The 108,411-nt window shown below is 56.5% G+C and overlaps 4 protein-coding genes across 6 annotated transcripts; all 4 read left to right on the top strand.

Annotated features, from left to right (window-relative positions):
* Positions 1–12,607: 12,607 nt before the first annotated feature.
* Positions 12,608–35,145, top strand: ZNF541 (zinc finger protein 541). The gene is made up of 15 exons (XM_037059566.1): positions 12,608–12,914; positions 15,406–15,649; positions 17,198–19,037; positions 20,228–20,286; positions 20,576–20,735; positions 20,935–21,102; positions 22,050–22,374; positions 24,444–24,507; positions 24,799–24,941; positions 25,305–25,408; positions 26,600–26,675; positions 27,223–27,311; positions 33,882–34,022; positions 34,211–34,392; positions 34,504–35,145. The coding sequence occupies exons 1-15, from the start codon at positions 12,608–12,610 to the stop codon at positions 34,664–34,666; spliced, it is 4,065 nt and encodes a 1,354-aa protein (XP_036915461.1). The 3' UTR covers positions 34,667–35,145.
* Positions 35,146–38,814: 3,669 nt separating this feature from the next.
* On the top strand, positions 38,815–63,474 carry NAPA (NSF attachment protein alpha). The gene is made up of 11 exons (XM_037059554.1): positions 38,815–39,131; positions 50,928–51,007; positions 53,156–53,272; positions 57,786–57,832; positions 59,133–59,210; positions 59,426–59,481; positions 59,574–59,658; positions 60,373–60,477; positions 61,198–61,266; positions 61,718–61,768; positions 62,754–63,474. Exons 1-11 carry the CDS (start codon positions 39,034–39,036, stop codon positions 62,853–62,855), a joined length of 888 nt encoding a protein of 295 aa, XP_036915449.1. The 5' UTR covers positions 38,815–39,033; the 3' UTR covers positions 62,856–63,474.
* Positions 63,475–65,933: 2,459 nt separating this feature from the next.
* Positions 65,934–72,647, top strand: KPTN (kaptin, actin binding protein). Of its 2 annotated transcripts, none has more exons than XM_037059542.1 (12): positions 65,934–66,285; positions 66,637–66,719; positions 66,824–66,908; positions 66,997–67,051; positions 68,181–68,256; positions 68,359–68,432; positions 68,671–68,780; positions 68,865–68,942; positions 69,449–69,524; positions 70,272–70,407; positions 70,503–70,679; positions 71,808–72,647. In XM_037059542.1, exons 1-12 carry the CDS (start codon positions 66,063–66,065, stop codon positions 72,309–72,311), a joined length of 1,677 nt encoding a protein of 558 aa, XP_036915437.1. In that variant the 5' UTR covers positions 65,934–66,062; the 3' UTR covers positions 72,312–72,647. The 2 variants fall into 2 exon arrangements, with proteins under 2 accessions (XP_036915437.1, XP_036915440.1); XM_037059545.1 differs by having other exon boundaries at positions 65,938–66,285; positions 71,803–72,027.
* Positions 72,648–74,880: 2,233 nt separating this feature from the next.
* On the top strand, positions 74,881–102,563 carry SLC8A2 (solute carrier family 8 member A2). 2 transcript variants are annotated; one of them, XM_037059525.1, is made up of 10 exons: positions 74,881–74,992; positions 79,407–80,097; positions 85,008–85,672; positions 91,098–91,520; positions 95,772–95,875; positions 96,021–96,038; positions 97,505–97,629; positions 97,907–98,006; positions 100,866–101,052; positions 101,486–102,563. In XM_037059525.1, exons 2-10 carry the CDS (start codon positions 79,423–79,425, stop codon positions 102,087–102,089), a joined length of 2,901 nt encoding a protein of 966 aa, XP_036915420.1. In that variant the 5' UTR covers positions 74,881–74,992; positions 79,407–79,422; the 3' UTR covers positions 102,090–102,563. The 2 variants fall into 2 exon arrangements, with proteins under 2 accessions (XP_036915420.1, XP_036915430.1); XM_037059535.1 differs by having other exon boundaries at positions 100,774–101,052; positions 101,486–101,939.
* Positions 102,564–108,411: the final 5,848 nt, after the last annotated feature.

Genomic DNA, 108,411 nt, shown 5'->3' with positions numbered 1-108,411 from the left:
ATGGTATCTGTGGCTTTAATTTGCATTTCCTTGTTATTGTGGTCAGGCCTCTTTTCACCTGTTTCCCCTTGTAGGAAGTGCCTCTTCATCTCTTTTATTCTTTTTTGTATCTGGTTGTCACATTCTTTTGCAGGCTTTTAGAATAATTTCTGAACACGCCAATTCTTTGTGTTACGCATTGCAAGTTTCTTCTCTGTCCCTGATGCATTGGTTAGTCACAGGGCTGAGAGATGTCAAGTTTTTTTCAGGAGCATAAGTCCTGTTCTTTGAACCCTCATCTACCCAGTGGCCAGGGGCCTCATTACCTCCATCAAGGGCATAGATTATACTGCTGAAACTCAACAGTTCAGAATGTTTGCTAAACAAATGAAGAACATCTCCTAAAATAGAGAACTATTCCTAAATTCCTGCTTTGACATAACCTATATGATCTGCCCCCAGTTTCCTTTTTCCTTTACTCACATGGTTATTATAGTCACACTGGTTTTTGCTCCTCTTCAAATGGGCCCACACCCTTTCCTGCCTCAGGGCCTTTGCACTTGCTCTTCCCCCAGGTAGTTTCCTAGGTCCCCTCCTCATTTCCTTCAGGTCTCTGCTCAGTGTAACTTCCTCACCTAGAGAGACCTTTACTGATCTGTATTAAAAAAAAAAATAGCATCCTCTAACACTATCCTCTTCCCTTTATTTTTCATTAAAGTATAACCACATTGCATTATAAACGAACTTGCTTACCTCCCAGTGGAGGTTTGCTGTCCAGTCCCTGAGCCACTAGCGACTTGTGGCTATGGAGCCCTTGAAATGTGGCATATAAAATATATACCATATATGGGGAATAAACGATGGTGAAAAAAGGCCAAAAAACCCATAAAAATAAGATATATACCAGATTTTTAAGAGCCCCTAAAAGAATAAATTATATCATTAAAAATTTTTATTGACTGGTGCAGCCACCATGAAAAACAGTATGGAATTTCCTCAGAAAACTAAAAATAAGTGCCTTTTGACCCAGCAATTCCGATGCTGGGATAATACCCTAAGAGCCCTGAAACACCAATCCAAAAGAACCTATGCACCCCAATGTTCACAGAAGCACAATCTATATGAACCAAGTGCTGGAAGCAGCCTAAGTGCCCATCAATAAATGAATGGATCAAAAAACTATGGTACATTTACACAATGGAGTACTACACAGCAGAGAGAAAGAAGGAGCTCCTACCCTTTGAGACACCATGGATGGAACTGAAGAGCATTACGCTAAATGAAATAAGCCAGGAGGTGAAAGACAAATACCACATGATCTCACCTTTAACTGGAACATAATCAACAAAAGAAAAAAGCAAACAAAATAGAACCAGAGTCACTGAAATTAAGAACAATCTAACAATAGCCAGAGGGGAGTGGGGAGGGGACAGTGGGAAGAAGGGTTTTTAGGAACTACTATAAAGGACACATAGACAAAACCAACCAAGGGCGTTGGTAGAAGCAAGGGAGGTAGGTGGGTTTAGAGGGGGTGGGGGAGGGGTGGGGAGAATATGCAGATAACTGTAACTGAACAACAATAAAATAATTTAAATTAGAAAGTTTTATTGATTATATGCTGAAATAACATTTTGAGTTAAATACAGTACCATTAGAGTTCATTTCACTTGTGTGTTTTTTAAAGATTTTATTCATTTACCTTTAGAGGGGAAGGGAAGGAGAGAGGGAGAGAAATATCAATGTATGGTTGCCTCCCGTGCATCCCCTCCTGGGAACTGGCTGCAACTCAGGCATGTGCCCTGACTGGGAATCGAACCGCCATAGTGTGGTTCATAGGCCCATGCTGAATCTACTGAGCTACACCAACCAGGGCTTCACTTGGATTTTTACCTTTCTTTAACAATGGCTATCAGGGCCCTGGCTGGTGTGGCGCAGTGCATTGAGTGCCCTCCTGCAAACCTAAGGGTTGGCAGTTTAATTCCCAGTCAGGGCACATGCCTGGGTTGCAGGCCAGGTCCCTAGTAGGGGGCGTGCAAGAGGCAACTACACATTGATTTTTCTGTCCTTCCCTCCCTTCCCCTCTGCCTAAAAATAAATAAAAATAAAATATTAAAAAACAAAACAATTTTATCAAGCTACAATTTACACAAGTCACCCATTTTAATGTACAATCCAACGACTATTAGCTTGTCCAACCGGTCACTGTAAACTACTTTTAGAGTATTTACATCACCCCAATCAGATCCTCCTCCCGCCAATTTACAATCAATCCCCGTTTCTTTCCCAAGGTAACCCGCTAAGGAGCTTTCTGTCGCTATTGATTTTTCAGTGTTCAATTTCTAAGGCATGAATTCCCGTGTAAGTTTTTCCAGGGTGCAAACTTCTTGGCCAGGTCGCATCCCCACGTGATTGCTCTCCCCTGTTTCTGTCTCTCCTTCAGCCCAGAGCCAGCCCCACGTGTGGCTCAGTGTCTGCCGACACAAAGGCGGAGCAGGTCGCGCCCCGTTTGTGGGTCTCCAGCCCCACGTCTCCCCAACCACTAACGGCAGGCGTCGGTGTCCCCTGCTTAGGAGCACGCAAGGCTGCCTTGCGCGCCCCGGATCCTGCGATCCAGCGAGAGCTGCCGCGACTCTCCCACACCGGATCGAGGAGCCCGCAGCCCGGGGCAGCCCACACACAGGAGCTGGAGCTCCCCGACGCTGCGTTCTAATGCCGCCCTCAAGGAACAATGGCCAGGGACCCCCGGCCTCCTACGAGGATGGCGATGGGCCGCCCTCTCCCGCAAGCCACCCTTCCCCAGCTCCGCCTTCAGCGCCTCTCACCCCCAACCGCCCTCCTTCCAAAACAGGGACCAACCGCCTTCTCTCCCGCCCGCTCGCCGCCGGTCACCTGACCCCGCCCCCTGGGCCCCTCGCGTGGCTCCGCCCCTCGGTGACGGCCAACAACCCGAAACTGCGCAGCAAGCCGGGCCGCTGGGAGCCCGGGCGTCGGGAGGCGTGCGCGTGGTCGCTCTGGGCTGCGCGAGGCAGCCCGAGGCCGGGCGCGCGCGCTCGCGCCGCGTGGGAGCGGGGCGCTCCGGGGGTGAGCTGGGCTGCGCGTGCGCGCCGGGCCAGGGAGGAGCGCGTGGGAGGCCGGAGGCCGCTGGGAGGCCCTCGAGGCGCGAGGCCCGGCGCGCGAGCCCCCGGGGCGGGTAAAACCCGGTTGCTGCTGCCCTTGCCCCTTCCCCATCCTCCCTACCTTCTCTTTTCCGCCCTTCCTCACTTTTAACCTCTATCCCCTTTAAAAATCTAATTCGTAATAACATACTTCTTTTTTGGGGGGGCCATTTCCCTTTCGAGAGGCGCAGCAGGCGCGGCGGGCACCCCTTACTCCGCGTCACGCACGCACCTTCTGCACCCCAACAGCTCTGGGCCCCACTGCACCCCTGCGCCCCCCTTCACTTTGGAGAAGACGTTCCTCAGGGGTCCTTCAACCGCTGCACCCCCTTTTTCCTACCCCGCCCCCCCAGGCCCCAACTGCTCCCTCCCAGCTCCCCAGCTCGCGCCAGGAGCCCTACCCGACCTCCCGCACTTTCTGCATCTCGGCCTTGCATTCGCTCTCTGCTTCCAGGCCCCTTCTAAAAATCCTTTCCTCCTAGCCCCATCTTAGGGGACCCAGATTTGTTTCTTTTTAGGATCTTCCAGCAGAAACAAACATCTCTCCTATGGTCCTTGGTCACCCCCTCCCCCGCTCCTTTTAGGAATTTCCTCTAGCAAAAAAAAAATTTTTTTTTTCTTTCTCAGATTTTTCCCTCCATTGAGGATCACTTTCCAACAAAAATCCTTCTCTCCCATTAAGAGTCCCCATTTTTGGAATATCTTTTCACAAAGAACAAACCAGCTCAGTCCTTCCATTTTCTCTCCCATCTAATATTTATCTTTCTAACCTCTTCCCCAACTCTCCAACAAAAATCCCTTCCATCACCAGTTCCTCCTCTCTCTCTCAGGCTTCTCCCAGCAAAACCCTTCAATTCCCTTCCAGGTTGGGCCGGGGGAGGGGGGCGGGCGGTGAAAATAAGGAAAGAAAGAAAATAACAACTTTCCCTTAACAACAAAACTCCTTTGTCGATCTAGATCACCTCAGTTTCATATTTTCCTCCTTCTTCCCCAAATTGCCCATTTTTCCCAGTTTTCACACCTGTGCCTTTGCTTCTTTGGGGACACGGGATCTGACTGCTCCTTCCTTTCCACCCCACCACATGCTTTCAGGGTGAAAGAAGTTGGCTGAATGTCCTATATTTTTACCACCCAGCGTTCCAGGAGGAAATAGCCAATGGTCTGTCACCTGAACTCCCCACCCTGTGGGGCCTAGCCTGGGCCCTCCTGTTCCCTGGAGATTCCCTTCTCTCTTGGTGAGTTTCCTCCCTTTGCCCTTGACCAGAAACACCCACTTTGTCAAATGGATTCCTTCCTGTCTCAGAAGGATTTCTGATCCACCCAAGAGTATCTGTAGCAATGGGAGACTAGTACAAGCTGCTGTTTTGGGAAGGCACGTAAGGAAAAGGTTTATTTATCGTGCATGTTGACTCTCTGGAAGAATGGAGGCATTTGTTAGGTTGGTACATGTTTTATCAGCTATTGCAAAACAACTTAGATACCTACAGGGGATGGGCAGCTAGAGCCTGGGAGTGTGGCGAACCAAAGATCACGTGATCCATCCAAGTGATGCCAGCCAGTGGAAACAGCCATGGGGAAATGCCGCAATAGTTGCTAGAACTTGATTTTTTTTTTTTTGAGAAAAGACCAGAACATTGTCTTTATGTGAAACCTTTTGATCTTTAAATGCTGACAAAGAATTTATTAAGTGTTTAGAGATAGGGTAGGGTCCTTATAAAGTCTGTTGGCCACCAGTTTGGGATTTGGGGTTTAGGGTTTCTTTCTCTGTCTCACACACACACACCCTGTTTGTGTACGTACAGGGTTTTTTCCTTTTTACAGCAGCAGTTCTCAAACTTTGTTGTTGTTTTTTAATTTTATTTATTTATTTATCTTTAGAGGGGAAGGGAAGGAGAGAAGGAGAGAAGGATCAATGTATGGTTGCCTCTTGTGAGTCCCCTGCTGGGAACTGGCCTGCAACCCAGGCATGTGCCCTGACTGGGAATTGAACCGCGATTGTGTGGTTTGTAGGCCCGTGCTCAATCCATTGAGCTACACCAGCCAGGGCGTGCAGTTCTCAAACTTTGATCTTAGGACCCTTTAACACTTAAAAATCACAGAAGACCCAGAGAGCGTTTCTGCACATGAACTGTACCAGCTGCTATTTGTTGTGTTAGAACCGTAATAAACATTTTCAATATGTATTCATTTATTTGCAATAAGTCCACTATAGAGTAGCATAATTGACATTATTACTAAAATCATGTATTTCAGAACACAAAGATTTAGTGAGGGTAAAAGAAAAGATGACTAAAAAAGAAAGAAAAAAATCTGCGAGAATAGTGGCATTATTTTACATGTTTAGAGTCACCTGGATTCTCAGATCTTCTGCATTCGGCCTTTTGAGATTATGTCCTGGAGGCTCTGGAACGTTTCACGGAGAATAAATAGGCAGATAACACCTGCATGTTACTATGCAATAGTCTTGACCTTGCAGACTTCCTGAAAGACTGTTGAGAACCGCAGGGTCCCCCACATGCACCTTACCATGACAGCTGCTAATCTAGATTCAAATGCTCATTTGCATTGTCTGCCAGGATTAGCTTTTGGGGTGAGACACTCGGATGTCTCTTTTCTCGTTTAGTTAATTCTATGTGAGACTATTCCCTAGAACATTTCCATCAGCACAGAATTCTTTTTTTAAAAAATTATTGATTGATTTAGTGAGAGAGGAAGGGGGAGAGAGAGAGAAACATCAGTCTGTTGTTCTGCTTGATGCAATCATTGGTTGCTTCTTGTATGTGTCCTGACTGGGGATCGAACCTGCAACCTTGGCATATCGGAATGACACCCCAACCAATGGAGCTACCCACCTAGCACCTGAAAATTCTTTTGGGCGTTGATGCTCTGGCCGAAGGAAATTCGACAGATGTAATTTGATAACTAATTGAAAAATGTTTGCATTTACTGCAGGCTAAAGGAAACAGCTTTGTAGAACAGGCAGGTGTATTCAGAGTGCTCCCTCCTGCGCGAACAGTGCCCTGGTAAATACAGTTCGCCTCATTGTGGACGTAGTGCTGCGGTGTAGAAGTGAATGGCAGGTGATTTTCCAAGGAGGGTGTAGCATTTCCCAGAGGATCCCTTACTTCTACCCGCACCAGCCCTGGAAGGATGGGCCTTTTTTTTTATTCTCACCTGAGGAGAGAGGATGTCTATAGATTTGAGAAAGAGCGAGAAAGAAACATTGATCAGTTGCCTCCCGTAATCAGTCGAACCCACAGGCCTATGTAGGTGCCCTGACTGGGAATCAAACTGGCAACCCTGTGGTTTGCAGGCCTGCACACAATACACTGAGCTACACCAGCCCCAGCTCTGTGGGCTTTTAGTTGAGCCCAAAGGTGTTATGAGATATAAATCCACCACTATCCTCTTCTCATTAGCCTGTGGCAAATAAAATAGTCCTTTTGGGCATGCGTGCAATTATTGGGTTGGCCAAAAAGTTTTAGCTTCTTCCATACAATGGCAGTAGGAGCACTTAGTTGTCTTTAACTTCACTCCAAATAATTTTATTACATTACATTGTGACAGCTGTCATATCCGCTATGCATTTTTTAAAAACATCAAAATTGGTGAATTTTTGTGAAGCCTTTTAAATATTGAAGGTGGAAGAAAATAGGCAACGTTTATTATTTCAAGAAAGGTGGAAACACAACTGAAATGCACAAAAAGATGTGTGCAGTGTATGCAGAAGGTGCTGTGACTGACGGAATGTGTCAGAAGTGGTTTGTGAAGTTCCTTGGCACTATTGACATTTTGGCCAAATAACTCTTTGCTGTGGGGCTGTCTCATGCATTGGAAGATGTTCAGCAGCAGCCCTGGCCTCTACGCATTAGAAGCCAATAGCGGGAGACAGCCGACATACTCAGCATACTCAAATCAATGAACTTACTGGTGAAAATGGAAAATACTTTTTTTTTTATTTTATGGGAATAACCATCCAGACCCTTTGGCCAACCCAATACAAACACTCAATGGGCATTGAAACCAACTGGTGGTGCTGGGTTACAAGGTAGTAATCCACCAATCCAGATACACTGATTTTCTTCTTTTAGCTTCTTTTCAAAATGAAAACACAAAATGAAAAAAATCCTTAAGAGTATTTGGACCCTTGAGCATGCCTACAAGGTGCCCAGGGAGCAAAGACCCTGCCCCACAGGGACTAGCAGGGAGCCCTGTACACAGAAGGTGCCAAAACTTGTTGACGGAAGGAGAGCAAGTTCCATATTGGCTGATGGGCGTTGCTTTACTCTCTGTCTGGTAAGGGATGTAAATATCACAGCATGGCCTTTGGACCGCTGGCTGGCTTGGCCCACGTTGTGAGCAGACCGGTGGGTCCTCGGACTACAGGGAGTGTGTTGGAGAACAGGTGATTAGCCTTCAGGGAATTCAGACGCACTCTGTCTCGCTCCCTGCCCTGACCCAGCACCTTTTGCATTTTCCAGTTTAATTGGAGCAGTGCTGTGTGGAGATGAATGTATAGGCCGTCAGTATTGTGTGATGGGTAAGAACACCAGCTCAGAGGTCCCAGTGTCTGAGTTTACAGTCTGGTCCACGACTTGGTGGGTATGTGACTTTGCACAAATGACCCCGAGTCCTTTTCTTTGCAAAATGCAAGTGATACTAGAACTGGCCTCAGGTTTGTTGTGAGGAGCGATTCAACGCACGTAAAACACTTGGTGTGACACCTGACAAGGAGATGAGCCTTAGTGTTTTATTATAAATAATGCTTTATATTTTATTAGCTTGTTTTTATTGAGAGAGGAAGAAAGAGATGGGCCCTTTCCCCTTCAGAGTGCTTAAAAATGTTCATAGGAGTCCTGGCTAGTATAGCTCAGTGGATTGAGCACGGGCCTGCAAACCAAACAACCGCGGTTCAATTCCCAGTCACGGCACAAGCCTGGGTTGCAGGCCAGTTCCCAGCAGGGGACACACCAGAGGCAACCATACATTGATATTTCTCTCCCTCTCTCCTTCCCTTCCCCTCTAAAGATAAATAAATAAAATCTTTTAAAAAATGTTCATAGGAGGACTTGAGAATTGGCGGAGAAATTCATTTTGCCTCAGAATATAAACTTCTGTAGTTCACACTCCCTTGTCTGCAATTTAGAAACCCCCAAATCTCTGAGAACGCTGACGTGTCTCCAACCCCATTTGGTAGCCAAATCTTAGCTCTGGCTGGTGTGGCTCAGTGGATTGAGTGTAGGCCTGTGAACCAAAGGGTCGCCGATTCCATTCCCGGTCAGGGCACATGCCTGGGTTGCAGGCCAGGTCCCCAGTGGAGTGAGTGTGAGAAGCAACCAGTCGATGTTTCCCTCTTTCTCCCTTCCTTCCCCTCCTCTTAAAAAAAAATAAATAAAATCTTAAAGAAAACAAAAAAAAAACCCTCATTTGGTCACCAAATCTGAACTTCCACGTTGCCCTTTATCGTCTTTATTTTTCCCATTACTGTAGTCATAGGTCATTTCAGAAATAATAGTTTGGTTACCAGCTGCTGCCCCAGACCCCAGCTGTCACTTACACTGGGGCAGATGCATTGATTTACCTTCCTAAATCCCCTGAGTTTTGAGCTCTGGAGCTCTCTTAGGTTCCAGAGTCGTGGTGTAGGGCTCTGGGCCTGTTCTCAGGCTCTTGTCTCTGCGACCTCGGTAGCTACACGCACAGACACGCAGGCGGGGCTCGCGCGAAATGCAGGCCTGTGGGGCTCAGCCGTGCCACTGCGTCTCGGCGTGAAAAGCTTATGGCCAATGGAAACAGACAGCCTAGGAATCGACGCCCAAACTCCAGTTGTTCTGGGACCCACTAGGTTTGCTGTCAGAGAGTCACCAAGCATTTATTAAATGTCTCGGTGTGGACAGAATTCTTCCCAACGGCAAAAAAGAGAAAAGAAAAGAAGTGGAAACGACCCAGATGCCCATCAGCAGCAAACACGATGTAAGCAGACCACGGTCAGTACTGAGCAGTAAACAGGAACAAAGTAATGGTCTGAACCACGTGTGGATGACCTTGACAGTGCGGTGCTTGCCCTGGCTGGTGTGCCTCAGTGGATCGAGTGCCCGCCTGCAAACCAAAGGGTCGCTGGTTCGATTCCCAGTCAGGGCACATGCCTGGGTTGCGGGCCAGGTCCCTAGTAGGGGGCACGCCAGAGGCAACCACACAGTGATGTTTCTCTCCCTCTCTTCCTCCATCTGTTCTCCTCTCTACAAATAAATAAATAGCTTCTGCCTTTCACTTCTACCAAGAAAAGCTGTTAGGGTTCTGGCCAAGGTCGGGGTGTAGATAGAAACCCTTTGCCTCTCTTTGCACAACCAGAAGGAGGGTAACAACCACCTGCCGCGGTCCGGCCGCAGCTCATCTTAGGGTCCCTCAGGTGAGAGTAGGCGTCGGCGCTGGGCAACAGGCAACCACACAGCTCAAAGGCAGGTGAAGCACTGTTCCGTTTATTGCAAGTACAAGCAGGTTTTTTATATTTTCATTTTTGGCATGGATTAACATTTACAGGTGTATAGCATGATCAGTTAAGCAGAAAAAAATCAATACAAAGGTAACCAGGAAAAGTACGAAAGTTCCCATAGTTTCAATTATGTTAAACAAAAGTTATTTTGACCAGGAAAACCATTAATCAGACAATTTGAAATAGTTCTATGTATACAGTTTGAATGTCTTACTGTTTATTAAAGTTCTCAGAAATTGTCATGGGCAACAGGTACGCTTAGACTGAGCAGAGGTTAGGAAATTCATTATAAGCCTTTGTAATATCTAACATAGCTATCTATCTTGCTGTCTAAAATGTTTTTTGTATACTGAGGACTCTAACTCCTTGGTAGTTGTTTCTAAGTGCTTAGTTTGTAATAGCTAACCAACTTCTTCTGTTTTTATGCCTGTCTAATTCTAATTGATATATATTCCTATTCAAGGTAAAGGAGGGGCTGTTACTCTAACAACTCTTTAACAATCAGGGACTATTTTCTAAAGGGGTTTTTGCTATTCTATGAGGCAGTTCTGTGGGAATACATATTTTTCCCTGAACTGTTCTTTCTTGGGTGGCTTTCACAGGAATAAATAAGTAAAGTACGATGCCTTAATTCAGCCAGGGTGATATTGCTTAGGACTTGAGCCAACTGTTGTTTTTTCTCTGAGAGTGGTCGTTAATTCTAGGAGATTCCAAATTATCAGAAGTGTAAAGGTTAGAATACTAAGAAACAGTAAGAATAAAAGCAACACCATATGTCCACTAATGCCACATCCGTCCTGCTGGAAAACGCTTCTGTGAAGTCGTCATCTCCAAGTCATGACTGTGTCAACCGACATGGTTAGAAAACGCTTCTGTGAAGCCTTTGTCCCCAAGCCGTGACTGTGTCAGCCGACCTGGTTAGCATTGGACGCGGCAACCACCCTAAAAACAATAAGCCACCAGAAGTGCCAGAATCAAACTGCATGGAATTCTGACAGCCAGGGAATTAAAGAAACAGTCAGCCAGACCAACCAGACCAGTAGGAAAGAGGGCAGATGGGCGAACTGAGAGAACCCGTGGCAAGGCAGTGGACTGCGCAGGTGGGGCCAGCTGAATGGGAAACAGACTCAGAACTGGCTGTGGATTTCGGCAGGGGTTCCGCAGCGGGAGAGACTCCCAGTCTCACACGACAGTTTGTTGGAAATTGAGGCTAGAGACGAGTAGGCAACCTGCACTGTTCCCTCTCTGGCCCCTCCCCCACAGGCAGCACCGCAGCCCAGCAAAGAGGGTTGCACTGCCCAGATGAATACCTAAGGCCCCGCCCCCTTACAACTTAACATGTATGCCAAGACAAAGAAATATGGCCCAGATGAAAGAACAGAGCAAAACTCCCAAGAAAAAGCTAAGCGATAAGGAGACAGCCAACCTATCGGATGCAGAGTTCAAAACACTGATGATCAGGATGCTCACAGAACTGATTGAGCTTGGTCGCAAAATGAAGGAAGAAATGAAGGCTATACAAAGTGAAATAAGGCAAAATGTTCAGGGTACCAACAGTGACAGGAAGGAAACCAGGATTCAGATCAACGATTTGGAACAAAAGGAAGAAATAAATATCCATCTGGAACAGAATAAAGAACGAAGAATCCAAAACAATGAGGAGAGGCTTGGGAACCTCCAGGACAACTTTAAACATTCCAATATCCAAATCATAGGGGTGCCAGAAGGGGAAGAACAAGCAAGAATTTGAAAACTTATTTAAACAAATAATGAAGGAAAACTTCCCCAGTCTGGTGAAGGAAATAGACTTTCAAGAAGTCCAGGAAGCTCAGAGAGTCCCAAAGAGTTTGGACCCAAGGAAGCACACACCAAGGCACATCATAACTACATTAGCCAAGATTAAAATGAAGGAGAGAATCCTAGAAGCAGCAAGAGATAAGGGGACAGTCACCTACAAAGGAGTGCCTATCAGACTGTCAACCTATTTCTCAAAAGAGACCTTACAGGCAAGAAGAGGCTCGAAAGAAGTATTCCAAGTCATGAGATCCAAAGACCTACAGCCAAGATTGCTCTATCCAGCAAAGCTTTCATTTAGAATGGAAGGACAGATAAAAGTGCTTCTCAGATAAGGTCAAATTCAAGGAGTTCATCATCACCAAGCCCTAACTATATGAAATGTTGAAAGGACTTATTTAAGACATTGAAGATGATCAAAAACTATGAACAGTAAAATGACAACCAACCCACAAGTATCAACAACTAAACCTAAAAAAGAAAAAGAACAATGAAAACGAGTACTAAGCAAACGACCAGAACAAGAACAGAATCAGAGAAATGGACATCACATGGAGGGTTATCAGTGGGGAGGGGAAGGGAGGATGGGGGGAAAGGTACAGGGAAGAAGAAGCATAATTGGTAGGCATGAAACAGACGGGAAGAGGTTAAGAATGGTATCGGAAACAGAGAAGTCAGAGAACTTGCATATACGACCCATGGACATGAACTAAGGATCGGGGAATGCAGGTGGGAGGGTGTGTGCAGGGCAGAGGGGAAGAAAGGGGGGGGATTAGCACAATCAATAAAATATACTTAAAATTTCTTTTTAAATAAAATATTTAAAAATATTTTCCTCATATTTCTATGTATTTATTTATAGCCAGAGAAGAGGTCAGTGCAGCCCCCCATGGGCTGGACCCCCTTTCATTTATTCCTCACAACCACTTCATGATGGAACTACCCTGATGCCCAATTTACAGCTGAGGACACTGGGTCTTGTGGAGCGTAAGTGACTTTCCCAGGGTCACGTGGCTCTTAAGCGTCAGAGAACAGACCCCAGTGCAGGTCCGTTGGAACGCGGAGTCCGCCCTCCGTCCAGCACGTGGCATTGCCATCTTATGATTCTGACTCCTCCTCGTTCGTTTGCAGGAATCACTCACCACCAAGAGCGCTCTCCTCCCCGAGCCCTTGTGCGGCACCTGTGGCCATGGACCGGTACAGCCTGGGGGACGAGGGGGCCCTGCCGTCGAAGGTGCACCTGCCTTTGTTTTCTGAGAGCCAGGGACCCGACTGCAGTGACGCCCTCGGCCAGGACCTGGGGCCCAGCACACGAGACCTGTTCTATGCCAGCCTGAGCGGTGTGGACCTGGACTCTGGCCTCCTGACACCCGACGTGCCCAGCGAGGCCCTGGAGGACAGTGCAGACATGGTGTCACTGCACTCGGGGAAGGACCCGGCGCCTGGGAAGCCGCTGAAGGAGTGTGCACACCCGGAGTCGCAGATGTCCTCACAAGGTAGCGCTGCCCACCTGGGGCCGTGGGCCTGGGGGGTGGGCCGGAAGTTCTGGCGGCCACTGGGGCTGGTGCCGCACAGATTGGTTACAACATTGTGTCTCTTCCACAGGTGAGTAGGGAGAGGTCACTTTTTTCCACTTGGGGATTGTGCCCAACTTCCTGCTCAAGAAAAGTGAACGCTGACATTGGGGAGTACCGTGGCACAGTTTGGGTGTCTGGGGATGTGCCGATGGGTGTGGGGTGGGCCGACCTGTGAGTTCACTGGAGACTTTTCTGTCCACGACTGCGTTTCCGAGGGTCCTCTCACATTTCCAGAAGGAGTGGGGGTCCCGTCCATCTGCTTCTTCTAAACCGCCCCGGCCTCAGCCTCTTCATCCGTCCAGTGGGGGAACACTGACACCCGCTCTTCCTCCCCACATGGTGACAGCAGAAGGAAGCAAAAGGAGAAATGAATGTGAAAGCACTTTGTGGGCTGTAAAGCCCTGGGCAGATGACAATGGGTTTTACCCATATTGTTACCCAAATTGATGTCAGGTCGGTCCATTGATTCATTCCTCAGTCTCTCCTCTGCAGTGGAGGCGCCAAGGGAGAACCAACGGACTCCAAAGGCCTCTGTTAAGTTCCCTGTGGTTGGCCCTCAGGGGCCCCCACAAGATGAATTCAGGTTTTGTTTTCAGCCCTCTCCCTCGGCTCCTAGGTCACGGTGTCTCTGAGATCGGCAGACCTGGTCCGAACGCACAGGTGTGCAGGTGCGTGTGCAGGCACAAGGTCACGTCCGGAGCAGAAGCCCTGCAAACCAGTATGGCTGTTAATTGGAATAAGCCGCTGAAAAAGTGCCCCAAACGCTTGCTTAAAAGACCCAGATTTTATTTATTTAGAGAGTGGGGAAAGAGAAGAAGAGAAGAGAAACATTAATGTGTGGTTGCCTCTCCTGTGTCCCCTACTGTGGGCCTGATCTGCAACCCAGCCCTGGGCCCTGACTGGGAACTGAACCGGCAACCCTTTGGTTCCCAGGCCTGCGCTCAATCCACTGAGCTGCACCAGCCAGGACTAGTAAGCATTTTAAAAAGTAACTTAGCAAGACCAGACTTTCCCCAGAGGGAAGCCTGTTTTCTCTCATTTAAACCGTTGGGCCATCTGAGCACTCATCACAGTAATTCTCACATGAAGAAGACATAGACCAGGCCAGTGAGTGACAGGTGGCCCGCGTGCAGGGGCAAGTTGGGACGTGAGTCTCACCCCTTTCTGCTGTGTCTCTTGTGCTGCATCCCAGCTACGGAGACTTGGCGTCGGGGGTCCTTCATCGCCGCCCCCTCCCATCTCCATCCCTCCCGCCCTTTGGATTCATGGATCCTGCCTCTGCAGCGCCTTCGCTAAGTGGTGATTCCTCAGCTTGCCAGCTCACGAGGCAGCCCGATGCCCCTCGGTGACCAGTGTGAGGGGTAGACAGTCTTCCAGGACCCACCAGTGCCTCCCGGTGCCCACGTGGGGAGTCCGGGAGCCGGAACACAGCAGCGAGCCTGCAGAGTCCCCACGCCCACAACCCTGCCGGCTCCAGTGGTTCTAAATTAGCTTCCTGTGACTCTTCAGTGACCACCCCAACCCTGTTCCTTGGAGCAAGGCAGAAGCATGCCCTCCCTCCTCCGCATGCCGGCCCGCTGGATACTTGAAAACCTCTCCCCTCTGCCACCTGAACATTCCCGGCCCTGGCCCAGTGTCTCTGACGGTGCAACCCCTAAAACACCGTTTTACCCCAGGGCTATGGGAAGCATGGACGATTCAGGTGCACGTGAAGAGGAAAGTAAAAGTGACCCACAGCCCCACCAGTCAGTCCACCCTCTCAGTTTGTTTTCTGAATAAATGTCCGTTTCTCAGACTGGGACCGTTTCATTTAGCTACAGGCTGCTTTCTTCTGAGTGTGGCGTGAACGTCCTCTCAGGTCGTCGGGTATTCTAGAGTTTTACCTCAGACGCTCACGCCCCACTCCATTTAGACCCCAACACAGCGACCCAAAGGCCCTCATGTCAGATAAGAGGTCGTTTCTAACATTTCTCCAGAAAAACAGCGCTGCCATTCACGCCCTGGCAGCTGACTCTGTACGAATCCGCCTTTATGTCCTTAGTTAAAAACCCACGGGGAGCATGGGTCGGGAGAAAGGATTTAGACTTTTCTAAGTTTTGGAGTATGCGTTTCCCGGTGGCCTTTCCGTGAGTGCCGCTGGTGGTGTGGCCGCGAGACCCTGCCTGACCTGGTCACTTCATCCCAGCAGAGCTTCCGGCTGCTGCTGTGGCCACACCGCACGGGGACTGTGCGGCCCCACCGGGTACTTGCTCCCCCTCGCCTGGGCCCAAAGCCTGTTTTCTCTGCAAATAGAGCTGCCACGTGGGGAAGTCCTTGGTCATCTCGCCCAGCCCACTGCGGGTCCGCGTTGTAGCGTGCTGCCGTCTGATTTCCCCGGACATCTGTAACCTACGCTCTCCCCTCTGTCTAGACCTGGGGCTCGGCTCGCTGAAGGTGCCTAAAGAGCCGGAGGAAGGAGGCAGGGCGCCCGCCGGGAGCGCACGGAAAGGGAAGCGGCAGCACAGCTCCCCCCAGAACCCGCTCCTGGACTGCAGCCTCTGCGGGAAGGTGTTCAGCAGCGCCAGCTCGCTCAGCAAGCACTACCTGACGCACAGCCAGGAGAGGAAGCACATTTGCAAGATCTGCAGCAAGGCCTTCAAGCGGCAGGACCACCTGTACGTTGGAGTCTGGTCCCCCACCCCCAGGGCTCTCCAGGGGCCGGGGCACAGTGGCGGGGAGCAGTAAGAGGGGCGCTCCTGGGTGTTGTCCCTGCCTCCCAGACCACCTTGTCCCACCTGCCCTTGGGCTGCCCCACCTCCGTGTTCCCCAGGTGGGTGTCACCTGTGCTTAGCACAGACTCGGCCGCCTCACGCTGCCAGTGCCCTGGGACAGGTCTGGTGCTGCCCTGCAGGGGTCGCCCTCCGGAGCCCCCAGATTCTCACCAGTGAGGAAATTGCTGCTGTGGTTCAAGGGCACGCAGTGGCTCGCCCTGGAGGCAGTTCTGACCCGCAAGGAGTCGGTCTCCCAGAGCTCCCGGCCCCAGTGGGTGTCCGAGGAACACGTCTGGGGTGGACATGGGCGTCTGAAACGCCTGTTTCTAGAACGTGGCCAGGGAACGTTAACTCTGGGTTTTCTTTTTTAACTCTTGATTTTTAAGAAGAGAGCTCATTCTAAGAGTTAGGAGCCGAATGCCCTGTGTTCTCGATGTTTTAGGCATGACGAGCTTTTGTGGCTAGTGAGGGAGGAAAGACGGGCTTTTTCAAACCGAGAGACGTGCATGTGGGCGGTACAGCCCCTTGAGTTTTTACAGCGCTCCCGGCCTCTGCAGAGGGTTCTGACTGATTCATCTTTCGCTTTAGCATCTTGCCCACCCAGCCCTGAAGGAAGGGAAGCCACTGGCTCACATCAGAAATGGGTAACAGTAGGGGCTGGAAGTGGGGTCTCCTGACCCCTTCTCTGCTGCTTCTCAGAGGGAGGCCGCAGATCAGCCTTTGGGAAGGATTTGTGTTTTATAGGACGTACCCCACGTGCCACCTGTATGACTGTGCGCAGTAGGGCTGCTGGGAACCCAGTGGGTGATTTACTCACCTAGTTACATTTATGATACATTAATGTGGACATAAGGATGACGTAAACATAACGCCCTTGTACACATGTATGTTTGCAGAAACTATGGGGACACTCCACTGTTTTCTGGAAAGGTTTTCAGATTGGGCATCTGTAAATGTTTTTCTCTTTGCTCTGGGGGCTCCAGGTTGCTAGCTGGCCCCTTAGAGGAGCCCGAGGATAAGGCAGACCTGCCTTCCTTGAGGACCACCACAAGGAGCACCACCTCAAGAAGCACCGCCACAGGTGCTTCTGTGCCTGTTGTGTGGCTTTTTAAGTTTGCTCCTGTGCCGGTGAACCTCCCAGGAGCACCTAATGTTTTTTGACACGTATTTGCCAGCTGCGCCCAAGCCCTCGGGGTGGGGGGGTGGATGTGACTCTGGAGGCCTGGTGTTCCTGGGGATCCCACTTTGGGAACTGTGGCCTGGCTTCCACTGATCTGTTTTTTCCTCACACGCGGGGCTTCCTTAAGGGTGAGGGACCGGGGCACCCCTTCCAGACTGCTGCCACCCTAGTGGGGGCTGAGTGTGGCTTCGGGCTGGGGGGCCCCCTCGGGGTCCCTTCGGGGAAGGCCCTGGTGGCGTGCCGCTGACCCCCCTTCCCGTGTGTGACCCCAGGACCGGGCACATGCTCACCCACCAGAAGACCAAGCCCTTTGTCTGCATGGAGCAGGGCTGCAGCAAGAGCTACTGCGACTACCGCTCCCTGCGCCGGCACTACGAGGTCCAGCACGGCCTGTGCATCCTGAAGGAAGCCCCCCCGGAGGAGGAGGCCGGCGGGGACCCCCCCCACGCCCAGGAGGCGGCTGGCCTGCTGGGGCCCAGCGGCCTGCGGTCCCTGACGCCCCCGGAAGCCAGGCCCCCCGGCGCCCTCTTGCCCAGCCGGGACCTCCTTCGCTGTATTGTCAGCAGCCTCGTCCACCAGAAGGTCCCCCCCCACTGCACAGCCCCCGCAGGGCCTGCAGACGGCAGTGACACCAGGAACCCTGCCTGTCCCTGCCCGCCTTCCTCGGGGTCCTCCTCCTGCACCCCAACCAGCGCTCCAGCAGCCCCAGGAACCCTGGGCCCTGAGGTTCCTGAGGAGCTTCACCCCCCACAGAAGGAGCCTGTCACCGACGTGTTCACAGCCGCCCTCGCAAGGGGGGCAGAGGACGGTGGCCCTGACCCATCTGAGTCCGAGCCCTGGCTGCTCCAGCTGCCGCCTACCCTGGAGGGCTGGCCTGAGGGAGGCCCCCTGCCCACCTGCCTGCCGCTGTTCCGAGGCCAGGCGGTCTCCTCTGGTTCCCAGCCACCCAACCACAACCTCCCCTGGCTCCGCAACCGGGGCCTGCCGGGCTGCCCCAGGAGCAGAGGGAGCAGTGTGTTCGTGGTCCGAAGGGCCCCTGCAGTGCAGACCCCCGAGGGCCCCGAGTGTGGCCTGGGGCCCAGCAGTGCCTCCCCCGCCAGGGAGCCCTCTCCCGGTGCCGGCTGCAGCCTGGAGGATGTGCTGCCCCTCTCCCCCTCGGGTGACCCCAGACATGCGGGTGGGGAAGACGACTCCTCCTGGGCTTCCAAGGAGAGCAAGTTTGACTGTGACACTGTGCTGTGGCCGAAGCCTGGGGAGCCCAGCCTGCAGGAGGTCCAGCAGCCCGGTGGGCTCCCGGCGTCAGACACCACCCCACTCTTCCGGCAGCTGTTCCTGAAGTCGCAGGAGCCTCTGGTGAGCCACGAGCAGATGCAGGTGCTGCAGATGGTCGCCAAGTCCCAGCGGGTCTTCTCCCACACCCAGGTGGCCGCTGCGTCCTCCCAGCTCCCCACACCGGAGGGCACGCAGGCTGCCCTGACGCCAGGGCCCTGGCCCCAGCAGCCCCTGATGCTGACACCCAGTGCCGACTCTGTCCACGCTGGCCCGGGAAGCCTGGAGCAGGAGGGGTCCCCGGCTCAACAGAGGAAAACCACACCCGCGTGCCCCAGAGCGGCCTCTCCGGGCAGCGTGAAACGGGACTCGAAGGGAGGACCGAAAGGGGCCGCCACTCCACCGTCCCTCACTGTGTCATCTCTGGACCCTCCTGGGAATCCAGACATCTCTCTGGCCAAGCAGTTGAGGCCCACAAAAGGGACTTTGGACCTGGGGGACATCTTCTCCCCCGGCGGCCCACAGCAGACCCAGTCCGGTGGGGACGAGGCCCCAGGAGCTCAAGTCCCCAAGAGGCAGGCCCCCGCTGAGAGCGGTGCTGCACCTGGAGCCTCGAAGGGTGACAAGAGCACGGCCTGCTCCCGGGGCGGAGGCCACAGGCCCTTCTCCAGCAACCCCAGGGCCCAGCGCTTCTCGGGCTTCCGGAAGGAGAAGGCGAAACTGGACACCTGCTGCACAGCCTCTCCCAGCCAGGTGGCCATGGCCTCCTTCTCCTCAGCCGGGCCCCTGGCAGGTCCCCCCCGTGACTCCAAGTCCAAGCTGACGACATTCAACAGAATCCAGGTATCCGTGGCTTTCAGTATAATCCCAGTGCCGCATTTCTGCCACCACTTCCTGCCAGAACCTTTTACCCCCCAAAACCCCCCACGGTCCCGCAGTGCTCCCCTCCCTCCCGGCCCCTGGCGACCCTGAACCAGTCACCTTCAGTCCCTGTGGGTTTGCCAGCTTCCCAAGTCCACCCACGTGGAGGCGGGTCTGTGCTCCGCTCGTGAGGCTGCGTGGTAGTCCTTTGTGCAGGCACGTGCTTTGTTCGCCCCTCCTCAGGTGACTTTGGGGTGGTTTGCACTTCCTGGCCATCCCGAGTAGTGAGCATTGGTGTACATGTCTTTGTGTGGACGTATGTTTTCATTGCTCTCGGGAAATACTTAGGCACGGAATTGCTGGGTCCGAGGGTAACTGTTCGACCACGTGAGGAGCTGCCCCGCTGTTTTCCAAAGCATCCGCTTCACTTTCCTTTCCTGCCCACCGCGTGGGAGGGCTCCGGCTTCCCCACACCCTCCCCAACCCGTGGGGTCTGGTTCGCGTCCTCGCCGTCCTTGTGGGGTGCGGCGGTCTCTCGGCTGGTCTGACCTGCGTTGCTCTGGCGGGGAATGATGTTGAGCATGTGCTTATGGGCCACTGGTGTCTCCTTTTTGGTGTGTTTGTTCAGATAGTTTGCCCATTTTTAGGTTATTTGACTTTTTATTGTTGAGCTGTAAGAGTTCTCTATGTATCCTGACTGTAAGTCCTTACCAGGTATCTGTGACTTTCAACGATCATAGATATCTTTTCACTTTCTTCTTTTTTAAATTTTTTTAAAGATTTTATTTATTTTTTAGAGAGGGGAAAAGAAGGAGAAAGAGGGAGAGAAACATTCATGTATAGTTGCCTCTCATGCGCCCCCTACTGAGGACCTGGCCCTCAACCCAGAATGGGCCCTGACTGGGAATCGAACCAGCAACCCTTTGGTTCCCAGGCTGGCGCTCAGCCACTGAGCCACAGCAGTCAAGGCTCTTTTCACTTTCTTGATGATGTTTTTTAAAGAGCACATGTTTTGATGAACCACCTTGTTATTTTGTTTTTGTGTCATGCAAGGAACCCTTGCCTAATCTCCGGTCACAAAGAATTACATGTGTTTTCTTCCACGAGTCTTAGAGTTTTAGCTCTTGCCAACCTCATCTGGTGTGTGGGCTCAGGCGTATTTCTGTCTGCAGGGCGGAAATATCTACCGGCTCCCCCATCTGATGAAGGAGGAGAACCTGGCAGGTGGATGGTGAGTTCAGAAGGCCCTCTTCTCCCCGCACCGCCCCCTCCTGCCCACCAGGGGGAGTGCAACCCTCGGGAGTCCTCTGGTGGCCGCCAAGGGCCGGGCCTGGGAAAGGGGTTCTGGATGCGTCAGTCCTGAAGAGGCTCGCACCACGCCCTGAAGAATTGGGGTGTCAGCTCCGTGACTTAGGGTTCACCTCTAGCTGTCAGTGGGTCAGACTTGAAAAAAGCAAAGGAGCCAGTGACCGGGCCGAGTCCCACTCTGGCGCTCTTCCCTCCTGCCGTGTCCCCCGCAGCAGCCAGCACCTCGGGGCCCCTGCGGACGGCGCGGAGCTGCGGGGCACCTACGTCTGCAGGAACTGCAGCCAGATGTTTTACACCGAGAAGGGGCTGAGCAGCCACATGTGCTTCCACAGCGACCAGTGGCCGTCGCCTCGAGGGAAGCAGGAGCAGCAGGTGAAGGACGCACGCAGCAGGCCCTGTGCTCCCTGGGTCTCTGCCAGGCTTTGGGGCGTCAGTGCCTGGGTGCCATTTCTCTCGAGGTGGAGGTGTCTTCCATCGTGGGGGCGCAGGGAGGCCTGGGGTGGGGCAGGCTCAGCTGTTGTGCTCCCTGCCGGCTGTGTCCCCTCAAGAGCGGCCTTTTCTCTGCCTGCAGGTGTTTGGTGCAGAGTTTTGCAAGCCAACAAGACAGGTGCTGAGGCCAGAGGGGGATGGGCAGAGTCCCCCAGGAGTCCAGCAGTCCTTGGACAGCGCGGCCCCTTTGGAGATGCCCACGTCGGTGCCTGTGGCTGCAGCACACCGAGCCCTGGGCGGCACGGCCAAGGTGGGTGCTGGGCGGTGCCCTTCCTGCAGGTGGAGGCGGTGGGAGAAGCCCAAACAAACGCCCCCAAACATCCTGCCTCCAGAAGAGCTGGGTTTGCATGTTCACCCATCCATTCATTCACTCAGCATCCGCTGAGCTTCCTCTGTGCCCAGCCCTGTGCTGACGGTTCTGGGGACCCCAGGGGACCATGACACCCTCTTCCTGCCCTCCTGGGGCTCCGAGGCCAGCATAGTAGATAGACCTGTCCCCAGACAGTGGTGACCCAGAATGGGCAGGGCTGGGGGCAGGGAGACATTAGAGGGAGCTGGGGAAGCCCTGAGGGGGCGACAGAGACCCAGCCTGAGGAGGTCAGGGAGGACTTCCAGGAGGAGGGGGTGCTGGAGCTGAGACCTGGAGGACGAGAAGGAATAAGAGTGGCAGAGAGGAGGGGAGACTGTGTGCAGGTGAGAGAGAACACGGTGAGTTCAGGCAGTCAGTCTTCAGCCTGTACTAAAGGATCCTGCCCGGGACAGTGCAAGCTGGACTTGGGGACAGGGAGCGTGGACCCCGTTGCTGGTCTCACAGGAGCTGCTGTCATTTGGAGGGGAACCAGTTTTCATTTGGTCACCCTGGTACACTGTGTCTCTGGCCCCTGCCGTGTAAATGTCGGTACTAACAACGGAAAGTGGCCTCGCAAGTTTCCCAGGGCCTCTGCTTGGAGTGTGGGTGCACAGGGAGGCTCGGGCCTCGAACGCCACAGGCACTAGGGCTGGGGTCCGGCCCAAGGTGGGGCCCTGCCCGGCCTCCCTTCCCGAGGGTCCTGAGCACAGATGCTTGGGTGTGTGTGCGTGTCATGCTTCCCTCTGTCCCCATGGTCCGTTCCCCTCTCCTTCCCTCGTGCCATCTTGAAGACTGAGCTGAGTGGCAGGTGGCTCCAGGCAACCCCTCTGCACTCTCTTCTTCCCCAGGGACAGGACAAGGACGTGGAAGAGAGAGACGGCAGGGAGAGCAGCCAGCACAGGAAGCGCAAGAAGCGCCCGCAGTCCCAGGCCTTGTTTTTCCCGCCACCCCACTGCACGTTCGGGGAGCCGGGCCTGGGGAGGTGCCGCCAGAGCTACCTGCGGGCCCCCGTGTTCCTGGTGGACCGCCTGCTGCAGGGGCTGTTCCAGTGCCCCCCCTACACGCCGCCCCCAATGCTCAGCCCCATCCGGGAGGGCTCCGGGCTGTACTTCAGCACCCTCTGCGTCGCGTCCGGGCGGGCCGGTCCTGACAAGCTGCTCAGCACCGCGCTGGGTGAGTGGGCCTCGTGCGGCGGCCTCCCTCACAGCGTCCGGTCCGGAGTCTCTCCCTCCTGTGGCCCTGGCCCCGTGGCTCTTATAAGTGTCCCCGGGGCCAACTGTGACCAGCAGCCTTCCCGGGTGTCAGAGTTTTTCAGCCAGAAAGAAGCCACAGAGGCCGTTGAGCCTGACCACCCTCTGCCTGCCCTCCCACGTAGCTGCCCAAATGGCTTCAGTGAGACCCACTTTACACGCCGCGTGATGAGTCATCGCCTCCAGTGCGCGATGTTTCTCGGTGTGCTTACAGGGCTGCGCGCTCCTCGCTCAGTCCGCTGGACGGCGTTTTTGCCACCCCCAGATGCAGCACCGTCACACCCCCGTCGCCCCAGTCTCCCCAGCAGCCTCGGAAACTGCCGGTCTGCTTCCTCTGCTCGGTGCTGGTTCTGGACATTTTGCATGAGTCAGGTCACCCGTGGCCTTTGGTGTCTGGTTTCGTCACCTAGTGCGGTATCATCCCGCCCTGCTGTCATGTGGATCGGAGCCCCCTCCTCCGTTCGGCTGGGCGGCATCCCGTAGTCCGGGCAGACGTTGTTCTCTGTGTCCGCCCCTCAGGAGATGAGCCTTTAGGTGCCTTCCCGTTCCAGGCTACGGAAACCAGGCTGCTGCGGACACTCCTGTCCAGGTTTTCACGTGGATATTTGTTGGTATTTCTCCTGGGCAGGTACCCAGGGGTGGGGTTGCTGGGCCTTCTGGCAACTCCGGTATCCAAAAGACGAGGGCTGGGTTTGACCCCCACAGTGCTTCACGGGGGTTCTGGTTTCTCCGCAGCCCCATCTCAGCGGCTCGTGGGCCGTATCTCCTGCCCATTCACGTCTGTAGTTGGACCTCGCTTCAGTCATTATACTTCTCTAACCCCAGAGCTTTTGTTTGGTTCGGTTTTTAAAAAATAATTTGTTTCTTAATGGTATTCTGTCTTTGATGAGACATTAGCATCCTACCTTCCTTTAATCCTTGGAGCGTGAGAGCTGGGGGGAGAGGGAGCCCCGCCCCCTTGGCCCGCTCTGGGTAGAGGCTGTCACTGGCCAGGGGCCAGGAGGGCGGGAGTCCTGCTCAGGTGTCACTGACTCTATTTTATGAAGATTTCATTAGTTTTCTCAGGTGTGTGTTTCCTAAGATGCTTAAAATGTTTCTCGCGTGCCTAGGACAACTTCCAGAGACTTGAACTGACTGTCTTTTAAGTATAATTTTTATCAGTTAATTTGTTGTTTGAGTTCCTTACTGTACTTTTCCAGAAGTCCTGTCCACCTTCCATGCAGTCTTTTTTTTTAATTTATTTTATTACAGTAAGAACAGTGGACATGAGATCTGCCCTTTTACACGTTTTATACAAACGTGGAAGTGTGTGAGACAGCGTGGGGACCCTGGGTGCGGCGTGGGGACCCTGGGTGCGGCGTGGGGACCCTACATGCGGCGTGGGGACCCTGGGTGCCGTTGCCCAGTGCGCCTCGAGAGCTCATCAGTCTTGCTCACTTGAAGCGTCAACGCCCGTTGGTTAGTGGCTCCCCGTTGCCCAGTCCCTCAGGCCCTGCAAACCACCATCCACCCTTCTGTCGTGGGGATGTGACCATTTCAGGGCCTCCACGTAAGTGGGATCACCCAGTGTATGTCTTCCTGGGACCGGCTTAGTCGCTTAGCACGGTGTCCTCGGGGCTGGTCTGCCTCCTTGGTGTGGCAGGGTTTCCCTTTCCCAGGCGGAGTGGCATCCGCTGTGGGAACACGCCACGCCCTCTCTGCCGGCTCTCCGGCACGGTCACTGCCTCATCCCCCATCCTGGCTGTCGTGCACGGTGCTGCAGGGAGCACAGCGGGGAGTGCGGCCTTGAGACCCCGGCTTCAGTTCTGCCGGGTGAATACCCTGACGTGAGGCTGCCAGGTCACGTGGTAGCCCCCTCTGTAAGTTTCTGAGGACGTTTGTGCCGTGCGGCCTTCGAGAGCCTGCCCTCAGCTGCTCCAGGAGGGCAGGAAGAAGGGGCCCTGGGTCACTTCTCATCAGTCTTCTTGAGGCTCTTCGTGGTGTGTGTTCCAGATCGAAAGGATGACGCATTCGGCATCTGTGTGGTGAAGGACGACACCAAGATCAGCATTGAACCGTGAGTCCGCACAGACGAGGGCCCGGAGAGTCCTCCCAAAGCAGGTGGCTTTCACGCTCCTGGCGCCCAGGGTCGGCTGTGCCCAAGGTCCCCTGGGTCACTGGAGGTCTGGGGGTGGCTGCGGGCCTCCCCAGGAGACAGGTGGCGGATTTCTCCAGGTCCACGTGAAAGGTTCCCCCAACGTTCCTCTGCCCGGACATGCCCTAGTGGGGCCCATGGGGGAGAATGCCTGTGGCCCAGGGGTTCCAGGTCGAATTGTCGAGGGCGCGTCTGTGTATGGCCTCGTTTCAGACACATCAACTTAGGGAGCCGCTTTCAGGCCGAGATCCCAGAGCTGCAGGACAGGTCGCTGGCGGGCATCGATGGACACGTGGCCTCTCTGGTCTGGAAGCCGTGGGGAGACATGACGACCAACCTGGAAACGCAGGACAGAGGTGGCTGGGACCTCCGGCCAAATTCCCTGTCCCCCCCCCCCCCCGCCCCAGGAGTCTCTCTTCCCACTTCTCCGCTTGTCCATGAACCAGTGTCCCCTGGGGGTGGGGACAAGCTCAGTCCAGAGTTGCTTCTCCCAGGCCGCTGTCCCCTGTCCCCACCTCTCTGCTGACGTGGTGGCTGGCCAGGCCGTCCTTCCTCCCTGTCCGTCCCTTTCCTCGACCTGCTTTTAGCAGAAGCGTGAGGGAGATGGTGACAAGGAGTGCCTTCCCTGGCTGTCTCCACGGGTGGGGGGGCCTCCTCCCCGGCCCTGGCTGACCCGTCCTCCTCCCCCTTGCACCCTGCGGGGCCGCTCTCCTGCACAGTGACGGAGCTCTGCAACGTGGCCTGCTCCAGCGTCGTGCCGGGAGGGGGCACCAACCTGGAGCTGGCCCTGCACTGCCTGCACGAGGCGCAGGGCAACGTCCAGGTGAGGGAGCCGGGCGGCGCGCAGGGGCGCTCCCCGCTGTCCTGCGCTGGGGCTGCAGGTACCTGCGGCGCCCCTTCTGCGTGGGGAGCGGAGGGGGGTGCAGCTGTGAAAACGAAGGGAGGCCACCCATCCTTCCCCCGTGGCTCTGGGACTGGTGTGGCCCTCGAACACCAGAGGGGAATGGGCGGCCCCGGGCTCAGTGAAGTGGCTGTTTATCGAGGCAACCGGGGGCCCAGGCCCCTGTGAGATCCCAGGGGCTGTGGGGGCAGCTGAGGGGAGCCCGTGGACCCGGCTCAGGTCCCGTGTTGACCTAGTTTATTTACCGAGCTTTCGCTTTTTGACCCAAAACCCACAGTGGCAGCGCCTGGGGCAGGAGAAACGCCTCCGCCTTGTCCAAAGGACCCTCCTCACGATCCTAAGCTTTAGGGAATAAATGAAAGTCCCACTCAGAGGAGCAGGAGAGGAGGTTAAGTTAGCAACTTAGGGACCCAGGAGGCGGCAGTTCTGCTTTTTCTCAAGCTGGGAGGGGTGGCTGGCACGCGGGAGGTGCTCAGCAGGGCATCGCCTCGTTATTGGGTCTCGCTGAGCTGCTGGTGCCGTGGCCCCGGGGCAGGGCGGGCTCGGTCCAGCGCCTGGCGTACGACTCTGATGGCGCTGTCTGGAAATACCTAACGTCTGAGGGAAAGGGCCCCACGTTTCTCTTTGCCCTGGGCCCTGCCGGCGACACACCGGTCCTGACTGGGTTGCGCTGGTGAGCAGGACAAAATCCCTCTCTTCGTGGGGCTCACATTGTAGGAGAGTCAAACGGGAAATACATTTTTAACATCATTAGACAGTGATTAGCGCTTCGAGGAAAACACAGAGTGGCCACAGGCAAGGGCAGCGGCCCTGAAAATGCTGGTCCCTGGAGGAATAAGGGGCTTGTGCCAGAACGAGTCCCTGCACCGGCCCCTCACGAGGAAAGTCTGGCTACGGAACAGTGGTGTCTGCTGCCCCCAAGAGTGTGCCTGGTGATGTAGTCAGCGCGCCCACAGCCGGAGACCAGCTGGTGGCCGCGGACCAGCCCTGCTTGGAGCAGCCCTGGGACGGGGAGGACTTGAGTGGCCTTTGAGTGAATGAGCCCGCAGAGGCGGGCCTCTCACCCTCACCTCTGCTCCCCCAGCGAGTAGCCGGCCTCTCCTCTTGTTCCAGGTCGCCCTGGAGACGCTCTTACTCCGGGGACCCCAGAAGCCGCAGACTCACCCGCTCACCGACTACCGCTACACAGGTAACTGGAGCCAGGTGCCGAGTGGTTGCCCCGCCCCCGCGAGATCCCCGTTCGCCAGTCAGCCTGGATGGCACACTCTGCTTGTACCTCTTGGGGGCTTCGCCTGCCTTTCCAGACGGGCCTGTCATGGGAAACTCGGGGGACTGGGGGGTGGCGCTAAATTCTTCTGGTTGGGTCCTACCTTCCCCTTTCCCAGTACTTCCCCCATGGGCTCTGCCCAGCAGGGAGGGCGATGCTACCAGGGGGTGGAGGTGGCTGGGTCAGCAGTGGAGGGCGGCGGCCCTGGAGTCAGGAGGCTGCCCCCGACTTTGGCTAGTCGGCCAGGGGAAGCCCAGATGCTGCGGCAGTAAATTGGGCACGGTCCCCTCCTGCTGAGGTTTTTGTGAGGGTTGTAGGGTTGAGGGGTACACAGGGCTCAGCAGGATGCTCGGCACATTCCCGGTGCTCAGAGCCGGCAGTCGAAACAGGAGGGCGGTCTGCGGTTCAGTCTCGGAGGCTGGGCTGCCGGAGGAGAAGCACCGTCCCCCTCCTGGCCGTGTCCCCACAGGCTCGGACATCTGGACGCCCGTGGAGAAGCGGCTCTTTAAGAAGGCATTCTGTGCCCACAAGAAGGACTTCTACCTGATACACAAGACGGTAAGGCGTGCCCGGGCCTTGCTCGGCTGAGCCAGCCCGCTAGGCAGAAGGGCCGGCCGGGGCCACACGCTGCTCGCGTGTGATGGTTCACAGTTTTAAAGAGACGTGGTTGTGGGCGACTCCAGGGAGTCCTGCTTCTGGTCCATAGCTCTGCCTGGCAGTGCCCGGAGGCACTCCTCTGCCTGCGCAGATCTCTCACCGACGCGCGTGCAGTAGGATGTCACGCTGCACATGATGTCCTGCTGATTTTTTTCCTTTTTAACGTGGGGGACACAAACTGCATATAATCAAAGTGTAAGATTTGATGTTTTGACACATGCGTGTCCCTGTAAAACCATCTCCACAGAATGCATCCGTCACCCCCCAAACTTCCCCCTGCCCCTGGGGTCCCTCTCCAGCTCCTTGTCTTCACCTGATCATGGACTTCTGGGCGGTTCCCGGTTACCAGCGATGGTACGCACAGCCGCCGCCAACAGTGACCTGCCCGCCTCCTCGCTGGCACATTACTGGTTTGTTTTCCGTGGGGGTGTAAACACCTGGGAGCAGAACAAGTGGATGTCCCGGTGGGCGTGCGGTCAGCGTTTAAAGAAACCACCAAACTGTTCTCTGAAGCAGCTGTGCCACGCACATTCCCACCATCGGGACACGAGAGTCCAGCTGTTTCGCAGACTCACCGACACTGGAAACGGCCGGGCCTTTCAGGGTCACCCACTCTAGTGGGTCTGCCATGGGGTCACATTGCAACGAGCCGATTTTCCTTTCGTGGACCGGCTTTTGGTGTCACGGCTAAGAAGTCTCTGCCTAAACCACAGTCCCAAAGACTCCCTGTGTTTTCTTCTCAGAGTTGTGTGACTTCAGGGTTACCATCTATATTCATGGCCTCCCTGGTCGTGGCAGGCTGGGTTCTATCTGTTAAAATTTCGTTTAGCGTGTTTCATCTGTGTTCACGAAAGATCCGGGTCCGCGGCTTCCTTCCTCACGGTGTCTTTGTCTGGCTGTGGAGCCCGCTGTTGTCGGCCTCACGGGCAGTTCTGGGAAGCATTTCCCCCTCGTCCATGTTTTGGAACATGGTGCTTAGAATTGCTTTTATTTCTTCTTAACCGTTTGTCAGTGAAGCCACCTAAGCCTGGAGTTTTCTCTGTGGAAAGGTTTTTAACAACTAATTCAGTTCATTTCATTGATACGGGGCTGCTCAGGGTCATTATCTTCTGGAGTGAACGTTGGCAGTACGTGTCTCCAGGAATCGGTGGGTTTCTTCCGAGTTGTCCAGTGTTGCACTGTGGGGTCCCTAATATTCTCACGTTGCCCTTTCTGTATCTGCAGATGATAGCGATTCTGCCTGTCTCACTTCTCATATTGGTGAAGTAACTTTTTAAAAAATATTTTATTTATTTAAATTTTAGAGGGGAAGGGAAGGAGAGAGGGAGAGAATATCAATGTGTGGTTGCCTCTGTGGGTCCCCTGCTGGGAACTGGCCTGCAACCCAGGCATGTGCCCTGACTGGGAATCGAACCGTGATCCTCTGGTTCGAAGGCCCACGCTCCATCCACTGAGCTACACCAGTCAGGGTGTGATTTAACTTTTTACTTTAATCCTTCTGGCTAAAGGTTTATCTGTTTTTTCCTCCAAGAACTCGCTTTTGGTTTTGCTGATCGTTTCCTAGTTAAGTGGTTTCTGCTACGTTATCGTGTGCTTTCTTCTGGTTGCTTTGGGTTTAATTTGCTCTTTTTTCTTTTTCTAAAAGTGGAAGCTGCGGTCACTGATTTGAGACCCTCCTTCTTCCTAATATAGGTGTTTGTGCTATAACTTTCCTTCAAAGTACCGCTTTGACCAGTTTTCCTACGTTGGGTTTTCATTTTTATACAGGCTAGAATACTTTTTTATTTTCTTTGACCTGTGAATTATGTAGAAGCATGTGATTTAGTATCTAAGTATTCGAAGCTTTTCCAGAGTTCTTTTTAAATTTAATTTATGTATTTTTGGAGAGAGGGGAAGGGATGTAGAAAGAGAGGAAGAAAAACGTTGATGTACAAGAAATACATTAATCAGTTCCCTCCCACACGCCTCCAAATGGGGACCTGGCCCACAATTCAGGCATGTGCCCTGACCAGGAATCAAACCGGTGACCCTTCGGTTCATGGGCCGGTACTCAATCCACTGAGCCACACCAGCCAGGACTACAGTTCTTATGTTATTCATACTCTATTTAGTGTCACTGAGTTCAAAGAAACACTTTGCATGAGTTGAATCCCTTTAAATGTATGGAACCCTTGTTTCGGCCCAGAACGTGGTCTGCATCTTGGGAAGTTTCTGAGCACACTCATGGTGGACTTCACTGCTGTTGGGTGGAGCTCTGTAAATGTCAGGTCAAGTTGAAGGTGGCCAACGCCATGGCTCAGGTCTTCCACACACTCCTGCCGCATGTCCCAGCACTTACTCAGAATGGGATAGTCAAGTACTTGACTGTGTTTATGGATGTCTGTTTTTCCTTGCAGTTGTCATTTTTTGCTTCATATATTCTGAAGCTCTGACTTCAACGCATAAACATTTAGAGTTATTTTTTTAAGATTTTATTTATTAATCTTTAGAGGGGAAGGAGAAAAGGAGAGAAATATCAATGTATGGTTGCCTCTCGTGCATCCCCTGCTGGGAACTGGCCTGCAACCCAGGCATGTACCCTGACTGGGAATCAAACCACGATCCTCTGGTTCGCAGGCCTGCACTCAATCCACTGAGCCACACCAGCCAGGGCACATTTAGAGTTCTTACTTCCTCTTGATTAGTTGACCCTTCAGTCACGATGAAGCAATTTTCTTCATCCCTGGGATCGCTCTCTGCTGGGTCTCCTTTTTCGGACATTAATAGAGTAGCCACTCCAGCCTTCTTCTGATTGGTGTTAGCGTGACTCATGTCTTTCCTCCTCTGACTTTTAACCTGTTTGCGTCTTTATATTTAAAGTGCATTTTTGTGGGGAGGGTGTGGGGTGTTGCTTTTTATAGGGAATGTTCAGCCTTTTCATTGGGGCTTGTGTATCATTTACATTTAATGTGATCATTGAGATGTTTCGGCTTAAGTCTGTCATTTGTTGTTTGTTCCGATTGTCCAATTTGTTCTTTATTTCCCCTTTCCACTTTTTCTGCCTTCTTTTGGGTTAATATAGTAAATATTAGAATTCTGTCTTATATCCTTTGTTGGTTTATTGGCTGTAACTCTTCATTTTACTGCTCTTGTGGTTGCTTTAGGGTTTATTCAGTGCCTCATTAACTTATCACAGTCTAGCCCCAGCTGGGTAATGTTGGCCCAGTGAGCCAAGGTTGCAGGTTCAATCCCCAGTCAGGGCACATATAAGAATCAACCAGTGAATGCATAAAAATACAGAACAATAAATTGATGTTTTTCTCTGTCTCGCTTTCTAAAATAAAATCAATCAACCAATAAGTAAACAAACAAACAAAAAACTTTCCTTCAGTCTGCCTTCAAGGGATTTGACAGCACTTCATATGCCGCATGAAAGCCTTGTAGTAGCTACTTCTGTCTCTCTTCCCGGCCTTCATACTGTGTGGTTATGCATTTTATTTTACATGTCATAAACCTCACGATACAGTGCTATTATTTTTGCATAAACAGTCATTTGTGGTTTTTTTAAACATTTTTTAAAGATTTTATTTATTTATTTTTAGAGGGGAAAGGAAAGAGAGACAGAGAAATATCAATGTATGGTTGCCTCTGGTGTGTCCCCTGCTGGAAACTGGCCTGCAACCCAGGCATGTGCCCTGACTGGGAATCGAACTGCAATCGTGTGGTTCGCAGGCCCACACTCAATCCACTGAGCTACACCAGCCAGGGCAACAGTCATTTGTTTTTTATCGAGATCTAAATAATAAGTCTTTTAATTGATTCTGTGAGAGAGAAACATCGCTTTGTTGTTCCACTCAGTTATGCATCCATTCATTGGTTGATTCTTGTATCTGCCCTGACCGGGGATTGAACCTGCAGCCTTGGCTTATTGGGCCAATGCTCTAACCCACTGAGCCACCCTAGGCCAGGACAGTAATAAATCTTACACATTTACCCATGTGGTTATCATTTTCATTGTTCTGCATTCCTTTGCATAGATCTGTATTTCCCTCTGGCAACATTTTCCCGAAGCAAATCAGTGTAAATCATTTAACATTTCTTGTAGTGCAGGCTTGCTAACAATGAATTATTTCAGCTTTAAGAGTATATCTTAGAGAGTATTTTACCCCCTGGATGGTATAGCTCAGTGGATTGAGCGTGGGCCTGTGAAGCAAAGGGTCGCCGGTTCGATTCCCAGTCAGGGCACATGCCTGGGTTGCAGGCCAGGTCCCCAGTAGGGGACACATGAGAGGCAACCACATACTGATGTTTCTCTCCCACTCTTTCCCCTTCCCTTCCCCTCTCTCTATAAATAAATAAAATATTTTTTTAAAAAGTATTTTGCTTTCATTTCTGAAAGATATCTTTAAGTATAGAATTCTACTTTGACAATTGTTTTTCTCTAAGTAGCTTAAAGATGTTGCTTTATTTTCTTTTTGCTTTTATTTCCAACAATAAATGCCTTTATTTTCTCATTTTTGTTCTCTGTCTGTGTAACATGGCTTTTTTCTGGGGCTGACTGTTGTTAGGAATTTCTCATTAGCACTGGCTTTGAGCAATTTTATTGTAACAAAAATTTGGAGTAGTTTTCTTCATTTTTTTCTTGTGCTTGGGATTCATGGGGCTTCTTGGACCTGTCGGTTTATAGCTTCGTTAAATTTGGGGAAACTCCACCCATTGCTTCCTCAGCTCTTCTTTGGGTCCCTCCCTTCTCCTCCGAAGACTCCACTTAGGCGTGTGTTCGGCCTCCAGCAGTTGTCCCACAGCCCGCAGCTTCCCGATACTCAGTTTTGCTAATTCTCTTTCCTCTGCATGTTCATTTTGAATGGTTTCCATTTTTGTGTCTTCAAGTTTGCTAATCTTACCTTCTGCAGCGACTAATCTGGCATTGATCTCATGTAGTGTGGCTTTCATCTCCAGAAGTTCTGTATGGGTCTTTGTTAAATCCTCCATGTCTCTACTTGACTTTTTAAACATGTATTGTACAGTTACGTTAACTTTTAAGGTCCTTCCCTGCCAGTTCTAACAATTGTCTTTATTCTGGGTTGACTCCAATGGACTGATTTTCTCCCCATTTTCAAGTCACATTTTCCATTTTGCATGCCTAGTAATTTTACATTGGATTCCAGACGTGGCGCATTTTACCTTGTTGGTGCTGGATATTTTTGCATTTCAATAAATATTCTGGAACAATTCTGTCACATACCTACTTGAAAACGACTTTTTTTTCCTTTTGCGTATTGCTTCTGGAATTTTTCAGGTGGGACCAGAGCAGCTTCTTGTCCAGAATTAATTGTTCTTCGTTACCGGGGCAGGGTCCTCCTCAGGACACTGTCAGCGCGCCCGTGATTCAGGAGGTTTTCCACCCTGGCTGGTGGGAAGAGGCTCTGTTCCTAGCCCTGTGTGGGCGATGGGCACCTTTTCCCCTGGTCCTCTGGGCGGCTCTTCACCCCACTCCAGTCATCTCCTCCTGTGCATGTGCTGCTCGGCGCTTGGCTGACGCTTCAGGGGAAATCTCTCAAGATTTCTGGAGTTTTTCTCCGTGCAGCTCTCTCTACTGCTTTACCCCATCCTGTCTGTGGACTCGTGCCACCTTGGTCCCCTCAGACGCCCGGCGCCACCTCTCCTCTGGAAGCCTGCCGGCCTCTCCCTGGATGCCCTCCCTGGGCCGCGGCCTGGACGTGCTCTCAAGGTAGTCGGTTGGACGGTGGTGCTTTAGTTTCTTTCTCACTAAACAGTTTTGTGGACCAGTGCCTAGTGTCTTACCAGCCACTGTTTCATGTCTTCTGACTGTTCCTTATCACTGGTTTTAGATGGTTCCTGTCGTCCCACCGTGTTTGGCAACAGGGTCCAAGTTTTTTCTAACCTAGGGTATTTCTGAGGCAAGGATGTCCTGTTTTGAATGCAAACAAAGCTGAAAAAAATGCACAAGGAGAAAGTATCTTCTGAAGTGCTGAAGTGGCCAGTTTCATTTTCCTGAGAAGTTTTCCTTCTAGAACAATGAAACCTTTCCATTCTGTCTGGTCTTTCCAGAAGTGATTGATAATGAGACCACTTCTTAGTGGGGGGAGGAGCACGTGTTGGGGTCCGAATACCCCAGGATCAAAGCGTGCCACCCAAACCTCCCCCTCCCCGCACCGTGGGCCACTTCCCCCATGGGGCTCTGCCCAGCTCCTACTGAGGCTGTGCGGTGTCCACTGCATGAGAGCGTTTGCTTTCATTAGTCCTGGTTGGCAAGCAGTGGCCTCAGGCATGATGTCACAGCGAGCATCCTGTATTGTCCTTCGTGTGCGCCTCCCCACAGGGAAGGGTTCTCAGATGGCCTTGCTGCCCAGGTCTTGGCTCCAGTGGCCTCACTCTGAAGCCCGCGTGCCCCGAGAGGACTCCGTGGTGCTCTGCCCCTGAGCGAGCGGGCGGGGCTGCCCACAGTCAGTGTCCGTGTTCCTTCACTAGATCCAGACGAAGACGGTAGCCCAGTGTGTTGAGTATTATTACATCTGGAAAAAAATGATCAAGTTTGACTGCGGCCGAGCCCCGGGGCTGGAGAAAAGGCTCAAGAGAGAGCCGGATGAAGCTGACAGGACGGAGGCAAAGGTAGAGGGGCGTGGGGGTCAGCAGTTTCGTGCTGAGCTGGGTGCCCACTGCCCAGCCCAGCGGGGGGCTGGGAGGCATGCCCACGTGAAGGGTTGCCCTGCAGTGGACATCTGGGCCCTGGATCCCGGGGCCTCCTTTGTCAGGGGGTGGCGGTCAGCAGCCTCTTGGGGTTTCTGCCTCCTCTGCAGGTCACTGGCAGCCCCCGAGAGAGATCCAGCCACCGCCCAACCCCTGAGTTAAAGATGAAGACCAAGGGTTACAGGAGGGAGTCGGTCCTGATCTCCAGCCCCAACACAGGCCCCAAGCGGACCCCTGAGCTGCCCGGGAGCGCTGAGGGCCAGAGTGTTTTCCCCTGCAGAGAGTGCGAGAGGTACTACCTGCCCCCTGCCCCGCACCCCCCCTCCCCCCGCGCACTCACACCACCTCCCTGGGACGGGAGCCCACCCTGCTCTGAGCCCTGCACCCTCTGGTGCCTCCGCAGGGTGTTTGACAAGATTAAGAGCCGAAATGCCCACATGAAGCGGCACCGGCTTCAGGACCACGTGGAGCCCATCGTCAGGGTGAAGTGGCCAGCAAAGCCCTTCCAGCTGAAGGAGGAGGAGGAGGAGGAGGAAGGGGCTGACATCGGCCCCCTGCAGTGGTGATTCTCGAGCAGAGGGCTAGTGAGGGCGAGGCCGCACTCAGGGTGGGGACTTTCAGCCCTGTGGTGTCTCCCTTCGCCCCTTCCAAGACATTGGGGCACCCCTCTGCCTTCCCCGTCCTCACCGTCCCCTCGGGGAAGCATGCCGTCATCAGACAGCTGCGGAGCCCCTGTCGGCTGCGCCAGAGGCCCGGCCTCTTCAGGGCAACAGTCTCTCCCCTTCTCTCAGTCCCACTCCTGGAGCAGGGAGGCCGGGGAGGGGACAAGTGTGACCTGCCTGGCTCTCCAACCTGCCCCTCGGTTTGGGGCTTGGGCTCCACTGTTAGGTAAGGCCAAGATGTAGAGAATCAGTGGGGGTACCTTCAGACGGCCGCACGCTGGCGCCTCAGTCCCTAGTCTTGCAATGACTTGTACATTGTTGGGTTGTTTTTTTGTACGTGTCGACTTATAAATCTTATTAAATTGGGTTCTTGAGCAGCTGTCCTCTGGCTTCCCTGACCGTTTTATCCAACAGAGGCTTTTGAGTCCCTGCCGCTGGGCGGAGCCCCAGAGCCGAGCCAGCTGAGCCCCTGCGCTGGAGGAGCTGGGGCCCCACACGTTCCCTCTGCGCACATTCCCACTGTGCACACAGGCGCTTGTACGTGCCGGACAGGGCCCGATCCACAGGACTGGGACACAGGAACACAACGGGGACAAGTCCCTCTCCCCGTTCAGCTTGCATTTTAGGAGCGGGAAGGCAGCAGAAATAAATAAGCAGAAAGATTTCAGATACTGCTTGTAGGTGTGCTTTGTGCCACAGGCAGGCGGCATAGGCTTGAGCAGTGAGGCCATTGGCAGTTCCAGCGGCTCTGCCGTGGAATCCGGCACTGTCAGGAGTGGCCAGCCTCCACACATTGGCTGCAGCTGTGGCAAGAATCAACTCTTCCCACACAGAGAGGAGAGCCTGTCCCTGCTCGACGAGTGTCCTTTTCAAGAGTGAGGAGAGCTTGTAGCTGTCCCCAGCAGCGCACCTCTCGTGTCTCAGCAGCCAGAACTGTAGCCCGTGCTTATTTCTAAACTGCTCCCCAGGTGTTGGTGGGAAGGGCCCACGGTTACCCTGGGCACTCAGCACTGGTCTCTGGGATGGGGAGCCCCGCGTGCTGCCTCAAGGCTGCTGCTGGAACTCCATTTGCCAGGAAAAGAGGAGGAGGCAGAAATGGCTATGGGGTAGGCAGAGCGCCACAAAGAGTCACAAGGAAAATACAGTAGGTGGCCAAGTCCTAGGGAGTGACCAGGGTGTGGCAGTCAGTGTTAGGTGGGCAGCCAGGGAGGCTGAGGTTCGGGCTCTAGGCCGCAGCAAGGCACAGTAGAGCGCAGAGGGCGCAGGGAACTGGCGGAGGGTGTTTAAAACCACCTCACGGGCTGCAGCGTGGAGGCGGTAAGATTGGAAGCCTGGAGAGCAGGTAGCAGGCCCTGAGGTAGGATGACAGTGGCCTCAGCTGGGGCCAGGGATGCGCCTTAGAAGCAGACTCAGACATGCTGACGGGTCACTGGTCTGGGGAAAGAACAGATTGAGGCCGGTGGGGGAGGTTTGGGCTTGAGCCGCTGAGTCGGTGCCGTCAACTCGGATGGGGGAGAAGGACACTTCCGAGGCCTGACCGCATCGAGCGTGACTGTGACTGTGTCTTTAATAGTCCGGGCTGTGTTCTGAAGGACTGGTAGGGAGAGCAAGTTAGAGGACAGTGTCCGGAGGTTTCACAAGGGGTCACACGGAGCTCAGTAAATGCGAGAGGTAGGGCAGTGGGGCAGGGACAGAGGAGGGACAGAGGCGGAAGTGGAGTTTAAAGAAGTTGGGGCGTTGTGGTTGAGAGAAAGGCCTCAGCTATCTGGTGCCCTGAACTCACCTCCTGGCTCCTTCCCCTTTGTGACCTTGGGTAAGGCACCTTCCCTCACTTTCCCTGCTTGGGGCCTCAGTGTTCTCACTATGTAAAATGGGGCGGAAAGTGCCTACCCGCCACATATCTGTTAATAAGCAAATGTAAATTAAGTAGTCAGCACGATGCATTATGGGAACTAGTGGCCACTGTTTTCCTGAGCACTCAGGCTATGCTTTGAGCGTTTGGGTTCCACCCAAAATCACAAGTCAAAGCTCCACGTCTCTCCAAACTGAAAGGCGGGCTCCAAAGGGTTGGGTGGCATTAGTTGTCTGTTGCCACTTAACAGATGACCCCAAAATGTAACCGCAGCAGACAAATGGGTGCTTTTATAATAGTGCTGCCTAGACAGACACGGAACTGAAACCCTCTGTGATGACCCCAACGTACCCCCACCTGGCCTGCCGTCAGGGGACGGTGGCAGCCACAGGTAGGTGGTCCAGGAGAGGCTCTGCGTGTCCAAACAGTTGTGCAAAGGTTTCTTCTACCCTGCCCCCTCAGCCAAGCCCCATCTGCACCCCCACCCCCCAGATAGCAGTTTTCTCAACCAGTGATCTCTGGATTATCTGCATTCTAATTATCAGGGTGGGAGGGAAGAGGGGGAGGGTTCTGTTAAAAAATACATATGCCACCCTGACTGGTGGGGCTCAGGGGATTGAGCCTATGAACTGAGATGTCCCCAGTTCCATTCCCGGTCAGGGCACATGTGTGCATTGCGAGCCAGGTCCCCACTTGGGGACGTGGGAGAGAGAACCAGTTGATGTATGTCTCGCACATGGATATTTCTCTCCCTCTCTTTAAAAATAAATAAAATCCTTTTTTAAAAAAGAGTATATACACCCTGGCTGGTGTAGCTCAGTGGATTGAGTGCTGGCCTGCAAACCAAAGCGTCCCAGGTATGATTCCCAGTCAGTAGGGGGCGCATGAGAAGCAACCACACATTGATGTTTCTCTTTCTTTTTCCCTCCCTGCCCTCTCTCTAAAAATAAATAAGTGAAATCTTTTAGAAAAGAGTATATATTATCAGTGTGACTTACCACTGTGGTTGTGACCCTCAGTCACTTGTCAGTCGCCTGGCTGACAATGTTTGTCAGGCTTCTCCACTGTAAACTTGGTCCCCTTCCCTTCCCATACTGTACTCTGTGGAAGGAGGTCACTGCTCAGTCCACACTTAACGAAGTGAAACCTTAACCGGCTGGCTCGGTTGGTTAGAGCATCGTCACTATGAGCCAGGATTGCAGGTTCAATCCCCGGTCACGGCACATACAAGGAAGTGGAACAACAGAGCTCTGTCTGTGTCCGTCTCTCTCCTCTGGAAATCAATGATTTTTTTTAAAAATTGAAGCGTTATGATCCGCCTTCCTGAAAGCAGAATACCTGCATAAATTACTTGGAATTCTTCTGTGTGGAATAATTGTCTATTTCCCCCCATTATCCATTTGTATCAGCATGGGTTTATGGATATTTTATACATTGGGCTATAATCAAATGCCACTTTATTTTATTGTTAATATTGTTCCAACATTGGGAGCTCTTTCAGTCGGCTCCTGTGTCTCTTTGAAAGACTCCATTGTGTGTGTGTGTGTGTGTGTGTGTGTGTGAGTGAGAGAGACACACATACACACTTCCTTTCTGGCACTACAAGATGGTCCATTCCTACATTCAGTCATTTATCCAAGGAGCCATGGTTCTTTTTACTGAAGAATGGAATTTTTAACACTCTTCAGGTTTGTTTTGTTTTGAATGAAACCAGAGTCGGAAAATACCTACTTTCTGTTTCCCCTCTCAAGTACTTCACTGGCCTTTCCAAATCAGTTTCAGCATCCCTCGGCAGAGGGCGCAAGAGAGGTTTCCTTCTTTCAAAGTGAAAGAGAACGAAGGCGGAGTTCTACTCTAGAGAACTGTCAAACCCAGCCTTGGGCGGGACTTGTCTTCCGCCAGGGGCTAGGAGCTATCACGTGAGGCTCAGCGGTCAGCTGACTAGGGCTGGTGGGGCGGGAAAAACGGAAGTAGAGGGGCTGCTGATTGGTGGAGGAGGATCCAGAAAGGTTGCAGTTGGGAACGGGTGCTTGACCGTAGGGACTACGATTGGTTTATACAGAATCACCTGGTTTATACCGAATTACCTGGGATGTTGTACGGCACAACCGGAAAAAACTGGGTGGCCGTACGCAGAGGTGTGCGCATGCGTCGGAGTATTGGTTCGCCGATTGGGAGCCGTGGGTCACGGGGCGGCCAGGGACGGCCTTCGGGGGCGTGGCCTGCGGGGCGCGCCCCGCGCTAGGAGGCCGCTGGTTGGCCAGCGCTAATCACGTGGTTCCGAGTAGCAGAAGGTCTGTGCCGGTGCGACGTCAACGCAGCCGGCTAAGCTCCCCTGACCTGTATACCGCGGCCCGGCCCCGGCTGAGTCCTCCGAGGGCCCGGGTCCGGCGTTTTGGTGGGTACCTGTGCAGCCGACATGGACAACTCCGGGAAGGAAGCGGAGGCGATGGCGCTGCTGGCCGAGGCCGAGCGCAAAGTGAAGAACTCGCAGTCCTTCTTCTCGGGCCTTTTTGGGTAAGAACCGCACCGAGGGTCGGCCTGGACGTAAGCTGAGAGGACGAAGGAGTCATGGACTAAAGAGGCGGGGTAGGGACGAAGGGCTGGAGCCTAGATAACGGAGGGGATTTCGGAATAAGATGCCATGGTCTAAAGCAGCAGAGGGGACACAGTCGAAGGGCCACAACGCCCGGGTTGTGTCAACACGGTTGGAGGAGAGAGTCTGAGATGGTGGAAGGGCCCTGGGCTGAGGACACCTAAGCCGTGACAACATCATCATGAGGCGGGAAGGGAACCCAGGCTAAAGGCGGGTCAAGGGCTGGAGGAGAAAACCTGGGCTGGAAGCATGTGGTCTGAGACCTTGAAAGGGACCAGCCTGAGGGGATCAAAGGGACCTGAGAGAGCAGCCAGGTCGTGAAGTCTTTGGGAGCTGTAAGAGAACTTACCTGAAGGATCCCAGGTAGGCGAGATGGGACCCAGGACACCTCCCCTAGCAATTGACCTTTCCAAGGCCATGGCGAACCGCATGAGCCCTGAGTGATCGGGGCAAGGGGGTCTGGACTCAAGTGATGCTGGGAGTGATGAGGTCTGGACTCAAGTGATGCTGGGAGTGATGAGGTCAAGTGTGAGGTGCCTGGGGTGAGCATGGCCCTGGCTAATGGTGACCAGTGCAGGGGGGACCTTGTACTTGAGTGACCTCAGAGCAGGGGAATCCTGGGTAATGGAGTTAGAATGGAGCCCTGGGCTGAGAGGCTGGAGAATGACGAGGGGTGGGGGTGTGAGTGATGCGACTTTGTTCAGCAGATGGAGGGATGAGGGGAGGGGAGGAAGATGAGAGAAGCAAAGGCAGCGGAGGCCCTGCAGTGTAGTCACTGGGCAGTGGTCTCCCGTGTGAGCAGGGCAACTGTGGTGTGTTGAGAAGGGGGCCAGGTCTGCAACCTGGTGGACATTTCACACAAAATGTGTGCAGTCATAAAAGTAATGACCATCCTTTGAGGAATCTTCCTGAGCAGGGCTCTTTCCAAGAGAGGAGATGGACGGCCCATTAATGTTTGGTGTGGAAAGTGCCCTGGTTGGTGTAGCTCAGTGGATTGATGGCCGACCTGTGGACTGAGAGGTTGCCAGTTCGATTCCCAGTCAGGGTACATGCTTGGACCCCAAGTGGAGGGCGCATAAGAGGCAACCAGTCAGTGTTTCTCTCCCTCTTTCTCCCCCTCTCCCTTCTAAAAATAAACAAATGAAGTCTTTTTTAAAAAGAGTGTCAAGAGCCCAAGTTTGCAGTGTGTCTCTGCCACTTGTTTTATGAGCTTCAGTAATTTTCCAGTTAAAAGGGATCGCTAGTAAAACTTATCTCAGAAGTTTGCCATAGTGCTGAATAAGAGGGCCTGTAAAGTGCTTGGAATCGAGCCTGACACAGGATTAGTTTGAATGATGTCAGCTCTCCTCAGCGTCACTTCCAGGAAGGAAACAGGTTTGGAACCTGTACTGGGCGGGGCGGTGGGGACCCAGGTGGGAGCTTGGGGGAGACCTCTGGGAGAGTCAGAGGAGAGGGAAGCTGAGTGTGATGAGAGAGGAGCTGGAAGAGTCGAGAAGGGACTCTGGGCCCTGGGGAAGGGGCTTGAGGTCCTGGGAGGGCAGTGGAGGGTTGCCTGGCTCTTAGGACTGAGAGGAGGGACTGGAGAGGGATGGTGGGTTTGCAGAGTTAGGAGGAACTGTGATGGAGGTGGGGCTTGGCATCTGGGAACAGAGACGCAAAGGGTGCGGAATGCCACAGGGACTGGGACAGTCTGCCAGGAGGCCAGGGACAGGGTTTGAGAGGAGGGCCTCAGGGACTGGGACAGACGGTGTTCAAAGGTTGGTAAGAAATGATGGACAGGGCTCCTTCCAGGAGAGGAGAGGGACCGCCCATTAATGTTTAGCAAAAGGGCTTTAATACAGTGGCCAGTGAGGAGGAGCATCCAGGCTGATGTGTGGGCTAGTGAGGAGCGTGTAGTTTTAGAGGCTGGGAGCGGAGAGAGGACGTGCGTGCCTGTGTTCTTCCTTCACAAGGGGAGACCGGCTGGTGCAGTGTTTTGGGGCGGGGCCAAGAGCTCAGATTTCGGCTAATAGTTTTGCTGGTTGGCTTTTGGTGTCCGGTCCCTCTGGACTGAGGATCAGCGTGCTCTTGGGCTGTGCGTGGAGGGGACAGCTAAGGCAACCTCTGAGACGCTTGTCACCTGCTTGGGAAGGGGAACAGGGTTTGCCGTCCTCAAATATGCCTTTTTGGGGTGTTGGTTATTTTAGGCTGGTTAATTTTAGGGGGAACTCTGAAAGCCCCGTGGAAGTTAGTTCAGTGGCCCTTTTGAAAGGACTTGTACGTGTGTCTCTCCCTTACCGAACCAGGCCTGCCCTCACTAGCTAGTGGAGAAGGTTTGGACCTAAATCCACATCAGGCTCTTGCCCTTGTTCACTGCGCTTTTCCTGGTAACCCTCCCGTAACTGACTCTCCATCCTCAGTGTCTGTTGTCTTCAGCCGTCAGCTTGGTTTAACCTGGTGGCTTAGGCCATTTGGCAAGTTCCTTAGTGTTCCTGAGTCTCTCCCCTGCACACAAGACACATACATGTTATTAAGCTTGAATTTTTCTTTCCTCCTGCTCATCTGCCTCATGCCAATCTGACTTTTTGACCAGCCAGAAGAACCTCAAAAGGTAGAGGAACAGCGTTCCTCCCTGACAGCTGGGGAAACAGCACCAAAAGTCCAAATTCAGGACCAATTCCAAAGAACTGACGCAGGGCCCTGTCCAGGTTTATGAGATCTTTGACAGGAGAAACTTAGCCATGTGGGCAAAGCAGCTGCTTGCTCCCTGGGTGGCCAGTCCTGAAAATCCACCTCCTCCCAGGACAAGGTCTCTGGTTTATGGGGGGTTAGTGGTAAAAGTTGTGCGGTGGGGAGACAGAGACCGCCNAAAGTCCAAATTCAGGACCAATTCCAAAGAACTGACGCAGGGCCCTGTCCAGGTTTATGAGATCTTTGACAGGAGAAACTTAGCCATGTGGGCAAAGCAGCTGCTTGCTCCCTGGGTGGCCAGTCCTGAAAATCCACCTCCTCCCAGGACAAGGTCTCTGGTTTATGGGGGGTTAGTGGTAAAAGTTGTGCGGTGGGGAGACAGGGAGACCGCCAGAAAGGACAATGCGCTTTTAAGTTAACATGACAATACACAGTTATCACTGTCTGCACATCCATTAACCTCCTCCCTGGTGGGGAGTACATTTATCTCTGGGTGGCATTCCGGGTATCTGGGGAGTCAGCCAAGCCCGAGGCTCCCTCGAGCCAAACAGTCACAGAAGATTAAACAGAGTCCAACAGTTCCCAGATGCCTTTACTACTGGGGCCATATTGCACCTCTGACCCCCTCCTACACCGACACAGGATTAGAGCTTGGCAGACTGTGGTGACCACAATCAGCAGATGTGACAAGAGGGCGAGATTGTGCCACTTGTGGGAAGTCCCCGGGCTGGGCGGAAGCTGCCCCACCTGGAGGAAGGCTCTTGGTGAGGAGACAGCTGGGCCCCACGGGACCCTAGGACTTGCCGAGAGAGTGGGGGCCCAGACAGGTGTGGCGTGAGGGGAGGTTCCGCCTGGAATGACAGGGAACCGAGAGCCAGAGGGACCAGGGATGGTTCCTGAGAGGAGAGGCCTCCATCTGGGAGTCTGAACAGTAGTTCTGGGAGTGCCCTCTGGGGGGCGCACCGCTGCAGGCAGAGGAGGCAGCTTGAGGAGGGCCCAGCTGGCTAGCTCGGAGAACAGGGAGTTCCCTGTTAGCGGGTGAAGTTCCAAGGGCAGGAGTCGGGGGCAAAGTTCAACGAGGACGAGGCGGGGAGAGGGATGGGGGTGTGTTACAGATTTTAAGGAGGCGTCTCTGTCTTAGTCGGTTCACAAAGCTACATCAAAGCACCGTGGTTGGGCAGCTTATAGTCAGGCATTTACTTCTCAGAGCCCTGGAGGCTGGGGAGTCCAAGATCACGTGCCAGATTTGGTGTCTGCTGAGGGCCCGCCTCCTCACAGGCAGCAGCTTTTCCCTGTGTCCTCACAGGGTGGGAGGGGTGGCCTGGCTCTCTGGGCCTCTTTTACGAAGGCACAGAATCACCCTCACAGGCCCCTTTTCCTAATACTATCACCTTGGAGATTAGGGGTTCAACGCATGAATTTCGGGGGGACACATACGTTCAGTCCCCAGCTGGGCCATCCTGGAGGCTTCCCACTTGCCTTTTAGAAAGGACCATGGCACCTGGCTGGTGTAGCTCAGTGGATTGAGCACAGGCCTGCAAACCAAAGGGTTGCCAGTTCAATTCCCAGTCAGGCACATGCCTGGGTTGTGGGCCAGGTCCCCAGTTGGGGGCACGTGAGGGGCAACCACACATTGATGTTCCCCTCCCTCTCTTTCTCCTTTCCTTCTCCTCTCTCTAAAAGATAAATAAAATCTTAAAAAAGAAAGACAGGACCATGGCAGCTGCTGTGGGAGAGAGCTGGGGTGGGGGAGAGCGAAGGCAGTGATGTAAATAAGGGGAGGTAATGTTTGTTACGTGCCCACTCTGGTTCCGAGTCAGGCCTGGGCCAGCCGCTTCACCTGCGTCCTCACCTTTGGTCCTCAGAGCCTCCCGTAGAGGTGGATGAGTGTGGTCGAGGAGAAGTCCAGGTACCACTCAGTCCCCTGGTGAGTTCGACCCCACGGTCAGACCAGGCCTGTCCAGTCCCAGAGCCCTCCCTCCACCACACTTAGCTTCCCTTGAGGCTCACCTGCTTTGGGCACTAAGGCTGTTGGCAAACTAGGTTTCTTGGGGAGCCCCTCCCTCCCTCCCTGCCCAGGTGCAGGAGCAGTTGAGATGGGCATGAGCGAGGCGCTACCAGAGAGCAGGCATACTGACTGAGCCCGCGTGTCTGAGGGCTGGACGCGCAGCGAGAGCTCAGCCCTGGCCCCCCGGAGCTGGCGCTGCCACGCTCACCGTTTCACAACCTGCCTTTCTTGAGGCCCAGGAAGGTTGGAGCCTCTTGCGCTGCTGCTGCTTCCCCTTTCTGGAGCCTCAGCGAGGACAGCGTTACAAATGGAGAGGGGCTTGGGGTAGCCCTGCCTGGGGCGGGCAGCCCCACATCCACGCCCTTCGGGCTTTCTTTGCTCTGCACTGTCTGGGCTGCCAGAGGCTTGGGGGCTTTGGTGCCCCAGCCTCCAGCCAGACGGTCAGCAAGTAGATCACAGCCTCTGTGCCTTTCCTCCTGCTCCCCTCCCCTCCCCTCCCCCAAACTTCCCAAGGAGAGAAGCAGCCCAGACTTCTCAGGGGAGATTCCCTGCTTAAAGCACCGTGAAACCCCAGAAAGGGACAGGGGGCGGGGCACAATTTCCTCCCTCCTGCTGGGTGTATTGCTGGATGGAGGTGGGGGTAGACTTCCCTGCTGCGCCCCGTTGGGGTTGGACAGATTCTGACTCTGGGCCTGTTCCCTGGGGCTTCCCTCCTCCCTCACACCGTTCCCTCCTCCCCAGCGCAAAATAAAACCTTCCTTCCACCAGGAGAGCCAAGCACCTGGGAGGTTTCCTCGTCTGCGAAATGAAAGTCATTCTAGTGGCTCCTTCCGGGGGTTGTTCAAAGGCATAAGCGCAGTTATGCACAGAGTGGTGGGGACACAGCACCTGGCTCTGGTCACGTGCTTACTCGGTGCTTGCTCTTCTCATTGTCATTGTCATTGTCATTGTCATGTGTAGGTATGGTTATGGGGAGTGAGGCTGGAGGCCCTGGAGGAGGAGGTGACGGGGCGTTCTGTGTACACAGGGTGCAGTCCCTGAAGATCAAGTGTTGCCAGATCCGTCCCTACTTGAACCGCCCGTAGCACCAGCGACCCCAAGAGCCCTGGGGGCCCGCTTTCCTAAGGGAGGAGTTGCTGGCAGGGCTGGGGACAGGACCCACCCGGCCATTTGTGAGGCGGTGGGGAGTGGCGGCAGCTCCCGGCCTGGCTCCCAGACTGCCTGCCTGCTGCCCAGAGAGCAGGCAGAGACCCCTGTGCCGTTTCCGGCGGAGTCACCTGCCCTGCCAGCTGCTGAGACCTGCTGCGGAAAACTCAGCATTCCTTGCCCCGTCTCCGAGCGTTGCCTTTCCCAAGGGAGCATGGGGTTTCCGGGTAACCTGGCCTCTTTGTACTACCGAGAGGCAGGGCTCTTGCAGAAACGTCTTTCAGGCGCAGGAAGCGTTCGGGCCTTGGTGGGATGCAGTGACCGTGTTGGGATGCCAGGGCACCCCTGTGGAGCCACGGGAGTCCCCCCTGCCAGGCCTTGTGGCTGGCACAGCCCTGCGGTTGGGTTTACAGTGAGGAGGGGTGGCTCTAGTGCGGGGCGCGGTGGAGGCCTCGCTGAGATGTCCGAGGGGGGAGGCAGTGCAAGACTGCACCCTCTCTGCAGGGCTGCGGGGTGGTGCTCTCGTGGGCTCCCATGGCAGGTGCTCAACGGGCCCTGCCTCGTGCTCCCAGAAGCCCCGCCAGTGTAGGGTCTTGTCCGCGGGTACAGATGAGGAAACCGAGGCTGGTGAACCACCAGCCGGCGCTGGTTCCTGGCCCGTCTGACTGCAGTCTGAGATTTTTCCACTGCCTGGCGTAGCTCTAGAACCCCCACTGCCCGGCAGCTGACAGCCTTTGGAGTGGGTGTGGCCTCCTGTGTCTGCCGGCAGCCCTGTGGGCGCTGGCTCCTGCCGCCCTCTGCGCCAGGTCACCTCTGATCCTCACAGAGACGACGCCTCCCAGGTCGGATTCATTGTCCCCGTTTTACAGATAGAGAAACCCAGGCTCAGGGACTGCTAGTCCGAGGTCGCTCTGCTGGCCAAGTGCTGAGACCCATTTCAGCCCGGTCTCCCCGACCTCAGGTCCCCTCTGTCCCTGCCCCTCGCACGCGTACCGCCGTGTCAGCGGCAAGTCCCGATGATTTCAGCGCTGGGCAGTTGTGCGTAAAGCTTTGTTCTTCGTGGTCACTGGGGGCCCGTGGCCACACCATCAGAGCCAGCCCCGCCTGTCAGTGCAGAGCCAGGCAGGCAGTGAGGGGTCGGAGTGTGCCTGTGCGGTCGGCTGTGCCTGGGGAGGTGGTACGGGAGGGGTCTCGAGGCTCTGGCTCTGCCAGCTCAGCTGGGGAGCCCGGCCGGTCAGTGACTGCCTGCTCCCTGCGCCGCCCCCGACCTTCACGTTCTGCCTGCATCGCAAAGACCCCTCCCTCCCTGCTTAGAGGCCACCCTGCCAGCCTTCGGCAGAGAGCAGCCCACTGGTCTGTCAGATGAGGGAAACCTGAGCGGCGTAGGCTGTTTAATCTGGAGAGGTGGGCAGGCGGGGACCTGATCTGCTGCCTCATTTTCCGGAAGCCTCTTTGGGGTGGGGAAAGAAGCCTCCCCCGTCACCGAGGGAGAGACAAGGGCAAGGCTGGGCCCCAGGGCCAAGGCCTCTCTGGGGGACTTCCTGGCAGTGTGGGCTTTGGCAAGCCCCTTAACGTCCCGCGCCCCAGCGGGCTTCGTCCTCTGTAAAGCAGGAGGGTTTGTAAGTGCCAGGTGAGGACCTGAAGGGCTCTTGCGAGGGACTCCATGTCCTTCCAGGCAGAGGCCTGCTGGGCCGTGGTTGGCCCTTGTAAGGAGCACATGGGAGAGGGCAAGGCCGCGGCAGGGCCTCGGGCCCCTTCCTCCCACCGAGGGCACCAACTGGAGGACCGGGGCTGGGCCTTCACTTCCCCCTTGGGAGGACTGAGGGCCCGTGGCTGTGGCCCCACAGGGGCTCAGGAGAGAGGGACTGTCAGGGGGATCTAAAGGGGGAGCCACTGCATCTGCCCTGCCCGTGGAAGTCCAGAGGGAACTGCAGGTGGGCGGGTGGCATGGCGCTGGGGTCCAGGGGATCAAGGAGGGCAAGAGGGAAGCCGCAGCTCTGCCCCGCACATCTGCCCTGCCCCCCATCCCACCGGGTGGCTGTGCCTTCCTGGTGCTGCTCATTCCTCTCTGTGTGGCCGTCGCCAGGGCCGGTGGCTGTGCCTGGGAGGCCTGAGACTGCTTCCTCCTCCTCGGAAGGGGGCAGAAAGCAACGCAGAGGGGTAATTATAGACAGCCACGGACGGGGCCGGCCCAAACCGGTTCCCTCTATTCCTGGGCATGGCTCCGAGCCACTGGCTGGGGAGAGCCAAGCAGACGCGGCTTGGGAGAGGTCCATGGGGGAGGGACAGGCAGCTGTCACCGGTGCTGCCACCCAGGCTCCTCAGAAGAGGCGGACGCAGCTCACTTCTCTGGATCCTGTGCAGGGGACAGAGGGAGAAGGTGGTCTCCCCACCTCGGGGGGGGTTTGTGGTATGCGTCACCGAGGCCACCCTGAGATGCGTGACATGAGCCGCCCCCACTGGGCAGAGGCAGCCTGTGGGGAACCATGCAGATGAGCTGTGTGGGGAGACAGCCTGGCGGGCAGTGGAGCCAGGGCCTTCTTCCTTCCCATCACTGCCTCGCGGCCAGAAACCCTCCTATTACCTCAGGATGCAGCCCGAACCCTCTTCCTGGCCTCCATCCAGCATGGGGCTCCCCTCACTGCGTCCCACTCCCCGCACCACAGCCGACCTGGCCCCCTCTTCCTTGAAGTGGCCGAGCTCAGGCGTGTCTCGGGGCCCGTGCACCTGCTCTGACTGCTGTGTGGGCTGCTCCTTAGTCACCGCTGGGGCCTAGGCCCACGGCGCACATTCCTGACCTGCCATTCAAAGAAGCTCTTCCTCCCCATCCCCTCCGGTGCTTGATCACTCGGAAATTATCCTGCCGACTTCCTGTTTATCGAGGACCAGGTTGGCACGTGACAAGTACTCAGATATTTGTTCCCAGATATTTGTGTGACCAGCTTCTCCTTCGGGACCTGCCCGAGAGCCACTGGGGACTCCACCTCCATCTCTAAAAGAAGAGGGTGGGACTCCAGAGACCCCCTGTCATTGCCTGAGCAGGCGGCAGTCCCTCCAGCTTTTCCACCCGCATTAGAATCGCTGACCCAACGCAGGGCCGGCCCAGCCTAGTCTGGGGTCAGAGGATGCCAGCTCGGCAGCTGACAGGCTTTGTCAGCTCTGTCCCACTGAGCTGAAACACAGCCGGGGCTGGCCCGGCTTAGTGTCAGCCACAGTCACGGGATCCAGGAGAATGCCTGGGGCAGGACAAGACCACTCGGCACCCTCAAGGGAGAGAGGGTCCCCAGGGCGCAGACCTGTGATTTCAGTCTGTGAGTGCATCTGTCACCCATGAGAGAACGTTCCAGAGAAGCTCCCCTGGGGCGTTCTGCATCCTGGCCCTGGAGGAGCCCCCTGAAATCTCTTCCACCAGAAACGTGTGGAAGCGCCTCCCTCTCCAAGGCCAGGAGTGGCACCTGAAGAAGTCCCTTTAAACAGGGGGCTCAGGTTCACGTTGGGCCAGCTGGGATGAGGCCTGAGAAGCTGGGAGCAGGGTGCACTGCTCAGGGGCACTTCCTGGGGACAGCAGAGGGTGGGGAGATGGTGTCAATCGAGCCCCAGAAGGCAAAGGGTAGGCTGTCCATCCAAAGAAGCACCTTATTGCTGTGGTTTGCATTTAGGGGGTCAGGACTCCAGTCCCGTCCCACCCCCGCCACGCCCCCACCCGGCCCTGGGAGGCATTTGCCCACTGAACTCGCCTGGCCTAGGGCAGGCCATGGCCGGCTGCTTTCTCAGCTGTCTGTCTAGGCCAGCTTTTCCCATCCAAACTCACCTGACCACCTGAATGATCTGGGACCATCGTTAACAGTCCCGATTCCAGCTCTGGCCGGGTGGCTCAGTGGGTTGGAGCGTTGTCCGCTGCACCGAGGGGCCGCAGGTTTGATTGACCCCTGGTTCAGGCGCAGGGAGGCAGCCCATCAGTGTCTCCCTCCCTCCCTCTCTCCGTTCTTCCTTCCTCTCCCTTCCCCTCTCTCTGAAATCAGTAGACATATTCTCAGATGAGGATTTGTGTAAGATCCTGAGCCTAGACCCCACCCAGACCACCTCCAGGGAGGGTGATTGGGGGCTCGGATTCGATTATTGCAAGGACCCCCCCCTCCCCGAATTCAAAATCATGGGCAAGGTAGACCGCAGCCCTGGCAGTGCAGTGAAGGCGTGCTCCGGACGCAGCTCCCCAAATCACCCCACCAGGGGCCCTTGCCAGCTGGCTTCTGTGGCGACTTTCAGGGCCATTTGACACGGGGGTGAGCGCTGAGACAGTGTCCATTTGACACGGGGAGCACTGAGACAGAGGACATGGTTTGTGTGGCTTTCCGTTGGAAATTCAGCGCTTATCTCCTCCTCCGAAACAGTGCATTGCTCGAGGTCAGGGAACAGGGTGTCTGGACCCCATCGGGGGGCTCCTGAGTGTGTGGGTTTTATTTGCCTGGTTTTCATGGGCGGTGAGTGTTCAAACAGTTACTCAGACCACAGACCTCGTGGACTAACCCTGGGTGGGAGGTCACTGGAGATGGAGTGACTTACCCTGGAGGGGTATTACTGAGGGGTCCCCCGATTCAGGAAGAGGTTCACATGTACCGCTTGTAGGTCGGACCCCAGGGGAAAGCTGCCCCTACAGGGTGTTCCTTGTGTTTTTCAGAAATGTCCGCCTCCGTGTCTCCCAGGTCCCTGCTGTTACTCAGTACATTTTCTGAGGGTAGTTTTGCCATTTTAAATAGTGCCGTGCCGAGCATCCGTGTAGCTCCTCTCATTAGTTTCTTAGGATAAAGTGTTAGAAATGTAATTCATTGCTGGATCATAGGACCCGATATGAAGCCTGATATTTAAAAAATATATGTTTCTTTTCTTGAATAGATAAAACATGCAGGTGATTAAAAAAGAAATTCAGCCCTGGCTGGTGTAGCTCAGTGGATTGAACACCAGCCTGTGAACCAAAGGGTCACAAGTTCAGTTCCCGGTCAGGGCACATGCCTGGGTTGTGGGCCGGGTACCCAGTGCGGGGTGTGTGAGGCAACCACACATCGATATTTCTGTCCCTCTCTTTCTCTCTCCCTTCCCCCCTCTCTAAAAGTAAATACATAAAATCTTTTAAGAAACGCTCAGACAGTACAAACGAAGGGTTTCGGTCTATCTCTCATGGCGGGCCCCCAGTTCTACAGACCCCGCCCCAGAGAAAAATTCTGCAACTAATTTTTGGTGCATTTTTCCAGAAATATTCTGTGTATATAAACATATATGCTTTTCTTCTCGTCCTCTTTTTTTGTTTCATTTTAACACACATGGGAACTTTTCCCGCACACGTTTTAAGTACCATTTCTCTTCGTGGTTATGTTGTAATATCGTGCCCGGGCCTGAATTGGCCGCGACACACTCTGCGGGGCGGGGGGGGGGGGCACCTTAACTGAACAACTGCAGTTTGCAGGGCACAGGGTTCAGTCATGGGGGAAGGGGTGCAGCGTCCAGAGGTGGGCGCTTCCCACAGCCTCTTGGGGAGAGGGCCTTGAGGGACCCTGGGAGCAGCCTGTGCAGGAAGTGGAAAAGGAGATTCTGTCACGCCGGTCAGACTGTCAGAGGCCGTCAGCTGTTGCAGTCTGGGGGAGATCGGGAGGGTCTAGGCAGCCTCTGTGTGAGGGGGTGGGAGCCGCACGGGCCGCCCGCTCTCATTCTCTCCGCCCCCCACCTCTCCCTCCCCCTGAGCTGGGAGCAGAGGCCTGGGCTGCAGCGGGTCTCTGGCAGCCGGCTGCCCAGGGGGGTCACAGGGCCACATCTCCACGGTCTCGGCTCGCTTCCTCCCCATCCCAGACTGCAGGTTCTTCCCATCCTTTATTCCCTTTTCCCTTTTTTCCTTCCCCAGAGGCTCATCCAAAGTAGAGGAAGCCTGCGAAATCTACGCCAGAGCAGCAAACATGTTCAAAATGGCCAAAAACTGGAGCGGTACGTGACCTCTGCTGGCGCTCCTCCGCGCCCCTCCCTCCTCTCCTCCCTCAGCTTCCGGGCCCCAAGGCCTGGCTGCGAGGCGGGCAGCCCTCTGCCTGTGGAGGCTCCTCCAGCACCCGGAGCCCATGGGCCTCGGAGCTCGGGTGGAGGGACGAGGGTAACTCGATCGCTGAGTCCGGTGGTCCCACGTGGATGAGGAGGTCTTCCAGGGGTTCCTCCTTGAGTTCGGAATGTAGGGTTTCCCTGGAAACTATTCCTTGTCGCTTCTGTCCAAGTGTGAATTCTGGGCCTGGGGCTCTCCGAGTGGCCGAAGTGACACTGGTCCAGTCCCCGACGCCCGAGCCTGCACTGTGTAATCGAACTGGCTCAGCCCCTTGCCCCGCAGCTAGTCGCTGAAGGTGCGGAATTCCGACTCCACAGCCGGGGTGTTGAACCCTCCCTGTACTGCTTCATGACCTCTGGGGCCGAGGGACTGGGATTTGAGTCACAGCCCAGACTGGCCTGCCACCCCAGGAAAGCTCCTCGGCCTGTCCTCACTGTGTCTCCCTCAGTGCCGGGACAGGAAAACAGTCGAGACTGCATGGGGCTGTAGCGTGGGTTCGAGGAGGTCAGGCCTGGCCACTGGGGACAGTCAGCACTCGGTGGACACGGTGGCTCGGGAGCACGGAACGCATCACCCCAGGGAGGTCACCCTAGGTCATGCGCCTCGGAGACACTCACACCTGTGTTGGTGGGCGGAGTGTCAGCCTAGTACCCGCCCTTCCAACTTGGCCTTGAGTCAGGGTCTGGCTCCCCAAGGCCGGAGCTTGGCTGGCACACAAGTAGGAGCAGAGGCGGCTGGCAGGGAGGGGCTGTGTGAGGGAGCCCCCGGTGGGCCTGGAGGAGAGGTTCAGAAGCCGGTGCCTGGAGCCCTTTGGGGGCTGATTTCGTACTGTGGCTTCGAGTGCCAGTAAGATGGCATCAGGGGAATAGGGGAAGCCAGAGAGGAGCCTGCTGACCGAGAAGAAGAGAAAACCCGGGGCGGCCCTGGAGGTGGGCGGTACAGACACGGGGCACAATCAGTCACTATCATTTCTGGGAAGGGCTGAGCCTGCATAAGGAGCTAAGCGCTATGTGTATTTTTATGCTCCCGCACTCATACAGCGCCTTAAAAGAAATACTTATTTTCTAATCACGTAGGTAGATGTTGCTTTCCCCCTAGAATTTGTAAGCCCCGCCCCCAACTACTCAAACAGGATCCCTAGGCCAGTTTTTTTAACCCAGTCATACTAACTGTCATGAAAATTGTGTGCTCAAGTTGCTAGCCCTTGGAAATAATAGAGGGGAGGGCTCAGGCATCAGCAAAGCCTGGGGGCTGGGTCTCTCCCACCGCTCCGGAGGTGCAGGGCGGGGGGCAGGCCCTCTCCTGCTCTTCCAGCTCAGAACTTCTGTGACTGGGCCTCGGCCGGAGGAGAATGAAGGGAAGCAGCCTCAGAACTGAGCGGGAGGTGGCTGTGGGGTCCCAGTTAGCACGGTCTCCCCCCCCCCCCAGATGAGACACATAAACGGAATGGCTTGGGACCATGGAAGGTGACAGTGTGCAGCTGAGTACAGGGCAGACTGGGCTTCAAGTGTATGGTGTCCACTGCCCCCGCCCATGGGCACTTGTCCCTACGCCCTCAAGATCTTGGTGTCCGCGTCCTATTTCCCTCTCAGGACATGAAGCTCCTGGACGGAGCAGACCCTCTATGTCCCCCACTCCTCCGCTTCCATGTACCTCACGATGAAGGTGGTGACTTGCCCACGCAGCCCTCAGTGACTCCATGCAAAGGACCAGAGCGAGACAGAGGTGGGGGGGGGGGGCGCGGCGGGGAATGGGACTCCGAAGGTGCGAGTAAACCACGAGTGTTTTGGAGCAGAATCTCCATTGCCCTTGTCACCTGCACACCCCCTCCTGGCTCAGCCCCTTGGGTTCCCAGCCCGGGGCTTCCCGGCTCCCCGGGGGGCACTGCTGGGGGCCAGAAGCCTGTGGTCGAGGTCCAGGCGGCTCACCCAGGCCGTCCTGTGCTCTCTCTGGGACTCGGTACTCTGGAGAGCGCCCAGGGCGGCGGCTGTGTGGCTCCCAAAAAGCATGGCACCCGCTCAGGCCACTGTCTTCTGTTCCAGCTGCCGGAAACGCGTTCTGCCAGGCGGCCCAGCTGCACCTGCAGCTCCAGAGCAAGCACGACGCGGCCACCTGCTTTGTGGACGCCGGCAACGCGTTCAAGAAGGCTGACCCCCAAGGTGAGGAGGCCTGTGGGCTGCCGGCCGGCCGCCCAGGGCACCAGCCGAGCGCCCCGCAGGGGGGTCCTCGGGTTTCCGCGGGGCTCTGGTTTTCTCCCGTGGCCCGCAGGCGATGGGCTGGCGGGGGGGGGGGGGCGCTCGCGTTTTAATTGCAGAACTGACTCCCTTCCTGTTGGCATTGGCGCCCGGCTCCGAGCCGCCTCCTCCCCCTTCCACTGTGTGCGCGCGCGCATGCGCGAGGCTGGGCGCTCCTCTCCCGAAGCCCAGGGAGCATTTGGGAGTGGGAGTTACATTTCAGCCCAGCCGCTCGCCAAGGGGAGAGGAAAATCTGTTCTGTTGTCAGAATTAACACTCAGAGCGGGTGGGCGGGCCTCTGAGACCAGCCAGGTGGGAGCCCTGCTGAGAAAGGAGAAGAAGTTGTCCTAACCTGGCCCCCCGACCCCGGGGTGGGAGGTGAGGGGAGGTGGGGGGAGAGGACAGCCTGAGACAGAGTTGCCAGAGGACAAGTCCCTTCAGATGAGAGGGCGCTGGGGACAGGAGCCCTGGTCGGTGTGACTCACCGCGAGAGCACCGTTTTGTCCCGCTGGGCTCATCTGGGAGCGGAAGCCCAGTGGGCACCACAACTTCCATTTTATGGAGCTTGAATTTTAATTTGCTTTTTAAATCTTGGTGCCAGACGTGGATTGCTAACTTTTAATTTTAGCAAACAAGGACTTAAGACCATCTATTGTCACTCTCCTCTCTCATGAGACTGGGAAGGACATGAGTTTTGTTTTGCTTTTTAAAGGAGATGCACGATCTTGAGTAAAGGCCTATACTTCCCGGGGGCCAGCGGGCAGCAGCCCACGGAGGCACCCTCGAGGGCCATTGAGCCCTGGCTTGCACGCCGGCCCTGGGGACTGCTGGCGTGACTGTTGCCGTCGGGGACACTTACTTCCCCGGGTCTGATCTCAGGGTGGACTGAGTGGCTCTCCTCCGTTCCCAGTCCTGACCAGTCGCTGCTGTGCCACCGGGTGCCTCGCAGACATGGGCCTGAGTGGGTCACTGTCACTCTCTGCACAGAGCTGAGCACTGAGCCACCTCCGGCCGTGGGAGGGAGGTGACGATGCCCCAGGCCATCCCGGGGTTTTCTTTCCAGCTGGAACCACCCGAGGAAATCTGTGTGTCCCTCACTCCCGTCCTGGCCTGCCTTCTCTCTGGGGCTCTGGTTGACCTGCAGGTGCTGCCCTAGCGTCTGCAGACCTTCAGCCGCTGCCCCCGAGTGACTGGAAGGACCTGTTTCTGGGACAGGAGAAGAGAGCCAGGCCCAGTGACAGGTGCCCAGCACCAGCTGCTCCTTAAACAAGCCCAGCACTTCCCGTGGGCGGGCCCCACCTGGCACTGTGATGTCATGTCCTTCCCTGGCTTTTGATCCAAATTTTCTCATCTCTCAGCAGGCGCTGGGGGCTGTGTGTGGGGTGTGGCCCGGGGCCCGGCTTCAGGAGGTGCAGAGGGGAGCAGAGTCGGCTGAGAGATGAGGAAGTGGCAGTGCTTAGGTGGGGCGATGGTCCCTTCGAGGGGCAGACCTTGGCTCCCCGGGGATCAGTGAGCGTGGAGTGCTGCCCCGGGAGCTGAGGCAGGAGGGGGTGGGTTTTGGAGGGGTGGGGGACAAGAGGGGCAGTGGGGCAGAGAACAGCCTGATGGGGGCAGGGTACCTTCCCACCCAGCACCACCGCCTCGTGACTGCCAGCCCCGGTCACAGCGCCCAGTTGGGGACCATTTGAGCCAGGGTCAGGGGAGAGGGCACGTTTGCACCAGGGGTGACAACTGCTTTGTGTCTGGGACCAGTCCCGCTTCGCAGAGGTCCAGGGCAGCTGCGTGGGGCTCAGTGTGGTCTCGGAGGGCCTGGAGGTGCCTGCTCTCCGTGACCTCAGACGGTCACTTCCTCTGCTCAAGCAGAGACCACCCAGGAGGTCAGGTGCACACGTGCCCAGGGTGGCACCTGGCATGCAGTGAAAGCCCAGCGAGGGGCAGCCCTCGGCTTGCATCCGACGGATGGGCCTGGCTGGGCTCTGAGCCGAGGTCCCTGGGCTCCGTGCCTAGTTGAACAGAGCTGGAGGGCCGGTTTGGAACCTGGCCCACTTTCCCTGAGCAGGTGACCGGCTCCCTGGGGCCCTGCTGATCACCTCACCGGCTTCAAAGGCCTCTGTCCTTTATCACACTTCCCATAGGAGCCCCAGGGGGCCCTGCCCTCAGTGTGGGTCAGGGGGTGTCCTGCTGCCCCCTGAGGGGTGAGGCGGAGAGGCGATGCCCACAGCTGTCAGTGATTCTGCAGTTTCCCAGCCACTGTCCACTGCTCTGAGGGGACTCAGGCCAGGGCCTCTTACTCCGCATGCTGACAGCTGGGCCCAGGGCCATGTGTGTGGGTTCACACGTGTGCGCCCAGGGCACGGAGGTGGCCAGGCCCCCACCTGCCCTCCCCTCGTACCCGGCACCCCACTGCCATTTACCAGATACCTGCTGTGTACCATCCTTTGGCCTCGTCTTTCAATCCGTTCCATTTCCCGTGGTTCTGGGGTTCGCCTGGGTTACCAGGAGACCAGAGGAGTTGGGGGGTGGACTGCAAGAGTGGGGTGGGAGGCAGGATGGATGGGAGGCGCCTGGAGCCCAGGATGGAGGGCCTGGGTCGTGGGCTACCTGTCTCCCCCAGCCAGGGCCTCCCCTCTGTGGGCCTGAGCCCACTTCTCCAGCCCCGGCTGGTCGCTCCCAGCATCCTGTCCCAGCTCCAGCTTTCTGAGGGCGGGCAGGCGGGCGGGCAGGTGAAAGGTGAGTTTGCTCTGCTCCTCCAGGGGTGCACTGCCTCTCATCTTAGGGATCCTTGCGGCCTGACAAGATGAGCTGCTTGCAGCCAGTGTGTCAGGGGCTTGTCCGCCTGCGCTCCTGCCAGGGCGTCAGCTGGCGACCCACCACTTTCAGGGACAGGTGTCCCTGAGTGCAGAGCAGGCATGAAGGGGATTTAATCCTCTGAGTCAGTGTTGTTGCCACGGGTCGGGGGGGGGGGGGGGCTATGGGGACAGAGCCTCCCCTGCCACATGGCAAGGGCCACCTTGCTGACAGTGCTCTGGGCCCAGAGCCAGCGGGCCAGGTGCCGCCGCCCGGGGCGGAGGAGTGCGTCCTGCCAAGGGAGCTTCCAACCCTCCCGCGGCCGCTGAGCTACCCAGGAGCAGCCTTGCCACCTCTGCCTGCGGGCGTCAGGTTGGACTGGAGAGGGCGTGGGCGAGTCACAGGGTGCCTGCTGGTGACACCTGCCCCCTGGGGTGGAGGCAGGAGCGGGGGTGATGAGCAGTGCAGTGCTCGCTCCCCGATCCCTGCAGCCCAGACACACGACGCCTCGTTGTCCTCTGCCTGGTGTCTCACCAGGCGCCATCACCGGTCACTCCCCGAGTGCTGTTACAGAGCCTGTGTGCTAAAGGCCCGCCGAGTGTTTCCAGCTCTCATTTTTGTGGGCTTCCCTTTCTGTTAGAGGGGTTTTCCTCTTCCTTACCGGCTCAGGCTTCCAGCAGCCAGCCTCGGAACCTTAACCGGGACGTGTCTGCTGTCCGAATCCTTTCGGGGTCCCCAGATGCCTTTCAGGTTGGGACAAAACCTCCAGGCGCCCTTACTCCCAGGGCAGTGCTCACGAGACACATTGTGCATGTGAATTTCGGGGGCTGGTGGGCTCCCTGAAAGCCCAGCCCAGAGCTCAGCCACAACCTGTCGCTGGGCAGTGAGGCCGAGAGCCCCTCGAGGGAGCAGGCGCCCGGCCTGACACGTCTTTGTAGCACCTCAGCCCCTCGGGGACCCTGGCAGCCGGCCGGGAGCCTGCCAGTGCCCTGGACTTCAGGAGGAGCTGTCAGCCTCGGCTCCCTCACCCCGTGTCCTGTCCGGGCTGTCTGTCCTTCCCCCTTCACCCCCCTGCACTCCCTTTCCTTCAGAGAAGCATTAAAACAGCGATAAAAAAAATCCGCCTGAGAACTCATCGCTCTCTGCTAGAAAAATGCCTCCCACTCATGCTTCTCTCTCTCTTCTCCAAATAACTTGTCAAGACGAAAGAGCCATTCCCAACTTTAAAGTCTTGCAAGAGATAGTATAACAAAGGTAGCCCCGACCCCCCTCTCCAGTGCCGCCGAGTGTCTGTCTCGTCGGAGGCCTGTGGCTGGAGGAGCTGGCGCGTGTCGGTGCCGGTTGGGGAGGGTACAGCGTGGGGGGGCTCTGCTGAATGCTGCAGTCGGGGCCAGGGAGGGAGAGGGATTCCTGCCCCTGGGGTTACCGGGAATGTGGTGGCGCTGTGGCTGCTCGAGGGGCAGGGCGGCCCCACCCCCTGAAGCACGTGCCCAGTGAGCGGGTCTGCAGAGTCAGTGAGTCTGACCGGGGCTCGGGGATCCCTTCGCCTTCCAGCGGAGCCTCCTCCCCAGGGAGCCTGGCCCTGGCCGCCGCCTCCCACTGAAATCGCCTCGCTCTCTCACTTCTCCCCCAACCCTGTTTCTCTCCCCAGAGGCCATTAACTGTTTGATGAGGGCGATCGAGATCTATACAGACATGGTAAGGGTCACTGCATGTCCTGTCCCCGCTCCGGGCCACCAGTGCCCCAGCCTCACCCCCCCCCACCCCCCACCTCCAGCACCAAGAGCAGGCGGGGAGTGGGAGCAGGGGTGTTGGGTACCTGCACTGGGCGGGGCTGGCTGGGACCCTCCTCGGGACCTGCCCCGGCCTTCGCACGGTCCAGCGGCATCCTCGTTTGTAGAAGTTAAGGTTACCGGGGGCACCTGTCCTTTTCCCTGTGCCCAGCCTTCCCCACCAGTGTCCTCGTTGATGACCAGCTCACAGCAGGCCACAGGGGGCGGTGGGCAGCCCCCAGAGTGGCCACAGCCTCTGCACTGCCCCAGGGGACGTCCCCAACGACAGATGAGGCCCAGAGAGGCAGCTGCTAGCCCAAGGCCGGGACTGCAAACCAAAAGCAGGCTCAGGCTGCTGTGAACTCTCCTGTTTGCCTCTCAGGCATCCCCTCTGTCTTGTCAGAGCCCTCCCCCAGGCAGGAAGAGGGTCCTGCCCCGCGGGTCCCAGACAGTGCTGTAGTATTGCAGTCACAGAGTTCCCCCTCCTAGTGTGTCTGACAGTCAGAGAGGGGCCACACAGGCGGGGGGGGGGGGGGGGGCCTTGCCCAGGGACTCACATGTGCAGGCAGGATTTGCTGAGACCCAGAACCAGGCCCGGCCCTTTCCTCCTGCCCTCGGCACAGGGGTGCAGAGCGGCTGGTGGGGCACCTGGACCCACCCTGGGTGATGGCAGGCGGGGTGTGCTCAGCTCCTCTGAGAGCTGGGGACCTTCTTCAGGAAAGCTCTGACCGCCCCCAGGGGAGTTTGGAGAGCGGAGGCAGGTGAGGAGGGTGGGTTGGCTTGTGAGAAGGGCCACCTCAATGGCCACACTGTGGCAGGGGTGGCCGAGGTGGCCTTGGGCAGTGGGGACGTCAGGGCCCCAGTTTCTCCAGAGCTTTCACCAGGGGAGCCTGGGCTGGTCCTGCCATGGCCTTGCTCAGCCACCTGCCCAGGGCTTCTTCCGGCCGGGACCTCTGCCAGGCACCTCGCCCGCATGGTCTCTGGTGCTGTCCCACCCACCATGCTCCCTGTGCTAGAGGGGAGCGTGGGCTGTCTCAGCCCAGGTCACCAGGGCAGGGCAGCACACAGGCCTGGCCCTCTGTCTAGAACCTCCCTTTTAAGCCCCACACCTCCGCCTCTCGGTGCCCTCACAGGTGCAGCTGAGCGGTGAGGAGCCACCATTCTGGGGGTGGGGGGGTGGCGTGGGGCAGCATGGTCACCAACACTCCTTCCCGCGTCCCCCACAGGGCCGGTTCACCATCGCAGCCAAACACCACATCTCCATCGCAGAGATCTACGAGACGGAGCTGGTAGACATCGAGAAGGTGCGTGGCGGCGCCTGGCCCACGGTGGGGGGGGAGGGGGGCTGCCGCAGTCATGGCACCCGGACGCCTCTCTCCGTCCTGTCACTTGTGAGTCCTCTGGTGTCTGAGCCTGGGGAAAGGGGATGGGGCCCCGGCAGCGCTGGGGCGAAGGGCTCTGGCTGTGTCCCAGCAGGGGCGGTGCCACCTCTTCACCCCCTCCCCCCGCGTCTCCGCAGGCCATCGCCCACTACGAGCAGTCCGCAGACTACTACAAGGGCGAGGAGTCCAACAGGTACCCGGGGCCCCCTCCGCTCCTGCCGCCCAGCCCCCCTCGTGCCCCCGTGAGCAGCCCCCACCAGCTCCCCCTCTCTCCTCCCCACTCAGCTCGGCCAACAAGTGTCTGTTGAAGGTGGCCGGCTACGCCGCGCAGCTGGAGCAGTATCAGAAGGCCATTGACATCTACGAGCAGGTGGGCACAGAGGGGCTCCGAGCCCAGCTTCTGCAGAGGGCGCCTCGCCCCCCCACCCGTCACCCTCTCTCTTATCCCTTCCCCCCCCACTTACCTGTCATCCCCTGGCCCTGGCCCTGGCCCCAGCCTGGCTGGCCATTTTCTCTCCTTGTGCCCCTGTGTGGTGTCACCGCCATTCCCCCAGGCCGGCCCAGCCCACAGTCCTCACCGGGAGCTTCCTGGCTGACCCCAGAGTGACTGACTCTGAAGAACCAGAGTCAGGGAGGGAGTGGGAAGAACTGCCAAAGCCTGGCTGGGGGTGGGGAGGGGACAGGGGTCGGGGACACAGGAGAGGGACATGGCTGCTCGGGCTCCTCTCGGCCGTGTGGGGAGGGCGGGCAGGGCCCCGGCTGTCCCGGTGGTGCGGCCCGGCCAGGGGAGAGCGGGCCGCTGTTCCTCAAGTTCCTGCAGCCTCCGCCCCCTGCCCGCCGTCGTGCCAGCCCCCAGTCGGGCCTGACAGTGGGGCCGCCGCCACTGCCCACCTGGGGTGCCTTGGGAGGGGCACAGGCCCCTGGCCCCGTGGTGACGCCTGTGTCCCCCCCCCCCCCCCCGTCACCTCTTGGTCCTTGGTTAGTCACTAACCATTGCGGGCTCCCCTGGGGCATGGACCCCGCCCCCAGTTGGCCCTCTGGTGGCCTGGCATGAGCTCACGGCATGGCCTCCACACCCCTGTAGGTGGGGACTAACGCGATGGACAGCCCCCTCCTCAAGTACAGCGCCAAGGACTACTTCTTCAAAGCGGCCCTCTGCCACTTCTGCATCGACATGCTCAATGCCAAGGTGAGCCCGCCCAGCGGCTGCCCCCGGAGCACTGGGGCCACTGTCCCTGGACCAGGTCCCCTCTCAGCCCCTTAGAAGCGGGGGCCCTTCATGTCCAGGCCCTGACAGTCACGTGGGACGAGCACGGCTTGCTCTCCCAGCTGCATTTCCGCCCTGACGCCGCCTGCCCGGCCCTTTGGTGTCTGAGTTTTCTGATTCCTGGCCCGCCGGTGCTGGGCTTGCTCTTTGTGACGACACATTCAGAACCTGCACTGCTCCCCCTGAAGCCAGCATCACTGTCCCCTGTGTCACAGATGAAGACACAGGTCACAACCAGAGTCCCTTGTTCAAGGCCCAGCGCCTAGTACATGCAGCCCAGACTCCAGATCTCCTGGGTTCCCAGTGTCGTGATTTGTGCCCCAACCTGCATGTCCACCCACCCTCAGGGCCTCCTGGCGAGAGGGGTCAGAGCTGGTGAGGGGCAAGGGGTAGCCAGGGATGGAGTCGGACTCCGGGGCCCAGAATTCCTTGGGGGTTTCCAGCCGCCCAAGGCCCCCTCCCCTTCCTGCTCCCGCACCCGCCAGGCATGGAGCCAGGTGACACGGAGGCCAGGGGCCGGGCACAGGAGCCAGCTCAGGGCCCAGGCTGTCCCCAGATCCCCTTGCTGTCATGCCAGCAGCTCCACAGCCCCTTCCTGAGCTTGTCCCCTTCCTTCCCCGCGCTCTCATCTCCGACGCCCAGCTTGCTGTCCAGAAGTATGAGGAGCTGTTCCCCGCGTTCTCCGACTCCCGGGAGTACAAGCTGATGAAAGTGAGTGCTGGGGCCCGGCCCCGCCCCCTTTGCATCTGGGCCTGGAAGTGGGTGGGAGCAGGTGCAGGGAGCCTGGAGGCCAGGCTGCAGTTGGTGCAGTCACCGTTCTGTGCAGTGGTTCTCAAGAGTTCTTTGGTTTGTTTTTTTATTTTGTTTCTCCTCTTCTGCCATTTGGGTCTCCGTTTTGAAGGTGAGATCAGACTCAGGCAGTGATGGAGCTGGTCAGGGCTGAGCTGGGACACACACACACACACACACACACACACGTGTGTGGCCCGTGTCTGAGCTTGCAGGCCACTTCCCACTCCAAGCGGGACTGGAACACCGCCTTTCCGCCTCCCACACAGGAGCCCCCCACGCTCATCCCCCGAGATGGTGTGTGCGGGGGTGTGACCCCGCCCAGCCGGGGCCCCTGACCCTTGACGCCTGCCTGTCTGCCCTTCTCTTACAGAAATTGCTAGAAGCCCACGAAGAGCAAAACGTGGACAGCTACACCGAGGCGGTGAGTGGCTGGTGGGGTGGCTGCCCGTCTCAGGCACGCTCTGCCACGCCTCTCACCCTCTTTGTCCCTGTCCCTGGCCTGTCCCCAGGCTGTGAGCCCCTCCTCCAGCTCACCCCGGAGTCCTCCCAAGGGGCCCCGAGAGGGGCAGGGAGCGTGCTCCCCATTGTAGAGCTGATGGTACCGAGGCTGGGGTGGTGAGGGGACTTGGCCTTGGTGCCTCGGGGGCAGAGCTGGGTTCAGACCCACGTCTGCCTGCCCCACTTGGGAGTCCCCTGGCCAAGCAGCAGAGGGCCACCTCTCGTTGGGCGCTTTGGGTGACCCAGCAGAGCTCGGAGGGAAGGAAATGATTGGACAGCCTCCCCTCCCGAGAGCAGGAGAGGCGTCGGGCTGGGGCGGGTGGGCGGGTCCGTCCTTCCAGCAACGAGTGCCCTGGAAGCTCTGCACAGCAGGTGTTTCTAAATGTCCCCGTGTGCCCTGCTCCGGACCTGACCGGGTCCTCAGGGCCGGGCACTGCCCCTCAGGAGCCGTAGGTCCCTATTGACGACAGGCCACCTCCCTCTGGTTCCCTCCTGCTCACCCCACCCCACCGCCCCTGAAGGCTCCTGGTGGAGAAATGGGGGCAGGAAGGGCGTGGATTCTCTCTCCAGCCTCCCAGCTCCCGGTGCCACTCTGGACAGGCCTTGGTCACATCTCCAGGCCTCAGCTTCCCAACCCTAACACAAGGAAGCTAGACCCCCTTTTTTTTTAAGCTACAAAGTCCATTTTTTTCCCTGAAAGGGAGCCTGACACTCAGGTTACTAATGCCATAAAAGGGAGCCAGCAGCTCCCTGCCTCCCTCGCTCCTCCTCCGACCCGGCTGGCCGGCCGCTGCCGGGACACATCTGGAGTCCCAGAGGCCTGGGGCTCCAGGCCCGGGACAGGGAGGGAGCCGGCCGGGCGTGGGACTGGCCGCCCCTCAGCACGCGGCCCTGGCGCTGTGCCACAGGTGAAGGAGTACGACTCCATCTCCCGGCTGGACCAGTGGCTGACCACCATGCTGCTGCGCATCAAGAAGACCATCCAGGGCGACGAAGAGGACCTGCGCTAAGCCCCGCCCACCCCGGGCCCTCTTCCCGCCCTCTGCTCTCCCGCCAGCCCTGAGAGCTGTGGCCCCGGACCTGGGCTGGGGCCTCCCCTCCCTCCCCCCAGGCGCCTCACAGGCCACGATGTAGGCTCCGCACTGGCCTGCGGCTGGGGACAGCCACCCTCTGTTCTCTCTGCACCCCTCCCCCTGCCCACTTATTTAAGCCCCAAAGGTGCCCCTTTCCACCCCCAAATACAAAATCTGAGATGTAGATCTATTTGCTGTGGGCGCTGCCCCGGTGCGAGGCAGGACAGTGTGGTCAGCATCTGGCCCCCCTCTCCTGACCAGCTGAGGCGTGAGGCTGGTTTCTGTCTCCCCACTTCTGTTCCCTCAGCCCAGCTCAGAGCACATGGAACTGCTGAGGGGTGCTCTTGCCGCTGGGGGTGGGCGCCTTCTCCCCCGGCACCCAGAGCTGCCCAGCCTCCTGCAGCCCCGACCTCCCCAGAGACCCCAGGCCCTGGAGCTCGGGGGGCCGTCCTGCACCCAGCCCACATCTGCTCCTATCCCAGCGCTTTGAGGTTTTGTCGGTTGGAAGCTGCAGCTGGCCCCCCAAAGAAAATAAAACAACAACACTTTTGCATGAGTCCCTCTGCCTCCTCACCTCTGCTACCCTCCTTCTTTCTTTGGGGCCGGAGTCCTGTCCTTCCTGGTGCCTCCACCGGGCCCTGGCCACACTGTGGGAAGGGGAGGGCGTCTTCCCCCGTGGGCCTTGGCTTCCTTGGCTGGGCATGGGGTGGGCGGCAGGGCCAGCCTTCAGCAGCTGGAGGGTGGGTGCAGCGGTCGAGTGACAGGGTGGGAGAGGCCCCCCAAGTCTCCCAGCCTCACCCACGTCCGTGACGCCCCGGAGGGAGTGCTGAACGCCCCACTGCACTTGTCCCACGTGTCACAGCGTGTGGGAGAAGGCAGTTTTGGTGGCAAGAGCAGAGGACCAAGTGTGTATGGGCTGTGGGAGAGGAGATAACAGAATTCCTTTGCCCTGGAAAGGTGGGCAAGGGCCACCCACCTGCTCGCTCCACCGCATGGGCCTGTAAGTCAGGAGAACCATCTGATGTGTGTGTGCTCCCGCCTCTGGGTGGGGACAGCGGGAGGAGGCTCATGCAGGGGACAGGTGAGCAGGGCAGAGGAGGGGCTGCCTGGAAACCAGGGTGGGCTCCTCAGACAGTGCTCCTGCCTAGAGCCGGGACAGAGTTCAGAAGAGAGGTTCACCGTGTCGGAGTGGCCTGTGCAACACCCTGCCCTGCTGCCCTCTCCCCTTCTGTTCCCGTGATTGATAATGGCTGCCTCCAGCTCAGCTAAGACCCCTGAGACCTGAGGGTCTCATCAGTTGATTACTGATGTCTGCCACAGGCACAGGCTGAACAATGGTTTAAGAATCTATTTCTGCCCTGGCTGGTGTGATTCAGTGGATTGATCGTGGGCTGTGAACCACAGGGTTGACAGTTTGATTCCCAGTCAGGTCACATACCTGGGTTGCGGGCCAGGTCCCCACTAGGGGGTGCATGAGAGGCAACCATACACCGATATTTTTCTCCCTCTCCCTTATCCTCTCTAAAATAAAATCTTTAAAAAAAGAATCAATTCGTGACTGAAAATAATTCTCAATCTTCGCTGTGCTTGAAATCATTAAAAGGACTCAAGTTTGGCCCTGGCTAAGTAGCTCAGTTGGTTAGAGCATTGTACCCATTGGGCTGCCAAGGTTACAGGTTTGATCCCCAGTCAGGGCACATAAAAGTCAAACTATGAATACATGAATGAGTGGCACAACAAACCCATGTTTCTCTCAAATCAGTAAGTAAATATTTTAAAGTATTCCCCCCCTTTTTGGGGGGTTCTCGTTTGTTTCCTGAAAGTTCCACAAGTGATTCAAATGTGCACCTAGGGGTAGAAACCACTGAACAGGACAGTTCTTTTCACCCTGTAATTTACTCACTTGCTCAACAGATGCCCAGTGAGTGTAGTGAAGAGGCCCCCACAGACCGTGCCCTCTAGGAGCCTGTACTCCCCAAGTTCAGAACTCTACAGTGGGCACGCTTCCCTTCACCCTCTGCATCCAATCTGCCTTTGAGAGCCTTCCTTTTATGTCTCTTATGTAACAGTGTCTGGCAAAAGGCCTGGCTCATCATTTGTGAATTTCAACACATTTACTGAATGCTTGCTCTGTGTCAGGCATTGTAGTCCAGGTCCTGGGGATTTCACTGCCATCACGGGTCTCGCAAGCCGTGTGTGTGTGTGTGTGTGTGTGTGTGTGTGTGTGTGTGTGCATGCGCGCGCGCGCTTTCTGCACGGTGCGGGGTGGAGGTGACAGAACAGTCGTCCAACACCGGAAACAACATACAGGTGTAGAGTCCCCACGCCCCTGATGTCATTCTGGAGACAAAACACACAGGGACCTCTGAAGCCGGGGAGTTAGAAACACCTGGTTAGCGCTCTGCCCACCACTCTCCAGCCTGTCCATCAAGAGACTGACTCTCCCTGAGCTTCAATTTCATCCTCTATGAATTGGGCAAATAAATAATCCTCTGCAGGGACGTTGCAAGGGTTATTGAAGTGAGTTGGGGAAGGTACATAGTGCCCCATAAACGCTGAATAAACCAACGTGCCGTAACCACAAGGTGGTTATGAGGATTCAATGGGATAATCAGGGCCAACGTGAAAAAGCCACTCAGTAAAGGAGGAGGTTATCTGTCAGGACAGAGGGCTAGATCTTTTTCCCTTGGGGTAAGAATACATTTCACCATTTTTAAAGAGATGTGACTAAACCATGGAGCTATCTTGTTTGGGTCTTACTACTGTTTCTTACTAGGTGTGCGATCTTAGACAAGTTACTTACTTCTCTGTGCCTCGATTCCTTCATTTATAAAACACAGTAATTACCTCGGCCTGCTTTGTGACTTTTAAATAAAGTGACAGATGGGGAGGGCATGAGCAGTTCCTGACACCTACATTCAGCTTTATGGTGGCGGTAATCCACACAGTGCGCAGGCGCGTTGGGACAGTCACGTGGGACGCCCGGCTGGCGGCCATCTTGGTAAAGGGCAGCGACGGCAGCTTCCGTACGTCGTGAGGCTGCGTGACCAGTGGGCTCCGCGAGGTCCAGGTCTCTTTGGCAGCGGTGGGCGGGGTGGGGCGGGCCTCTGCAGGAGCCGTAGGGGTGAGTGAGTGAGGTGCGTGATGGGGGAGGCGGCCGTGGCCGCGGAGCCTTGCCCGCTGCGCGAGGATAGCTTCACGCGCTTCTCGTCGCAGAGCAACGTGTATGGGCTGGCGGGTGGCGCGGGAGGGCGCGGAGAGCTGCTGGCCGCCACCCTTAAAGGCAAGGTTCTGGGCTTCCGCTACCAAGACCTCCGACAGAAAATCCGGCCGGTGGCCAAGGAGCTGCAGTTCAATTACATACCCGGTGCGTGGCGCTCTGGCGTCGGGGGGCCGGGAAGGTGGTGTTGAGAAGGCTTCTGAGGCTGTACCTGAGCCGGTTTGATGGGCAAATGGGACCAGGGTGACTGAAGGGGGTCGAAGCTGGTAATCAGGGGGCTTTGGGGTCAGAGCGCAGAGATGTCAGGAGCCTGGAAATGGTTAGGTTCTGGATCCCTCCCATCACGGTGATGGTAATCAGAACTCTCCGGAATTCAGAAGTCATGGTAATTGCAGCGGTTCAAAGTTACTGAACCCTAAAGGTCAGGGGTCACCGTGACTGGGGGTATTGTGGTTCTAAGTCTGCCAGAAACTTGAACTTTGAATTATCCCCTCCCAGTGGATGCGGAGATTGTCTCCATCGACACCTTCAACAAGTCGCCCCCAAAGCGGGGCCTGGTTGTGGGGATCACCTTTATCAAGGTATACAGAGTCTCCTCCCCCTACCTGTTCCCTCCTCACACGTGGGGTGGAGCCTACTGCGTCTGACCCCAGTCCCTCCTGCCACCCCTACTCTTGTTCCCCAGGATTCAGGGGACAAAGGCAGCCCCTTCCTTAACATTTACTGCGACTATGAGCCTGGATCTGAGTACAACCTGGACTCCATTGCCCGTAAGTGTGGCCCGGAGGGAAGGAGGTGTGGAGAAGGTGGGAGGGGCGCCAGTCTGTCCCGTGCCCATCTGTCTGTGCTCCCCTGCAGAGAGCTGCCTGAACCTGGAGCTCCGGTTCACCCCTTTCCAGCTGTGCCATGCAGAGTAAGTGAGCGCAGGCGTGAAACAATAGGGAGCGTGCGCACCTGCGGGGGAGGGGCGGGGCGGGGCGGCAGCCAGCCGGACCTCACACCTGCTGAAGGACCCTCAGATTCTAGTTTCATTTCTCCAGAGCCCCGGGCATCGAAGGTGTTGGTGGATCAGACTTGGCTGATGGGCTACTATTTTGTTACCGCCCAACTAGATCATTGGCGAGTTAATTGAGCCATCTAGCCATCTCGAATTCTCAGGCTCCGGTGTTCTGGATTTGGACGTTCCAAGAACCAGAAGTGCTATTTTCTAGAATTGCAAGCTCTGAGATTCCAAGATCTGAATGTCCTACAGTTTGGTAATTCTGAGTTTCTGTCATGGTAAAGTTCTCGCATTGGCGTATTTTAAGGACCTACAGTACAGAACACCCAGGATACTGAAGTTCTAGAACCCACAAGTAAGAGAGTTCCATTCTAGAGCTCTGAGTTCCATCCTGAGACACCAGCGGGCTGGCACAGGTGCCGGCAAACTTTCTCTGCAAAGGCCCAGATGACCAATATGAGGCTTTTCGGGGCCAGTGTCTGTCACAACTACTTTGCCACCGTAAATGAATGGGGATGGCTGTGTTTCAATAAAACTTTATTTATAAAAATATGCTGGGTTGGATTTGGCCTGTGGGGTCACAGTTTACCAACCTCTGGCCTAGCAGGTGAGAGTTTAGACACTGATGTCTGGATTCCAGCATTTGGACGATCTACCGTTCTGAGTCAGAACATCCTTGGTGGCGGTTTCTAAAAGTTCCAGTGTTTCTGAAAGGGGACCGGTGACAGAACTAGAGTGCTAGAGTTCTGGATAAAGAGGCGCTTGTGTCCTGGGCTCCGGCGACCCACTCTAGAGCTGTGTGTGCCATTCGCGAATCACACTGGCATGGAGGTGCTAGCGGGTGAGGGCTCGCAAAATGCAAGGCGCTGGCCTGCAACTCGCTGTGCTGTTCTGCGTCCTGAGGTTCTAGCCCAGGGGCCAGTGGCCGGCTCCATTCCAGGATGTTCTTGCACAGGGGGGGGTTTGCAAGAGGGTTCTACACACATACTTGGCCACACTCAGGCTCTGCCACCGTGGGGGTCCTAGATTTCTCTGCTTTCAGGGTCCAGGTCGGGGATCAGCTGGAGACCGTGTTTCTCCTGAGTGGGAACGACCCGGCCATTCATCTCTACAAGGAGGTGAGGCGAGGGGGCGGGGAGGTGCCTGGTGGGCACAGCCCCCCTGGGCCCTCATGGGCTGGCCACTGACTCTAGGCGGGGGTTGGGTGTTGGTTCCCCCAGAACGAGGGGCTACATCAGTTCGAGGAACAACCCGTGGAAAACCTCTTCCCAGAGCTCACGGACCTGACCAGCAGGTAGGAGAGCCCCCGAAAGCAGCCAGGTGGGGCCGGGGCCGGGGCCGGCAGCCTGCAAGCAGTTGGGGGCTGGGAATGGACCCCTAGAGAAAGTGGATGGTGGGGAGTGCCTCAGAGGCAGGGCGGCAGCGGGGTCCCAGGGCTACTGGGCGGGGCTGGATGTTCCTGGGGAAGTAGGACATGGGACTGGGACCCGGTGACCACCTGCAGCCCCTCTTTCCACCCGCTCACCCACCAGCGTCCTCTGGCTTGACGTCCACAACCTCCCGGGCACATCCCGGCGGCTCTCCGCGCTGGGCTGTCAGAATGGTTATGTCCGTGTGGCCCACGTGGACCAGCGGAGCCGAGGTGAGGCAGGGCGTGGGGCCGGCAGGGGGCGGGGCCAGGAGGCTGAGGGCGGGGCGGGGCCCTGAGTGCTCGCCCTCCACGCAGAGGTGTTGCAGACGTGGACAGTCCTGCAGGACGGCCCCATCTCCCGAGTGATCGTGTTCAGCCTCTCGGCCCCCAAGGGTGAGCTCTGGACGTGCGGGCCACTCCGCAGGCTCGGCTCCCCTCGCCCGTGTTTGTACCCAGCCTGCCACCCTGCCCTCTGTCCCTCCCACAGAGCCTCAGCGAGTCCCTTTCCTCCCATCCACACTCTCAGGCTAGCACTTCCAGTTCTGGCCTCCATGGTGTCCTCTCAGACCTGCGGCGGACTTGCCCCTTTCCCTGGTGTTTGACCTTCACCCCTCATTTCGTGACTCTGCTCCCCTCCCCGTCCTTGCTCCGCCTCCGGCTGCGCTCCAGCCCCAGGCTCCTCCTGAGGACTTGCGCTGTCATAGCCTCGGACCTTCTCTGCCGTCCCCTAACATCTGCCACCCCCCCACCTCCTGTCTGACTGGTCTGACCACTGACCCTACTTCTAGAGCATGTAGGTCCAGCCTATATCTCTCACTGAGGGGAGCAAGCTCTGGGGGGGGAGCCTGGAACCTGCCCCCTCAGACCTGCCCCTCCCCCCACTTATGTTCTTTCCCCAGAGACCCAGGATGGGCCGCCACGGGAGGAGTACAGTGTGCTCGTGGCCAGCATGCTGGAGCCGGCCGTGGTGTACCGGTGAGGGGCTGGGGCCCGTGGGGGCTGTCTGACTTCATGCCTCTGCCCTGTGGTCTGACCTTGGCCTTCTCGGCAGAAATTCCCCCTGGGCGAGGTTGTTCGGGGCTGGGCAGGTAGACGTGTTCAGGGAGGGGGTGTGTGGAACGGGCACTGAGATGTCCACCCGGCCCGGAGGACAAAGGGAGGGGGACACAGCGTGCCGCCACATGTGTGGCAACCGCCTCTTGGTGAGAAAAGCTTGGTTTGCAGCACTGTCCAACTCCCGTGGTGTGAATACCCCACCGGGGCGGGGTTCGGCGGCTGGCGTGAAGCCAGTAGGCTTGCAGGCTTCTGAAAGGCCCTTGGCTCTGGTGATCCAGCGAGAGGCAGCTGGGGCACACCCAGGGAGCAGTGAGGATGTCCCCGTGGGGACCAAGCTCTGCCAGCTCCACGGGGACAGTGTCCCCTGGGGTGTCAGATCCCCAAGGGAACCACACAGGTTTCCATTTGGGAGTGAAATGGCCCCCCCTCCGGGGGCCAGTGTGGGCCCCACACAGGGAGTGGCAGATGGGGACGCTCGGAGTAGAGGGTGTGTGTGCCCCGCGGTGGAGGTGAAGGTGGCCGGGTCGTGGCTGAGGGTGGCCGGGGGTCACGGGTAACCGCGTGTCTAGACTTTCCGAGTGGAGCGGTGTGGGCGCCCAGCCTGGCGCCGAGGGTGGTGGGCACTGCAGCCTGACCTCAGCCTCCCCCTGCGGTGGGGACCCTCAGGGACCTGCTGACCCGGGGCCTTGAGGACCAGCTTCTCCTGCCTGGTAGTGACCAGTTTGACAGCATCCTCTGTGGCCTGGTCACCGACATCGATCTGGATGGGCAGCCAGAAGTCCTGGTGGCCACCTATGGACAGGTGGGACCTGGGGGCGGGGCCGACACCTGCCTGACCCCTCCGCTGCCCTGCTCGCCCTGTGTGACCTCAGCCCCCTCTCCCCACGACACACGCAGGAGCTGCTCTGTTACAAGTACTGCGGCCCCGAGCGTGGACTCGCCGAGCCTGGGTTCCGCCTCCTGTGGCAGAGGGGCTTCCCCAGCCCGCTGCTGGCCATGGCGCACGTGGACCTGACGGGGGACGGGCTGCGGGAGCTCGCCGTGGTCTCTCTGAAGGGCGTGCACATCCTGCAGGTGGCCGGGGTCCTGGGTCGGGTCCCTCAGAGCAGAGCGAGAAGCGGGGGGTATTGCACACCTGCTTGACGAGGGCGTGTTCTTGGGGGTGGGGGTGGGAGTACTTCAGTTAGCCTCAGGCAACTCCCGGCGGGCGATGAGGGGAAGTCCGATGCGCCATCTGCCACCCTCAGCACCCCTCAGCCTCTAACTTTCGTCCTCTGTCCCTCGTGCTCTGTCTCCCTCTGACCCTCCCGGGACAGCTTGACTGCCATTGCCCTCCCGCCACCGCCTCCTATCCAGCCTGGAACCTCCATTGCTGTTCCACTTCCAACTATGTGGTCTGACCTCTGACCTCCTCCCCGTGGCCAGCCCCCACCCCGAGGCCACGATGAACATTTGTTTCTTAACACACCATCCGCTTCTCCTCCCCTCTGGTCCACTCCCAGGAGCCTTTCCCGTGGCGTCTAGCCTTGCTACCCCCTCTGAGGCTCTGGGCTGTCCTGCGGTTGGTCAGTCCCCCAGAGCTGGGGCAGAGGTCGGACCCCACGGGGAGCTCAGTGGGGAGGTCCCAGTCAGACCGCAGCGGAAGAGGCCGGTGGGGCCGGTCGGGCCGGTCGAGCTGTGGGGGCTGGGCGAGCCGTGGGGGCCGGGCTTCCTTTTCACTGCCCTACCCGCCCTTCCCGCCGTCCATCCACACTGTGCTCACTCTCAGGGCCTTTCCCTGGAATCGCCTCTGTCCCTGGGACAAGGGTCCCACCTTGGACGCCCCGACCAGGCTCTAGCTCTGTCCCTCATAGGGGGACGTGAGCCTCTCTTTTCCACTTCGTTTGCACCTCCTCTGTCCCGTGGGCCTGTCCTTTTCTGCCACAGGGTCACCCTTGTCTCTGCCCGGTGGTCCGACCTCAGCCTCTCTCCGAGGTCAGGCCCCCCCCACCTAATTCATTCTCTCTCTCTCTCTCTCAGATCCATCCCACCCCTTCCACTGAGGTGGGTCAGGGCTTTGCTCGTCCCCCTGGGTCTGACCTCCACCCTGCCAGAGACCCCTTCCCACCCCCACTCTGAGGTTTGCTCTCCGCTGCCTTTGGGTGGTCTGACCCACACCCTTGCAGCTCTCAGCTCCTCCTCCTCCCTGTTCCCACAGCACAGCCTGATCCAGGCCTCGGAGCTGGTCCTGACGCGGCTTCGGCGCCAAGTGGAACAGAACGGACTCCGGCCACAGGGGCTGGGCCCAGGACCTGCTGGGACACCTGCCTCCTGAGCACCCACCCACTGGCCTGCCTGGGGTGCCCACCTGCAGCCCTTGCTGGAGAGGGGAGAATCCTGAAGGAGGGGGTGGCCTGCCCGGGCTCCCAGGGGCCTGGAGCTGTGAGTCCCTGCTGGGGTCCTGCCCCAGGCTGCCCTGCGACCTCTCCTGACACTCCTCTGGGCCTCAGTGTCCCCCTTGGAAAATGGGACGGGCTCACCCAACCCCCCCTTGCGCCCCAGGTTGGCCAGCCAGCGATGATTTACACGCCCAAAGGAACTGAACTCTCCGCCTTCTTGATCCTTCTGTTCAGCGAGCGCTGGGGGAGAGCCTGGCACCCTGGGTGGGTGCTGCACGCACCCAGAACGGAGGGACAGAGGGTGTGGGAGACCCAGAGGCGGGACTGAGGAGAGACGGCTGCGTAGACCTCGGAGGGAAGACACGCACCCAAGCCCCAGCAGCAGGGCCCACGTTAGGCCTCTGTGAGGAAAGGGCCTGAGGAGGGTCCCGGCAGGAAGCTTTGGATCTGAGATGAGATCCCAGCGGGAAGACAGGGAAACTGAGCCTCAGAGGAAAGGGTGGGGGGTGCAAAGGACTGCTGTGGGGAGGCCGAGCATCCGAGGCCAGCCCCTTGTGAAGAAGGCTGAGGCTGGACTCCATCAGAATCACGGTGTCTTGCCCAGGCTGGTGTGGCTCAGTGGATGGAGCACTGGCCTGTGAACCGAAGGGTCGCTGGTTCGATTCCCAGTCAGCACGTGCCTGGGTTGTGGGCCAGGTCCCCATTAGGGGGCACATGAGAGGCAACTACACATTGATGTGTCTCTCCTTCTTTCTCCCTTCCTTTCCCTCTCTCTAAAAATAAATACAGTCTTTAAAAAAAATACTGTTTCGACTCTGTGCTGAGGGCCGAGGTTAGAGCCCGGTTCGATCCCCACGAGGGAGTGCTGAAGTAGGACCCAGGGTGCACTGTGCTGGGAAGGAACCCAGTCCCAAATGAAACGCCCAGAGGACTGGGGGTCCCGGGGGTGGGAGACCAGGCTGGCGGCCACAGCTCCTGGCTGTAGGGATCACCTCCTTCTGTGGCACCAGGAGACGGGGTCAGAGGCCTGCATCACGGGGACCCTGGAGGGTCAGGAGGGTCTGGGAGGAATTCCTGAGCAGGATCCAAGCTGGCGGGGAAGGTGGGCTCCTTCCTCCCAGGGCCAGAGGGTGGGTGGGACTCTGCTTCCTGAGGGAGACATCATTCTGGCCGCCTGCCTGCTGCCATGGAAGTCCACTGGACAGTCTGATCCTCACACCAACGGTGACAGCCGAGTTGCCAGTCGCCTGCAGTGGGTTGTGGGAGGCAGCCCACCAGTACTTGGCACTCCTGTCTTTACCTCTCCCGAACCCAGGCACAAGCGTGGGAAATAGGAGAGAGCAGAGTGTCGTCATCCTCCTGGGCAGGGTCCCTCCCCTCTGCTGCCTGCCTGCTCCTTCGCCTTCGTCCTGGGCAGGAGTGGGATTCTGGGTGACTTTGGTCGGTGATGGTGTGGGTCTGTGAAGCGTGCGCACCCTGAGGAGGGGAGTGTGAAGGCATGTGTCCACTTCGGGACTCTTGAATTTGTCTTCAAGGGCCTGGGCCACCACCCTCACTGGCGTGGCTCAGTGGATTGAGCGCTGGCCTGGGAATTGAAAGGTTCGATTCCCAGTCAGGGCACATGCCTGGGTTGCAGGCCAGGTCCCCAGTAGGGGGTGCGCAAGAGGGAGCCACACAGTGACGTATTCTCCCTCCCTCTCATCCCCTCTGTCTAAAAAATAAAATTAAAAACAAAAACGGACAGGTGCTTCCTGACTTCCGGTCCCAGGCTGTGTAGTGACAGGTGCAGGGGATGGAGCCTGGCCCTGGCAGGTGTGGCTCAGCGCAGCTGGAGTGCCACCCTCCGACCAAAGGTGGCAAGTTCTGGGTCAGGGCACCTGCCTGGGTTGTGGGTTCAATCTCCCGTCCCGGCCAATGTTTCTCTCTTCCTCTCTCCCTAAACACAATGAAAGGAGTGTCCTCAGGTGAGAATTTCTTTAAAAAGGTGTAGTCACAGAGGCGTCCAGCCCGCAGCCCGCAGGCTGTGTGCTGCTCAGGATGGCTGTGAATGCGGCCCAACACAAAATCATAAATTTACTGAAAACCTCAAGATTTTGTTGTGATTACGCATCACAATGTATTTAGTGGGGGGGCCAAGACAACTCTCCTTCCGGTGTGGCCCAGAGACACCAAAAGGTTGGACACCCCTGGTGGAGCCCAAAGCCATATGTCCCTCTGTGCCTCAGTTTCCCCCTCGGTAAAATAAAGCTAATAGCTCCTACCTCACAGGATTGGTACGAGGGTGAGTTGTGTCCACGTGTCAAGTGCTCCTAAAAAGATTCGGAAGAGTGTAACACTGCCTGGCCCGTGGTAAGGACGTGTGAACAGCAGCTGCTGGTATTATTATTAACGGGTGCCTTCCTGGTTGTTGCCGGCCGGCCTGAGGCTCTGTCCCCCCCGGCGCGGTTTGTGAATTTGGATCTGGCCGGCTAAACATTCCTGTCCTCCGCCCAGTTCTGAGCGCCTGTAACTATTTGTAGCTTTTCTTGCGTCTTTGACCCTTATATGGATCCGAGACTGTATGTGTGTTGGGGATGGGGGCGGAGGATGCCTCTGAATGACCCGCCACAGCTTCCTGGCGGCCAGCAGACACGGAGCGCCCTCCGCCGCTGTCCCTGCCCGTGGTGCTGAAGCCGGTGGGTGGGTGGGTGGGAGGCTTGGGCCGCCTCCTCCCAGCGAGGCCCCTCTAGGCCCCTCCCCAAGCCTCCCCGCCCACGGCAGCCTCCCTCTCCCCGCCTCTTCCTCCTCCCTCGCTGCCAGCTCCCCGTCCCCCGTGTCCCTCCCCCTTCCTCCCTCGATCCCCTCCCCTCCCCTCTCCCCGGCTCTCCCTCTCAGTCTCCAGCTCCTCTCTCTCTCCCTCTCCTTCTCTTCCTCTCTTCCTCTCTCTCTCTCTCTCTCTCTCTGTCAGGCAGAGTCACCCACCACTGCCCTCCCAGTGCTGGGGGGACCTTTCCCAGGCTGTAGCTGCAGGTAAGAGACCGCCAGAGAGCTGGGGGCATGTGTCTGCCCAGGCTGGCGGAGGGGGGCGTTTGTGGAGCCTGGGGCGGCTTCTCCCTGAACTCATTTATGGCGGGTGGGGGGCTGCATATTCTAGGTGGGGGATTCCAGGGCCCTTCGGCGGGGTGGGGGCGCCACCAGCAACCCATGTCTCAGCCCCTCCCGCATTCCAGGGAGCATGGCAGGCTGGGTGGGGGTGCCCCCCCATGGGCACGGAGGGGACCAGAACATCCCACGCCGTCTGGGGAAGGTCTGGGGAAGCCCCCCCAACCCCCCCTCTGGAGCACGCCACCTCCGCCCCCCACTTCCTGCGTCTGGGTCTCCTCGTCTGTGGCACGTCTCTCTGGGGTCTCTGGTGTGCGGAGTGTGCGCCTGTCTCTCTGAGTTCCGCTCCTCTCTCCCTCTCCCTCTGCCTCTCTCGGCTCTGGTTCTGCCCGCGTCTCCCCGTGCCTGGTCCATTCTGTGCGTTTCCAGCCAGCACTCCGTCTCTGTGTAAGTCCTCGCTCCTCTCTGCCTTCCTCTCTCTCCATCTCTGTGTGTTTCCACTGTCTCAGCTTTCCTGGGGCTCTGTCGGTCTGTCCCCACGTCAGGGTGTGTGTCTTCCTCCGTCTTCCCTGCCCCTTCCCCCTGTCCCTCCGTCTCTTGGTATATGGCCCCCACCTCTCTCTCTTCCCCCTTCTCTTCCTCTCCCCGGTAGCCCGTTAACTCTCCCGCACACCTTTGCCTCCACCCCCGGCAGGGGGGCACCCAGACAAACAAGATCCTCTCTGCAGAGTGGGCTCCCCCAGAAGGTGAGGAGTCCCCGAACTCCTTTCTCTTCTGCAGACAAACTCCCTCCCACCCATCCAGCTGGCGCCTGCCCTGTCCCTCCCGGAAGACTGAGCCCTGGTGCTCCCCACTTGTTCCTGGCTTTCTGAGGCCAGTCCTTGTGGTCTAACCCGGACCCTTTGCAGCACAGCTGGAGCCAGCCCTTTCTTCCCTGTGACCTCCCCATTTCGCCTCACATGGAACAGACCAGTCCTGCCTGCAGTCTAACTTCCACATCTCTCGCTGTTTGTCTGTTCTCGACTTATTCAACCTCTTCACCATTTCTGAGCGGCTTTCCTACTCTGGGCACAGCACTAGATCCCAGGCCAGTCCCTCCCACAGTCTCGCCTCCATCCCACTCATCCCATTCAGTCCTGTCTTCTTGTGGGGATGGACCACAAAAGCTACCCCACCACCCACTGGCAGCATCTAGAGGGCCCTTCTGAGTCCAGAGGTCCCTGGCCAATACCTTCCTTCTTTCCTGGAGGGAAGGGGCCCCAGAGGAGGTGGGTGACAAGGGGAGAGATGTGCACCTGAGTGTGTAGCCCACGCCGTGGTGGGGCAAGGCCTCGGGTGCCCACCCTGGGCCCCCGATGGGTGAGAAAGGGCACCAGCGTGGGAGTCCCATGAGCTGAGCTGCCGTCTCCACTCTGCCCCTCACCTGAAGCTGTGTGGCTTGGCTAAGCTCTTTCCCTCCTGGCCTTTGGTTTACCCAGTATACCCATTGGCATATTAAAGCACTGAGCATTGTGTGTGTGTGCGTGCATGCATGTGCATGTGTGTGTGTATGATCTCCAGCTGCGAGGGTGCAAGGCTCACCCTGAGGCAGTAAGCGTGCATGTTCGGAAGCCTGGGTCCCCACCTCGCAAATCTCTCCCCACCTTCCACATTCATTCCAGGAGCAGTGGGCACCCCCTGCCCCCTCCGCCAGCACAGTCAGGTCCACCTTTCCCTCATGCCAGGCTGGACCCCTCCTGGAGCTTGCTCTAGGGATGACCCAGCTGGCCGCCGGCCCGTGGGAGTGGAGACAGAGAGAGAGCCCCGGGAGAGGGTGTCAGCCATCTGCCCGCCTGGCTCCCACCCTGGCCTCAACCTGATCCCTTTGCCCCTGGATTCCAGACCCAGATTAGGTTTCGATGCTGCTGATGGACAGGGAGAGGCAGAGGCAGGAGCCTGGAGGAGGGGGAGCCCCCAGCTGTCCCCAGGGACAGGGCTCAGACCTCGTGCTGTTCATCTCCCAAATATTTATCTTGTGCTTTCTCTCCTCTCCTAAGTCCTCTGTGAGAGGCAGCCGGGTTTTTGAGGAAAAGGGATTGGACCGGCTGTTCTTTCCGGCCCCTGGGCAGGGAGAGCGGGCATGGCAGCTCTCCGGGACCCCGGCCTCCCTGGAGGGCGACGGAGGGAGGTGGTTAGACCAGAGAGGCCCCAGCCCTTCCACCAGAGAGGCGAATAGATGTTTTAGATGGTTCTCCTGAAAGCTGGGGAGGAGGGAGGGGAGAGAGCATGAGTCTCTGCTTTGGATCCTGGTGGGTTCGTAATTATGCCTAAGTCGTGGCTAATTAGGGGGCTGCTAATTAGACATATCATTAGAGGACCTGCCGATGGGGGCTAATGGTGCAGTGGCCCTTTAAGAATCACCCCCCCTCTCCCGCCCACACACACACACACACACACACGCACGCACACACATGCTCCTTCCCAGGGAGGTTCTGCCAACACGCTGCTCCCTCTCTCCCGGAGCAGCCAGCCAGCTCCCTACCCAGGAGTGCGTGAGTAGGTGGGTGTGCGTTGGGAGCAGGCTGTGGGTTAGACTCTGGGAAGAACTTTTTTCAGACAGAAAGGGAAGGTGCTGGAAGAAATGAGGCTGGTGGTGGAGAGAGGGGTCGGGGTTGGTGGAGGCTCGGAGGACCCCTCCCTTCCTCTCGGTTCCTTTTTTTTAATAGCCTGTTGGGTTGCCATGGCGACATGGTGGGGAGGAGGAGCTGGAGGTCTGGGACACTCTTGGAGAGGGACATTGGGAGCCACGGAGTCGCTGCTGGGAGACTCCAGGCTGGTTGTTCCCCCGGCTGAGCCTTGATCTTTTTGTCTGTGAAATGGCTGCAGACTCCTCCAGGGGGGTTGGTGCCGTTTTGAACAGAAAGGTCAGGGCAGGCAACATGGGAGTGGAGACCTCGAGGGGCAGAGGAAGTGGACAGCTGGAGAAGACAGTCTGGGGAAAGGGGATCAGCAGGTGCAAAGTCCCTGAGGCCAGACGTTGCCCCACATGTCGGGGGACCAGCGAGGCGTTAGTGTGGCTGGGGCCGACTGAGTGAGAAGGAGAGATGGGGCCGGTGATGGGGACGGAGTGGTGGCCAGACCGCAAGAGGCCTGGTGAGCTGGACGGAGGGCCTCGGTGCTCTGAGCGAAAAGGGAGCCGGGAGGCTTCTGAGCAGAGGAGAGACTCGAGCGGATTTGCATTTTTCAAGGAGACCTGGACAAAACAGAAAAATAGCCAACGGAACCCAGGACCCGAGGCAAGAAGATTAAAACCGTAGAGACCCCATACCCGCAAACGGGACAAAACCCCCAAAACAGGGTTCATATGTCACGTAGCTCACCGAGATCAGGGGTACTGGAGCGACCCCTGGGAGGGGGAAGGATGTGGGACGGGTCCTCCAGCAGCCCCTCCCCAGCCCCACCTGAGGCAGACAGACACACAGACACCCGAGCTGCCACCACCGCGCAGACTCTGAGCAGGAAAGGCCGAGTCGGAAATGTCAGAATCACCTTTAACGAATCACTTCCAGCGGCTTGCCTCCCTGACTAAATCATGCAGCCTGTGTTTTTTGTTTGTTTGTTTTTAAAAAGATTTTCTTTCTTTGAGAGAGAGGGAAAAGGAGGGAGAAAGAGAAGGAGAGAAACATCCATGTGTGGTTGCCTCTTGCATGCCCCCTACTGGGGACCTGGCCCGCAACCCAGGCATGTGCCCTGGCTGGGAATCGAACCAGCAACCCTTTGGTTTGTAGGCTGGTGCTCAGTCCAGTGAGCCACACCAGCCAGGGCTCAGCCTATGTTTTCTGTGCCTTGCTTCGATCATGCATTGCATGTCTATGAGATTCATCTGTGTCGTTGGGTGTATCAGAAGCCCACTCCCTTTCCAGTGCTGTATAGTATTCCACACTGTGCCCCCATCCCTTGCCATATTTCTCCCTTTTACTGCTGAAAAGTATCTGTGTTATTTCATGATGGCAGCTGTTATCCATAAAGCTGCTGTGAACGCCCTTGTATGTGTCTTTTGGTGGACACATGACCTATTTCTCTTGGGTCCACGCCCAGGAGCAGAATTGCTGAGTCGTAATTTGTTCAGTGTTTGCCTACACTTTCCTGAAGTGGTCAGACCGAGTGACGCTCCCATCTGCTGCGCGTCTGTTTTTGTCTTTTTGTGTCTTTCTCCCTCGATCTCTGCTCTCTGTGTCCCCCTCAGTCCCCATCCTCACGGCTGCCGCCTCAGTCCCAACCCCCAGCAGACCTCGCCGACCCCTGTCCATCAGGCAGGGGTGTGCTCCCCTCACCCTGTCTTCCTCCTCCTCTCCCCCCGCAGGACCCCACCGCCCTCCATGGCTCCCCTGGCCTTGGTGGGGTTCACACTCCTCCTGGGGGCTCCCCCATGCTCGGGGGCAGCCACCCCGACCCCCTCTCTGCCACCTCCTGCTACCAATGACAGCGACACCAGCACGGAGGTCTGCCAGGGCTCCAACCGCTGCCAGCCAGGGGTCCTGCTGCCCGTCTGGGAGCCCGACGACCCATCCCTGGGTGACAAGGCAGCGCGGGCCGTGGTCTACTTTGTGGCCATGGTCTACATGTTCCTGGGCGTGTCCATCATCGCCGACCGCTTCATGGCGTCCATCGAGGTCATCACGTCCAAGGAGAAGGAGATCACCATCACCAAGGCCAACGGCGAGACCAGCGTGGGCACCGTCCGCATCTGGAACGAGACCGTGTCCAACCTCACGCTCATGGCCCTGGGCTCCTCGGCGCCCGAGATCCTGCTGTCCGTCATCGAGGTCTGCGGCCACAACTTCCAGGCGGGCGAGCTGGGCCCCGGCACCATCGTGGGCAGCGCCGCCTTCAACATGTTTGTGGTCATCGCCGTGTGTATCTACGTCATCCCGGCCGGCGAGAGCCGCAAGATCAAGCACCTGAGGGTCTTCTTCGTCACGGCCTCTTGGAGCATCTTTGCCTACGTCTGGCTTTATCTCATCCTTGCCGTCTTTTCCCCAGGTGTGGTCCAGGTGAGCAAGGACCGGTGGACACCTCCCTGGTGCCCGTGTGTCTGACCAACCCAGAGGGGTGGTTCCCGGGGCTCAGACAGTGGACTCCTGCGTCTGCAGAAATGCATGCTCACCCCTGAGAGGGCCACCAGCTACACCGTGTGGGTGACACACGGCCCGAGAGCTTGGGGCTGGAGCCCAGTGGGTACCCCCAAACCTTGTCTAGATGAATCTGCAGGCGCTGGAAAGGGCTCATCTGCCCAGAGTGCGGTGCCTTTTGCAAGGCACCCATCCCTTTAACTCTGGCCCGGGCACCCCATGCGCTGCCAGAGTCCTTGTGATGTGTGGGAGGCGGACAGCAGTTCACAGTGTGGCCAGGTATTTGCTAGGTGTGTTCACGCTTCCCTGCTCCCCCGGCTTTGGGCATTATCTAGTGCTACTTTTGCAATAAGGCACCCCCCCCCCATTTGCACAATGCATGCTGCAGTTGCCTGATCCAGCCTTGTGTTTTCCGACAGTGCTCATTGATTTCGGGAACTTGGTGCCATGCGCATCATTCCCCCGTGGACGCGCGCAACGACGTGCCCACATCTGGGTCATCAAACTCTGTATTCACCAGCTATGCGGGGCCGTGGTCTGCACCCTTCATTCATTATTCATCATTGAGGGCTGGTGTTAGGATAATTTATGCCGCCTCACTGTAATTTACACTCCCTTCGGCGTAGGTAGGAGCTCAGGCCGCAGCAAAGACCACTTTGCATAATTTATTCCAAGAGTGAGACAGAATTGAAACCCGGCTGCATAATTACACCCACTTGCACATACCCATTTGCCTCGCATTTGTCCAGTGTCTTAACCCACACTCTGAGGAGCCTTCCTTTAAAACATTTGCCTAATCTGTTTTCCACAATCCGGAGACGCGGCCGCCTACATTTGCATAATTTATTTATGGGCCTGCCTAATTCGTCTGCACGCATGCATAATTTATGTGAGGCTGCCCAGGATTCCTTCACACGTGGGGAATCTATCCATGCGTATCAGTCCGTTTCTGCCGGTTCCGTGTTTCTTTCCAGGAAGGGTCTGATAGTAGAGGCGTGGAATCCTTTACGGGTGAAGGCAGGGACAGGGAAGGGGCAGATGGCACCAGAAGGCAGAGATGAGGGAGGGGGAGAGACGGTGGCTGCGACGGACGAGTTTCCTGGCTGCCGTAGCGAAACCTACGGAGCCGTGGGTCCCGGTTCTCGGGCGCAGTTAAGGGCGGTCTCCTCACTTAGGTTTTCAAAACCGGCTTTGATGAGGATTTACACCCAAACTGTGAGAGGAACCTCAGGCACCCTGGATGCGAGGTGGGGTAGAGATGGGCGTGGAGGAGAGATGCCCGCCCCTCCCCCCCCCCGGAGAAGGAGCTGGCTCCGATGTGGGGAACCGAGGGCGTGAGACTCCATGGTTCTGGGTGAAGTAGCCACGGAGGCCCCTTCTGGGAGTCATAACAGAGACCAGACTGAAGGGACGTTTCTGTGAGAGGACTGAAGGAACTGGCCTGAGGGAAAGATGTCACCAGTGTCTCGTAGATGCTGTGCGCTGCGACAGTGATGAGATTGGTCTGGCTCTGGATTTTCTCCAGGAGGGCTGTGTGGCCTCAGGCAAAATCCGTACCCTCTCTGGGCCTCGGTTCTCACATTCCAACCATGGAAGGGGGTTGAACTAGACCCACTGCTTCTTAACTCTTCATACCCAAGGCTTCTTTTTTTAATAACAGATATTTTGTTGTATCCCCTTTAATCTGCTGATACAAGATTCTTAGATAATAAGAAAGAGGGCTTCTAGCCTCAGAGTTGCGTGGACACTGGAGCCAGGGCCCTGGGTTCAAGTCCCGCCTCTGCTGCTTTTGAGCTGTGTGGCCTTGGTCCAGTTCCTTACCTGCTCTGTGCCTCAGTTTCCCCCGCCAGCTGGGGGTCATCATAGTACTAACCTAAGAGGATGACATGAGGATCAGTGATCGCTGCATGTGGAAGGGCTTCGAACAGCCAGCCGGGGCCTCACCGTGACCTTTAATGTAGTCGTGCGAGAGAGCATTTGTTCATGGAAACACACACTGTTCTATGAGAGATGAGTTTCCTTTATGTCAAAGTTCAGGCATTGTACTGACTTTGGGAAGCCAACCACACAGGCAAGTTCTACTTCATCCATGAGAAGAACGGCTCAGCTCTGCCTGGTGTGGTTCAGTGGACTGAGCACAGGCCTACTAACCGAAAGGTCGCCGGTTCGATTCCCACTCAGAGCACATGCCTGGGTTGCTGGCCAAGTCCCCTGTTTTGGGGCCTGTGAGGGGCAACCACACACTGAAGTTGCTCTTCTTTTCTTTCTCCTTCCCTTCCCTTCTCTATGAAAATAAATAAATAAAATCTTTTAAAAATAAGTCATGATGAGGGAGCCCGATGCTGGCACCTCCTTATAAAGAACAAGTTTGGGATTAAAGGACAGAAAAAGATCAGAGGCCGTTTCATGCAAGGATTCAGGATTCGGGAGGAAGAGCAGGTAGATACAAGTTTAAAAATGGGCGTATTCAACATGTGTTAAACTATACAGAAAAATACCTCATATATACATAAGAGAGAGTTGAGTTCTAGACTCTAACTATTTTTTTTAAATTTTTTATATCTTTTATTTATTTATGTTTAGAGGGGAAGGGAAGGAGAGAGGGAGAGAAATATCAATGTAGGGTTGTCTCTTGTGAGTCCCCTGCTGGGAACTGGCCTGCACCCCAGGCATGTGCCCCAACTGGGAATCGAACCGCAGTCCTCTGGTTCGCAGGCCCGCGCCCAATCCACTGAGCCACACCATCCAGGGCTCCACGTGCCCTATTGCAGTGGGTGCTCTAAAAGGAAGATGGGAATCTGCTGGAATCACCTTTTACTATTTATTTTAACCTTTTAAAGTCCTCACCTGAGGATGTTTATTGATTTGAGAGAGAGAGAGAGAATCATGTATGTGAGAGAGAAATGTGGATCAGTTGCCTCCCGTACACGCCCTAATTGGGAGCCGAACCCACAGACTTTAGGTGTATGGGATGCCGCTCCAACCACTGACCCCCCCAACGCACACACGCGTGGCCAGGGCTAGAATCTCCTTTTATTTACCTGCAGGGAGGAAAGCCAACCTCAGGGGCTTGGGATTTTCTTCTGATTGAGAGAGAATCCCCTGCAGTATACACAGTGGCCAGTTCAGCGACCACAAGGCGAGGGTTCCGTTCGCAGCTTGTGCAGGAAATTCGGCTGCTTTTCCCAAACCTGCCCGGTGGCTTTGGTGCAGGTTTGCCGTGTCCCAGTCCTGCCTTTTCCCTGAGCCATCAGTAAACACAGTGGCAGGGGCCTTTGGCGACTGAATCTGAAAAGATATTTTCCCTACCACACTCTTGTTTAAGATACCTCTGGGGCCTTCCAACAGTAAACACTCCATCATCGTTTCTTCCTTATCTTTAACGAGAAAGGTGACATTTGAGTCTTTGCACAGATATGTTCAAGGTGTTGGTGGATATGTCCTGTGTGCCCAGGTTGGTGCCAGTCCCGGGCAGACTGAGTCCTGGACTTCAACCAGCCCATGAGAACGGCGCTAGTAATGATGACGATGATGGCGATAAGAATGGGAATTTCCCATTCCGAGTGCTTTTCTTGTGTCAGGAACCAACAATGCCGCGTGCAAGGGGCGCGTAACCCGTCCAGTCTTGGGCATGAACCCGTTTCCCAGACGAGAGGCTGGGCCAGACATCCCAGGGTCTGACCTGAGCACGGGCTGGCTCTCCGGGGAGGCAGCGTGTAAACATGGGAACTCATTCCCCGAGGCTGTGAGAGGAGCCAAGCGGAGCCTCTTTTAGAGTCAGAGTCCTGTCCCCAAGGGCCGAATTCTAAGAAAGGAGAGCCCGGCCAGGGCTGTATTCCCTGGTGGTGGTGGGGAATCCAGGGAGCTTGGGGAGGAGGTGGGCTGGGCGGCGCAGATCCTGGACCATGGCTGGGGTGTGGAGAAGTGGAGGCATCCCAGCTTGGGTGGGTGGGGAATGGAGCAGGGAGAAAAAAGGTGGAGGGAGAGGGAGGCAAGAAGTCACAAGCTCTGCCCCCACCGCAGGGCCTGGGACTGGGGGGTGGGCGGGGGAGGCAGGGCGGGGAGGGCTCTCCCGTGGTGGTGGCTGAGAATATCTGGGTTCCTGGCACTTGGGCAGCTGGGCACCGTTCCCAGCGTGGGAACAAGTGGATGAATGAGGAGGCCAGGAAAGAGTCAGGGAGAGAGACAGGCAGAGACAGAGAAAGAGACTCTGGAGAATCTCACAAGGGAAAGAGGTATCTACAAAAATACGTAAAGGGACGTTGCCCTGGCTGGTGTGGCTCAGGGGATGCGCCCTGGCCTGCGAAGTCAAGAGTAACCTGCTCCATTCCAGGTCAGGGCACGAGCCTGGGTTGCAGGCCAGGCCCCGGGAGGGGGCGCGCGAGAGGTCACCACACATTGATGTTTCTTTTCTTTCTCCTTCCCTTCCCCTTGCTCTAAAAATATAAATAAATAAAATCTTTAAAGATAGATAGATAGATAGATGCCACAAAAAGTACCAAGGAAGGAAAAGAGTCCAAGTAGGAGGGAAGATAAAAAAATTGGCACAGAATGAGACAGAGGCAGGGAGAGAAAGACCTAGACAGAGAGAGAGATGGGGGCGGGGGGCGGCGTGAAAGACAAGGGAGACAAAAAGAGCAGGGGTGGGGGGTCAGACAGAGGGTCAGAGACGGAAGTCCGAGATGCGGAGAGATGTGAAGACATGCGGATCAGGGGCGCGGGAGCGAGGTCAGGGGCCCAGGCTGGGGAGACTGACGCCGAGAGCGGGCGGGCGGCTGCGAGCGCGCCCCCTGGCGGCGCGGCAGTCGGTCCTGACCCGCGGCCGCCCGCAGGTGTGGGAGGCGCTGCTGACCCTCGTGTTTTTCCCGGTGTGCGTGGTGTTCGCCTGGATGGCCGACAAGCGGCTGCTCTTCTACAAGTACGTGTACAAGCGCTACCGCACCGACCCGCGCAGCGGCATCATCATCGGCGCCGAGGGCGACCCCCCCAAGAGCATCGAGCTGGACGGCACGTTCGTGGGCGCCGAGGTGCCGGGCGAGGTGGGCGGCCTGGGCCCGGGCCCCGCCGATGCCCGCGAGCTGGACGCCAGCCGCCGCGAGGTCATCCAGATCCTCAAGGACCTCAAGCAGAAGCACCCGGACAAGGACCTGGAGCAGCTGATGGGCATCGCCAACTACTACGCACTGCTGCACCAGCAGAAGAGCCGCGCCTTCTACCGCATCCAGGCCACGCGGATGATGACCGGCGCGGGCAACGTGCTGCGGCGACACGCGGCGGATGCCTCGCGCCGCGCCTCCCCGGTCGAGGGCCCCGGCGAGGACGAGGACGACGGCGCCAGCCACATCTTCTTCGAGCCCAGCCTCTACCACTGCCTGGAGAACTGCGGCTCCGTGCTGCTGTCAGTCACCTGCCAAGGCGGCGAGGGCAACAGCACCTTCTACGTGGACTACCGCACGGAGGACGGCTCCGCCAAGGCCGGCTCGGACTACGAGTACAGGTGGGTGCCGGGGCTGGGCGGCAGGGGGCGCTGTCCGCAGGCCGTAGGCTCCGCCATCCGGCAGCCTCTGGGCTCACGGGTCTGCTGGCTACCTCCAGGCCCCGCCTTTCCTCTGCTGTGGGCGGGCCTGCAGGATTCATTCAATTCACTCATTCACTCTCAAGCGCCTACTTTGCATCGGTCATCGTTCTGGGCATCTGGCACGCGTTGCGGGACAGGAGAACGCGAGTGTCCACGGTCCCTGCGGTGCCCCTTCTCTGTTCATTATAACCTGTGGGTTCTTGTGCTTGGCACCATTGTTAGTGTCCTAGATCCTATTACACGGGTCCTTACCTGGTAGAGCAAAAGTACCCCACCCCACCCACACACACCCCATTACTAAAGTAAAAATGTTTATTGAGCACCTACTGTGTGCCACGGGTATATCATGGTCCACGGGATATCTACAGCTCCCACCCTCTGGTTACAATAAGGCTATAAACTATTAAACTTATAAAAACATCAGTGCTATGTGGGAAAATTAAGTAGGATAAAAGGCCCTGGCTGGTGTGGCTCAGTGGGTTGAGTGCCAGTTTGCAAATCCAAAGGTCACTGGTTCAATTCCCAGTCAGGGCACATGCCTGCATTGTGGGCTAGGTCCCCAGTTGGGGGTGTGCAAGAGGCAACCACACATTGATGTTTCTCTCCCTCTCTCTCTCTAAAAGTAATAAATCTTAAAGTAGGATAAGAGAAGGGTGACGCTGCCCAAACTGTCCCCAGGTCTTTGGCTCTATCATAAAGCATCCTACGGAGTCTCACCGCCCTCTCCTCACGCCCCCTTGGGCAGACATGTGATCCTCCCTCATTCAGCATTTCCTACTGAGCACCCACCCTTTCTTGCCAGCTGCTGTTTCAGTGGCTCAACGTAAAAGACTCCAGAAGATAACGTCTGCGTCCACACGTGGCCCACCAAATTCTTTATCTATTTGAAATTCTCTCCATACCACACTCTTCCAAGAATTGGAGCTTTACAGTATACTTGGTTAACTGACCGACAAGCACGTCTCCCATAGTTCCCTATCATAGTTAGTAACACCTGCCTCGGGTCTGCTGTGTGTCTGCGATGGGTCTGGGCCGTGGAGACCGGCAGTGAATGAAACACACGCAGTCCCGGCCCAGACGGAGTCAGCGTCCTCAAAGGGAGACAGGCCACTAGGAAGCCTACTCTAAACGTGTCAGGAAGTGGTAAGAGCTGCGAAGAATGAAGCAGAGGACGGGAGAGAGGCTGGTGGTGGCTGAGCTTTCCGCAGGAGCCGCCTGCTGAGTCATGCACCGCACCTCCCTGTCACCCTCTCCCTGAACTATTCACGGGTTTTCGGCGCTGCCATCACGCGGCAGCCAGCCCCTCACCCAGATTCACGAACTCTTCTTGTTTGTGTCCCGATTGCCTTCACTCTCTCGATTAAAAAAAAAAAAGATTTTATTTACTTATTTTTAGACAGAGGGAAAGGGAAGGAGAGAAACATCAGTGTGTGGTTGCCTCTCACTTACCCACTGGGGACCCGGCCCACAACCCAGGCGCGTGCCCTGACTGGGAATCAAATTGGCGACAGTTCGGTTCACAGGTCGGTGCTTCGTCCACTGAGCCACACCAGCCAGGGCTCTCGCTTTAATATATAATGTTGGTAATAGTGGCACTCTGAGTCGCAGACAGCATGACCCTGCGTGCATCTGCTAAGAGTCAAGACATTCTCCTACATAATCACAACCGATGGTCACACTTAGGATGTTTAGTACTGAGTTGATATTGTCACAACATCCGTGTTGGTCCCTGTAGCATCCTCTGCGGCCGTGCCTTCACTCCTTCCCTCTTTTCCCACCCTTCCCCGAAGCACTCGCTGTGTCTGACTGTCCTGTCTCCGGTCCCCTTCATTCTGGGTCAGCCCCCCTCCGCCTCTCTGTGGCTTCTGTGACCCCGACACTTTTGGACGTGAGAGACTGGTTACTGGAACAGTCCTCGGTTTGGGTTTGTCTGCTGTGTCCTTGTGGTCAGTCAGTCAATGCGCTTTGGGCAGGAATCCACGGACGTGATGTGTGTCTTCCCGGCGCCAGGAGGCACTTGACACCCACTTGTCCCCTTGCTGGTGACGCGATGTCCAGTTTAACTGGTAAACAGGGCACCCAAATCGCCGCCTTCTACCAACCCTTAAGTTTACGTTTCTTGTTTAAGTATTTTCCATTACAGTTGATATTCAGTATTATATTAGTTATAGGTGTACAGCATAGTGCTTAGATATTTATTAAATTTACAGAGTGATCCCCCAATAAGTCCAGTGCCCACCTGGCACTGTACACAATTATTACAATACTACTGGCCATATTCCTTGTGTTGTACTTACATCCTATGACTAGTTTGTAACTGCCAGTTGGTACTTCTTACTCCCTTCACCCTTTTCTTTCTCTTATTATTTAAATTTTATGTATTTATTCTTTAGAGAGAGGGAAAAGGAGGGAGGCAGAGAGAGAGAGAAACATCAGTGTGCAAGAGAAACATCACTCAGTTGTCTCTCGCGCACCCCCAACCAGGGAGCTGGCCAGCAACCCAGGCATGTGCCCTGACGGGGAATCGAACTGGTAATGTTTTGGTTCACAGGCCGGTGCTCAGTCCACTGAGCCACACCAGCCGGGGCTGCCCTTCACCCTTTTCACCCAGATTCCCTATCTCCTCCCCCTCTGGCAGCCGCCAGTTTGTTCTCTGAGTCTATGAGTCTGTTTCTGTGTTCTCTGTTCACTTATCTTGTTTTTTTTTTTTTTACATTCCACATATAAGTGAAGTCTTGTGGTATTTGTCTTTCTCTGTCTGACTTATTTCACTCAGCATAATACCTTCTAGGTCCATCCACATTGTCGCAAATGGTAAAATTTCATTCTTTTTTATGGATGAATAATGTTCATTGCATATATATGTATGTATATATATATATATATATATATATATATATATATGTACCACATCTTTCTCCATTCATCTACTGATGGGCACTTAAGTTGCTCCCATATCTTAGCTATTGTAAATAATGCTCCAATGTGCCCTGGCTGGTGTGGCTCTGTGGATTGAGCACAGGCTTACACACCAAAGGGTTACTCGTTTGACTCCCAGCCAGGGCACATGCCTGGGTTGTGGGCCAGGCCCCCAGTGGGGGGTAAGTGAGAGGCAACCACACACTGATGTTTCTCTCCCTCCCTTTCCCTCTGTCTAAAAATAAATAAATAAAACCTTTTAAACATAACGCTGCAATGAACATAGGGATGCATATATCTTTTCAAATTAGTGTTTTGGATTTCTCGAGATACATACTCAGAAGTGGACCTGGCGGGTCGTAAGATACTTCTCTTGCTTTTTTTATTTTTGAGGAATCTCACACCGGTTTCCACAGCAGCTGCATCAAGTTCCGTTCCCAGTGCACGAGGGTTCCCTCTTCTCCGCATCCTCCTCAACACCTGTTTGTTGACAAGTTGACATTTCTAACATCCCACCGCTTCAGGATTCTAAGATTCTAATCTGAACATGCAAATATTACTAGCCAGCTTTCGTTGGGTGCTTTTCCTGTATTAACGCGATCCTCATAACACCATCAGGCAGGCATTACTATTAGCTCCATTTTACAGATGAGGAAGACTGAGGCTCAGAGGGCTGCAGAGCCCTAACTGCCTGACACTTATTCCCTGCATCCCAGGTCTTATCATCAGGCTCCGCCCCTTCACCATAACCTGGGGATCCCTCTGCCCTTCCCACAGGGCTGGGCTTCCCTTGGGCAACTGGAGTCCCGGGCCCTTTCTTGCAAAAGTGACCAGAGTAAAGATAATGAACAGCTGTTGTTCACATAGCGCATTCCAGAACCAGAGCCAAGCCCCTGAAGTGAATGATGGGAGGGGTTGGGAGGGACAGTTAGAGATTTTTCAGGCGCACCAACAACCCAGGGTCACTGTGATGACTACAGCCCTGCCAGGGGGAGCCCATTCAGTCCCTGTCCGCTCAAAGTTTCACCCTGACTCACGAAATATCACTGCCTCAATTCCTTCCCCCGCCCCATTATACAGCATCTTGAACGTGCCTCAGAGACTTACACAGTGGACGCTCTGCAAAGCTAAGCCAGCTTGCACCCCTCCTCTTCTCCCAGGCCTCCCAGGCTTCCAATTCACTTGGGGTAACCACCACAGGCCTCATCGTGGCTCACTAAGGCCTAAGACACAGGCTCCCATTCCCCCCTCCGTGACGTCACCTGCCACCCTCCCCTGCAGCCACACTGGCCTCTCCACCCTTCCTCAAATGCTCCAGGCCCGCTCCTGCCTCAGGACATTTGCACTAGCTGTTCCCTTTAACACCAGTTCTCCTTCCCAGATACCCCCCACTTGGCTCCCACCTTCAGGTCACTGCTCAAACGCCACCTGCTCAGCGAAGCTTCCCCTGACCCCCCAAACGCGGCACCCTCCCCTCACTCTCCCGCCTCTCCCTCTATTTCTCCCCCTCGCACCTCGCCACCTGACGACATGTTCATTATTCATCTCCTGCGCGAGAACAGAAGCTCCACCAGAGCGAGAACCCTGCTCTGCTCTGGTTTCACTGCTGTTTCCCCAACACTTAGAACAGTGCCTGGCACACGGCAGATGTTCGGGAAATATTTGTTGAGAATGAATCGATTGTAATGAAATCTCTGAATGTATCATTGTCACTGTGATACGGCTCTGCTCCGTGAGCCCCGTGAAGACAGAGGCTGTGCACCGCCATGTCCCCACTGTGTCAGGGACATGGGCACAGGGCACAGGGCAGGTGCTTAGGGAGTGTCTGTTGAGTGAATGAATGGGGCCGAGTTAAGGGGCGTGGCCTCTCTCCTGAGGGCACCTGGGAACAGAGAAGCGTTTGTCAGGAGCCTGACAAGGTCAGTTCTGGGCCCTACATCACTTCCCTGAGTGTGGTCCATTGACCGGGACCACCTGCATCCCTTGGGAGCTAGTTAGAAACGCAGAGTTTGGGAACCTGCCTCTATCAAACCAGAATCTGCAATTTAAAGGGATCCCCCGCGGAGTTTAAGGTTTGACAGTTGTGACTGTGGAACCCTCCAGATCCCCACTCCACCTAGGGACTTTGCATGTGCTGTTCCCTCTGCCTGGAGGGCTCCTGCCCACCAGCGCCTCCCCCAGGAAGCCTGCCCTGTTCATCGTTATCTGTATAATGCTGGCCCTCCTAACCCTCATGCTTCCCCCGTGGGAGGGACCAACGCTGTCTTGATGTCCTTCTCTCCAGAAGCCCTTCCTGATTCCACCTAGGTATTACCTGCGAGTTGTCCCGCGGCACCACCCCCTCCTCCAGGAAGCCCGCGCTGTCTCCCCTCCCGCGAAGGACTGCCCACCCTTCACTCCTCTCTTTCTGTCCCCTCCACTGCAGCGAGGGCACGCTGGTGTTCAAGCCGGGCGAGACGCAGAAGGAGCTGCGCATCGGCATCATCGACGACGACATCTTTGAGGAGGACGAGCACTTCTTCGTGAGGCTGCTGAACCTGCGCGTGGGCGATGCGCAGGGCATGTTCGAGCCCGATGGCGGAGGGAGGCCCAAAGGGCGGCTGGTGGCGCCTCTGCTGGCCACCGTCACCATCCTGGACGATGACCACGCGGGCATCTTCTCCTTCCAGGACCGCCTGCTGCACGTGAGCGAGTGCATGGGCACCGTGGACGTGCGCGTCGTGCGCAGCTCGGGCGCGCGCGGCACTGTGCGCCTCCCCTACCGCACGGTGGACGGCACAGCGCGCGGTGGCGGTGTGCACTATGAGGACGCGTGCGGCGAGCTCGAGTTCGGCGACGACGAGACCATGTGAGAGCGCCTGCCAGCAGCTCTGGAGACGGGGCGGGGGGGGGGGGGCTAATGGAGGGGGCGTGGTCACACGAGGAAGTGGCTAAAATGGGGCGTGGTCGGGGTGGGCGTGGCCTACGAATGAGTGGTTTCTGGGTGGGAAACAAAAAGGTCAAGGAAGGTGGGTGGGGTCCAGAGTAGGGGCGGGCCAGGAGGGAGGAGTCAGGAGTGATGGGGTGTGGCCAAGACCATGGAACGTGGGCGGGGCCTGAGGGGAACTTGGCGGGTCTGGGAGGGGAGGGTGGGACTGCAGGAGCAAGGGTCGGCTGAGGAGAGGAGAGGAGGATAAAGGCCTGGGCAGAGGAGTGCGGAGGGTTTAATTGGTAGCAAGTGGAGGTGGATTGTGGCCTGAGTAGATGAGGGGAGGGTGCTGTCAAAGTGGGAAGAGGCCGAAACAGGAAATTCTATGGAATGGAGAAAAGGTCTAAGACCTGGGTGAGGCCTGGGTAGGGACCCAGGGAAATAAACCAGGACAGCGGAAGAGGGCGGGGACAAGGAGATGGGGTGGGGCTTGTGAGTGGTAGGTAGAACCTGGGGAAATAGGAGACCTAAGGGGAATGTGGGCGGTGCTTGGAGAAAGACTGAGTGGGAATGAATGAGGGGCCTGGGGAAAATGGGAGGCTGGGATTTGCGGCGGTGGGGCGGGGTCTGGGGAAGTGGGCTGGATACACAGGCATACCTCTGTAGACCCACAGACACAACGGACACACCCCCGAGCAACATACAGGCACACGAAGCCACTGACGCGCACCCTGAAACACAATCAGGGATCCCCGGACACCGCCCTCCGCAGATTGATGCCCGTGTATCCCCGTGTGTGTCTGCCGCTTCGCCTGCCCCTCCCGCTCGCCCGGGATGCAGCAGGCGCCTTCCCGCTTTGCCAGCTCCCTTCCGCCGCCCCCGCACGCCCGTCTGTCTCCCTCCTCCTGCCGCCCACGCTCCTCCTACGAAGCAGAGTCCCCGCCGAGCTCCTTCCCCGTCCTCCTCCTCCCAGCCTCTGAGCCTGGGCCTCCGCCCAGCTCCTCGCCCACCGCTCTCGGTCTCTCCAGGTCTCCCTGCGCGTCTCCGCATCGCTCTCTCTCCGGGCAGTTTCCCTCCGGGTCTCCGTCCATCTCTAGGCCTCTGTCCCCAGTGTCTAGCTGTTGGGCCTGGGTTGTATTTCAGTAACAGATTCTCCATACCTTTCCGTCTTTCTCAATGTCTGGCTTGGGTTGAGAACTTGGGTTGGGGGCTGAAAGCTCAGCCCGCAGAGGGGAGAGAATGCAAGGGGAGAGAGAGACAGACAGACACCCAGAGTCGGAGGAGACGTGGAGAGGTAGAGACAGGGAGGGCCAGAGTGACAGAGTCAGACTGGACAGGAGAGAGAGCATGAGAGACCGAAACACAGAAAGTGAGAAATTTAGGGAGAGACAGAGGGAGCAAGAAACTGAGAGGCAGCGATGTGTTGAGAGAGGAACTTAGACAGACATTGAGAGACTGAGGTGGAGGAAGGCAACGGAGACAGATCCCGGGGGAGGCGAAGAGAGACATCCTGACTGAGAGAAACTCGGGGGGACCCAGGGAGGAAGTGGTCCTCGAGAAGCGATAGAGAGAAAGGGGACTTTGGGTCAGTGAGAGAAGAGGAAGCAGCAGGGGTCCGAGATCAGAGGCCGCAACGGGGGTGGGAGAGTGGAGTTTTCAGGAAACACAGAGGGCAGGCCCCGGGGGCCATGGCATGGCAGGCTAGGGAGGAAGGCTTCTTCCCTGGGTCTCAGGAAGTCCTGCCTTTGTCTAGCTCTAGTCCCTCTTGCTGTCCCCTACCAGTTGGGTTTCAGGTCCTGTGTTCCGGGAGGGCACACGCGTCAGGGTGCTGGTTGGCGTGCATGTCAGTGACCTCGAGTCAGTGGATCGCAGCATGTCTGTGAGAGAGTGAGCGTTGGAGGTGTGTGTGTGTGTGTGTGTGTGTGTGTGAACCTGTCAGCTTGTCACCCTGTCGGCAGCTGCCTGCGTGTGCCAGGGTGTGTGAGGAGCGTTTTTCCAGCAGACCCCGCGCCTTGCGGCGGCGTTTCAGCACCGCGGACAGCTCCCTGCCCACGCCCGCAGTGGGGGCCCGCCGTTGGTTCCACCCACAGAAAATTTTAAATACCCTGAGAGCGGGAGAGGGTGAGGGTGGGCGTGGGCTTATGTCCCCACATGACCGTCTTGTGTGTGTCTGCCTTTGCCTGGGTGTTGCTGTGGCCTGTGCGTCCAGATGGCTCTGGTGACCCGTTGGCCTGGGTTGGGTTGACTTCCTCACTCCTTTCCATGGACTTTGAGAGACCCAGACGGAGAGAAAACAGGTGGAGAAAGGCAAAGAGTTCGGGCCCCTGTGGCTCAGCTGTTTGGAGCGTCATCCCATGAACCGAAAGGCTGCGGATTTGAGTCCTGGTCAGTGCACATGCGTAGGCTGCGGGTTCTTTCTCTGGTAGGGGCGTGTACAGGAGGCAACAGACTGATGCTTCTCTCCCATTCGTGTTTCTCTCCCTCCCTCCTTTTCCCTCTCTAAAATCAATAAACATGTCCTTGGGTGAGAATTAAAAAAGAAGAAGAAAAGCAAGACAGAGGCAGGGAGATGGAGGAAGATTGAAAGAGAGATCAAGATGTAGAGAGAGATGTGGGAGGGAATAAACAGACCCCGAAAGGCATAAAAAACGAGGTCTGCGGAAGCAGAGTCTGCGTGGCACCACCGGGGGGGTCTGCGGGTTGGCCACGTCCCCGCCGCTGTGCTGGGGGCGTCGCGCTCAGGGGCATCTGGTCCCCACAGTTTTGCCCCTGCACAGGGAACGGCTGCGGGGTGCGGTGGTGTGCGGGCGTGGGCGGTGTGATTGGCTGCGCTTCCTCTGCTGGGTGACTGTGTGGGCCGGTGTGTGCGTTTCTGGGCCCTGGGGCTGGGCCTTGTGGCTCCTGCCGGCGGAAAGTGGTGCCAGCGGCAGAGTGTGGGCTTCCGGGGGTGGTGGGTCTGTGGTGGAGCGGACGGGTTGTGTGCCTGAGGGGGAGGGGAAACTTCTGGCTGTTCTTCCCGCCCCCCCCGTTACCATAGCAGCGGGGATGCTGAGAAAAATCAATTAGCACTCAGTTAACCCTCCAAATATGACCAGGGCAGAGTACAGGAAGCTGATGGCCTCCTGCGCGGAAGGATTCGAGTTAACTAATGTTTATGGAGGGCGTACCGTGTCCGGCGCCGTTCCAGGCAGTGGGGATACAACAGAGAAATAAATGAAGGAAGATCACTGCCCCAGGAGAACTTGAACTTTAACACAAGGAGGCAACTGGCAAAGGACACTAGATGCTGGGTTAGAAGGAAGAAGACAAAGAGCAGAGAAGGGGGTCAGGGTGCTGGGGTGGGAGCAGGCATGGATTTCGGTATTAAAGAAGCGAATGGGAATGGGCCTCCTTGAAAAAGAAGGTGGAGCCCTGCTGGGGCGGCTCAGTGGATTGAGCACCAGCCTGTGAACCAAAGGGCCGATGGTTCGATTCCCAGTCAGGGCACATGCCTGGGTTGCGGGCTAGGTCCTCAGTAGGTAGGGGTTGCGCGAGAGGCAACCATACGTCGATATTTCCCTCCCTCCCTTCCCCTCTCTGAAAATAAATAAATAATAAAAATAAATAAAATCTATAGAAAAAGAAAAAGAAGGTGGAGTTTGAGAAGAGGAGGTAAGGGGCTGAGCCTGGAGGGACAGCGTCCTCAGCGGAAGGAAGGGCCTTGAGGCACAGGCAGGCCTAGCTGTTCAAGGGACAGTGAGGGGGCCACGTAGCTGGAGTGAGAGAGCAAGGGGGCGGAGAGAGGAGGCCAGAAAGGGACCAGGGGCCAGGAGGCGGGGGGCTTTGTGGGCCGCTGGACTCTGGCTTTGATCCTGGGTGAGAAGGGAGCCCTGTGGATGCGGTGGGTGGGCAGAGGAAGGACACGCTCCGACTTCGGTTGTATCGGAATCCCTCGGGTTGCTGCTCTTTAATGAACCTCAGCTTCCTCAGCTGGTTCTGGGCTTGTTTCTGCCAAATGGGGATAATGAGGTCGAGGGGAGGGGGGCGGGGGCGGGGTCGGTGCTTCCACAGAGGATGGTTGTGAGGACCACATGAGATTACAGGACCTGAGAGGTAGGGGGCGCTCCAGCAACTGGCTGGCTAAGAGGCCGCGTGTCTGATGATTCAGGGCAGGGGCCTTACGCTGGGTGTCCTGCTTGTCTACCCGCTCAGGAAAACTCTTCAAGTGAAGATAGTTGATGACGAGGAATATGAAAAAAAGGATAACTTCTTCATCGAGCTGGGCCAGCCGCAGTGGCTTAAGCGAGGGATTTCAGGTGAGGGGTGAGCTGTGGGAGAGGTAAAAGGTCCCGGGGTGGGGGTGGGGCCTTGGGGGGGTCAATGGTGGGCGCTCCTTCAAACCCGTGCATCTGAGCTGCCCAGGGAAGTCATCTCACTTTCTCTCTGTCTGTCTCTCCCCAGCTTTGCTGCTCAATCAAGGTGAGTGGAGTTGCCTCCCCGCTTTAGTTAGAGAGGGGGACCCTGGGAGGAGCGTCTCATGGGAGGGTCCTGCCCTCAAGCTACTCTTCCAGGTCAGGTGTGAGGCAGGTCAAAGGTGAGAGAACGGTAGATCGGGCTGGGTGTGGCGTGGAGCTGGCCTTAGAGCTGGTAGAGCCTGTTGAGTTTGGGGTTACAGCTGGGGGTTCAGAGGCCAAGATCGTGTTTTGTTTGTAGTCGATATTGGTGGGGGGTGAGTCACAGAATCTGATCTGGGTTTGTGGTGGGGTCAGAGGGAGCCAGTCTTGGGATCTTTTTACGACTGGGGTGGGGTTAGGATTTGAGATCAGGATTAGGACTGGGTCAAAGTCAGAGTTAAGATGGAAGTCGGTGTCTGGGTTTGTGATTAAAATTGGGGCCAGGCTCTGATGTTGGGGTGAGAGCTGGGGCTATGGGGTCAGTGGCTTGAAGATGGTGAGAAAGTAGAATTGGGGTTTGAGGTTAGAATTAAGGCTGGGCTAAAAATTGTAATAGTCAGGGTAAGTAGTGCAAGCTGCTGTGACAAATAGGCCCTGAATCCCAGTAGAGGAATACAAAAGGCACTTCTTGCTTGGGCAAACTTTTCTGAGAGTGTGCCTCACTGGTGGATGGGCTTTCTTCTGGGAATTAGAGTTGGGTTGGTGCTGGCTTGGAGCAGAGGATTAACATACGGTAGGGAGATAAGTGAATTCGGAGCCAGTTATAGGAGGTCTAGGTTCAAGATTTGTACCAAATTGGGTCTCCCCATCTTTCTTCAGCCCCTTAAACATACTGTAGGATGTGTTAGACTAGGCCTCCTCCTTTAGGGATGTTGATGCTATTGATGATGATGTTGGTGATAATAATAAAGAAAATAGCCCTGGCTGGTATAGCTCAGTGGATTGAGCGCAGGCCTGCGAACCACAGGATCCTGGTTCGATTCCCAGTCAGGGCACATGCCTGGGTTGCAGGCCAGTTCCCAGCAGGGGACTCACGAGAGGCAACCATACATTGATATTTCTCTCCCTCTCTCCTTCCCTTCCCCCTTCCCCTCTAAAAGATAAATAAATAAAATCTTTTAAAAAAGAAAATAACATTTCTGACTATTTACCATGTACCAGGCACTAAACACCTCACGTGAATTAACACTTTTAACTTCACAAACCCCCTGTGAGGCAGACACTGCGCCCACTCTGTAGATATGAACACTGAGGCACAGAAAGGCCAGAGTATTGCCCAGGGTCACAGAGTGCCCACCGTAGGAACTCCAGAGCCCACAGACTTAGCCTCATGGCTCAGCCTGGGGATGGTGGTGGCCAGAGAGGAGGCTGGGGTCGGCCGCAGAGGGTCACCCAGGAGGTGCCTCAGAGGACCCAGATGGGTGGTGAAGGCATCACAAGCCCAGGTGGGCAGGCCTCCCTGCAGTCTGACTCCCACACCTCACGCTGCAGGGGATGGGGACAGGAAGCTGACAGCGGAGGAGGAGGAGGCTCGGAGGATAGCGGAGATGGGCAAGCCGGTGCTTGGGGAAAACTGCCGTCTGGAAGTCATCATCGAAGAGTCATACGACTTTAAGGTGACTTCCTGGGGCCCCGCATTCTTGGAGTTTTGCCTGCGTGGTTTCCTTGGAGAGAGTCTAAGAGGGGGTGGACTATGAGGGTCACCAGGAAGGGGCAACCAAGGGTCCCAAGCCATCCTCCAGGTCCCTTCCTTAGCACCATGGACAGCTCAGCCCACCTCAGGGCGTGGCAGGTTGCTGACCCCTGAGCATGAGGTGTCCTCCGTCAACCCCAGTCTCTCACGGGGCCCTCTGGTCACCGGCAGTGACGTCTCCCCCACCCTTCCATCCCCAGAACACCGTGGATAAACTCATCAAGAAAACGAACTTGGCTTTGGTGATTGGAACCCATTCATGGAGGGAGCAATTTTTAGAGGCCATCACGGTGAGCGCAGGTAAGTGGGGAGGGAGGAGAGAGAGGGAGGGGAGCAGGGAGGCAGAGAGAGACACAGAGAGATGAACGGAAAGAGAGGGAAGGAGAGAAGAGCAGAGAGATGGGGAAGAAAAGGAACAGGCAAGACAGAGAGGGCAGACGAAAAGGAAAAGGCAGAAAGAAACAGGTATAGGAGGATGAAAAGGTCGGGAGAGGTACCAACAGGAGACAGGTGCACAGAGAATCTCGGAGAGAGACAGAGATGCAGAGGAGGAGGGCGGAGGTAGTCAGGAAACAGCGGAGGACCCGAGTGAGGGGAGGAAGGCGCTGAGAGAGGAGGGGCAGCGCCGCGGGGCGGAGGCGTCCCCGCCCAGGCTTTCTCATGGTGTCTGGTGATTAGAGGGTGGAAACAGGTTAAATGGCAAGGCCTCCCCAGACAGAGCGGAGGGCTCCTCTGTTGCCATAGAGACAGTCGCCGCAGCTCCCGGCTCTCCCCACCCCTGTTCAGTTCCCACCCTCCTCGGGCCTCAGATGGCTTCTCACTGCCCCCCTGTGGCCAGAGACACTATGACACTTGGATCACAGACTCAGTCCCTTGTGGTACAGATGGGGGAAACGGAGACACGAGACGGAGGAGGGACAGGCCTGACATCCTGCAGGGAACCCAGGAAGGGATGAAGTGGAACTCGGGGCTTCTGTCCCTTACACAACATCGGTTCTCCTTCGGGGAGGCCTATCTGGTGGGAATGGAGAACACACACGCAGGATTGTGGTGGGACAGAAACTGGTCGGTGGTGGGATCAAAAGAAACCGGGCTTCGGAGATGGAAAACTACCAAGGAGCAGGCCTAGAGACTCAGATGGGAGGCCTAAGAGAAATGAAGTGTCATCTCCCTCTGAGCTCATGTTCTTTGACGTCCACTTCTGAGGGATCTCTGGACCCAGCCGTGTGCAGGACATCCCTGGGAACAGAGTGACTGTGGCACCTTGGGCCCTGTTCTCACAGAGCTCCCAGTCCAGTGGGGGAGACAGACCTGTCACGAGAGTAACAACCCAGAGTGGGCAGGGCTGGGTGGAGACCTCAGGGAGCTGCAGGGGTGTGAGACTCAGTTTGAAGGTCAGGGAGGGCTTCCCGAAGGAGGAGACTTCTGAGCTGAGTCTTCATATGGAAATAGGAGAGTATGCTGTCTATGCTTTGACCTTATCCTCGTCTCACTGTGGGCAGCTAGGGGTGTGTTCAGCGGCAAACAGCAGAAAACTCAACCACAAGTAACTTAAGCACCTGAGTTTTTCTCACAGAAGAACCCACAATAGGCAATAGTTTGCAGCAGCTTAGTAATGTCCCTAAATGCCCATGCTCCTTCTTTCCATTTGTTGCTTAGCTTTTGCCCTCATGGTTGCAAGATGGCTGCTGCACCTCCAGGTGTCATGTCTATGTTCCAGGCCACAAGAAAGAGGAAACACCAGGTCAGGAAGGGGCAGCACGTTTGCATTTCCAGTTTTAGTTTCCAACTCCATCTCACTCGGAGTCACAGAAAAAAACCCTCATTCTCTGAGATGTAACCTGTGGGACAAAAACCTACCCAAACTGCTTACTTAAACATCTACAAACTCAAGCATTCATTTCTTTAACAAGGCAAGTGGCTAAAGCGGGAAAGGAATATGTGGACCGAACCCCTGAGCCCATCAATCTCTGAATGCCTCAATGGCCAGTGGCATTCTCTGTCACAGACGTTCTGAGGAGCCCTGGGGTTGAACCATAGGAAGTGGCTTCATATTTGGGGGGGCTGGCCTGCATTTTATTCCCTGACTTGTTCTGAGCAACGGGTCAGGAGTTTCAGTGTCTCTTCTCAGCACCCTTCCAGATGTAGCGCGGGGCACACGCAAGTGTGTTCATTGCTTTTCATCCATCGCTTTATGCCCGTCAGTTTAGGGTAAGGTGCGCAACATGTCATTTGTGCTGCCCCATTACACAGGTCACTGCAGGTCAGAGGTGGGTCAAATTTGGTCACAATAGGTGACACAAACAACTCGAAGGATGAGGCATCCTTTACAAAGCTCAGAAAACACATCCCTCTCCGGAAAGCTAGAGCTTTCCAGAAACCCTCCATAATATGCCTCATCGCCAGACTGGGTCACATGGCCACAGCTGCAAGGGATTCTGGGAAAGCAAGTATGAAGCTTAGTGCTCACTAGCTGCAAGGCATTTGGGGAGAGAGAATATTTTTTCTCTGAGAACATGGCTATCGCTAGCCTTAAGGGATTCCAGGAGAATTAGTAATGTTAGCTGAGTACATGGCTTGTTCTACCTGCAAAAGACTCTGGGAAAGTAGGTGCCTGTAGCAAAGTTTGTGGCTAGTGTTAGCTGCAATGAATCAGAGGAAGTGAATATCTCTACCTTCAGAGTACTTCTACCTGTGAATATTTCTACAGGGCTGTCAGTAGCTGTAAAGGCTTCTGGGAAAAGGAATATTTTTAGGTAGGGATATGGCCACCCCTAGCAGCAAGGAATCCTGGGAAGCTGAATATTTTTAGCTGGGCATATGACCTGCCGCAGCTTTAAGGGATTCTGGGAAAGTAAATATTATTACCTAGGCCTATGCATTCTCCTTGCTGCAAGGGATTCTGGGAAAGTGTTTCTAGCGGTGGACGTGGCCACACCTCGCTTCAGGGAATTTGGGGCAAATGATTCATTGTATGGGACCCGCCGTCTGGAAGCCGAACAACACAGGGGCTGTAGTCAAGGCAGGAGGCGTGGGCATGTGCCCCAGCTGGGTCGTGTGCCCGCAGGGGACGAGGAGGAGGAGGAGGACGGGTCCCGGGAGGAGCGGCTGCCATCCTGCTTTGACTACGTCATGCACTTCCTGACGGTGTTCTGGAAGGTGCTGTTCGCCTGCGTGCCCCCCACCGAGTACTGCCACGGCTGGGCCTGCTTCGGCGTCTGCATCCTGGTCATCGGCCTGCTCACCGCCCTCATCGGGGACCTGGCCTCCCACTTCGGCTGCACCGTCGGCCTCAAGGACTCTGTCAACGCCGTGGTCTTCGTGGCCCTGGGCACTTCCATCCCCGGTAACCTCCCCGGGGATCCCTCAGTGGGGAAGGGTCTCGGGCCAGGCAGTGAGACCGGTGATGCAGAAGCATGGTGGGAAGCCAAGAGGGATTCCCTTTGAAAGCAGGCAGCGAGTCCCACAGAAAGCAGACTGAGCTCCACAGAAAGCAGGCCGTGGGTCCTGTACAGAGCAGGCACAGGGACAGTGGCAAACTTTGCCTCTCGGATCGGGCCATGGCCTCAAGTCCCTACTGAGCAGTCTGCCCAGGGCTAGAGGGGTGGGAGGCCGGGCCTGCAGCGAGCATCACTCCGGGTCTGGATCACCAGGACACAGGGATGGTGTGGGTATTGTGGACAGCAGGTGACAGGGATAGACGGACGTCAAGACCTGTGTGTGTTGGGGGGGGGCGCCCGTGGAGCCCTTCTGACCCACGCGCGTCTCTGCCCCCACAGACACGTTCGCCAGCAAAGTGGCCGCGCTGCAGGACCAGTGCGCGGACGCGTCCATCGGCAACGTGACCGGCTCCAACGCGGTGAACGTGTTCCTGGGCCTGGGCGTGGCCTGGTCGGTGGCCGCCGTGTACTGGGCGGTGCAGGGCCGCCCCTTCGAGGTGCGCACGGGCACGCTGGCCTTCTCCGTCACGCTCTTCACCGTCTTCGCCTTCGTGGGCATCGCCGTGCTGCTGTACCGGCGCCGGCCGCACATTGGCGGCGAGCTGGGCGGCCCGCGCGGCCCCAAGCTGGCCACCACGGCGCTCTTCCTGGGCCTCTGGTTCCTCTACATCCTCTTCGCCAGCCTGGAGGCTTACTGCCACATCCGGGGCTTCTAGCGCCCCCTGCAGAGACTCGGCCTCCCCGCCCCCACCCCGGGAGACAGTGGCGCGCGCGGCTCCTCCGCCTCCTCGCCCGGGGCCCTGGGAATCGATCGCGTCCCCCTCCCTTCCTCCCGGGGCCTCCTACCAGTCACCCACAACTCCCGCCCATCCCTGTTTGTTTCCGTCTGCACGCCGCGGGGGAAATGTCCGCCTGGACGTCCGTCCTCTCGGTGACCCCCTAGAGAATCTAGCATCTCTCTCCCTAGACACCCAACCTTGACTTTCCTCTGGAGGACCCACCGCCGCCGCGATGGACCTATGTGTCCCAGGCCCCCAGAACTTAGCCCTCCCCGGGGCACCTTGAAGGAGACCGATCCTCCCAGGACAGCGCGAGTTTCAGCCCTTTCTCCAACCTCCAGGGCGCTGCGTTCAGCCGCCAGGAAGGGGGGGAGGGGAAGGGGAAGGGTGCGTGCGGGCGCTGTGCGGGCGCTAAGCGGGCCACGCCTTCCCACTCAGGCCCTTGGAAGGACGCTAATTCTCGAGGCTTGGAGAAGGGAGGGGAGCAGTTGGGGGTTTCTGAGCTGGAGGGGGCATATTTGGGACCTGCAATTTCTCACATTCCAGCGCCCTCGCTCTCCTCCACTACCTCTGAGGGTCCCGCCACGCCTTCAAGGGGGGCCTGTGTGTATATAGCGTGTGGGGGAGGGGGGTCGCGGGAGGGTGCATGTCTTGGGGAAAGGGGGTGCCAGACTTTTCCTTTTGAGAGGGCAGCAGACTCCCCCAGCCATGAAAATCGACTTTGGGGAGGAGGCCGCGAATCAAAGGAAGTCCAGCCATCTTCCTCGACAATCTAGAAGGCTCACTTTGCCCTCAGTGCCAGCCCATCCGGGCAGGACCCTCGGAGAGGAGACCGAGGGGTCCAGAGGACGGATGCTACAAGCCAGCAAATGCTGCCACATCTCTGCCTGATGGGGAGCAGGGGCGGGAGGGGGAGGGGGGGGGACTGGGACCAGGGTGTCTGGGTGGGCATTTTTCACTTTGGAGGCCACCCATCGGTTGGTAGGCCATCTGCATTTTCTTACTGTCGATGTCTCCTGCCCAAAGGACACCCTTGGGGCGTGGGGAGCGCTGCCCACTTCTGGGGGGCCTGAGGAAGACCCTGCAACCCCCTAACACCCTGCTTCCCACGGGTTCTTAGCGTTCTGTCGTCCTGTTGTGCATCGGCCCAGCATCCCAGGCCTGTCCCCTGCTCCCCTCTACTCGCAGCTCATCAGCACCAGTCGCTGTCTCTTTTCTCTGTGATTTCTGTAAAAGTTGCCATAAAACTTTGAAATTCTGCCTGGGAAACAAGCCTTCCCGTGAGAAGCTGGGATTCTGGAGCGGGGAGCGAACGAGGTCTTTGAGATCTCCGCAGCTGTGAAATAGACCAAGTAATGTGGGTTTTTCCAGGCCCCCAATCCTCTGCAGGACACACCCACGTGCACCACCAGGCTCACTACAGGTCCACAGGCTTCCCCCAGCCACGCACCCACCAATCACCGCGGAGCTCCCCTGGCCACGCCTCCATTCCATCAGCCACGAAATATTCCTCGTTACAGGGCATCCTGGGAACTCAAATTTGCCTGAGCAGGAGCTGGGGTTGATGGGGGTTTCCTGAATAAAGCAATTGACTTTCTCAGAATGCTGAAATAGGGGGAGAGGGGGGGGGGTGTGTGAGAGAGAGAGAGAGAGAGAGAGAGACTCCAGATACAGGGAGGGCGCAGTCTACAGAAAGATGAGCAGACTCGAATTACGGGCTCTTTCATGCAAGCGGTTAGCAAGAACGGAGTGTGGGGGCTTGGGGAGTGAAGAGACCTCAAGAGGACCAATTATAAGAGCTCTTGTCAGCCACGCTAGGAAGCTTGGAATTTAGCCTAAGAGCAAAGATGGGTTTTGGAAGGGACTTTAGTCGGGGATGGGGGCAGAGCAGGCAATTGATAAGCTGATTTACATTTTCAAATGTTCTCGCTACCGGTGAGACTGGAAGCTGGGAGATCGCGGAGGAGGCTGCAGCAGCTGAGGAGGGGGTCCTGGAGTCGGGTGGTGGAAAGGAAGGCGGTGACGGGGGCAGGGGGGGGGTTCGAGCGAGAAAGGATAGGGACCCTGGCAGGAGAGAGACGGTTGCACTCGAGTGGGCTAGCCAGGGACAGTTTGATGAAAGGGACTTAAACAGGTGCGCAGGGTTCAACCAAGGAAAACAAGCGGGAAGGTGCAGTACCCGGGGCTAGCAGTAGAGGGAGCAGTTACCACCCCGAGCCTGAAAGTGTGAGCCGAGTGGCCTAAACTGTTGAGGCTGCGGCTGCAGCCTAGGAGCTCAGGGCAGACACCGACCACCACCCACGCTCAAGCAGAAGCCAAAGGTCAAGAGAGGTTCTAGGCCTCAGCTTCTCGGGAGGTAGAGCAGGAGGGGGAAAGGTGGAGAGTCGATCTGGGAGGAGGGCTGTGGGGAGGGAGAGTTTTCAGAGAGTGAGGTTTTTTCTGGGCTTGGGGAACAAAGGTAGGGTTGGAGAACATACAGGATTCTGGCGAGCACATGCTGAGGGCGAGATGCCTGTGGGACAGCCACAGGCGAGGTCAGGGAGGAGGCGTCCGGAGCTCAGAGACGGGGCTGCGCTGGAGAGAGCTGTGACATTTGTTGGCCAGGGGAGTGTCACCAAGCCTCGGGGTGGGCAGGGCTGCCCAGGGAGAGGGTGTGGTGTGAGAAGGGTTTGAACGGTGCCCTGAGGGACGCCAGCGTCTAAGGAAACCTTTCAACAGAAAGAAACTCGCCAGAGAGGTAGGTTGGGGACCTGGGGCACAGGAAACCAAGAGACAGGGTCACCATCCGGTGAGAGGCAGAGTGGGATGAGGTCCCAGAAGGGACACTGAGAGGCTGTCGGGGGCAGAAGTCAGGCTGATCTAGAGTGAGGAGGGAGTGGCGGTTGGGGAAACTGAGTCAGAGCGTGTAGACCTCACTTTGGAGAATCTTTCTTTAAAGATTTTATTTACATTTTTTATTGTTTTTTAAATATTTATTTCTTTTTAGAGCGGAAGGAAAGGAGAAAGGATAGAAATAGCAATGGGTGGTTGCCTCTCATGCGCCCCCTACTGGGAACCCTGCCCGCACTCCAGGCATGTGCAGGTGAGGAAACTGAGGCTCAGAGAGGGGAGACAGGGCAGAGAGGGGAGAGAGGTCCAAGGTGCACAATGGGACGGAGACCTCCCTCAGCGGCGTAGAGGTGGGAAAAGGGTGAGTCTGGCAGCAGGGAGATGAGTAAGGTCTCAGCTGTAGTGCTGGGGGTACCCAGAGCCTGGGATATGGCCGAACGGAGGGATTTCACAGATGTCCCTGCATCCCACCCCAAACGCGGTGATTCCCACCTGCATGAAGGAGTTCCCAGGGCGTCAGCTTGCGAGTGATTTGCCCGATTTGCCTCGGAAGGCAGCACAGCCCGGAGATTTATTTCCTCTGTGCCTCAGGGCCTGCGTCTGGAAAATGGAGACAATAATGATGAAGGGTGCCTACTTCACAGGGCTGTTGTATTAAATTATAACAATCTAGTTTATCAGGATTATGTGTAATACATTAAATTCTATATATTTTATTATAATGACACTATCTATACCTTAGACTAGTGCCTGGCACACAGTAAGAGCTCAGTAGTATTCCTGCCTGCTCGTTCACCTTCATATTCCCTATTCTCTCTGTCTCTTCCACACTAACACGCCCTCCTCGCACCATCCCAGAGGGAACAGCCTCAGAAGGCCAGAGAAACGCAGAGGCCCCGTGAACCTGCTTTAGCACCTGAGTCCCAGCTGCAAGGTCACCAAGCCCGGGGACAGCTGGTCACTGGGGACTAGTGTGCTTGTCCCTCCAGCCCCTGGGGGCCTCCAATTCACTTTACCTTCTGTGCATCTTCTCTGTGCCTGGTGCTCTGCTGGGGACACGGCCACGACCCACACGTCCCTGCTTTTCCCAGAGACACAGGCCAGACAGGGTGCGAGATACGGTGGCCGGGTTGCAACTTGTGAGGGTGAGGACTCTGTAGCAAGACCCCGGAGGAAGCAGGAAGCCCCGAGTTGATTAAATGAGGCGAGCGTAAGGAAGGAATGTGAACAGACAGATACAGGGGCTGGGGATGGCTCAGCAGGGGGCTGGTGGGTGGGAGCATTAACACCCTTAGACTGAGGGACAAGAGGAGGCAATGACTTCCAGAACCCCGAGAAGGTGTCTGTCTGTAAGTCCTTGTAAGGGCTCACAGAATACTTGATTAACAGACGGTGAATAACAGGGACCCGAAATAATGTGGTTTAAATGAGATGGATGTATTTCTCTCTCGTGTAACTGTCCGCATCTGCTGTGGCTGCTCTATTTCATGAGGACAGCAAGACACCCAGTGTCTTCTAGCTTCTTGCTCTGACATAGCAGAAGTACGGCCCTCATCGGTCTAGTCCCAGGTGGCTCACCTCTGGGGTGTCACTGCAGCCGGAAGGGTGGACACGCGAGGAGAGGTCCAGGACCCACTGTCCTTGGTGAGCTTTTACCAGGAGCTCCGAGCATCGCGTCCTCCCGCACCTTGGTTGCCAGACCTGAATGGCCACACTTAGCCACCAGAGGAGCAGGGAGAAGAAAGGGCAATAGTTGTTATTCTCAGTCACCGAGTTCAAAGTCATAGAGGGTTTTTTGAGGAAACGTAGCAGACTGCATGTTGAAGGACCATGAACAGCCTCTTCTGCAAAAGGCATGAAGGAACCCACAGAGGTGATGCTCAGAAATCTAACCTATCAGATCATAGGCACCGAAGTTGCCACTGAAATTCATGCCAAGGAGCCCCAGGACCTTTGCATCACTAGCTCCAAGACCAAGTTTCCCAGCTGGAACCAGTCCTGACCCTCTGACCTTCCCCAGTCCTGAAATTCTTATTTCCTCCGCCTCCTCTTTCCAGATGGTTCCCCAGTCCTTAGCCTGTTTCCCCCAAATAAATCTGCAGCCTGAGACCTCCCCCTCCTCCAACTTCCTGTCCCTCACCCTCCAGGTACCCCGTTTTGGTATCCATTTCTACATAACAAACACCACCCTAAGACTTAATAGCTTAAAGTGACAAGTTATTCTGTCACACTGGGGACTCACAACACTGCAGTCAGGTGTCACCTGAGGCTAGTTATGTGATGTCTAGGGGAACTCAGTCACCAGCCCGACCAACAGCTGGTGCTGTCAGCTGAAAGCTGGGGCTGTGGACCCGAGTCCACGTCTTTCTGGACAGTTTCCGTCTCCCTCTGTCTGTTTGCAAAGGCCTCTGTCTGTTTTGGACCAGGTCTCCCTATTCCACCCATTGCTCCCTGTCTCTCTCTGGTTTGCTTTCTCACCTGCACTCCAAATGTCAGTCTCCTGCTGCTGTGTGCACACGAGCCTTTGTGTCTAGGTCTCTCTGCATGGGTTACCTGTTGCTGAGTGACAAGCCACCCTGACCGAAGCTCTCATGATCCACGTAGGGTTGGCTGAGGTCAGAATGTGCAAGATGCTGTCGACTGCGGCCGGCAGGGGGCGCTGTCTGTGGTCCAGACCCCTTCACCTCTCCCTGAGGCCTCCCCCGCTTCCTCCCCTACTTAGCTAGACCAACTTACCGGCATAGTGGCGGGGTCTGAGAGCCACCGCAGAAGCCACCAGGCTTCCAGTCACTTCTGCCACGTTCTGTGGGTCAAGCAAGTCACAAAATTCTGGGGCCAGGGAAACAGACGCCACCTCTTAGCGCGCGCCTGGAGGGAGGGGAGGAACCGCTGGTGGAAGTTCACCCCCCAGTGATGGGCACCCCCTAAGGTATCCATGTCCTAACCCCGGGAACCTGTGCCTGTCATCTTCTATGATGGAAAAGGATTTCGCAGGTGTCATGAAGGATCTTGGGACGGGGAGATTGTCTTGGATGCTCCGGGGGACCCTAAATGCAGTCACGCAGAGCCTCATAAGGGAGAGACAAAGGGACATTGGACAGTGGACAGTGGACAAGGGGCAGAGATTGAAGACGCGGGCCTTGAAGACTGAAGTGCCGTCGCCAAAGCACCATCCCAGCCCCCAGAAGCTGCAAGAGGCGGGGACCAGATCCCCTGCGGGGTGACCAACCTCTGGGCGTCTCTGGGCCACACGGGAAGAGGGAATAGACCTGTGTTGTTCTAAGCTGCCGAGTTTTTGATGTTACAGCAATCCCAGAAAACTTCGACTCCGTCTTCAGAGCTGACTCAGCGCTGCCTCTTGCCCCTTGGTTCTCTGTATTTCTGCATCTTGAAACCTTTTTAAAAAAATACTGTGGTAAAATACATAACCCAAAATGTACCCGTTTTAGCCCTGGCCGATGTGGTTCAGGTTACGGGCAATCACTCTGCAAAGCAAAAGGTCGCCGGTTCGATTCCCAGGCAGGGCACACGGGAGTGGCAACTGGGTGATTATTTCTCTCCCTCCCTTCCCCTCTCTCTAAAAATAAATAAAAATCTTTATTTCACAAGTGCCCTTTTAAACATTCTCAAGGGCACATTTCAGTGGCATTTAGTCCA

Source organism: Sturnira hondurensis, unplaced genomic scaffold (assembly GCF_014824575.4).
Source record: "Sturnira hondurensis isolate 20B ecotype Veracruz unplaced genomic scaffold, ASM1482457v3 Scaffold0001020, whole genome shotgun sequence".
Taxonomy (NCBI): domain Eukaryota; kingdom Metazoa; phylum Chordata; class Mammalia; order Chiroptera; family Phyllostomidae; genus Sturnira; species Sturnira hondurensis.
This window is presented reverse-complemented; position numbering and strand designations above follow the sequence as displayed.

Bases quoted from the DNA above. Each gene is read 5' to 3' on its own strand.
- ZNF541 (XM_037059566.1), top strand. From the start codon at position 12,608: ATGGACCGGTACAGCCTGGGGGACGAGGGGGCCCTGCCGTCGAAGGTG. The intron at 26,676-27,222 runs GTAACTGGAGCC...GTGTCCCCACAG, and splicing joins CACCGACTACCGCTACACAG to GCTCGGACATCTGGACGCCC. The intron at 34,023-34,210 runs GTAGAGGGGCGT...CCTCCTCTGCAG, and splicing joins CTGACAGGACGGAGGCAAAG to GTCACTGGCAGCCCCCGAGA.
- NAPA (XM_037059554.1), top strand. From the start codon at position 39,034: ATGGACAACTCCGGGAAGGAAGCGGAGGCGATGGCGCTGCTGGCCGAG. The intron at 51,008-53,155 runs GTACGTGACCTC...CTTCTGTTCCAG, and splicing joins AATGGCCAAAAACTGGAGCG to CTGCCGGAAACGCGTTCTGC. The intron at 61,769-62,753 runs GTGAGTGGCTGG...GCTGTGCCACAG, and splicing joins TGGACAGCTACACCGAGGCG to GTGAAGGAGTACGACTCCAT.
- KPTN (XM_037059542.1), top strand. From the start codon at position 66,063: ATGGGGGAGGCGGCCGTGGCCGCGGAGCCTTGCCCGCTGCGCGAGGAT. The intron at 70,408-70,502 runs GTGGGACCTGGG...CGACACACGCAG, and splicing joins TGGTGGCCACCTATGGACAG to GAGCTGCTCTGTTACAAGTA. The intron at 70,680-71,807 runs GTGGCCGGGGTC...CCCACAGCACAG, and splicing joins AGGGCGTGCACATCCTGCAG to CCTGATCCAGGCCTCGGAGC.
- SLC8A2 (XM_037059525.1), top strand. From the start codon at position 79,423: ATGGCTCCCCTGGCCTTGGTGGGGTTCACACTCCTCCTGGGGGCTCCC. The intron at 91,521-95,771 runs GTGAGAGCGCCT...CTACCCGCTCAG, and splicing joins TTCGGCGACGACGAGACCAT to GAAAACTCTTCAAGTGAAGA. The intron at 97,630-97,906 runs GTGACTTCCTGG...TTCCATCCCCAG, and splicing joins AAGAGTCATACGACTTTAAG to AACACCGTGGATAAACTCAT.